This window comes from Malaclemys terrapin, chromosome 25, assembly GCF_027887155.1.
Source record: "Malaclemys terrapin pileata isolate rMalTer1 chromosome 25, rMalTer1.hap1, whole genome shotgun sequence".
Classification (NCBI taxonomy): Eukaryota; Metazoa; Chordata; order Testudines; family Emydidae; genus Malaclemys; species Malaclemys terrapin.
The window spans coordinates 14132924-14270926 of NC_071529.1; the positions used below are offsets into that span (position 1 = coordinate 14132924).

At 57.3% G+C, this 138003-nt stretch overlaps 5 protein-coding genes across 8 annotated transcripts; 2 read left to right on the plus strand and 3 right to left on the minus strand.

Moving 5' to 3' along the window:
* Positions 1–4294: 4294 nt before the first annotated feature.
* Positions 4295–7684, minus strand: GJD3 (gap junction protein delta 3). Of its 3 annotated transcripts, none has more exons than XM_054014315.1 (2): positions 7629–7684; positions 4295–5717 (listed from the first exon to the last, which is right to left on the minus strand). In XM_054014315.1, exon 2 carries the CDS (start codon positions 5684–5686, stop codon positions 4817–4819), a length of 870 nt encoding a protein of 289 aa, XP_053870290.1. In that variant the 5' UTR covers positions 5687–5717; positions 7629–7684; the 3' UTR covers positions 4295–4816. The 3 variants fall into 3 exon arrangements, with proteins under 3 accessions (XP_053870290.1, XP_053870288.1, XP_053870289.1); XM_054014313.1 differs by lacking the exon at positions 7629–7684 and adding an exon at positions 6892–6991; XM_054014314.1 differs by lacking the exon at positions 7629–7684 and adding an exon at positions 6790–6991.
* A 7175-nt stretch (positions 7685–14859) lies between these two features.
* On the minus strand, positions 14860–38073 carry TOP2A (DNA topoisomerase II alpha). Its single transcript, XM_054014667.1, has 35 exons — positions 37962–38073; positions 37658–37813; positions 36963–37053; positions 36425–36488; positions 35179–35324; positions 33463–33560; positions 32860–33072; positions 32518–32691; positions 32191–32292; positions 31385–31522; positions 31069–31207; positions 30580–30737; positions 29974–30099; positions 29282–29392; positions 29080–29185; positions 28253–28362; positions 27543–27635; positions 26973–27087; positions 26539–26660; positions 25640–25788; positions 24802–25033; positions 24558–24692; positions 24251–24451; positions 22962–23157; positions 21809–21900; positions 21349–21495; positions 21171–21254; positions 20314–20511; positions 19305–19410; positions 18901–19041; positions 18264–18408; positions 18050–18114; positions 17540–17677; positions 16853–17082; positions 14860–16454 (listed from the first exon to the last, which is right to left on the minus strand). The coding sequence occupies exons 1-35, from the start codon at positions 37992–37994 to the stop codon at positions 16308–16310; spliced, it is 4701 nt and encodes a 1566-aa protein (XP_053870642.1). The 5' UTR covers positions 37995–38073; the 3' UTR covers positions 14860–16307.
* A 4363-nt stretch (positions 38074–42436) lies between these two features.
* Positions 42437–75281, minus strand: LOC128829312 (collagen alpha-1(I) chain-like). 2 transcript variants are annotated; one of them, XM_054014686.1, is made up of 22 exons: positions 75099–75281; positions 57779–57921; positions 55541–55630; positions 54954–55016; positions 54491–54559; positions 53718–53897; positions 52993–53349; positions 52505–52624; positions 52152–52205; positions 51357–51383; positions 50901–51005; positions 50472–50516; positions 49971–50051; positions 49841–49882; positions 49337–49364; positions 48273–48322; positions 47563–47697; positions 46860–46922; positions 45670–45738; positions 44949–45143; positions 44321–44442; positions 42437–43602 (listed from the first exon to the last, which is right to left on the minus strand). In XM_054014686.1, exons 1-22 carry the CDS (start codon positions 75211–75213, stop codon positions 43410–43412), a joined length of 2346 nt encoding a protein of 781 aa, XP_053870661.1. In that variant the 5' UTR covers positions 75214–75281; the 3' UTR covers positions 42437–43409. The 2 variants fall into 2 exon arrangements, with proteins under 2 accessions (XP_053870661.1, XP_053870663.1); XM_054014688.1 differs by lacking the exon at positions 50901–51005.
* Positions 75282–75741: 460 nt separating this feature from the next.
* On the plus strand, positions 75742–76150 carry LOC128829347 (uncharacterized; the record flags this gene model as incomplete). Its single annotated transcript, XM_054014729.1, is given in 4 exon segments — positions 75742–75811; positions 75814–75880; positions 75882–75902; positions 75904–76150. Coding segments are annotated over 4 exon segments (405 nt in total), but the record flags the coding sequence as incomplete, so codon positions are not given.
* Positions 76151–81867: 5717 nt separating this feature from the next.
* IGFBP4 (insulin like growth factor binding protein 4) lies at positions 81868–109951 on the plus strand. The gene is made up of 4 exons (XM_054014649.1): positions 81868–82412; positions 106468–106631; positions 107233–107367; positions 108172–109951. The coding sequence occupies exons 1-4, from the start codon at positions 82067–82069 to the stop codon at positions 108304–108306; spliced, it is 780 nt and encodes a 259-aa protein (XP_053870624.1). The 5' UTR covers positions 81868–82066; the 3' UTR covers positions 108307–109951.
* Positions 109952–138003: the final 28052 nt, after the last annotated feature.

Consider the following 138003-nt stretch of genomic DNA (forward strand, 5'->3'; position numbering starts at 1 on the left):
GGGGGGGCAGGTGGCTTAGTGCCTGGGGGGCTGCTGCTCATTCACCTGCTTGGTCTGTTCCTGTCACACACAGGGGTTTGGGGGGGGGGGGGGCAGAGCTGAGCCTGGCATTGGCACAGCCGCCCTGTTAGCCCCCCAGTGCCCTGGCTGCCCCCGACCCGGGCCTGCCCCACATGATCAGGTCTGGGCCCGGGGTGAAGATGGGGCTGGAGCTTGCACTCTCTGGGGACAGGCAGGAGGCCAGGCCAGGGGGTGGCGTTAGTCTGCTGGTGCCCCAGGCCCCACCTCATCCCCCGGCTCCCCCAGGCCGGCTGCTCTGGTGCAGGCATGGGGCTTATAGCCTGTTGGGGGGGGGGGGGCAGCAGGGTTCCCTGGCCTTGGCGAGTCTCCTCCCCCGCCACACGCCCATCTCCTTGTAGTGTCTGCCCTGCGACGGGAATGACGGGGGACGGGGACTGGGCTGCAGCACTTGCTTTCCCCCCGTCCCTGCTCTGCTTTCACACAGACAGGTTGGCCCGCTTGGCGTATTCCACCGACCCCGCCCAACTCCAGCTGGGCCCCCACGCAGCCGGGCCAGGCCCACCCTAGGCTGCTGGGGGGGGGAGGGTTTGAAGCCGAGCACGACCAGCTGAGAACCAGGGGGGTCTCGCTTGGGGAGAAGCACCTAGAGTCCAGGAAAGCAGCTGCCCTCCTCACCTGAGACACACACTGTGGGCGGGGGGGCAGCGTCCCGGGGCCGGTGGACGGGTGGCTCTGAGCCATGAGTGTCAGCCGGGTGTGGGGGCCATTGGCCAGACCCTGGGCTGGTAGAGGGCACGGGGAAGAGCCGGGTCACCCAGGACGGGCAGGCTCTGCTCGGGGCGAGCTCAGCCCTAGGCTCCGACCCCCCCAGGTGCGGGCAGGGCAGGGGCACACGGCGCGGCCCAGCCGGTGCTGGCAGAGGCCAAGGGCTTGCCTGAGCCAGCTCCTGGTGCCCGCCCTGGCGTGTCAAGGGCAGCGCTGGGGGCTGGGCCGGGACCCGCCTGGCTGAGCCGAGGGCAGATCCTGCCCAGGGATGGGGGGGAGGAGGGGGGCTGCTCATTTTCAGGGTTGTGGCTTATTAAAGCATCTTAGGCCCCATGGGCCTGCTGCTCTGGGCACCAGGGGGCAGCAAACTTCTCTGCTCCCCCCCCCCCCCCGCATTGCCTGGGCTCTGAGCAGCCTACAGTCCCCCTCCCACCAGCAGACGTATTAATACCAGGGCTGTTGATTAATCAGTTAACTCACACGCGTGAGTCAAAACATTAATCGTGATTAATCGCACTGTTACTCGGATACCAATGGAAATGGATTCAATATTTTTGGATGCTTTTCTACATTTTCAAATGTATCGATTTCTGTTACAACACCGAATACGAAATATTCAGTGCTCCCTTTCTGTTCGTTTTCATTACAAATATTTTCAGTGTAAAAATGATAAAAGAAATAGTCTTTTTCAATTCACCTTTCCAAGTACTGTAGTGCAATCTCTTTGTCCTGAAAGTGCAACTTACAAACGTGGAACTTCTTTTGTTACATAACTGCACTCAAACACAGAACAATGGAAAACTTCAGAGCCTACAGGTCCACTCAGTCCTACTTCTTGTTCAGCCAATTGCTAAGACAAACACGGTTGGTTACATTTACAGGAGATAATGCTGCCCACTTCTTATTTACCATGTCACCAGAAAGTGAGAACAGGCATTTGCATGGCACTTTTGTAACTGGCATTGCAAGGTATTTACGTGCCAGATATGCTAAACATTCGTATGCCCCTTCATGCTTCGGCCACCATTCCAGAGGACATGCTTCCATGCTGATGATGCTCGTTAAAAAAATAATGCATTCATTAAATTTATGACTGAACTCCTGCGGGGAGAATTGTATAGCCCCTGTTCTGTTTTACCTGCATTCTGCCCTATATTTCATCATATAGCAGTCTCGGATGATGACCCAGCACATGTTGTCTGATTTACGAACACTGTCACTGCAGATTTGACAAAACACAAAGAAGGTACCAATGTGAGATTTCTAAAAATAGCTACAGCACTTGACTCCAGGTTTAAGAATCTGAAGTGCCTTCCAAAATCTGAGAGGGATGAGGTGTGGAGCATGCTGCCAGGAGTCTTAAAAGAGCAACACTCCAATGCGGGAACTACGGAACCTGAACCACCAAAAAAGAAAATCAACCTTCTGCTGGTGGCATCTGACCCAGATAATGAAAATTAACATGCGTCGGTCTGCACCGCTTTGGAGTCTTATCGAGCAGAACCAGTCATCACCATGGACGCATGTCCCCTGGAATGGTGGTTGAAGCATGACGGATGTGACGAACTGGGCCTGTTCTCACTGTGGTCTGTGAATGCTGACAGGGGAGTGTGCTGGGATGGTCTGCATTGGAGGATGGGATCTGCCCGAGGGCGCATACCTGAGTGTGTAACATGAGAACCCAGGAAGGGGTTGAAGGCGAGGCGACTCCTTAGCTGAACAAAGGCTGTGGGAGGGGTCGCTGAAGGGAGAGTGCTGGAAGCAGGCTGGAAGGAGGCTGGAGAGATGGCTGGGAGGCAGAGATGGCTCTGACCCCCCAAAGGGGGGTGGGCTGGCATGCCCTGGGACCCCAAGCTGGACCTAACTGAGGGGGGCCCTGTTGTCTGTGCCTGCAAGACCTGTCTTGGACTGTATTCCTGTCATCCAAATAAACCTTCTGCTTTACTGGCTGGCTGAGAGTCATGGTGAATCGCAGGAAGCCGGGGGTGCAGGGCCCTGAGTCCCCCAATACTCCGTGACAACGGGACATATGAATCTTTAGCACATTTGGCATGTGAATATCTTGTGACGCCGGCTACAACAGTGCCATGAGAACCCCTGTTCTCATTTTCAGGTGACATTGTAAACAAGAAGCGGGCAGTGTTATCTCCTGCAAATGTAACCAAACTTGTTTGTCTGAGCGATTGGCTGAACAAGAAGTACGACTAAGTGGACTTGTAGGCTCTAAAGTTTTACATTGTTCTGTTTTTGAACGCAGGTTTGTTTGTTTTTTGTACATAATTTGACATTTGTAAGTTCAACTTTCAGGATAAAGAGATTGCACTCCAGTACTTGTATTAGGTGAACTGAAATACTCTATTTTTGTTTTTTACAGTGCAAATGTTTGTAATAAAATAAATAGAAAGTGAGCTCTGTACACTTTGTATTTAGTGTTGTAATTGAAATTAATATTTGAAAATGTAGAAAACATCCAAAACTATTTAAATAAATGGTATTCTATTCTTGTTTAACAGTGCCATTAATCGTGCAATTAATTGTGATTAATTTATTTAATCGCATGACGGCCCTAATTAATACAGCCTCGCCCAGGCACCTGCAGCACTATAGCTGGGGAAACTGAGGCACAGCAAGAGCCTCCCCCACGGTGTGTCAAGGGCAGAGCAGGGAACAGAACCCAGGCGTCCTGGCTTAGGCAGTGGTGCTGCCATGAGAGGGTTAATGGAGGGGCCCTGACGCAGGATCTGGCATGGGAGGGGGGGGTTGGTGTTTTTCTTTTCTACCTTTTTTTCCATTAACCTCTGGGCGTGGTGCCACCCTCCTGCAACAGGAAACAGGAGACAAGGGGAACCTGGCACCCAGCCAGCCAGCCTCCCCCTCCCCCCACATAGCAACCCAACAGCCACTCGTGCCCTCCCGAAATGTGAGACCCTCACTGCAGCGCCCACGGCTGCCATAGGCTCCTGGCCACGCACCGAGCGATTGATGGGAACCCTGACCCGCAGCTCCCTGCTAGTCTGTCCCTCGGCTCCCCCACACACACACCCTCACACCATGTCCAGCCTGTGCAGGGCAGGGCTGGTGTCTGACACCAGGCTCCACCCCATGCACGGCCATCCCGGGCCCCCAACCGCCGCTAAGCCCACGGGTGTCTGGACCCACACGCCTGGCGTGGCCAGAACAATCCTTACCACGCAGCGCGCTGGGCCGGCCTGGGATTCCAACACGGGGCACTGCCAGCATCTCCCCACGGCCGGGCCTGGGCCAGGGCTCTGGTTATGGGCACCAGGCTCTGCCATGGTGGGGCCTCCGAGCGCTCGGGCAGAGGGAATGTGTCACTGATGGGACAGGTTGAATTTAGCTCCTGCTCCAAATCCAAGTGTGAAAACGAAGAGAGAACGCGGTCTGTCACCCCCACGGGCCCGCGCCGCCGTTCGGCTCACACCACAGCACCAACCTCGCACAAATCACCGGTTGGGCTCGGCTTTCTTAATTAAAAAGTTTTCTTCTGTTTATTCACACAAAGGTATAAAAATTGGCGATGCCGTTTCACCTGGCCCCAGAGCCCCCTATCCCTGCCCGCCCCACCCAGCTTCCTGTCTTCGGGAACAGTTTCGTCCCCCGGATGAGCAGCAGGCATAGGGGCTGGGTCGGTTCATTGCCCCTCGTCTGGTCGCCTACACCAGCTGGAACGAGACCCCAGCTCTCCCATGTGCCAGCCAATGCTCAAACCCATGGGCCGCGCTGTCACTCCTTGTAGCGGGCTGGCTCCTTTCCTGACAGGGCAATACCCAGTTCAGCTCTCTGCCCGCTTGTGGCATGAGGGGCTTTGTGCCCTAGACTCAGGGCCCTCTGTGCGCCCAAGGCAGGAGGGCAGGTCTCTGCCAGGCTGTACGGGGCTGGTACGGACCGCGGGCCCTGGCCACTCAGGGCTGAGAACGTCCCGCTCAGGTCAGTGGTTTTGCTGCGGTGGCCCTGCTAAGCGGAGGGCCTGGTGACTGGCACAGATGGGAGCTGGGCCGTAGCGTGTGCCCTAGACCACCAAATCGGCCCTGGCCGCGGCCTGGGAGGCCTTGCTGCCCATGGAGGGAGCTTGGGGCCGGAACAGCGCTGAGGGCTGGTAGTGGTTGGGGACGCTGCAGGCCGCCCCCTTGGCGCCCCCGTTGCCTGGGGGCAGGAAGTGCTGGCACTGCTCGTGCGCCTGGTTGGACCAGTTTTCCTGCTGCTCGTAGGAGGCGGCCGGGGGCTTGTTGGCCACCGTCCCCTGGCACCTGTCCTTGGCCAGCAGGTGGGCCAGCTCCACCAGGCTGAGCAGGGTGGAGACCACGCCCACCACGAAGTAGAAGAGGATGAAGATGGTTTTCTCGGTGGGCCGGGACACGAAGCAGTCCACGTAGTGGGGGCAGGGCGAGCGCTGGCAGGTGAAGTGTGGCTCCACATGGAACCCGTACAGCTGCCACTGCCCCACCAGGAAGCTGCTCTCAGCCAGGATGCGCATGGCCACGTTGACCAGGTAGAAGGTGCGGACGTGGTGGGTGCGCTGGCTGGGCTGCAGCCGGGGCGGGCCCGCGGAGCCGCCCTCCTCGCCCTGCCGCAGCTTGCCGCTCTGGTGCATGGCGTACATGACGAAGAGCAGGGCGGGCGCCGAGAGCACCACGATGTGGAAGACCCAGAAGCGGTAGTGGGAGATGGGGAAGGCCTTGTCGTAGCAGACCTGTTTGCAGCCCGGCTGCAGCGTGTTGCAGACAAACTCCTCCTGCTCGTCCTCGAAGATGTCGCTGCCCACCGTGGCCAGGATGAGGATGCGGAAGATCAGCATCACCACCAGCCAGAAGCGGCCCACCATGGGCGAGTGCTCCTGCACGGCGTCCAGCAGCGAGCTCAGGAAACTCCACTCGCCCATGGCTGGGGCCGGGGCCGGGGCCGGGGCCGCTCTAGGGGAACCGCACCAGTTAGAGCTGCCGCCTGCTCTGGGCACCCAGGGGCCCCCGACGACAGCGTGGACATGGACCCCCTGCTAAACACAGCCCCCCTTAGCCGGGAGCCGTAAGCCAGCCATGGGGGGGGGGGGTTGTGCGCCCAGGGTCAAGGCGGTTCTCATCCGTGGGGCTGCAGCGACCGCCCCCCGCCCCGGCTCCTCGCTGCCCGGACTGAGAGCTGCATCCACGAGCCGACCCGCGGTGGCACCCGGCCCAAGATGCCGGTGCACTGGCCATGCAGGAGCCCGGCTCTGTGCAGGGCGCAGGTGGGACAGGGAGGCTGGGACGGGCTCATGGTTTGTGAGCTGCTGACTCCCGGGGCGGGCTGGGCACGGGCTCCTCTCGAGCAGCAGGGGGACAGGGGCTGAAAGACCCAGGTCCCAGCCCACATGTGGGTCAGGCCCCTGCTCCCCACATGCGATGCCACCCCGCATGCAGCACCCACCTGCAGCCAGCTCGGCCCCCCCCTTGGAGGCAGCCGCTGCTGGCCACCAGCCCGGGCACCCCGGCACGGCGCTGGCCATGGGGCACCAGTCTTCTTGGTCACGCAGGGCCAGTCCCGGGGGGGCTCAGGGCAGAGGCTGGCCTGGGCTCCCCCTTTTAAAGCCAAGGGGCTGGAGGGGGTCTAGACCCCTGTGGTGTCTGTTCCTGTCAGCTGTTGCGGCACCAAGGGGCAAAGGCCCTATCCCCATGGGGCCGGGCTGAGCGCCTCTGATGGGGGGGGGGCCCTGCTAGTGTCCAGTGAGTCGGGGCTGGGGGCCCAGGGACCCCCCGCAGGCCAGGATGTGCTCGTGGCCCACTCACCCCAGGTATCACCAGTGCCCGGGGGCTGGACACCCCCGTGCCCAGCCGGTCCCTCCAACCCTGGGGGGCCCAGCCTGCCCCAGGTGGGTTTTGGGGGAGGGGAGGGGCGGCCCCAGCCCACGAGGGGAGCGGAGCGGCGGGGGGGGCGTGCGAGGATGTGTCACGCGTGGTGCCAGCCGTGGGGCTCCCTGCCTGGGGGGTGCAGCCCCCCCCCCGGACTCACCCTGTCCCGGCCCGGCCGAGGGGCTCGCTGTGGGGACGGAGTCGGGGCTATGGCCCATGGGGGGCGCAGTCACCCTTTGCCCCCCCCCAGCCCGGCCGGTACCTGCAGGCGGCTCGTGCGGGGGCCGCGTCCCGGACCCGAACCCGGCTCGGCGCAGGCTGCCCGGGGCTCGCGCATTGTCCGGCCCGGGACTTTCCCTGCAGCTCCGCCTGGCGCCTCTTAAAGAGACAGCGCAGCCCCCCGGGGCAGCCCCCACCCTTGCAATCCCGCCCCCCCGTCCCGCAATCCCGCCCCCCGGGGCGGCCCCCTCCCCCCAGCCCCGCCCCACGGCCCCCTCCTCACAATCCTGCCCCCGGGGCAGCCCCACAGCTGACCAGCGGGCACCTGGCAGCATCTCCCTGCAGCATTGCTGCCCAAGAGCTCGGGGGGGGGGGGGGGGGGAAGGGGCGTCAGACCCCCCCTCCTCTTCCAGGTCCCATGCCCCAGGCCTATGGCAGTGGCAGAGGGATGGACCGGTTCTTCCCCCCTCCCCCGCCCTCCAAGCAGGCAGCAGGGGATGGGGCTGGAGGGGCCAAGGGCTGAGCTAAGGAATGAATTTGGGGGGGGGGGGGGGTTGGGGCTGCACAGCAAAGGGAATGGGGGGGGGCTCAGACTGTACCCACAGCAGAGACAGCCCCCGGTGCCCCATTCCCTGCACCCAGGAGCCCCATCACCCCATTCGCCAGGCTCCCCTGGGTAGGTCCCTCACCCAGCCCCCAATTCAGTCCCCACCCACAATTTCCCAGCTTCCCTCACCTGCCCCATCACCCAGAATCCCCCGGGGCCCAGCGCCCCCTTACCTGCTGGGTGTGGCTGCCGGGAGCCAGGCTGGCCCCACGCATCCCCTCACTAACCTCCTCGCAGGCCCAGCTCCTGGAGGCTCTGGGCGGGGCACCAGGATGTGTCCCGGCTGAGACAGGAAAGCCCTTGACTGGCCCCTGCCCCGTGGGAAGACTGCACCCGAGCCCCAGGACCTTGACCTGTGCTGGGTTCGCGCCCAGCGCTGCAGCTGCGTGCCGGCGTTTCAGCTTTCGCTTTCCTCCCCGGTGCGAGCCTGCCTGGAAGAGCTTGGCAGGGCTCACGGGGTCCCTGGGGCAGGACAGCCAAGTGTCATGCCCAGCACGGCCAGCCTGGTGTCTGCAGACAAGGGCATGGGGGCACTGGCACCGAGGGCCTCGGTGAGCCACTGTACAGGTCTGAGCCCCCAACCCACAGGCTGCTCCGTGCCCCTGCTTGGGCGCTGCCCTTGGGAGCGTCTGGGCCTCTCCAGCCAGTCGCCAGCTGCCCCATGGAGCTCCCAAGGTGGCTGGGGCCCCAATGATCCCAGGGGTAGAGGGCAGGCTGGCATCTGCAGGGGCGTGGGCTGGGCAGCCCAGAGCACCCCGATTCCCCCAGCCAAACATCCATTGTCCAGGCAGGATCGCCAGCCCCTCCCGGAATGGCACCAGCCAGGCCAGGCCAGGGCGAAGCCGGGGGTGTCCGGTATTCAGGGCCAATTGCCAAACTCAGCCCCTGCCCTTCCCCCACCCCCCAGGCATTGGCCTGGCAGCTGGAGTTAGTATCTGCTCACCATGCGACTGTGGCTGGGGGGTAACCCCAGAGTGCAGCCTAGAACGTTCCTGCTGGGCCGGGCTACCGTCCCCCCGGCCCAGGCTGTGGTGTCCCAGGCCAGTGTCTGCGCACCTTAGCCAGCTCTTTCAGGCTGTGGCGTGGTGCTGGCCAGCATATGCAAGGACAGGCGCCTGCAGGTCTGGGCTGGGGAACCGAGACCCAAAGGCCAGACTGGTGGCAAGGCCCCGTGTCAGGGCAGCAGGGCTTAGACACAAAGAGAATCGGGGTGTGTTCTCCTCCCCCCCGCCCCTGCACCTCAGCCACGTCCCCCTGCGTTCTCCCTTGGTGCCAGGGACGCAGAGCTTGGAGCTGCCTAGCACAAGGTCCTGCTTTGTGTCTGACACATGGGGGCTCACCCTGGTGCCCAGCCCCACACCGCCTCCCCGCCAGCTGACAGGTGCCACGCCCTCGTCCCGCTGGCTGGGAGCATCCCCTCCTCCCGGCTGGGTTCCCCCCTCCTGCAGCCAAGCCCCCGCTGGAGTAGTCAGAGTTGGGGGAGGCCGGCATGGAGCCAGAACGCCCTGGTTCTAGGCCCACCTCTGGGCGTGGGGCCTAATGGGTCGAAGCAGGGGTGGGAACTGGGGCCAGGACTCCTGGGTTCTATTCCAGGCGCTCCCATTCACTGGCTGGGTGAATCTGGGCTGGCCGTGTCACCCTCTCTGTGCTTCAGTCTCCCCCCGTGTAAAATGGGGCTACCGCTGAGCTCAGAGATCGGGCTGCAAACACACATTGATTGAAGAGTTCTGTAACTGTGGGTCCTGGACATGTTGTGGGCTGTGTGGCTCCCGTGCCAGGGGCATGTGCACCCCATGTGTGTGTGAGGCCCCTCCCCTGCCCAGGGCATATAGGGCAGAGCCGCCACAGGCCCCCCCCCCCATGTCTCGCACTAGTTCAGACTCCCAGAAAAGGCCGCTGACAAAGCAGGGCTGGGGACTGGGCTTTGGGCTCCAGTGGGTGACAAAGGACCTCGAGGTGAGCCTGCTCGCTCCAGGCGAGCGGGGACTGAGGGGAGGGGGGCTTCAGGAGTCCGGCCTCCTGCCAGCAAACCCTGCGACACGGCCCTGTCCCACCTGGTGCCTGAGCTCGCAGCCGGGGCAAGGGCGCGGTGTCAGCTCCGGGAGGCCTAACTCCACGGCGCGGCTTTGCAAGCGTTGGGTTTGGGGCTGGTCCTGCAGCTAGTGGAGCCAGCGTTAATCCTGGGCGGGAAGGGGGCTAGCAGACGACTGACAGATGGCTAGTCACTGCCTGGTCCATTTGGCTAGCGTGGGGGTGGGGAAGGGCTGGCAAAACAGCAAGCCAGGGAGACACAGGGCAGCCCAAAGGCCTTTGCAGCGCACACCTGGACCGGGCACCAGCAGCCGCAGGGACACACTGCACTGCTGAGTGCCTGGCAGGAGGGACGGGGGCAGAAGGCGCTGGAACGAGGGGCTGTAGCTGGTCACAAGGCCGGGGCACCTGTCTCCCGTGTGCGCCTCAAGCGCTCAACCTGCTTGGGTTGGCTGCAGGGCACCTGGCTGGACAGTGGCACGTGGGGGCCTTACCAGGCCTGTGGCCCAGTGCGTGGGGGCTACGTGAGCATCCCAGCGCAGTGCTAGGAGACGGGCTGATTTCCCGGAAGGTTTTTTCCTGCGGCCCCATTGTTTGCCCTGCGTTATATTTACTAAACAGGAAATGCTCCTAATGCCTGGTTATTCTGTTGCATAAACAGATGCTTTCCCTTTCTCTTTTGCATGGCCTTTCCCAGCCCCCCGGCCTGTCCCCGCTTCGCCCTGAGCCAGAGACCGCTTGGGAAAGCGCGTTCCGCACGCTCCTCGTTTAGTCACTCCCCCGTGGGCCATGCCCCCAGAGTAGCAGCCTCGCACACTGCGTTCCCTGCTGCAGCCACTCTTCCCAAGATCCTATTCTGATGGGAAAAACTTCCTAACTCACTCCCAGGGTGATTAAGCCCTGGAATAAATTGCCTGGGGAGGTTGTGGAATTTCCATCAGTGGGGATTTTTAAGAGCAGGTTGGTGAAACGCCTGTCAGGGATGGTCGGTAATACTTAGTCCTGCCGTGAGTGCAGGGGACTGGACTAGACCTCTCGAGGTCCTTCCAGCCCTATGAGTCCATGAATCAGGACTCCTGGGTCCTATTCCCAGCTCTGCCACTGACTCACTTTGCAACCTTGGGTGAGCCACGTCCCTCTGTGCCTCAATTTCCCCACTGGCAACCAGTGTTCTCTCCGGCAGAGCGAGCCTGCTCGGCCATACCTGTCTGGGTACCTCTGACCAGACGTATTTCCAAAGCGACTCTGTCCTCGCCAGTCACTTCGCCCCTCCGTGACTCAGTTTCCCCACGAGGAATAGCCCGAACCCATCAACGTGATTGTGGAGATTAAGCAGTAAGTGTTTGTCAAATGCTAAATACCATTCGAACACCCTCCAGCACTGTGGCCAGATTCCCTGGAAAAGGCACAGCTCAGGAGCTAAGGGAGGAAATCGTAGGATAGCGGGATCCACACAGCGTGTATACATTGGGCAGGACCTCACTGTAGTGCCTGCAACGCTAAAGCAAGGCTCCGAATCCTGAGCTCGGCATGTGACGTACGGAGCCTGGCGCTTTTCTAACACTGAGCTCCTTAAATGGTCCCTCAGACGGGACGTGCCGGAGACGCTCTCCAGAGCCCGGCAGTGGAAAATCAGACACAGCTTTCCACACTTGACTGTCTTCCAATAAACACTTCACTTCCACTGATACGGCTCCCAGCGAGCCCCTGTCGGCTCCTGGGCCCTACTTGTGCTCCAGCTCCGGCCTGGCCTGGGTTAAAAGCCCAGGGCGAACTGGGTGACACACACACGCAGGAAGCGGATGTGACCCACACACTGAAGTATGTAATGTAGCCATGACGGTTCAGCCAAACGCAATGGGAGGTCTAGCCAATCAGCATGCCGGCTGGTGTAGATCGTTCGTTGCCTCCCATGATGGAATCTGGGATTGGAGCACAACAAATCCATCACATTTGTCACCCCATCGGCCGGATCTCACCCAGCAGTCACACCGGCGCCCAAATCCACCACCTGTAGCAGATGGCAGCACCCTGTGGGGGGCAGGAAATCTATGGGGCTTGGGCAGCTCTTCCAAGGAAAAATCCAAGTCCATTTGTAACCAAGCTCCCGGTGGGGTTTGGATGCCCCGGTTCAGCCGCGCGTAAGTGTCACCTCTCTGCTGTGCAGCATCTGGACACTGCTGGTCCCAGTGCATCTTGCTTTCCAGATAAAGCCACCCAAACGCCAGTCCCCGCTGGCAGGAAATACGTGCCCCCGGGCTACCTCAGCCCGAGCGAGCGCGGGGAACGATTCGCATCTGTCACCCTGAGGCATCAATGTGTGACTTGGAGACAGAGCGACCTCAGCCTGGGCTGCATCCAGCGGGGGCGATTCGCTGCCATAAGGAGGATTTCAGCACCAGCTTGTCCCAGTAGGACCCTGTGGCTGTCTCCTCGTGGCCTGGAAAAGCAGAACTGGTGGCCAGGCTACCTACTGCAGGTCTGGCCCAGCCTCCACGCACAGCGACTGCATGAACCGTCCCTTCCTTACCCACAAGCCCAGCGCCCCGTGCACTTGGACACTAATGGCTGGGGCCAGGAGCTGTGGGCTCTTATTAGCCCTGCAGAACCAGCACAGCACACGCCGGCCCCTGCTGCTCCTTGGGCATCAGCAGAATGGCTCCGAGTGCAATCCCTGAACCAACCAGCAACACCCAGGGAAGCCCAGCGGAGAACAGAGGCTTCAACGAGGTGCACCCAGGACAGCAAAAGCTTTCTTACGCGTGCTGGGGCATAAGGAAAAAGGCCAGCAGGGGGCCAGACCTGGGGCGCTGGCAGCCTGGGTAGTTAGACAATGATTAGTTATGTAAGATCTGGGCCCCTTTGCGGTGGGCCTTTCACACACAGGGTGGAGCCAGCCCCTGCCTCGGAGAGCTCCCAAGCTAAAGAGACCCGACAGACAGCTGGGAGGAGCAAAGGCAGAGTCCAAGGTCACTCAGCTGATCTGTGGCATCTGATGCACTTGGCCCTTGCAAGGAACGGCAGTAAAATCCAAGGCAGTCCCTTGTAAAGCACACCTGGGGCACTGCCACGCCTGGCAGCACAGCTCAGCCCTTAGCGCTTTATGGCCGGTCTCACCCACCGCCAAGGACACGAGCTGGTCCTTTCATCCCTCACCTGCTCTCCTCCACCCCCAACCTGCCACCAAGACTTGTCCTGGGTTCCCCAGGCTCATTCCCTGCACCCCCCGAGCTGGCTGAACTGCTGGAACAGGCACTAGGTGCGGTATTTCTACGGGGGGCTGGCCGGGCTGGCATTTCCCCTCGCAAGCGGCCTGTGATAACAACTCTTATCTCTCCTGGCACGTGTTCAGCTTTCTAGCTCTCCCCCCCTCGCTCTGCTGCTCCCCGCCCTGGGCGGACTCAGATCACTGCTCACCACAAGCTGCCTATCGCCCACTGACTTCCGACAGGACAGTCACAGGACCCCTGCTGGCATCCGGCTCCTCTTTACCTCTGGTGCTGCACCAGCGCCTCTCCCCTGCCTTTCACAGCAGCCAAGCGGCCAGCCCAGGGGGCTAGGAGAAAGCAGTGCACCAGGGCTGGTCTTCCAGCCCCAGCGCCCGCTGTGCGTGAGCAGCAATTTTCAGCTCAAAGCACAAACCATGGAGCCTCGCACCGCACTCCTGGGCAGCATGCATCGTTCCACTGTAAACAGGGAGAAACTGAGGCACGGGGATTTTTGTAAGGTCACACGGCTAGTCAGGCAGACGAATGGAACCCAAACAGTCCCACACTCAACGGAGCCATGTTTGAGCCACTCGGAGGTACACGCCGTCAGCAAATCCCTTCCCCTTTGCCCCGGAGAGCTCGCTGAGCAGCTGAGCTCTGGCCCGTCCCCAGACTGCTGACAGGCCCCTGCATCCACCTATGCTATAAGCCAGGAACCAGAGACAGCAAGTTAAGTGGCCCATTTGGGGGGGGCTGGAGGCATGTAGGAAAGTGGCTGATTGACCCCCCCGAGGACCACTGGGGCAGTCAAACATGAAGCTGCTGCGATCAGTGCTTGGGGGATGCCAGTTGCAGGCAGGTCTTTAGTGGCACCCCAGACCTGAGGCTCTCACTTTCGGGCCATGTCAGATTTGGCTGGGCTGGGCCCACGCTGCGGGATAACGTTGCTGGCATTATCTGGCCAGCCACCGCTGTTCTTTCAGCTGCGTTTAAAGCCACGCTGGAGCAGCTCGGATTTGGGGAAGTGGTTGAACTGTTGTGTCAGAACCGCTAGTCTAGACCAGGCAAGGTCAAGTGAAACCCTCTGCTTCGGGCTGGCCCTCAAGCTTTGGGCCCTGAGAAAACCACCCATTTCTTTTTGAGAAATCACAGCAGCGTCGTGGGTAGTCTCCACTTTTACAGAATCTGTCTGGTCACCAAGTTCCCCCCGAACGGCTACGTTTTTCCAAGAGCGAGGCGGCCAAGTGGACGGCCATGGATGCCAGGCTCCTGCCCAGGGTGGCTCATAGCACACGTTCCAAGTGGCAGCAGCCCTGGCTCCGGCGCCTCCCATAAAACAGCTGCTGAGCCCCCCGACACTGTCAAGCTGCACTGAGCACGGGGCCAGCACACAAATGCTGCTGCCTCCCACCGCACCGGGCTAACTCCCAATGGGGAGGGTTTGGGGGAACGGGGGGGTCAAGGGGTCTTTGCCAGTTGTGCAAAATGCTGAAAATCTCTGAAAAACATTCACTCCATGCCAGGGGCTGCTCTCTGCTCAAGGGGAGAATTGCTCTCCCATTGGTCACTGGGGAAAAGCATTTCCAGGGCTGTCACTGTGACGAACTTGGGCTTTGCAGACCCAGTGTTATAAAGGAAGGTACTTGCCCCCTCTCCAAATGGGCTCCCCCCCTGCATTCCACAAGGGATTACACCCCAACTTTCCCCCCATCTGCCCCTTTGTTAATTTTACAGCACCAGAGAGGTGCTTGACACATTCCAGGCCAATCAAACGCTGGGTCTCTGCCCCAAGGACTTGTCTAAACATGGATTCAGCTCCCTTCAGAGCCCAATGAAGTCACTGTCAGGGCTGTATGTGACCTCAGTCATTTCCACAACGCCAGCGTCAGGCTGGATAATTCACTGCAGGAAAGACGCAATGAGGACATCATTTGCATGTTGCTCTTATGAAGAGAACAAGGCACCAAATATTGGCAAGTGGCACTGACCCCGTTTAGATTTGTTGCCTAGAGGCAGCGGATGGGGTTGAGGCCTCTTGGCCTGGGGTGATTCAGTGTGTCCAAGCAGTTAGTATAACATGGATCTTGGCGAAGAGCAGGTGCAGAGCTACCAGTGAGGACAATACCTTCCTGAAACAATAAATACCAGCGTTCCTGAGCGAAACTGGGGTAAAAATCCTTTATTACAGAAATACAAAAATGGCAGTTAGAACGTCAGGACGTTACAAACACAGAAAATATTTACAGAGACAAACGCTTGAGCAATCCCACTCAGCACCATGGAACTGACTCTGGGAAAAACACATTGAACAAGAACCAGTGGACAAATCCTCCAGTGAATGCCTTTTCGGGGAAGAGGAACAAGACACTTCCCAGCTCCTTCTGGCCATTAGATGTCTGTGGCAACTGGCTTCAAGCTGGTATCCTGGACACCCCGATTCCAGGCACTTTGATCCCTGACAAGCTAATGGGTGGCATGAACAGGCCTGACACTCACATTCCTCAGCTGGGCACTGGAGAAGTTAGTGGGAAGCCCCTTGGCACCAGGGCTGAACTTGTTTCAGACGTTGACGTGGCAGTCGGCTAATATTCCTACCTGGGACACCAGCAGCACAGGAACCTAATGGCCAGTCTGCCATGGGGGCACTGGAACAACCATGTTCCTTCTCAATGTTAAGGATTTTCTTTGGCCGTAGCCAGTATTGAAAGCGTCTCCACAGCCCTGCGCTGTGCTCCCTCAGCACCAACGCCCCCACTCCACCAAGGTCGCTTGCTCCCTCAGCACTGGGCTCAAGCACCCAACAGGCACTTGATGTTGCAGTTTATTCCTGGGGACAAAGGGCTCTTACCTGAGAAGCGACTGCAGGGCTGAAGACAATGGAGGCGGGAACACAAGTCCCTCCTCCAAACACAGAGTGCGGAGCGGGCACAGCCTGAGCCGCACACACCTTCTTCTCAGGGCAAGTTGCTCCAAATCAGACTTAAGTGGCACAGCTAAAAACTCTGAAGGTGGCAAAATGTTGGCCACCAAAAGAGCAAAGTGGGGCTTGGACTGAACTGACAGATTGTGAAGGAACGAGAAGGGTAAAACCAAGAAAACCTCCCTCTGACCAAGAGGTCTCACCTCACTTTGCAGCTTGTATTTTTGAATCTCTTGTGGTTGTTCAGCCTAGAGACTTGCAGTAAAACATTTCTACAGGTACTTTAAGACAAGCAAAAGAGGGAGCATACATGAAGGGATAAGGTATTTGGTGGGCTTAAAAGTCTGCTTCTGCACTAAAATGACCATGAAAGGCCAGGGAAATTAGCTTCTCCAGCTAACTGGCTATAGGATTCTCACCCACTAACTGTACATGCTATTGCTGCTTGATTCTTGCTGGAGGGGGTCTTGTTCCAACAAATGGAAATGGACTAACCTGGGGCGGGAAACGAGATCAGCACACACATGCAGCGGCACATTTTGGGGCAAGCACTAATTATTCAATAAAAAGATTTCCTGGATCGGAGATCTGCAATTCTCTGGGGAGAATCAACAGTGCCTGCTGAGAGCTCTGCTCCAAGAACGAGTTTGTAAATCAATAAGGTCAGCATTTTAAAATCTTCATATTAAAACTCAAAACATCTCCTCCTCCTCGGACTCTTCCAGGTAGTGAATGGGCTTTCGAGCACGTCCAGGTCTGGTGCAGGGAGCAGGCGCCACTGGGCTGTCCAAGTGAGATTCTAGGTCAATATGAAAACTCTCGTCTTCCACCTTGGATTTCTGGGGGAGAAAACAAACAGGTATGTAGCATCTGACACCTCTCTAGTCACTGGGCCAGGGCCAAGGAGTCCCCAGAGCAAGTCGGCTATACAAGGATGTGTTCTCAAATGGCCTAATGCTGCCCCCCCCCTTTGCACTCCTCTGGTCCCAGGGCTGGTGCCCAGGCTCATGCCCGGGACCAAACCAGCATTTTGGGATTGGTGCAGCTTAGCAGCATCCCAAATGTACCTGCTTTCCTCTGGCCACACGCCCCAAGGCCAGCAGCAGGAAGAGGTGTGACCTGGGGGCTCCTAGAATGACTGAAGTTACACTCGATGCCCCAGAATGAGCGCTTGCCTTCTCTAAAACAGGCATGGCCGGGGGCACCTCTCTGTGCCTGTGCGGGGCAGAATACGAACCTTAACTATAAATGACTTCGGGGGCTTTGACCCAAAATCAGAATCTGAATCCGAGTCTGAGGCTGGCTTCCTTTTGGTGGTGGTTTTCTTCCCCTTGGCGGGGGCCAGCTTCTTACAGGGCGCTATGTCAATGCTGGAGTCTGAACTTCCTGCCTTGGCTGTTGCTGTCTTGGAGGATTTGGGTGCTGCCTTTTTCTTGGCTAGAACGTCCATGATGGAAGGCTGCGTATCTGAAACAGCAACAGTTGCAGTTAAGCCTTTGGGTTAGTTACTTGCTTCCTGCAAGTTTCATTTCCAGCAGAAATGTAGTGCTGTCACATGCCCTTGTTTCTCTGCTGGGTTCTCTCATGCACAGGACGGACATGCAGGGACCTCTATGAAGCCTTCTCTTTTCTTGCTTCCAAATTCAGATGCTCACCCTAAAAGCACGTGACTCAGGCTCTAGGCTCTCACGCGGCGTTACGCAGAGCTGGAGAGAGTACACAGTAGTATGCCCAGCAATGGAACTTTTCCTTAAAAATGACAGTGACTAAAGAGGCCCTTTGCCATAAACTCCAGATCCTTTTCAAAATCATTAAAAGCTCAAGTCAACACTCTGGCCTCACCATTGTTTCCAAATACATTAGTAACCAGTAACAAACAATGTTAATGATTTTGTGCAGCTCTGAAAGACTAAACTTCACCTACCCTTAGTGGCACTGGTGGTTTTCTTGCCCGCAGCAGGTTTTCTGGGTGCAGCTTTTCCCGGCTTACCAAGAGGGGCAGAGACAGAAGGAGCTGAAGAAGTTTGACTCAGATTTTCAGAATCAGTATCCTGGATTTGAACTTGAGTAAATAAAATCAACAGTGAATTCAACAGCCAGGGTCTTACTATTTCAGTCTGACTGTAAATACAAGATTGGAATGAGCTCATTTCTGATCAACTCGAATTGTAAGAACGAGATCCACTTTCAGTTCTGGCTTAATCATGAAGTCGATTTGACCTGTAGAGCCAGACTAGAATAAAAGCAGCTCACTGAGGCCAGCTCTCCTGACTTCCTAATAACATCTCACAATAAGGAGATTTTTCAATTTGTTATAACCTTTCTGCTTTGTCCATGTCTAGCATGTATTGAAACACGGTAGGGTGGCCACACGCTTTAAACCAGTCTAGGGTGTTAAGGCAAACCAAAGATCTCATTCAGGGCATATACTTACTAGAGATAGCACTTTGCACCTGTTGTGGTTTCGATTCTTCTTTAGCTGCCTTTTCACTGGTTTTCCTAGAACACAACCCCACAACATATCTTTGAACTCATGTATTAAACAATTCATCCACAAAGCAAAAAATGCAGCTTGTTATCCAATATAATCCACTGAGCATAACTCAGCAAACCCCAGCTCTAGGCACTGTATACAGAAAGATCCTCACTTGGGGGGCCCTCTGGCCTCGGGAGCAGACTTCACTGGTGAGTATGTTTCTGAGACAAGATCCTCTTCGCTGACCTCCTGAGACTGAGGATTCCCATCTGCGTCAGTGAGATCCGAATCCGAATCCACTGTGTAATTGGTTTTTGCTAACAAAAGAAAAGAGACGCAATTCATCTGTTAACTGTACAATTCATCAGACCTCTTTATGGGTTTTGTAGCATGTATCTCAATGATCTGTGTCATGTTTTACCTACAGATGTTGAAGGTTCTGCCTGTGAGAGAATCCAATGTAATGGGCACAGATCTGGGCTTGTTAACCAACAAAAGAGTTGATTTTATAAAATACTTATGCTGCAGTTAAAATAAATAGCCACATTTCTCAGGTTATTCAAGATTACTACCCCTTCACTTTTGCCCAGTACACCAGCGGTACGACCAATAGAGCTGCGATGTGTGACTGAATAATGGAATTAACTAGCTCTTGTGTATAACATGATAAATGATCAGCTTAAAAATTGCTTCTTGCTGGGATCATCTGACTGTGGGGCCTCTAAAATTGGTGTAGCCAAGCCTTAAGGATTCAAGTTCCATTTTACCCTTCATTAAGTGCCCATTTTGGTGCATGTGGCATTGCTCACCTGCTGTCTGGCGAATCGGTCTCTCTCTCGGAGGGGCCACCTCACTATCACACTCTGAATCAGATTCGGAGTCAGACCAGGGATTTCGTTTCTTCTCTTTCTTTATTGGCTTGAATGGCAAAGTGGACTGTTTCTTAGTACCTGAAAGAGTTGGATACGCACAGAGGTATCAGCTAATCTACATGTGCACTGTGCACTCAGAAGTCCAAGTTAAAGTCAGCGGTAAAGCACCTAACAGAGCAGCTTCTGGCTTTAACATAGGAGAGACATTCTGGTCATGCCTCCAACCAATGATGATTTTGCACATCCCTCACCTAATTCTTTTGAGCATACTGGTCCCAGATTCCACCTCCCATTCCCAGCCTCATTTCCCATTGAAGGGATTACATGGACAAAATAGTTACCTGGCTCAGTTTTAAATTTCTTTACTAATCTTTGTTTAAGATTTGCCGGTTTCTTATCTTCTGATGAGTTTCCTTCTTGATCCTCCTCAAGTTCCATTTTTTCAGTCTAAAGAAATAAAGAGATGTGAGAGCTCTGCCAGGCTCTTCCATATTTAAAATGGCTGAATGCAGATAAAAAAGATTAGCGTTTTTCCTGGGATGAACTAGCAGTGTAAAATACCACATTGCAGTACATGAAGCAATAAACGGCTGGTCTGGTTAGGAGCAGCCAAAGCAGATTAGGTGTGATCATTCTCCAAAGCAGACGAGTATGCTAAACAGCAAGAGCCAACCATTACATACAAAAAACCCCATTGCCCTGCCCATTTGCCAGAGCTTTGCTGCCTTTTTCTGTCCCAGTGGCATCCCAGGAAGGGTGTGGAGGGCTGCAGAGCTGAGCAGGGTGTGTTTAAAAACAGAGTGCAGGTTAATGGAACATTTGTTTGAGGGAATAGGCTGTGTGGGAAGGCGCCATGAGATTAGCTACAGGGCAAACAAAAGGTGAGGGGATCATTTGTTTTTGTAGGTGGTGATTGGCTGAATTGTATAACTACAAGCAGCCATAGGAAAAGGTCGAATCTGGTTTAAATTAACAAAGTACAGCATAGGCAAAACTCTGTCCTGGACTCTAATATCCACAGCAATGATACACTGAGTGACCAGAAATAATGTCACTGGAAACGCAAATGCCAGTTTGAAGAGATGAACTTGCCTGCAGCACTGGTCTCTTACAGAGTTCCTATTCAGCGGAACACACCAGTTCAAACACGTCTCCAATGATTCCAGGGACAGGTTCTGTTCTCTGCTGGCCTTGGGAGCCTCATCCAAGCTTACCCCTAAACTCTGCACAGAAGCGTAGCAGGCTTCTGCTGTGCAAGGTCATGTTCACCTACCCAAAATTGCAATTTCAAAGGGAAGGCTGGATGAAGAAGGATCCCAACTAAGAGTCCTTTCAAGTGTTTTGTTTTACCTTTATTTTCTTTTTAGTCTTCTTTTCTGCATCTGCCTTCATCTCTGCAGTTACTCGAGGGATAACTCTTCTGCCATGTGGTGAGGGCAAAACTTCAGCCAGTTGCAGCTTCTTCACCTTTAGTTTCCCCCCTTTCCCTTTGAGAGCTTTGCCAGCTCTCCCACCCAGCTCATCCTGTTTTTCTCTGGCTTCCACAGCCTGCAGAGGTGATTGTAAAAAACCAAACCAGTGAGCTTAAGGAAAATATGCCTGTTCTACCAAGAAAAACAACCCTTTGCAGATACTCGGTGAATGACTCTAGACTCTAATGACTCTATGGTGCATTTCCTATCATCTGATGACGTGAAGCTTCCACAGACTTGTCTATTTGCAAGGTACTATTTAAGCCACAGCTGCAGTTCCAGTTACTCTGAGAATAGAAGGAATTGGTAAAAAAGCACAGCAGAGCAACCAGAACTGAAATGGACAAAGCTGCACATGTATTGACTACAATCTGGACATGGTCTGACCACTCAGACTCATCTTCCTGTCTGCAGTATCCTCTTCCAACAAGCTCTCTGCTCCAGGCCTTCCCTTACTACTTCATAGCTCTGGCATTCCCTCACCTGTCCCAAAGTCCCATCTCATTGCCTCCCAACAGCCACTGTTCCTCGCCGGACTCTCTGCTGGTTCCAGCTCTTTGCCCCAGGGCAGGGACACCCTGTCTTACCCAGCAAGATGGAGAAGGCTGGGGCCTACACCTCTGCTAGGGAGAGATCAGGCTCATATGGCACATTCAAGTTATGTTCTTTAGGTTTCTGTGATGGAAACAAAGCAAATCGAGATCTTACAGCTGTCTGCACTGAACATCTACATACCTCAAGTTCTTCAATAAAGGCAGCCAGGTCTTCCTTCCACAGATCTGAGGGACTCTTACGTTTTAGATTTTCCAGCTCCGTTTCCTAGAATGAGCCAATCAGAAAACATTAGTTGCTCATTTGAATTTAAACACCACTTCACTTTCTAGCTTTGGAAGAACAGAACCAAGCAGCATACTTTGTTATCTCTCTGCTTGCAGAGCTCATCTTTCTTCTCTTTAGTCAGGTACCAGAGAGGCATGTTTAGCAGGTAGTTGAAGTCTGGGCCGGAGACTGCAGCAGATTCGTTATCCTGCTCATTGTCACTCTCTTCCTCTTCTGCACCCTACAGAGAGATTTAGATACTCAACTTCTATAAATAAGTTTCCCTAGAAAGAGGAGGACTGTGCTCTGAGACAACTTTCTCAGCTGGACTTAGACTATGGAACTCGGTGCCACAAGAAACAAGAATGAAAGAGGCCTCATCGTCTTCAGAACGAAATACAAAACTTGTGTTTGGTTTCGCTTTCCCCAAAGGATCCCACGCACTAACAAACGGGCTAGTTAAACCTATGTGCTGGAAAGGAACAGCTCATTCCTCTGGCGACTTCTGCTTTTAAATCCTTGGGAGGGCTTCAGATACTAGACAGACAAGTTACCTTCTGCTGAGATTCTTTCCAGGCCTTCACAGGATCAGATTCATACCCTCTCTGGATAAGGACCTGAATTAACTCCTTCTTGGGCTTGTTTTCTGTAAACAGACATTTCAGTTAATGAAACCCTGAAGTTTGTGTTGCACTGGCTGAGAATGGGCATTACATTTACCATTTACTGCTCCATGAAATCGTAACGTTGGGAAAGATCCTGGGCCAGCACTGAGGGCACAGATAAGAGTCAAAGACTAGCTCAACGGGATTGTAACAGCTCAGCATCCCACAGGGCTCTACGAAATAGTCTCTCCATCCCTACTGCAAACATCACCACAAAGGAGGCAGAGTAATACGTGAATGAGCCTGCAGCTGTACTAAAATGTAGAGCCCTGGCTGATCACAAAGAGTTGTCAGGCTGCCAAGTTGCTACAATGCTCATGAAAGGCACCTGCCTGAGCACTTTGCGTATTTGTACTTGGTGCATTTCAGGGGAGGAGAAAACCATTTACCAAGGTTGGTTCTAGATACGAACTCGGAAGCATTGCTCTTTAGGAAAATGCATCTATGTACATCTTCCGTGGATTTGGTTACGTTCACACACTGAAGTACATCCTTTTGGATAGAGATGGCAAAGTTGGTCGAGGTTTGAGTTTTGGGAGACCCAGAAGAGCTGTTTTCTGTTCCTAGTTCACAATTCTCCCAAATGCTGTTGCATCTCCCCAGGATTCCAAATGTAAGTCCAGTCAGAACATAACATGGAAATACAGGGAAAAAAAACTTGGGCTCAAGAATCATCCGCTCCAACTAGAAACAGAAAAGCAAATATTACCACTTCCCCCTGCTCAATTTTAACCCAACTAGGTCAGACGTTGGTGGGCTGTTTTTGCTAAACAATTGCTGGAAAATCTTTCAACCTCTGAACAGAATAAACAATCCAAAAGTTATGTAACATCCTATTTTGAGGACTGCATACTGGAATCCTCAGTTCAGTAAGACTAAGCAGACTGAAGCGGCTTCCTGTGGCATTTCATCAAAAAGGGAGGATAGCTCCGGCATGAGTTATTAAAGGCAAGTTGAATAGATAAGAGACCTCAGGAGCCTGTCTACTGGCTTTAAAAAGGACATTTGACTAGAACCCAAAGCCACCACAGAGACTACATACCGATCACTATTATGCCCTCAATTTTCTCCAGGATGAAGCGAGCCTGGTTGTTGAGTTTTGCAGACTCTGCGCCCAGCATTCCTGTAAGCCACTCTTTTCTCAAACTATAATACTGGAGTCGGAGGTCAAAGAATTCTCGGAGAATATCCAGAGGCGTCTCATACTTCTTGAGAAAGCCTACAGAGTCAAAGAGAACCTGGGGCAGAGGACAAAGCCTTAGTTATGACTGGAAGATGACATTCAAAACTACTGAATTACGCTGAGGGGCACATTTGTCTTATCAGTAACATAGCAAATCAAAACATCAGTCATTATACAAACTACGCCAGCTTGCACGCAGGCCTATCAGGGATGGCCTAGGTATACTTAATCCTGCCTCACCGTGCGGGATAGACTAGACTAGTGGTTTTCAAACTGCTAGTTGCAGTACTGGGTTGCGGAATGTAAGGCAGTGGGTTGCGACGGCTCTGGTCAGCACCACCAACCACGCTGTTAAAAGTCCTGTCGGAGGTGCTACCCAGCTAAGACAGGCTAGTTCCTACCTATTCTGACACCGCGCTGCACCCCGGAAGCAGGTCTGGCTCCTAGGTGGCGGGGGTGGGTTGGTGGCGCATGGGGCTCCATGCGTTGCCCCCACCCCGAGCACCCGCTCGGCCAATGGGAGCTGGGGGAGCCCTCACCCCAACCCTCTGCCCCAGACCTGAGCCCCTCCCATACCCCAAACCCCTCATCCCCAGCTCCATCGGGTCACAGGCATCAACAATTTTCTTCAACTGGGTCGCCAGAAAAAAAAGTTTGAAAACTACTGGACTAGATGACCTTTGAGGTCCCTCCCAGCCCAACTGTTCTATGATTCTGTATAAGTCACCAACCAGGAGAGGTAGTTTTAGGATTTCAAAGCTTCTAGAAAAATACTACAGGCCCATGGGGCTGTTTGAAGGTTAAAACTTTGCGCTTTGGGATCTAATTGTTGCATCATGACATTACATTGTCACCCCCCATCATGTAATGCTATGTCAGTGCTGGCATTGTTACAGTATGGGAGTCTCCGGTGGATTACACAATATGGTAGGATCACCTCTAAATCCACACCACCTTACGCTGCCCCAGATATCCCAGGGTACACCCTGACTTTCCAAAGATACAGTATTTATGGAATGGCACTTTAAGATAGCAACATAAGAGCAAGGTAGAAAAATGAAGTGAATGGGTTCCATCCGGTAGGATATTGAACTCCTTTAAATCAGAGACTCCTTGTGATAATCTGTTTGCAGAGAGCTGGCACGTACCATGGAGTTGCAGGTGAGATTTGTTTGGAGTTTGAAGACCTTATGCAGCCCAACTGCCTCTGCCTCAGCCAGTTTTTGTTCACTCATCTTCACTAGAAACTTGACCGTGGTGTCTGTGTGATATTCTCTATAGTCCGTTATTAGTGGTGGAGTCTTCTCAGTGCCATTCAACATGGGCTCCAGCACCTGCTCTTTATAGGTCTAAGGAAAGAATTAAATCAAGTCAACTCCACATTCTCCCAGGCAGCAAAGCTGTGAACACGAACCATCCCTTTTTTGTTTTATGGGACAATTTAGCATTTCCTACCTGTGTCCATGTTCTGATTGGAAGCTCTGAGATCTCAATGGTTGTCGAATCCAGGATAGACACTTCCCCATTTATCAGGTATTGATTTGGTCCCAGTTCATCTATTGTACCCTTGAAGTTCTTGTAACTAGGAAGCTAAACAGTAAAGAACACTGGGTTCAGCTTATACTTTGATAAATGCGCCAATATTTGGTGGAGAATCTTAAGACTGAGCTGTAATTGATTTCCTAATGGATCTACTTACCATTGGCAAGGGCTCTTCTCCATCCATCAGGAGGCGAATATTATTCACAACTTCTCGGATATCAAAGTTGGGAATCCTAGAGGACCAGCCAGTGCCAATACCTTCTGCTCCGTTTATTAGTACCAGAGGAATGATAGGCATGTACCACTCTGGCTCTACGCGCTGGTTGTCATCATACAGGAACCTCAGAACACTGTCATCCGTTGCAGGGAAGATCAGCCGCGCCAATGAACTAGAAAGGACGAGAGGATTTGGGCCTAAGTTCTTGTGTTTAGAAAATAGAAACGACCAAATGAGTAATTCCAGAACCTCGGGCCAGATGTAGAAGATCTGTACAAAATTCAGAAGTCCTGGGAAGATTTCATGTTCCACGGGGTATCTTGCGTCAATGCAACAATCATGTATGAACTCAAGGAACACATTTACAACAGTGTAACAGAAGGTGTTACAGGGTCAGAGAGACAACTGCACCTTCACAAGGATTCTATGCTTAACTCTACAAGCACAGCCTCATTTCTTAACTGCTCCTCAGTTCTTGTTCCTCTCTCCTGCCCTCATCCCTGTTTCATCTCACTCGTGTGAAAGCAATAGCAAAGTGTAACTGATTTGAATCCAAATAAGTGTGATTCCAAGTCTCACTTGGATGCTGACACATAACAAAAGGGATAGTAGTAAAAGCAAGAAGTGTTAAGGGTAGCAAGAACAGGCTCTGATGCCAGAGCTAAAAAAGGAATGTCTTCTGATCACTGTCTCTCATTTTAGGTGCTTGCTGTCCAATCTTCAAATGCAGCCATCTAAGTCATGCCAAATGCTAATCTGACAAGCCATTACTACTGACCTGAGCATTGTGAAGATGTATCGAGGGCTGGCAGAGTCTTTTCCACCATGCAGCCTGGTACCGAACTGACCAATGGGCTGTAGCAGGTTGAGGTTATTGCTTCCCACGAAGTTCTGAGCCAAATTAATAATGGTCATCATCAGTGATGCCTGCAATGAAAACATAAATCGAAACCATACAGTGCAAAATTGAAAAGGACAGAGTCGCATGATCAAGTCATGGACGTGATGGAAAGGCAAGACTAGCATGGAAGGTGAGTGTGGTAGAGTCAAGCCAATAAGAATGGAAACTGATGAAACAAGATATCTGATTCCCACTATCAAAACTTAAATCTCAGATCCTTAGGAACAGACATTCTTTTATTCTGTCCCAAGTTGAGGAGGCAGAGGAAACTTCCTAGATTGCCCTGCAACATCTGTCAAAACCCCTCACTCATTCTAGGAATGCCTGTTTAATCCCCACCCTGCCCAACAGGAAAGCAGGATGGACATCTTCCTCTGCGGCTAGCACCAGTACACTTTGCCATTGATCAGCTGCAAGGCACTAAGGCTGAAATTCTCAAAGCCACCTAGCGGATTTCAGTGCCCAATTCCCATTCAGTTTAATGAAAATTAGGCATGTTTGAAAAAAATCTCAGCCTACATGTATCACTTTTACAACACACTTGGTTGTTACTAGCACAGTTTATGGAGGTAGCACTTGACAGAATACCCAAGCAGGGTAGACTGATCCAACAACCTAGGGTTAAATTCAGAGTCTAATGCACAAAAACCAAGCAAACTAACTTGTATCCATTCTGTTTGGGAGTTTTACCTCCACTATTTCCCCACCGTGCTAGGAGTTTCTTGAGTATGGAGTCAAGAGTTTTCCCCTCAATATTGTGCAGGGTAGGTTCTTACCTCACCATGATGGTAGGAGGACATCTCAGCTACAGAACCAGCCAACTGAGCAACCTTCACTTCCCGCTTGTCATTTCTTTTGAAACACGTGAACAGAACCTTCCTTTGACCTGGTTTCAAACCTTTATTGGGAAAATGACATTTGCCTTAGTGATCATTACAATACTGTGCTCTTACAGTGCCTTTCAGCTAAGGCCCCCAAAGTTATTTATGCACTTACACCCCCCTTTATAGTGAGAAAGACAGACAGACTGGCCCATGGATATAAAAAAAAATCAGCTGCCGATCTGAGAACAGAACCCAGAACTCCCGACTCTCAGTCCTGAACTCAAGCCAACAGACTATATATTGCTTCCCTTATAGTCATGCAGGCATTCAAATACTAAGTTCTTGGCAGAACATACTAAAAACCGCACCATCTAGGAGTAACTTACCATCAACCAGGGACGGAATGGATCTCTCATTATCGGAGTTTGAGAACAGGACCAGCTCTTTATGAATGAAGTCATTGTATGTCAGATAACTAGTGGATTTCCCATATACAAAATCCTAAGGACAAAAAAAGATTTAACTTTGCCTTAAAGAGCTCGTACCCACATCTTCTGTCATAGCAAGATGGCCTTGCTACAACAAAAGTCTGTTTTATATAGCTAGTTGAATCCAACTGTAGTGCTGCCATTTTCAAATGCTTCCTGCCATCACTATAAAAATGAAATTCCACTTCCCACAATCCAGTTTAATTTACCACTTCTCTATTTATAAAGCTATTTCCAGGGTAAGTGTTCTATGTCAAATCAATTTAATCACTGGTCAGCTGACATTGGGTCGACACAAACCAGCTGAGAGGAGGGGGCAGGGCATCTGTAATTGTCCTATCTCCTACTAGCCAGCTCCCTGAACCTATATTATACACTGTTCTAATATACCAAAATGAAACTGCACTCAGCCCTGGGGAAAGGGAAAGACAGGAAATTGCGTTCCTCAATGTATTTAAAACCATTCACCTCTGGCAGACCATGTAGCTTCCGTTGTCTTCTGCCTTCCATGAAATTAGTCAGCCATTCCTTCCGTTCCTCGATCTTCTTCTTGCTAAAGGCCTGTAAATTTGCAAAATGAAGAATCAAGTTTAAGACCATCTCTACTGGGCCTCCCCGCAAGGGACTACTCTTGTCAATGAAAGCAGTATGCAGGAGGGCTTGAACCAGAAGGAAAAAGCCCAACACTTGCTAAACAGGCTGGCTTAACAGCATAGCAAATGTAGTAACTTACTCTTAATCCTAACTAAAAGCTTGAAGGTATAAATAAACAATACAGAAAATATCATATTGCCTCTGTATAAATCCATGGTATGCCCACATCTTGAATACCATATGCAGATCTGGCCGCCCCATCTCAAAAAAAAATATTGGAATTGGAAAAGGTACAGAAAAGAGCAACAAAAATGATTAGGGATATGGAACAGCTTCCACGTGAGACGAGATTAATAATGAGGAACTTCTCAGTTTGGAAAAAAAGACTACTAAGGGGGGATATGATAGAGGTCTACAAAATCATGACTGGCACGGAGCAAGTTAACAAGGAAGTGTTAACAAAGATACTTTGTCTCATGCGCAAAGGCTTCAGACCATGTTAACAGAAAATACCACAGCACACTAAGTAACAGAATACTAAAAGTAGTAACAAGTCAGTAATTCTTTCAGGTTTTCCTAGTTACCAGGGTGATCGCAGCATCATCTTCCGGGCCAGAATACTTGAAGCCAATTCGATGTCTTGCCATATCCGCAAAGTACTCTTTAGCCTCTTTTGATGTGCTGGTACCCAAACCTGCAGAGCCAATACCAGTGAGTCCAAATAACATCTTGCACAAATTAAGCTACAGTTTAAAGAAATATTTCAGCAAGTCTTTAACTTCCGTGGTATATCCTGTAAACTTTTGATGACATGCTGCAAAGATGCCTTTATGAAAACAAACTACCTTTGAAATGCAAGGTACTTGTGCACAAATGTAAGGTATCATGAAATCCAAGAGTTAAGCAGAAGGTCACACACAGAAAAGTTCTACATTCAGTCTATCAATGACTTCCACAAATACCAAAAGCTATTATTGCAGGCTGAAGCTAATTTCTGATCAGCCAGCCGTGTTCTGCATCAGGCAACTGGCATTAAAAGATTCTGGAATCAGAATTCAGCGTGCACTGCCATCAGTAGAGCCGAAGGAAATGGATCTCACTTCCAGATCTCTACTGGCTCTGCACTGTGGACAGCCAGAATAAATCCAGTGAACTAAACAGATAGGACTGACACTTGAAGAATGGATACCTGTAGGATCATGGCTGCATTTGGAGAGGTATTTTTCTGAACAAATAGACTAAGTGACACCCTATTTAACACAGGTTTTTAGGTGCTTGCCTTTGCACATCTCCAGAGTGATTTTTTGTGCTATATTAGAGCACTTATATTTCACTCATGTATATATTTATCTGTTAATGAGAGAGCTCTTACTTGGCCTCCAAGCACTACCACACAGGGTTTATGACAAACCTTTGTAGTATTTGGTTTTCCAGGATTTGTGATTTGGAGTATTGTTTTTCCACTCTTCAAACTCAGGGATGCTGTAGAATGAAAACTCCTCCTTGTTTTTTGAAACCTAGAGGGAATGAAAATTATGATTGTGAAACCACATGTCGCTCCAGACTAACACTTTCCTCTACTTGTTTAGATTACTATCTAGGAAGCCTTTTACCTTTATGATGGGAGTAATAAATTCCTCCAGAAAACGGTGCCTTAGAAGAGATGGCCAGTTGTGATGGATGAAGTTAATCAACAAGCCTTTGATATGGGAACCATCTTGATCCTGAAACAGTTTTTTCAGAAGGCAGATTTTAACAGAGGCATGCTGGAAAGCAACTGCTCCTCAACCTAGCAGTATAGGATCCAATCCTTGGGCGATGCTTAGCACCCTCAACCCCTATTGAATCTCAGCATTTCCAGGGATCCGGCTCATGGAAACCAACCTGTGTGACTCTTTGGAAAGCAGACTATGATTTCCAGATTTTAGCATGGAACTTAACCAAGAAACGGGGAAAATGCTGAAGGACCATTCTTGGCCACAGGGTGCATCCAGGGACTAGTCTCTTTCCAGACTTCCCAATCTGCCTGGCACAGAGCTCAGCACTACAGAGCAGCAGCAGAGGGTGGAGATACTTCCCACTGCTTTATTTTGTTCCATGTTAGGAGAAGGAAGTATGGTGGCCCCAGGACAAAGTGGAAGCTGTTAAGAGTGTGTGATAAGAACACATGGATAACCAGAGTCAGGTAAAACAGTGCTCATGGAGCAATGCAGACCCACCCTGCTTTATCTGCTAGCCATATTTTCTCTTGTCATTTAGTAATTTTTTCTGATTTTAGAAATATTGATCTTTAAGTGAACCTAACCTGATCTGTCATAATCATAATTTTTCCATAGCGAAGGGTCTTCAGCGAGTCTTGATCGTCATAGTTCTTCTTATACTGCAAACCCACAATCTTGATGATATTGTTGATTTCAGCATTTTCCATTATCTGAAAAAAGATTGCACCAAACAAGGACTTACTTTCCAGAACACACATCATAGTTCATGTAATTCAGAAAAACAAAGGAAAAGGCTCTGGGTCAGGCAGGCCCTGCTGATTGTGCTTTATTTTCTCATTGAGTCTCTTTCCTCTGGTTTGAAATGTACTATTGTTCAAACTGATGTCTAGCGCTTAAATTACTCTAAGACGTTTCAAACAGATTTCACACTCCAGATCACAGCTACTATCCTTCAGGCAAAGCACTAGATAGGACTCACTTTCTAAATCTGTCAATGCTGCTCCTTAATCAGCAAGACAGGCTGATGGTGAGACTAGCCTCAAATATTTATTTAAGATGCCATTACTATAGTTACATTACACTAGGTTTCCACCTAGAGTGTAAGAGTCTCAGCTCAGAGCATATTTCACTACACTTAAAGCATGCCATGTCTTTAGGAAGTAGTTATTTCCAAAGGCATTCCCACGAACCTGTTTATGAGAGGCTTCTCGTACGTTGAGCATTTTTCCACGAAGGGGGAACACTCCATATCGGTCTCTCCCAACCACTCCCAGACCAGAAACAGCCAGTGTTTTGGCTGAGTCCCCTTCTGTCAGGATAAGTGTGCAGTCTGTGGAATTCTTACTACCTAGAAAAGCAATTCATTTCTCATCAACATCTTGATTAAAAAAGTCAAGTCAGAATTCACACACTTCTAGGAAACGTGCTATCTGTGGAATGAGTAATTTTAACATGCACACTGATTTAGTTGGACAGCAGTTGGCACTTGTTGACAGTCAATGATTTCAAGAAGAGAAAATTTAATATAAACGACATTTCACACAATTTTTCTGTTCTCAGTTTAAATAATTTCCTGTAGCTGACGACTGGATAGGATTTTTCTCTTTTGTTTGCGATAAAACATTTGCTACTGTGCTTGAATGAAATGACTGTTCTTAGAAATGGTCTACAACATTTACCAGCATCATTGGCATCATCCAGTTTAGGAATTCCCTTAATCCTGGTGTGTTTCACAGCTGAGCACTTCTTATTCAGCTGGTTCTGAGCTTTAAACTTTACCCAGTTTAGGATACTTTCCACAATACCACAGCTGACTGCCTGCAATACAGAAGAGTCAATTGTGGAAGTTGTCTTAACCATGACCTGACATATTATATTCTTTTCACTGTTTAAACTGAAATTAGTTCATATGTACTATATTCACCACACTCAATTTAAGAGGCAATTTCACAGATGCCTCTAGCTGACATGTAATTGCTGCACCTTAATACTTACACCTTTGATAAATTTTTCACTCAGTTTGCAAGTTGAGCCAAAGTTCTTTGCCTGCAGAGTCATATTTTCCTTAGTCTGAGAGTCAAAGGTTGGGTTCTCAATCAAGGAGTTCACAAAAACCCACATGTGGTTCTTCACCTGAAATTCAATTTAACAATCATGACAAACTCATACAAACACATCTCATCCTACTAGTGTCGCTTTCAGCTGCTTCCTGAAATTATCTGCCAGCATTACACACTGAAATGTAAAATCTGCTCAACTACCAATCGGTAAAGAATTAAAAAAAAAATTACTAGATGTCTAGGATTGAACAGAATTAACGGGCATTTTCACAGCAGTACCAATTAAGATTAGAGTAGGTGAGATAGCCAGTGAACACTCATGATTGATTTTATATTTGTTAGGATTGTCAAGAAAATCACTGGCTGTTTTGCTACACAGATATTCTCCCAGCAAGTCATTTTCCTAGTGAAGTTCAATTCTAACTGGGCACACTAAAACTGAAATACATTGTATACACTGTGGACTCTACACTGCCCTAAACACATTATTGTGTTCTGACTCCAGAGGGTGTCAGCCAAAGCTGTTTCCCAGCTGCTGAATAAAGAGCAGATAGCTCACTAAAACCGGAAACTCCGACTTCTATATTTAATGCATTTTACCTGCAGTATTTCCTAACTTAGTAAAAAAAAGCTGGGTTTATCAGTGATCAAATGAATGGAACAAATATCCTACAAATTGCTGTTTCAGTTCACAGTAGCATTGCAGTTTGTTTTTCCACCATGCAAATTGTGAGATTGTACCTGAAATGGCTTCACTCCAACTCCACCTTTGTTCTTCTTCTTCACAACTTCAATGAGTTTATTTACAATCTGGTCAGCTACATAGTCAACATGCCTGCCACCCTAGAGAGAAAGGACCAAATAAGAGCTCAAGCTTCAGGGAAAGGGTGAAACTATTTTGTATGTTTTAGTCACCAGCCATATGCATTGCAACTACATATAGCCTTTGCATATTAGGCAAATTAACGATTTTTCACTGATTATATATATGAAAAATGCCAAGATAGGCAACAAAATTAGTAACAAAACCCACCATTAGCTAATCTAAATGTGGTAAAGGAAAGTTACCTTTGTGGTGGCGATGCTGTTGACAAAACTAACTTGCTGGAAGCCTTTTTCACTTAAAGTTAAACACACCTCCCAGCGATTATTTGCCTCCTCATGGATAACTTTAAGTGCATTACCAGTTTCATCAACCTTGTCCTTCACGTAGAGGTCCACATAACTACGGAATCCTTTCACCTGCAGAGATAAATGCAGGCAGCTTGTTGACAAGAGGTTCAAATGCTCCTGCTCAGAGTACACGGAAGAGTCACCCGTGAACTCCATTCCCATTATCTAGACAAAAATCTCACAGCTTAAGTGGAAGGGAAACATATAGGAATTAATGTTTTTGGAACAGTCACTCACAGGCAGCCTCTTTCCATTTAGGAAGACTTTGACATCTTTTGTGCACCCAGCAATATCATATGCTCTTCGCGACATCAGTGCCACAATGTCCTTGTCCAGACTTGTCATTTTAAACTTAGACAGATCAGGTTGGAAAGTGATACATGTATAATCTTCTCCATCAAAGTATTTCAGTTTCATTTCACCAGCCTTTCCCATATTGTCCGTCCAGGTCTGGGAAAGAGAACTTTGATAAGATGCAAATTTCAAATACATGAGTAGCTAGCTGAATTTTTTAAAATGCAGACAGAATTTATTACTAAGTTTAACAATTGAGGGAAAAACTCCCTTATATGCTGAACATTAGTTTGTTTGTTTTTCTGGTCCATTTATTCTTACTCTAATAGCTGATTTGGGATTTTCAGACAAAACTTAATTCAATTTATAGGTCAGTACAGTGACTGACTGTAGGCCAAATTTACCCCAGTTGTGACACTTGGATCTAAATCATAAATTGCACCCACATATTATGGGAGCAAATTGAAGACAAGTCTTCAGAAATCTACCCCTCTAGAATTACATCCTACTGAAATAAGCAACTGAAGCCATGCAGATCATCCATACCTGCTTAAATAGTTTCTTGTACTCACGACATGCAGTTTCCACTGTAAATTTGGTACTGAATATGTTGCATAATTTGGCCCCATAACCATTTCGACCACCTGGAATTATAAAGCAATCATCCCTTGTGTTATGTGACTTTTATGATAAACCCTTTAAAAAGTGTACAGTATTTTAATAGGAATTCAGGCACTTTGGTATGACCAAAATGTAGGATAAAACACGAAGCTGTCCTATGCACATGGTATGTAACTTAAGGCTATGTTTCATTGGCATATTGATCTTTCACAGGGATTTGGCCCCTTTCCGCATCACAGTACATTATCTGCTGGAAAGTGGGGCACTGGGATACCCTTCCTTTAAGGTGGCTCTGGAGCTCAATTTTTAGTAGATTATAGGCAGCAGGTCTCTGATAAATTTGGAGCTCCCCCATTTCTACGTTAGCAAGAAGGTGGAGCACTCTAGTGGTTTTCAACCTTTTTTCATTTGTGGACCCCTAAAAAATTTCAAATGGAGGTGTGAATTCCTTTGGAAACCTTAGACAGTCCGCGGACCCCCAGAGGTCCATGCACCACACGCTGAAAACCATTGCTCTATTCAAATTATTTTTGAATGTTGTCTGAAAGGAGTTTCCCACTCTTCTTCCTCCAATTATTATTATTATTTTTGATCCTCCTTTCTACCCTGTCTCTATTGATGAGAAAGAAATCCACTGCTTTCTGGGCAGCAGCAGTGATAATGACAACGATGCTGTGTTTTACAGCCCTTGTGTGATGAAGTGGGAATGTTCTTAATGTTTCCTCTGAATACTGTAGGGGTGCCTCAGTTTCCCCTATGCATTCCTTAAGTCTCTAGGTGGTGGGATAAGGGGGTGTAATTGTTGCAAAGGGCCAGTGTACATAAATGGCCGAAACTCTGTCTCTTGGCAACTGATGGCCTAGGCCCGTCCCCCCTGCAAGGTGATAGCTAAAGGTGTTGGAGAAGGAAGGAATCAGATGACCTCCTGGCCTGGGAAAGGGACAAAGCCCAGAGGAGGAGGGGCTGGAGAGTGAGTCAGTTTGGAGCTGGCTGGGGACGTGGAGTGAAGTGCGGACGTGGTTGTCTGGCTCACTGCCCCCCAAAATGGACCCAGCTGAGGGGTCCTGTTCTCTGTACCTACAAGCTCTGTTTTAGACCGTGTTCCTGTCATCTAATAAACCTCTATTTTACTGGCTGGCTGAGAGTCACGTCTGACTGCAAAGTGGGGGTGCAGGACCCTCTGGCTGCCCCAGGACCTGGCTTGGGCGGACTCGCTGTGGGAAGCGCACGGAAGGGCAGAGGATGCTGAATGCTCCAAGGTCAGACCCAGGAAGATGAAGCCGTGTGAGCTTCTTGCCCTAAAGACAGTCTGCTCACAGAGAGGAGACTTCACCAGAGTCCTGACTGGCTTCAGTTCCCGAAGAATGGTGGCTCTGCTCACTGGAAGAGTGCCTACCATAACTGAACGTTCACAACCCTCTGAAAAGGACTCCCAGCAGAAACTGAGTTTGTGGTTCAGTGACACTTGAAAAGGACTTGTGAGTTTCACTGCTGCTCAGAACAAGCAGCCGATAACTAAATCTGGATAGCTTTTGATCCTCTATTGCCAACTCTTGTTCACACACACTTGGGTAGTTCAGTGATCAGCTGCACAAAAAATATTTTCCCGGCTAATATATGGAATTTCTGACAATCTCCTACCTGTGACTTTCTTTTCGTCGTCATCATAATTGCTGGAGGTTAATAGCTGCCCAAAGATAAGAGCAGGTACATAGACCTTCTCCACTTTATGTTCTACAACAGGAATACCTTTCCCATTGTTCCATACACTGATTGTATTGTTCTCCCTGGAAAGAAAAAATGTTTCCTGTAAAAGTGAAATTGACTGAACTGTGTTACTTGTGGAATGAAAAATGTCATATGAAGTCTTTCAAATCCCTTTGGGAGATAATTTGTTCAGAAAGGGCTCTAAAACAAAGAGCTTTTAATTTGCCATTGTTATATACACTCTCCGTTCTTAGATGTTGGAAATAAACTCATTTTTTCAATGACAGGCAAACACCAACCTTTGGATTCTAGTAGTGTAGATTGGTCAGTCATTTTTAAAAGGCTGTTTTAAAATGCTCTTTCAAGGCAATACTAACATAGGTCAGATTTCTGGGCCAAATCAGTTGGCAATGTACATTTAAATTCTCTTGATTTATAGCTACTACTTTTACTTTACTAATAAGTCTTAGCAAAATTGTCAAATGCCTTAAGGCCCAAAATTTGACCTACCCTAAACTTTTATCTAGTGTGAAATATTCTTTGGATTCAAAGTATCTAATCTATATTTTTAATTACATCTCCTGCTAAGGGGAAAAAGCCACCATTTTGGCAGAAGCAAAGTTTCTGTTCAGCAACTGCAGAAACAGTCGGCAGAGGGAGCACAAGTAAATTAAATCCCCGTAGTCTGATGTGCAGACACAGTTGATGACATTAAACATGCCAAATATTTGTGCTCTGTGAGAAAAAGGTGTGTGTGTGTGAAATAAATTGAAAAGGGCAAAACAGGTAGAGAATAAATAATAAAAGCAGAGAATTGACCTGAAATCACCACTTTGTGGGAGAACCAGATTAGGGAAAACACAAGCTTTCACAGTTGGTTGATGAGCTGGAGAGTTACATTTGGTCTAAGTTGGGTGAGCTACAACAGTGTTTCTCAATCTCTTTGATACCAGGGACTGGCTTGCTGCCTTTCTAAACTGTGTCGGGAGATCTCAGGGACGAACGCCAGTCAGACCAGTCATTGAGAAACAATGGGCTACAACATATAGCTCTCTTTACTTATGCCACTCTAATAGAACAGCATCAGAAGGAGAAAATCCTTGAGTCCTAGAATGCTGAGCTACTTTCCCCATATTGGCACCTGAGATGGGAAACCATTGAAAAATGAAATAAGACTTACGGATCAATTGTAATTTTAATGCAGGACATGTTTTTATCCCTCTGCTTGTTGTCTGCAGCATTGACTAAAATGGAGAAAGGATTTTAAATTTACCAAATTACATTCTCAGATGAGACACTTAAATTTGAGCTGCTTATAACAAAATTAAACCCAGAGTATTCAAGAGAACAAAATATACAAATTCAGGAAGAGAGGCTTCTGAAAATCAGCTTGGGTGTCACAGATTTTCCATGTTAAAGAGGCAGTTTTCAGTTGAGTCACACTAAGAGTACAAAGTGGCATTCTTTCAGAGGACACCTCAGAATTTAGAAACATTAATTTAAATCACTATCATACATTACACTCATTTTTACCCAACACAATTATATTGTTTACCAAGCTAGTCAATGGATATTATTTGATCAACCACAGAGCTGGTCAAATGATGCAAAAGTTATGAAAATGTTGGTCCCGGATTCTCATTTAACACATATAGCAGCCACCATTTGTTTTCAGTGGAATAAACTGCTAGCAACTGAACGGTCATCTCTCAACTTACCTAGGATTTCATCAAAGATTTTATACAACCCAGGGACAAAAGTCACATCTCTGCAGCTGAGGCCCTCATCTTCCTCATAAACCCACATTTGCTGAAAATAAAGTTAAGCAACGCTGTTGTTAGGTTTACCCAGGATTTCCTGATCTGCCAGTTACACACCAAAACCACATCGCTCTCCAACTGGGTTGAAAATGTTAAGGCTCAGAGGGGGAGCCGTGTTAGTCTGGATCTGCCAAAAGCAGCAAAGAGTCCCGGGGCACCTTACAGACGTATTGGAGCATAAGCTTTCGTGGGGGAATGCCCACTTCGTCAGACCCATGCCAGGCATCGGACGAAGTGGGGATTCACCCAGGACAGCTCATGCTCCAATACATCCCCGAGTCTAGAAGGTGCCCCAGGCCTCTTTGCTGCTTTTAAAATGTTCATGATTTTCCCACTGATGTCCAGCCATGAAGTACCACTGCCCAGGCTCTAGTTGGTCCTGTGGTTTCTTTCTGAGGTACAGCACCGGGGCCAGGCTAGCAAGCCGGGTTGACACCCCCACTAGCAGACCAGGGGGAAAGCTCCCGTTCAAGTTTGCAGTGGGCCCCGTTTGCCCCCTTCCAGTCCCCAGGGGAGGGCGCCCCGGGCACCGGGTCTGGGCTGAGCCCCGGGTGCACGGCGCTGCACACAGGGGCAGGGCCTGGCGCGGTCACCTGCGTGACGAACTCCACGGAGCCGATGTAGGAGTCGGGCCGGAGCAGGATGTGCTCCAGCTGCGTCTTCTTCTGGTAGATCCGCTCCACCGACAGCCGCTTCTGGGCCGCCGCCGCCTCCTTCCCGTGGCCCACTCGGCGGTTCTCGCTCACGGGCTGGTTGGGAACAGAGAGACCCCCCCCCGCGGGCGTTAGTCGGGGCCCCGAGCGCGGTGCGGCCGGGACCGCCACGGGCCCGATCCGCGGGGAGGGGGCGCTGGGGGGCACCCCGGGGGGAGGGGCGCGCGCGGCCCCCCCGACCCACCCGCAGCGGCGACGGGGACTCGCCCGGCTCCATGGCGGCGGCGTCGGGAGGGCAGCGGGTCCCGCGCGCTCGGACAGAGGGTCCGTTAACGGCTGAGCCCGAGGAGCCCTTCAAACCTCCGTCCAGCCCGCCCAAAGCCCTCGGCCAATCAGCTCGCGGCGCTCGCTCCCGCCCCCCACCAATCGCCGCTCGGACTGCGGGCAACACCCACCAATCACAAGAGCCCGGCTCGCTCAAACCAGCCATTCGCACGCCGAGGAAGCCGGAGAGAGGCGCGGATGGTTTTCAAACGCCACCAATCCGCTGGGACAGCCAGGTGACTGGCAGGCGGTTGAACCAATAACAATGAAGCAAGGAAGGGGAGCTAGGTCTCCGGCCATATAGGCATGGGGTCAAAGGTCAGGCTCAACCTTTGACCCCCCCCAGGTCCCCATGTGCAGCAGTTGTGAGGGGCTCCCACGTGGCATGAGGGGGGCACGTGGTGTTATCTCTGCCTGGGCCTCTCCAGCCTGGCAAGGCCTGTGTGCCCAGTGGGGGGGCCCTGGCTGGCCTGGGCAGGGCCCAGAACACTACCCCCGAGTGGGGCGCAGCCTTGGGGCTTGTGGGACTCACTCCTGAGCCCAGGTGCTGCCTCCCCTCGCCAGAGCCATCCCCATGCTCGTCCCCCCCACCCTGAGTCGCTGCCAGCGTGGGGGGTCCAGGGCTGCGATGCAGAGAAGCCGGCTTGTAGGGAAGGTGGCGGCCTCTGATCATGCTGACTGGCCAGGTCCACCAGCAGGCGTTCCAAGGGAAGTGGTGGAAGCCCCGGTTTGTGGTGAAATTTGAAACTGGACAAAGCAGACCCAGGAAGACAGCAGAACCCAGTCCAGTTTGGAAGATTTTCTTTTCATATATAAGGGCTGGAAGCTTTATTTTTTGAGAGAGATCTTAAATTCTGCAGTAATTCCTTCCTTTGCCTCTTTATTAACAGAACACCTTCTACTGTTTGGGGAATATTTTAAAAAAAATTCTCTGTATCTGCTTTCTCCTTTAAGTTACTTGTTTACTTTTTGCACTTTACTCTGTTTAGACAGTGAAACCAAAGTCGTCAGGATCACGTTTGTTTCTAAGCACTTTCACCTAGTACAACTTTGTAATATTTTGCTTGTTTAAATAAATAAGATATAATGGTAATATCAGAAATCCTGTGTCAGTCCTGGCTGCCCACAGTCTTTGCACAGACCAAGGGGAGTTTTCCCCTAGTACAGACTGAAGGTTTGGGACATTTACCCACATTTCTGTCAAAATGCCACATTTACCGTTAATTTATTATCAGGGGGATTCGTTCCTGCACCAGCACTAGGGCATATGAGAGGTAGGCTGCCTTTTCCCTGTTCAGAAGGTATTGACGGGTCAGTTTAGTCCATGGCACAGACTAGCTCCTCTGGGCTCGTGGCAGCCAGGAATCAGTGGGATACAGGACTGCCCTAGCAACCCCTTCTCCTACACCTGATCTGCCCTTTCCCTCCTCCAAGGCATCCCCAGCCTGCCCCCTGCGCTGGGAAGGGGTGGGAGTGGGGGTCTTCTGCAGGTGTGGCACACAGTCTGGCGCCTTGGGGAGAGGGTCCCTGCTCCGGTGGTAGGCACAGGGGGACCTCACGTACACCTGTTCTCTGGCTCCTTTGGGGCAGCAGGGCCAGCACAAAGGGACTGTCCGGCAGTGGCAAATCTGCCCTTGCCTGGGAACCTCTCCAGAGAGCTGCTGGAGTTCTCCTCATGCAGTCTCCCCGTCCGCTCATCTTGCTGCCTCCATCCGCTGTCCTTTGGGATGTTGGAGCGGAGGTCACGGGGAGATGACTTTCCTCCTGTGCTGCCTACAGTTAGCAGCCCTTTGGGATGTAAACAATGAGGCGGTCTTTCTGTGCAGTCCAGAATCCCATGAGGTCATAGACACAAGGGCAGTGACATCATGAGACTGGATTACGCCATCTCCCCAGGGTTATTGGCTGTGCCGGGAGCTCCGGAAGGGAAACCTCCTTGGCAGTGGTTCAGACCCCAGTTACTGGTTCAAACCCAGCTGTTCACAAGTGGTGCTTCCCTCTCTGCGTGCCCATAGGAGGCACTGGGGCCTGACTTGCAGAGGTGCTAAACATCCACAGCTCTAGCCGGGATGAGGAGGGTGCAGGGGTCTCAGCTCTTCGCAGATGAGGGCCTGGGTGTCGGGATGGCCACACCCAAACTGGAGAGCGTGCTTGAAGGTGGACGTTTCACCCACTTCAAAACCTTTTTCAGAACAGCCAGGGGAGGCACTTTGAGTGTTTTTAAGTCAGTGACACGTTTGGATTTAAACGAGACTGTTCACACTTCTGAAAACAAGAGGCTGCAAAGCAGGCGCCTGGGGGGGGCTTTGCAATTTGATTCCCCCTGTGAAGGGGTCACTGCTACATGGGCGCTGCTTTCCCCCCCCCTTTAAAAATAAAGGCTGTGCTCAGAAACACCCATACAGGACCAACCCAGTCTGAGCTGCCCCGTGCTCCCAAATGACCCTGCAGTGCCAAACCAATGTGTGTGCACTGGGAGGAGAAAAGATCAGACTGACAAATTAATTGCAGATTGACGTTTGATTGATTATAGCAGCGGTTCTCAACCCGCAGGCTGCATGCAGCCCAATTAGCACACAGCTACAGCCCAGCTCAGCTGTGTTCTAAAGGCTGGCCCGCATGGTGGGGTCCAGGTTCCCGGCTGCCCGGCACGGTGGGATCTGGGCTGCCCCGCCGCCCAGCATGGTGGGGTCAGGATACGGGGTCCAGGGTCCGGGGCTGCCGGCTGGCCCTGCAAGCCCCAGGGTTGCCAACTGACCCGGCAAGATCTGGGGCTGTCACCCGGCGCCACAAGCTTCGGGGCAGCCACCTGGCCCCGAACGGCAGAGGTCCGGGGCAGGCAGCTGGCTGGCCCCACACGGTGGGGGTCCAGGGCAGGTGGGTGGTCGGCAGCTACCACTGTCCTGTAACCTGGCCCCTGCGGCCCAGGTAACACATTGTTTGTGGGCCACATATGTAACCCACAATGATAAATAAATTGAGAACCACCGGATTATAGGATATTATATAAAAATCAGTGGGAAGACGACGTTACTGTAAAGCATTACGACACTCCCTCCCCCAGCATGGTGTCCCTTTAACCTTCCCGAGTCTGACTTTCACAGTCATTTCTGCCTCTGCCGACAGCCTATTTTCCTGGCTTCCCGCCTTCCTGGAGTGGTTGCTGGTTGGGATCAGCAGAGGACTGTACTGGTCCCTGCTCTGCCTGGAAGGCTGCTGAAGGCAATGCTACAGCAAGGGCAGGGCTGTTTACTGATTTCAAGGAGCGGGTGGCTGTCCTCTGGGGCCGATCCTTTGCTTCACACAGCCTAGGAGTTTGCTGCACTTCTGCAAAGCCTGTTTTCATTATGCTGCTGGTCAAAGGAGCAGCATCATGTCTTCCAGTTGTCCCCAGAAGGGGCACGTCCTGGGCAGCAGCTGTGCAAACTCCACTCACTGCCCCCCGCCAGAGCACCTCAGCCTGGGCCTGCAGAGACTCCTCCCAGGGGCCGGAGAGGTCGCTCTTCATGCTCCTGCATCCCTCGTCTGAGCCCGCCAACCAGGCAGCCACGACGTGAGGGACTTCTGAGGAGCCCCCGGCCCCCCCAGCTCAGTGCACAGACCACAGAGCCCTGCTTCAGCTTATTGGGGTCAGAACACGAAAGCCTGGCTGGGGCAGAGAACAAACTCCCAGCCTGAGTGAAGGGGAAAATGATCCTGTGGGTGGCGAATCTCTAGCAGAAGAGAAACCCTGGCTTGGAAAACCAACCTGACCAGGGGCCTGCCACTGGGAGGAAATCATTGCAAAGCCAGAGGCTGTTCGCTCAGCCTCCCGGCTGATTGTTGGAGCCACCTGAGCTCTCGCCTCATGGACCAGATTTGCAAGAGCTCCGCACTCAGAAGCAGGCTCTGGCCTTCCCCAAGGTTGCAGTTGGCCCACGTGCTGAGCAGTCCTGGAACTGTGGGCGCAGGTGGCGCAGCGGGAGGTGGCTGGATGCGGAGCGCTTCTGAAAACCCGTCCCTTGGCTAGGTGCTGCTGGGTACATGTACACCGCAGCTGGGACCGAGTCTCCCAGGGCACGCAGACTGGCCTGTGCAGACTGGCTGTTCTGGTGCAGGCGGACGCTCGGGCTCTCGCGTCCACCCGACTCCTTGGGTTCCGGAGCCCACGCTCCAGGCCAAGCCAGACGTCCACGTTGCTATTTTTAACACGTGAGCTCGAGCAAGTCTGTCTACCCAGGCTGCAGCCTAGACATGCCCGGCAAGGGAGCTGAGAAAACCTGGCTCCAATGGTGGGCACTGAACACACGAAGATCTGCCCCCTATACAAGCCCTTTGGGGCACCAGCCAGCTCTTGGTTCTGTCTGTGCGCTGCCTGGGAGCGCTAGGCGCTATTGGAATCCAAATGCTCAGAGCTTAAATAGCGTCCCAAACCCAAAACGTGGAACATGTTTATTGCCAGCTAAAGCACACGGTTGTTTTCAAAGCTCACAGGCCGAGCGTGTGGCCACCGAGAGTCCCGAATGACACCCCTCTCTCTGGAGCTGCTAGAGCCCGACCATTGCCATGACGCCGGTCAGCCGAAAGGTAGATATTACCAGGCTGCATTAGGCCTATCTATCTATATACACACAGAAAACCCCAGCATACTGTCCCCGCCTTCCCCCCGTCTCTCCACTGATTGCTTCGGGAACAGCGGCTGGTAAAAGCCAGAGCTAGGGACAGAACCTCTGGGGTGGAGGGTGGGGAGCATTGTCCATCGGGAACCCAAGCCCAAGCTGGCAGAGGCAGGAGGGGGAGCAGCTGGGAGTTGACAGAGGCAGAACGAGGGGGTGGGGGAAGCACAGCTACCGCTTCTGGCAGGTTTCCCCACCGACTTGGGGAAGAGCGTTTCGCTTCCGGAGAGTCCCTGGTGGAGCTGCACAACAGCACCAGTGCAGAGAACACTGGCCCCAAAACCCAGCCCTCATCTGCACCCCAGCGCTCACTGCAGTGCATGCCTGGGACCTCAGTGGGGCACTGGTTTGGGGGAATGGCCCCCTCTCCTGGGGAGACCCCGTGGTTAGCGCTAACTAACTAGATCCAACGCCTCGGGGAGATGGCTCAGCGGTGGCATGGCTCTGAGTTTGGGAGGCATCCTAGTAGCCTTTCCATTGGTCTCTATTCTGCACATATGGACCCCCTCCTGGTCAAGGATAGACCCCTCTGGCTATGGGTACAAGGCTGGCTCCACTATGGGGGATAATGGTGAAATAGCCCCAGAGCCAAGAGCAGCCCCAGGGCTGGCAGGTGACCGTCAGCTCTCCTGGTTGTATCCAGCTATGGTGGGATCACCAGCCCACGGCCCCCGTTAGCTGTCCCACAGCGGTTCGCATCACCACATGTGCAGCTACAGGAAGCTGATCTCCATGCACAGGACGACCAGGGAGTTGGAGCAGTCGCGGAGCTGCTCAGCCAGGAGATTCCCGTCGGCCAGGGGAGAGGCAAAGCCCTCGGCGAGGCTGGCCCGCCACCCTTGGCAGTCCTCCTTCGGGGCTCGGTGCCCACGCGGGCTGGAGCCATGCCAGATCGCCTTGTGAGTCCTGAGGAGACAGTGCCAGGCTGGGATCACTGAGGGTCAGCAGAAAGCCACGCAGGGCCTGATTTTCAGAAGTGCTGGGTGCCCACCCTCCAGGGGAAGCCAAGGGGAGCTTGGTGCACCCGGCCCCAGGCACGTGGCTCCACCCGGAGCCCCCAAATCAGCGGCTGCTTTTGAAAAGTTCAGCTTTGGGGTTAACCCTTGAGCTGCTTAGACTTCATGCAGCCTCCCCTCCCAGCTGAGAAGCCAGCCCCAGCCTCCCCCGCCACCAGAGGTTATCGGGGAGCGGGGGGGAGGGGGGGCAGCGATTGCAACTAAATCTTCCCTTCTGACTGGTTCCCAGGCACTTCAGGCCCCAGGAACAGAGTCCCGGCCTTGGGGTCCTAATTAAAATACATGCAACAGCATCATAGATAACCAACCAACATACCCTGTGCAAAGCTCCTGGAATTGCCACTTATGGGTGGGGAGGGGGTTGGTTTAAACCCTTTCACCCCCAGGTCCTTTGCTACAGGGCTCTCTCCAGGGGCAGAGCCCGCACCAGGGGAGGGGGAGTGGGGGGCTTGTCAGGCAATTAAGGTTCATTAGGAACGACCTCTTTGCATCGTCCCCTCCCCACCAAGGTCTCCCCGCAGCGATTGTCCCAGCGACTGCCCCGCTGTGCTCTGGGCAGGCGGCGAGTTCGCTCGCACGCTGTGACGCTCTCCCGTTCCCGCGCTCACCAGCTGGGATCCGTCAGCACATTCCGGCCGTCGAAGGTGTAGATGGGAAAACGCAGCGAGTTGAAGCGGGCAGCGCCATCACCTCCGAACAGGGAGTTCCAGGTCTTCGCCAGCAGCTGCCCCTGCCGTTGGAATCAGCGCGATGAGCGCGAGCGATCACAGAGATTTCATCTTGTACCGGGCCGGCCAGGCAGCGAGCCAGGCTCACGGGCCAGGGGCCGGCCAGCCCTGGCCTGAGTTCCCAGATCGGAACCAGGCCAGGTTCAGGTGGGTTCATGGGGACTCCCATGCACTGGTCTCTATTGCAAACAAGCCGGAAGGCATGGGGTGCTTTGGCTGGCCAGGGGTCCATTCAGGCTGAGGGGCAGGCTCAGTGAGATGGCTCTGGCTGTGGAGGGTTCTCGGTGGACACCGGAACTGAACAGTGCCCGGGAGAATAGGGCCCGGTCCTGCTGAGGGGGAAAGGCCAGATGGCCCAGTGGGTTTTAGCTTCTGGGAGTCTCTGAGAAACGTTTCTAACCATTTTCCTGGAGGCTCCAAAGCACCAACGCTGGGCGTGGGCGAAGGACCCAGCAGCTGCAGCCGGCTCACCCTACCAGCGCTGCTGCGATCAGACTTTGTCGCTCACCTTCAGGTTGACGACGGGCAGAGCTCTGTCCGTCCTTCTCACGATGGAGACCAGGTTCTGCGTGGGGGACGACAGAAGGGCCCGGAAGGTGCTGGACAGCTGGGCCTCCTGCGACTGCCGGTGGCACTGCAGGTCCGCGCCGCTGAGCCCGTTCATATTGCCGGGCAGCGGGAAGTTCAGCGCGACCAGGCGGAGCTGAGAAAGCAGAGGGGTTAACAGGAACAGGCGGGGTGGGGGGAGCTCTAGCGGGTCTGTCTTTCAACAGGGCGCCAGCACCCAAGGGTGTCGCATGCTCTGGGGCCTGTAAACCACACGGGGTGCCCATGGCATGAAACCTCGTGCTAATGGTGCTGTCTCGGAGCAGGCCTGCCGGCGCTGAGAGATCACACAGCCGAAGCCCGAGTCTCTGGGACGGACTGAGCACCGCTGCACGTCATTCCCCGAAGCTGAGACGGGAACTGCACGTGGGCCAGAGCTCTGCTGGCCGCTGACTGGACAGGCGCTGGGCTCTGCCCCGGAGCCTTCTGCCCTGCAGATCCCATATCACAGCCCCCGGCCGGGCTGGGGGAGGATCCTTCGCAGCTTGGATCAGCCTGGGAGTGACACCCTGCCCCACGCAAGCTGCCTCCACGTTGCTGGGGACGGGGAGCTGGGAGTCCCAGGGATCCCTCATTAGCACCCAGCAGTCCCAGGGGAAAGGGAAGGCCAGCCCACCGCTTACCGAAGGCACCCTCAGGGTGATGCTAGTTGGCCGGATCCCGGTGGCTGCTTGACTCCCTTCCTTTGGGACCTAGGAAACACACAGCACGTTAGCCTCCAGGGATGTTACCCATTTGGAGCAGACTCGGGCGTGCCCAGCACGTCACAGGCCTGGTGGAGACAAGGGCCCGGCCCCACGGATCTCACCCTGGGTCCGACTAACGGGCTCTACACAGACCCTGCTGAGCACAGCCCTTGTCCAGGCTACCATGGCAACGTGAATTCCATGGAGGGAGGTTCAGGCCTGTGTTAAAAAGCAGGGCAGACCAGGGAGTCAGAGCTGTCCTTTGCGGCCTTGAAATCGATGAATTCCCAGGGGCCCATCCTGCCCTGAGCTCGGTGTCCCATTGCTTCCCTGCCCCCGAATGGCCTCTCCCGCGCTACCTGTCCACCCCCATCGCTGCAGTGTCTGAGCGTCTATATCCCCGGAGCAAAACGCTTAACCCCAGCGCGGGCGGGGCGGGCGGGCTTCCCATTCCTTGCTTCCTTCCGGCCCCACATCTCCCTTCTCGGGAGCGGGAGGGGTGCAGAGGCCACGTGCGCTGCCCTTCCTCAGCCTGGCACTTTCCTTCCCTGGCCTGAACCCCTCCAGCGAGTGGCCACCCCACGGCTGTCGCGCTTCTTGTCGGGTGAGAATTCCGGACTAGCCACGCATTTCCCCAGCCACGGGGCACATCCACACCCTTCTCGCGCTCAGTGTGCCCTGCAGGGACCTGGGCAGGCTCCACTGGGAAGCAAAGCAGCTTGCCAGGCCAGGCTGGCTGGCAGAAGAGTCCCAGTTCTGCATTGTCAGAGCTCAGGCCTTGGGTCGGAGTAAGAGGAACTCAGGACACAGCTGGATGTGGACATCACTCCATGGAGTCGATGTAGCTGTAGCTGCCTATGGCGGAGCAGAATTGATCCATGGTGTGCAAGACCTATTCAACACAGGGACAGCGACCCTGGTGCAAACCCTAGTGTAGAGCCATTGCACTAGTGTGAGCCTTCTGCATGTGCCCCTGTTCACACCCAGAGTTCACATCCACGTGACAATGCTGGTGGCTAAACTCCCCAGTGAAGACAAGGGCGGATGGCCGGAGTCCGAGCATGGCCTCTCTGGTGACACAGGTCAGCGGTGGTGGTCAGATGCACTAGTCACGAGTGAGTCCTCACCTGATGATGTTCTGTGGACACAGAAGGGTCATCGCCAGCCAATATGGAATCCGAATCTTCCAGCTGAGCAAAATCACACAAGCGAGAGAGAGAGAGAAGGATCTGTTAGGTCTCGATCTAGTCCTGTGGCTTTATTCACATATGGTTCCCGTAAGGGAAACCTGTCCCCATTTTCCACTGGACTCTTATTGGAAATGAACATTTCCTTTGGGAGCCTAGTGCCTGGCAGGGGAGAAGTCTGCCGGGAATTTCCCCCGAAACCCAGAGAAGTTCTACAAAAGTTGGTGACTTTTGTTCCTTTCCCCCTTGGCTTGACTTGTTTTCTCCCTGTCAGCAGGTGTATTAAAGAAAACACATTTAACAGCTCACTAAGCTGCCTTTGGTGGTACCGGAGCATTTCACACCAAATCTCAGGGACTGTACGTCAGGGATTCTGTTCTCCACTACTGACAGGTTGCATGAGAAAGGCGCCATGGGAACCCAAGGAAAGGCGCCATGGGAACCCAAGGAAAGGCACCATGGGAACCCAAGGAAAGGCACCATGGGAACCCAAGGAAAGGCGCCATGGGAACCCAAGGAAAGGCGCCATGGGAACCCAAGGAGAGGTGCCATGGGAACACCAAGCATTAGCTGTTGCTAGCAATCCAGAAACCCCAGCCCTGGCCCTCTGGATTCTGGCATTTCCTGATTGCTGCTCCCGTACCAGGAGCTTGCTCCAGCCTCTCGGGGTTCGGATGAAGGCGCTGTTCTCATCTCTGACGTAGACCAGGCTCCCTTCGGGGACGGACGAGCTGGATTTGAACATCAGCTCCTTCGACTTGAAGACCCAGGTGTGATGCTGAGGGAAGGAGAAGCAGCAGTTACGGGTTAGCGGCCAGACCGCAGAGACACCCTGAGCCGTGGTCCTGTCATTCCACCCGCGGCCTGGCTGCCACAGCCCACGCTGGGCCGTTCCCACTCTGGCACCACCAATCAGCCACTTGGACCACCCCAAGCTGGTAACAGCTGGGAGGGTCCTAGAGCCGATCAGCACAGCAGCCCCCGGCACAAGCAGCGGCTATGGCACCAGGTTGCAACACCTGGGACGGGTCCTGTGCTCGGGACGGTGCTGTCTCCAGTGATTTCTCCCCCATGCAGATAACCCAACCCCCCGGCTCCCACCAGTGGTGCTGGACGCTAGGGAGTGGATGCATTCAAAGCCCCATGATGCCCGGGGTGTGGGTGGGCCAATGTGCTTGCCACGCGGTTTGAGGGGTGTATTGAGGCAGTTTGCTGACGTGCCCTTAGGGATGAGTCTCCTCATTGCGCTGGCCAGTCCTAGCTTTCTGCCGCCCCCGGCTGCTCAGGGCATGGAAAGCCGCTGCCAGGAAGGAAGACAAGGGATGCTACAAGATGCCAAAGTCCAATACACACCCTGGAGTCAGCCGGGGAGTCAGGCACGTCCTTCTGAGACAACTCAGCATCTAGAGAGCAGCAGACAGAGACGTCAGGCTCCCGCTGCACGGGTGGGTTCGGCAGAGCTCTGGCCAGCCGGGGAGAGCAGACCCTGCTCCCCGCTACCCACCCCATGGCTCCTGCAGGATCTAGGCTAGTGTGCACGGAACGGCAGCCTTTTCGTCCGAGAGCCCAGCTCTAGCCCCATTCCAGAGGGCCCCTGGGGCTAAAGAGTAAAGGAACCCTTTGTCTCCACTGGGCAGGGAAGCCGAGCTGGAGCCCGACTGCCCCGAGCAGTAACACCAGGGTATGTCCAGCGAGGTTCTCGCAGGGGAGCAGCCCGCTAAGAACTCAAGGAAGGTGCTGCATCCCGGCTCTTCCTTGGCAGGGGTGGGGCGGGGCACTGGTTGGGTCTCCCTGTTTCCCAGATATTTTTCAATCCAAAGCAAACCCCAAGGCCGCTCTGAAGCAGGAGATGATGGGCACGCAGCGCGAGGGAGCCCTTGGCCCCCAGGCCCACCCAGCCGCAGGCACGCAGCCAGAGGGGAGGTCCTCACGCGGCGCCCGTCACAAGGACGGGGAGACCTCTCGAGATCAGGGGGAGAGGACAGAGAACGCTCATCAACATCTACTCCTAGCTGGCCGCAGGGTCCCAGCCGGGCAAGGAGAGATGCCTCCCCTGGGCTCAGTGAGACCAGGACAAGGCCTGGCTTGTGAGCCCAGCTGTCTCGTGGGGCCATGACGACAGCACCATCGCCAAGGCACCAAGGCAGAGCTCATGGGAGCCAGGGGAAAGACACCCACTGACTCCAGGAGGGCTTTGGGGCAGCCCAGAGGCAGCTCAGAGAGCTACAGACCTTCCCCTGGAAATATTCTGCAGTGGGCTCCTGGAAGCACTGCAGCTGCCGGCCATGTGCCCTGGGAGTCAGCAGCCAAGGGAGTGCGGGACGGGTGCGGGGAGGCCAAGGAGGGTCCATTACTTTCCTAACGGGACCTGAAATCTGGTCCACGTCCCCCTGAAATGCCAAGAGCAATGTCCCTACCTGAGAGCCCGGCCGCGTCGTGAGTCACCTGGAAAAACCAAGTAAACGTGGCTCTATCAGCGCGAGACCATCGCAGACGAGACGGGCCTGTCTCCGGTGGCATGGGGCAGCTGGGATGGCGAGCGGGAGAGGGGTTGGGTCAGAAGCCATTCCTCCTGTCCGGGGGGAAGTGCGAGGGCCATCCTGGCGGGGTATTTCCGGCCCGAGAAGGGAGGGAGGGTGATTTGCACGCCTGGCTGAACGGGCCCTGGGCTTACAGGGGGACGAGCAGCAGATCCAAACAGTGCCTGAGCCGTGAGCCGCAGGAGAGCACAGGCTGGGGGGGTCAGGGGAAGGGTCTGCCCCAGGAACCAGCCCTGCCCTCTGCTCCGGGCACCCGAGGCAGGAGCTGAGCAGCCTCAAAGACTTGGGGGTCCCTAGTCCCTCCACGATCCCGCTGCAGCCCTGGGTCTGGCTGTGGGCAGCAGGGAGGCTGGCAGGGGGCCCAGGAGGCCCATGTCTTACCGGCTGTTTGCAGAACGGCCTGGTGCGGACGGGATAAACCCTCTGAAATCAAAGACAGGCTGGTTTGCATTGAGTCTGGTAACCGAGCACTGGCGCAAACACACGCCCGACCATCGGCCGGGATCCTTACATTGACGTAGACGACGCCTGGTGCTCCGGGGGGCCCTGGGGCGCCGGGGGGGCCTGGTGCTCCGGGGTGGCCGGGGGGACCCTGAAATAAAGATCAGCACAGAATTGGCAGTGGATCTGTTCGTGGGCTGGTGCTGCGTGTCCCGGGGAGGAGGGTGCTACCGGACCAGGGCCTGCCTGTCATCTCTCTGCCCACCCGTCCCCGGGCTTTTCCCCAGAGCCTCCCCTGCCCTGCTCCCCTGCCCTGCCCTCCCTCTACTCTCTCACGGCCCTCCTTCAACCCTGCCTCATTCTCCTCCCCAGCCAGCTGGATTCCTCCACTCAGTGTCCGGCCTCCTGCCCGGTCTAGGATCTCCGAGCCCCCAGGAACCCTCCCCCAGGGCCTCCTGCAAACAACAGGGCAGCACCCAGCCTGCCGGAGTCCGAGTGCAGGAAAGGTCTGGGCCCATCCCGGCCCATGGGCCCCTCGGGCTGTGGAGACAAGACCCAGGCCGCAACTCACGTGGGGGACGATTGCACCGTAAATCTCCGTCTCTACTTTGCCGTTCTGCAGAGGGAGAGAGAGAAAAGGGGGAGACTCCTGTGGACGGGCTGGGCGCAGGTCAGGGAAGGGGGCCCGGATCTACAGCGACGCTCATCCGTCCAGCCAGCCCATTCGCTCCCCAGCTTGGCCGGCTGTCTCCCCCGGCCTCGGGCTCACAGGAAGGGTAGTGCTCGCTGGGCACGCCCATGCCATGCCCCTTGCCTTGTGGGGGCTTGGCTGGGCTATTGTGGGGGTGATGGGCCTGGCAGGGGTGCTGGGTCGGCTCCAGCTGGAGTGTAGCAGAGGTGGGTGAGGGGCTCCTTCCCCACCCACAGACAGTCCCCAGGCCCATCGCCGCCTCATGGCACTGACAGCCCCCCCAGAACACGCCAACGACTTCGGACAAACCTCTTGGTATGTCAGTGGCACCCAGGATCCGTGCGGGCCCCTGGAGCCGGGGAAGGAAGGGTGGCCTGGCAGGAACCCGGCCTCCCCAGGACAGCTGCGGCATCCCTGGTGAGCCAGCAAAGAAAAAGAGAGAGGGTCCGTGATCTCCGCTGGGGTCAGGTGTGTGGGCGGCTGGGGCACTGTGACTTAGGAAATCGGGCTTAATTCCCAAGGGAAATGAGTTGGCCGGTCTCTGGCTGGCCCCCATCCAACCCCGCAGTGGATTTGGCCCGGCTGTGGCAGTCTGTCCTGCAGCGGGTCCGGGCGGAGGGGCGTTGGCGGAGGGATGGAACGGCATCAGGTGGAGGCGCCCTGGGCACCCTTTCCCAATGGCTGCCTGCACTATGCCAGCCCCGGCACTGCCAGGGCCATGCCGCAGCACAGCTGGCTCCCCGTTGCATTTCCATGGCTACTCACCTGCTCTCCGGGGTCTCCCTTTTCACCCTGTACAAAAAGGAGACAGACCCATCAGAGCCCTGGCTCTCCCAGGGGTCCCCACTCGCCCAGCCCCAGTGCCCCCGGGAAGTGGGAGCCGTCCTCTCATACACACAGGGAAACTGAGGCACGGAGCGCTGCAGTGGCTTGCCTGGGGTCACACGGCAGGGTTGGCGGTTGAGCCGGAGCCAGGAGCCCAGACCCCAGCGCCCAGGCCAGAGGGGAGTATTTGACAGCCCGCACGTCTCTCGGGCACAGCAGAAGGGAGCTCCAGGGGAGGGTTAAAAGCAGAGGAAGGAAAGCCGCCCTAGGGGGCTGTTCCCGGAGCAGGGGGTTGTACCACTGGGCCAGGAACGGAACAGGGGGCGGCAGGGCGGGGATCTCTGCCCGACTTTGCACACCTAATGTCCCGGACTCATCCAAACATGCGTCTTATGCTGGGAAATCTCCTGCCCAGGGTGGGAGCTGCAGGGTGGAGGAGAGACCTCCCTGTGGCGGGGGAGGGGGAGCGTGCGGAGGGTGGGGGCGCAGGTGTGTGTGTGGGGAAGCCAAGTGCTGCAGTTCTGAAGATGGACTTTCGGACTTTCCTCTGTGTCCCAGAGCCCACGTGGGGCAGCTCAGCACAACCAGCGGGGAGGTGGGGGGGTTACCTGTACGGATTGCCAAGGCTGCAGGGAGGGGGATTAGTGGCCCAGTGCAGTGCTGAGGTCACTGTGCTGCAGGGAGTGGGGTAGGGGGCTCAGTAGGGGGCGCTCTCCCTTGTCTGCCAGTACTCACCTTGGGGCCCGGCGGGCCAGGCCATCTGGGGTGCCCTGAAGAGTGTGGGTCACACTGCAGGGAGAAGAACATGGCTGTGAGGGGCTGTCTGGGCCCTCGCCCAGCGTGATGGCACAGGGAGGGGGCCGGACCCACCCCACACACCCGGGGTCGCCTTCTAGACCAGCACAAAGGCCGTGAAACATTCCCACCCTGGATCCCACCACAGCTTTTCAGCATGTGACCCCCGCACTGCAACCCCTGTGCCCCCCAAGGCCAAGGACTCCCCAAAGCCTGGCACAATGCTCCCAGGGGTGTCTCTGGGAGCTCCAGGCACTGGCAGGCGAGATGCGACTGAGTTCGTGCCCACTCACCCTGTTCTCCCCAGGTGGTCCTGGTGGCCCCATGGGCCCGGGTGGGCCATGGGAACCCTTCTCTCCCATCAAGCCGGGGCTGCCTGGAGGGCCGGGCTGGCCAAGATCACCCGTCTCGCCCTGCAGGGACACAACGCAGGGGGTGAAAGAGCCAAGAACACACGACCCCAGCCCATCTGCGGGACCCAGCGCTCAGCAAACAGTGTCTGGGGTGGGGCCTGGCATTAAACCCGCCCCACAGCTGTGGAAACTGAGGCACGGGGCAGGGAAATGACTACTTGCAGTGATGGAGCTGAGGGCAGAACCCCGGAGTCCTGACCACACTCCCCTCTCCAGGGACAACCCGCTGTCACGTCGGTGTGAGCAGCGCTGCCCCGGTGGGTCCCACCGGAGCCTGCATCCGCTTGGCATCTGCTGCCTTGGGCCAGGCCCTCCCATGCTGCTCTGGTGATGGCCCTGTGCCGCCCTCGGCCCGATCGGCTCATTACCTTTGGCCCGGGGTATCCTGGCTCCCCGGCAGGCCCCGGGGTTCCTGGTGGTGACACAGGCCCTGCGGGGCCGGGGGGCCCTTCACGCCCTGGAGCTCCTGGAGGCCCTGAGAGTCCTGGAAGCCCAAGGGGGCCGTCGGGCCCTGGGGGGCCTTGGAAGCCCGGTGGCCCTGGGGCCCCAAGTGGCCCTGGAGGGCCGGGAGGTCCTTGCTGCCCTTCACGGCCTGGCGGTCCAGGGGGGCCTTGGATGCCTTCATGCCCGGGATAGCCTTGAGGGCCCGGAGGCCCTTGGTAGCCGGGCAAACCCTGGGGGCCGGGCGGCCCTGCCACGCCGGGCATGAGCGGCTGTTTTGTCAGCTGGCAGGAGAGAGAAGAGATACAGCAGAGCCGCTTCTGTGGTGCCAGCCTGCCCATCCATCGCCCTCATTGCAGCCCCCGCCTCTTCCACACTGGCCCCACAGCCCTCCCCCACGGCCCTGCCCCCGCAGCCCCTGCCCTGCTCCTCCCCCACTGCTCCTGCCCTGCCCCCGCTGCCCCATCCGCCCCCTCTCCCACACTGGCCTCCCATCCCACTGCAGTCCCTGCCACGACTTTGCAGGTAGATTAAGGATAACTTGGCCCTGATCCAGCCGGCCGCCCGCCAGCTCTCCCCTCCCATGTGGTCTCTGCTCTCCCTCTCGCTCCCCAAGCAGGCTGAAACCCCAGACACCCCATCCCGTCCTCACCTCGTTCTCAGATTCGTCCAGCCCTTCAGCGCCAGTTGCCAGCCCCGGCACGCCCGGAGACCCAGGAAGGCCGGGCGGCCCCTGGGGGCCAGGCTGCCCGGGGCTCCCTGCCTGGCCTTGTTCCCCAGAGAATCCGGGCAGGCCTATTTCCCCCGGGGGCCCCCGCTCTCCTCTTTCTCCCTGTTGGGGTGAAGATACGCCATGGATGGGATGAGCCCCTGGAGGGGACTGGTCAGTGAACTGCCGCCCTTGCCCCCCAACCCCCACCCCCTGCCCCACTGGGAATTGGCTCTGTCCACGTTGGAACCCGCTCAGGAACCACCAGCGCTCGAGGGGGTCCCGTTCCTCTGCTGGTCCCAGAGAGTGGGGCAGGAGCGGGCACAGCCCGGCGTGGATCTGTCCCCCGCAGCGGCCAGGCGGTGGCTGCCTTGGCAGGAGCTGCTCACGCAGCAGCCACGCCGGCCTGGCCCCCAGTGGCGCCGGGCTCAGGCCTGGCAGACGGCCTGTGCGGGCAGGGCGTCGTGCCACCCCCCGCTGTGGTGCTCGCTGCGCTCCGGCTAGCGATGGAGCAGGGCGCTCTGTAAGCAAACGCCCCGGTGAAAAGCTACGGCCTGAATTGGGGGAGGGGGAAGAGTGTGCGCGGCCCCAGCGAGCCTCCGAAAACCCAGCACCCTTCAAAACCAAGCTCTCGAGGGTCCGGGGACCCCAAACGCACTGGGGGGCCCATCTCTGTGCCCCAGAACAGAGCCCCCCACAGCTCCCTTCCTTCCTACCTTTGGGCCAGGGGGCCCAGGGGGGCCAGGGACGGCTGGGCAAACGCACTGCGAGTGGTTACCAGTCACCTAGGAGACAGAAACAGCCTTGAGTGCCGTGGGCGCTGACGGGGCGCGGTGCCAGCCCCGTCCCCGCTGGGCTTCAGAGGGTCACAGGGCAGAGCAAGGGAGATCTGGGGTGGCAGGGTGAGGGGACGGCTGGATTGGAAACTCCTTGGTTCTGCTGGCACAGCCGCAGCGGCTCCCCTCGCTGCAGGAGGCCTGGTACCCGTGCACCAGCGGGGTCGGCCCTGGCAGGGCTCTGGTAGCTGCTGGCCCGGGTAGCTTCGGAGCAGTCGTAGGACAGTTAAGGGGAGCATTGGAACGGACGCTCCTTGAGTCCCTGCTCTGCTCCTCCTGCTGCATGAGCGGCTGGTGCTCACTGCTCAGCCCAGGGCCAGAACGGCCCCTTCCCACCACTCACCTGCAGAAGGGTGGCAATTGCCCGGGGGGTGGGCACGGCTGGCGTCGGCCCCTTTGTAGTTGCCTGTGAGAAAGCGGAGAAAGATGGAGCATCGGCACCATCGCCACAGCCCCCCCTTGAACCTAGACGCCAGGGGGCACTGCTGGCAGAGGTGCCCGCCCGATGGGGAGGGCAGAGAATCTCAGCCGGGCTGGCACCCGTCCCTTTGCTCCCGTCCAGACACCCCAGCGGGGCAGTGGCAGAGGTCAGCTGGAGTCACCTCACCGAAATGTCTCCATCTGCTGCCTGCCGCTGCGGGGGGATCCCACCCCGGTGCTGGAGGCCCCCCAGGCTCTCTCATGTTAGCAGTGGCCCTGGCAGGCTCAGAGCCGTGGCTGCCCAGGAGGGTGAAGGAAGAGGCCCCAGGGCCGGAGCCGGCGCTGCCTGGCTGGAAAGGGCCCGTTCCTGGGGCGGGACAGGCTGGAGGGGTGCAGGGCGGGCGGGTGGGGGAGGATGGAGAGAGCGAGCGACCATGTGTCCATCCAGCTCAGGACAGGCCCACACCATCAGCTCCTAGGGAAAGCCGGGCAGTAGATCCCCCCGCTTACCTTGATCTGCAGGAACTCCTCTTCCTCCTCCGCGCTCCCCTCGAAGAGCCCCGGGGAGGGGTGGGTGCGGGCGGCAGGGGCTGGAGGCGTCTAGGAGAGACGGGGCCATGGGTGGCAAAATCAGTCCTGGCCCCATTCCTCTGTCAGCTCCTCACTCCCTGGAGAGCCCAGTTCTGCCTCCTTGCCCCATGGGGCAGCCGTCTGGGCCCGTACCATTGCCACCAGCTGCTGGCAGAGTGGGGCTTGGCTGCCTGATTTGCATGCGCTTACCCATCCTGCTTTGCTCTCCCCTCCCTTCCTGCTTGCACCCTAGCTGTGAAGTGCTCTCTCCTCCCACTGCGGCTGGCTGGGCCAAAGGCCCCTAGACAGTCTGACACCCAGGGGACCAGAGCCAGGGGCACCTACCGGCCCCTTGCTGTCTGTCTGCACTCGCTGAAGAGCTTGGGGGAGGAACAGCTGCCCTGTTCGCTCCCTCTGGAGTCCTAGCTCCCAACCTGAGGGCCGAAGTACAGAGCTCTGGCCCAGTCATGTGCTAAAAAAAGTCTGGGTTCTGGCCGGCCGGCCCTGCTTCGAGATATCCGGGTTCTGGCTGCCCAGCCCCGTGCGCGGCGGGGTCTGGGGTCCAGGTCCCGGCATATGTGGCCACACTGATAAATAGCCTGAGAACCACTGCTCTAGGGGGGCCAGTGAGGCATCTGTCCCCAGGCTCTCTGCCATCTCCACGCCCTGTTTGCTGCCCGCTCTGGTGCTGCAGGGGCAGTTTCCTGAGGGCCCTTCAGCCGCCCACCCCTGAGGCATCAGGGCTGGATTGGGAGGGGGAAGAGCTGCACGTGGGGGCTCTCCGGCAGGGGAAGTGATGTGCAGAATCCACGGAGCCCTTGAGACCAGCGCCACCCACCCCCGCTCTTGGGAGGGACCTATGCGGGGGTGTGTGTGTGTCTCAGGGGGGGTCTCAGCAGATCCAGTCCCAAAGCCAGAAAAACAGCAGCAAAATACCATTTCCCTGGGGCAAAGGGCTGAGGGGGGTTGGCTATTGTGTCTGGCCCACGGGCCCTGAGATAAGGGGGAAGGACACGAGCAGAGGAAACTGATTAACTGAAGACCGGCCCCAGTCTGTGGGAGTTTGGGGTGGGCTGGGTATCGGGGTGCGTCAGGGGCTGGGCATCAGAGCACAGCTGCGGGGCTGGGCATTGGGGCATGACTGGAGGAACTGAGTCTCCGTGAGCAGCAGGGGGCTGGGTATTGGGGTGTGGCTGGGTATTGGAGCACGGCCGGGGGCTGGATTTTGGGGTATGGCTGGGTGACTGGGTCTCAGAGTGTTCTGGGTATCAGGGTGCGGCTGGGTATTGGGTGGCGGTTCGGTATCATGGGTGGCTGGGTATCGGGGTGGCAGGGCGGCTGGGTATCAGGAGGTGGCTGGGTATCGGGGGTGGCTGGGTATTGGGGCATGGCTGGGGCTGGGTATTGGAGTGCAGCTGGGTGGCTGGGTATTGGGGTGCGGCCGGGGCTGGGTATTGGAGTGCGGCTGGGTGGCTGGGTATTGGGGGATGACTGGGTATCGGGGGTGGCCAGGCGGCTGGGTATCGGGGGCTGCCTGGGTATCGGGGTGCGGCCGGGTATTGGGGTGCGGCCGGTATCGGGGTGCGGCCGGTATCGGGGGTGGCCGGGCAGCCAGGTATCGGGGTGCGGCCGGGGCTGGGTATTGGAGTGTAGCTGGCTCGGGCAACCTTGGGCCCTTGGACGCTGTCTCCTGGCACTGCAGTGTGGCCCCAGCCCAGCCCGTAAAGGGGGCGGGACAGAGCCCTTAGGGACCCGCAGAGTTCACGGCTCCTGCCCTGTGTGTGCCGGGGCCTTGCCCGCTGCATTGGGATTCACTGGCCTGCCTGAGCCCTGCCCCGGGCACACTGCAGCCAGGCCGGGAAAGCAGCCCCAGGGGACAGCGAGGGGCACCTGCACGGGGGGGCCAAGCAAAGCTCACCTGCCCCTCCACAGCGCTGGCTGCCTTGTAGAGAGTGTGAGAGTACTCCCCCACCCCCACAGACTCCCCCATCTCCCCATGCACATCCCCCCCATGCACCCCCACCCGTCCACTCCATCCCCCCACGCACCCCCCCATCCACTCCCCGCTCAGCCTCGCATGTGTCCGATGCCCACTCAGCAGTGTGATGTTGGCCGCACACACAGTCACTCTCGCACACCCACAATCTCTCCCCCCACTCGCTACCTCCCCCAACGCACCTGGTCTCGTGTTTCCAGGGGGGCCTGCGTCCCACCCCCTGCAGCCTCCTTGAGCACCAGCGTCTGGCTCTGGGGGGCTGGCCCCAGTGGGGGTTTGCTCAGCAGGATTTTCCGCGTCGGCTCTGTGTCGCCAGCGTCCCCGTCTGAAAGAGCCAAGGGCAGGTGGGCTGGGAGCTGTGCCTGTGACAGGCCCCCTGGGCAGCATGGCATCGGCAGGGAGCCCGGGGAGACGCCGGGTGTCGGCTCAGTCCCCCTGGACACAGGGCTGGGGGGAGGGAGGGGCAGAGCGTGGCCTGGATCCGTGGCCTCGCAGCAAACAGGCGAGTGGTGTGTCCTGGCTAGGGCAGAGCTCGGGGGTCAGGCCAGGCTCCGTGGGACCAGCCCCAGCAGCGGGGAGCAGCCTGGGCGACTCCCTGAGCCCCGGGGCCAGTGGCTGTGAGAGGCGGAGGTCCCTGCAGAGGGAGTTCCCGGGGAAGCACAAGCTCAGGCTCCCTGTGGCACCCGCCCAGCCGCCCGCTCACCTTTGCCCGCACACCCTGTGGCGGAGCGGTGACGCATGCCTTGCCCTGATTGCGGATGAACAGAGCAGGCTGGCTGTGGGAGCCCATGGCCACGCTCTGCACCCCGGCACGTTCTCATGCATGGCACCGGGGGCAGCAGCGGCCAGGGCGCCCCGGGGTTTGTGGGGAGCTGGCTGATTCAAGAGCTGAGGTCAGCAGGAGCTGTGGGTCGCTCAGCCCCTTGGGAATCAGGCCCCAGGGTGTCTCCAGCTGGCCCCCCAGAATCAACCCTGCCCACCCAAAGGAGTGAGCCTCACAACGTCATCACAGGGAAACTGAGGCATGGAGCAGGGAAGGGACTTGTGGCAGAGCTGAGAAGAGAACCCAGGAGTCCTGGCTCCCAGCCCTCCCCCGCTCTAACTAGACTTCCACTCCTCTCCTATCTCACCCCCCTCCCACACCAGCTGGCAGAGGTGGCTGGGCTCCTGGCCTGTTTTGTCCCCCTGGCTGGTCTGTAGCACCCCCCGTGTGCTGTAAGGTGCATGGATGGTGGTGTGGGGGACGTCCCTTCCACCCCCCCAGGGGTCACCACAGGCACCTACCTTCCCCCTCCTCTGGGGGGCGCTGTGCAGACATCGGGCCAGCGGTGGTCGTGGACGGGGGTGTTGTGGTCAGCCGGGAGCCCAGCGAGAACCACTGGGCTGTGCTGGGGGGAGCCCAGACCCCCACCAGCAGCAGGACGCACAGGCAGCGGAGGAGGCGGCTGCCCCGGGGGGTCCCCATGGCGCTATGCTGGGCACGGGCTGCCCTGGGCAGCTGCCTGGCACCGTGGCCTCTGCCTGACTCGCTCTGTCTGCCCTCCGCGTAGGAATGAGCCTCCCTGCAGAGCCCCCGCGCTCGGGGCTAACCTTTGGCACCTGGCCCTGCGCTGTTATCAGACCATATCCTCCCGCCCCCGGCTCCGACACGCCCCTGGCCTGGCATCAGCTCCTCTCTGGGAGCTCAGCCAGCAGGGCCCTGAGCCCCTCCTCAGCGCTGGGCAGGATCGGGGCCTGGCTGAGAGCTCCAGCTGCCCCCTCCTGCCAGCTCTCTGCCACGTGGCACCACTGGCAGGTGTGGGGGGCTGGGCTGGCCCCTCATTGAGGGTCAGGTCGCCCTGACCCCAACCTGCATGTTGCAAAGAGGCTGCCTGGGGATATGGGGGGCGTGGAGCCAGGGCACAAGTGAGCCCCCCCAGCCGTCATCTGGCAGCGCGGGGAAAGGAGCCGGTCCCAGCCCAGCCGTGCAGGGGCAGAGCGGAGAGGAGTCTGGGCAGCAAACCGCAGGGCAGGGGGATAAAAGGGCTGGGTGAATGAATGAAGGGACCGGGCTGGAGGGGCACCCGCAGAACTGCAGGGGGACGACCAGAGCTGCGATAGCAGGAGAGGGGAGGGGCATTGGCAGAGCTCGGGGAGGGGGGGCAGGAAGCCAGGGCTGGGATAGCAGGGGGGGCATAGGCAGAGCTCGGGGGGGCAGCATTGGCAGAGGTCGGGACGTGGGGGGGAGCCAGAGCTGGGATAGCGGGGGGGGGAGGGCTTGGGCAGAGCTTGGGGGGGGAGCCAGGGCTGGGATAGCGGGGGGGGAGGGCTTGGGCAGAGCTTGGGGGGGGGTATCCAGGGCTGGGATAGTGGGGGGGGGGGGGCATTGGCAGAGCTCGGGGGGGGGGAGCCAGGGCTGGGATAGCAGGGGGTGCATTGGCAGAGTTCGAGCGGGGGGTGCGCCATGGGTCTCAGGGAGCAAGCGGGGGGGATAGCGGGGGGTTTGCACCATGGGTCTCAGGGAGCAAGCGGGGGGATACAGGGGGGTGCACCATGGGTCTCAGGGAGCAAGCTGGGGGGTACACCGTGGGTCTCAGGGAGAGAGTGGTGGGTCATGGGGCCAGGAGATGCCCAGAGAGCCCCAGCGTAGGTCCCTGCGGTGACGGACGCGTCTCAGAGGGGCAGGGGTGCTGGCTCGCCTGATGTTCCCTCAGGGCAGGGGGCACCTAGCCCCAGGCCAAGTCCCCAAAGCCCCACCCTGCTGAGTTTTGGGGCCCAGGAGCAGCCCGAGCAGGGTCCCGGGAGAGCCAGGTGCGCTGCCACTGGCAAGCCTGAACCCTGGGCTAAGACCCCCCTAGCCCAGCCGAGCACCCGGCCCCCCAGAGGGCAGAGGAGGCCGACGCCTCGTGGGAAGGGGTGGGCAGGACTCCCTGAGACTAGAGAAGGTGGCTAGGAGCTCTGGCCCCCCAAGCTGGGTGGGGAGCATCCTGGGGCTGGGCACAGAGGGGAGAAGTGGGGGCACCTGCTGGTGCAGTTGTCTTGGGCTGGGCGCAAACTGTGCAGGGGCTGCAAGTGCGTGGGAGAGAGACCCCCGTGCAGCCCCCCTGCTCCTCCGGAGCCGGGTGGAGAGGGGGCGCAAGCAGGGGCTGGGCCGTTCCGTGAGTTCAGGGGCCCCTGGGGATCAGCCTCCAGGCCAGACGGGGGGCTGGAGGGGGGGCAGGGCCTGGTGGACCGGGCCCCCTCCCGCACACTCTGTTCCCTTGGCGGCCGCGCAGCCACAACAGCCCCCGGCCCCACTGCCAAGGGCCGATAAGGAGCCGCGGGGCCGGGTGCTTGTTTGGGTTTGGGCAACTCCTCAAGGCTGGCGCCTCCCAGGCCTCGCCCGTCTCATGGCCACCGCATGGCCTGGCCGGGGGCTCCAGCTGAACCGTCCGGATGCAGCCAGGCGGGGGGGCCCTGAGTGACGCGTCAGGCTGCCTTCCCCGGGACTGAGGCCCCAGCCTGTCCTGGGAGCCGCAGGGGCCGTGGCCAGGTACGGGGCGGGGTTAGGGCTCAGGTTATCGCAGTGGAGAGAAGCAAAGCGAAGCTGCTCCAGCCGCAGCAGCTCTGAGGGCAGCACGGCCCGTTCCTAGGAGCACGGCAGTCCGGGGGCAGCGGGCGGCAGCTCAGGCCTGGCCAACCTGCTGCCCTTTCTGCTGGATGCCTGCCCGCAGCGCCGTGACACCGGAGACTCCTCACCCCTTTGTCTGGACTGAACCAAACAGGGGCGTTCCTGGTGCTTCCTTTGTTTGCACCCCGGCCCTCCTGCTTCCCGGCCTGTTCCCCAGCGGGTGAAATCAGGGCAAAGTCAGCGCAGCTCTGCCGTTCACCCCGGAGCTGGAGCTGGCCCCACGGTGACTCCGTGTGGGTAAATATTACCATCGTCTGGGTCCTTCCAGCCCAAGGAGCGCTCAGAGTTTGGCAGCCTACTGGCTATAGCCTGGCACTGCTGCACCCGGCCCTCAAATGCAGCCACCTCTGGGGTGGGTTACAGTGACACGACGCCACACAACACACAGCACAGGTAGGGAAGCGGGACCTGGCAGCCAGTCTGTGGCAGGCTCAGCCCAGCTCTGGGTTTCTTCACAGCCATGAGGGTCGGAAACGATCAGCATTTTCAACAGCCCTTTCATTCTGCCAGTGCTGACGGAGATCACAGAGGGCAGCTGCCCCCTTTGTATTCCCTCAGCCCTCTGCATCCCCACTTCCCATTCAAATTACTGGGGGAAGTTTAGAGCAACAGAACAGGCCTGTACGAGGGGTGGGGGCTACCCAGGACTGTGGGATGAAGCACCTATGGGAGGAGGCACAGATGGCGAGGGAGCCCCTACCTTCCCCACCTGCTGAGAACCCCCACCCTGAGCACACTGCAGTCTGGTTACCCCTCACCTTGGTGTCTGGCCCTGTGACAAAGTGGGAGATTTGTTTATTTTTCCGTGTTTTCCCAATGGTTTGCATGCAGAGGGGGTGAGACTCAGTGTCCCTGGGGGTTACTGGTTTAATGAGGGGAGAGGAGAGGGAGTTTGTTGTTACAGAGGACCAGAGAGGGAACTTGGGACCCCAGCCGATGGCCTGGAGGAGGGACACCCCAGCGAGGGATGACCCGGAGACCCAGCTCAGGAGTTGCAGCCGGTTCTGGCCAGCGGGAGGACAATGGGCTGCGAAGAGACGACCCCATGATCTAACCAGCCGGTTCCAGTGGGGTGCTTGGAGAGGAGAGGAGGCCCAGAGGCCCCTGTTTCCCTGGAGAGAAGACAATGGACAGAGGCGGGGCCTGGGGCCGGTGATATCAGATGCCCAGCGGGGAAGCAGGGGGGCTCTGGGCTGGAGAGGGGGAGCAGGCAGAGCCCACCTGGATGCAGGGGGACTGGGATGTGCTGGGCTGAGGGAGGCCAGGCCTGAGGGTCAGAGAGTTTCCTATGCTGTGTTCAATGCTCAATAAACCCTCCTGTGTTATGCTGGCTGAGAGTCGCTCCGGGCTAGAGAACAGGGGGAATCAAGCCCTTCAGGGGGGTGGAGGCCCCGGGGGGTCCAAAGCGAGGGGACTCCCTGAGGGGTCCCATGGCAGAGACAGACATGCTAAGGCTCAGAGAGGTACGGCTCCAGGAGGTGGAGGGGCCTGGCCCCGGGAGAGAGTGGACCCCCAGGAAAAGGGCTGTCTCACTGACAGGGCATTCCCCACAGGGCTACAAGTGGGCACGATCTGCGAGTCTGTGATAGGCCAATCTTCCATCCCCGGTTCCCAGGCCTGCCCCCCCACAAGCAGGGGGAGCGCTAGGGAGCAGCAAAGCGAGCTGCCCCCCAGGGGCCCGACAGCAGACAGGCCCCATCTCTGGGCTCAGAGAGACCTGTCCATGTCCAGCAGCCAGGCCCAGGCCCCACTGCCTGCCCAGCCCAGCCCAGCCCGGCACAAACGACCCAGGTGTGGCCTGCTGAGTGGCCCAGGGAGCTGCCCGTGTCCGTCATGCCAGAGGGCACTGGGCATCTGCCCGGCAGAGGATTCCCTGCATTCCTGGGCGCCCAGCAGGGCGGAGGTGGAGACCAAGCTGACAAAAGCCCCTGGAGCCTGGCCCAGGACACACCAGGGGCCTGGTTCTGTGTCCCTCCCCCGGATCAGCACAGGCTACAGGGGCTTTGAGCTGCTTGCTGGGGGAAGCTGGTGGCCGGACTGAGATCACAGGGACCCTCCTTCCCCGCCCCCACCCCAGACGTTTGGGACAGGAAGTGAAGGAGAATCCCACCCAATTGTGACCGTGCAGGAGCAGGGAGATGCCCACACTGGGGTTTGGCCAGGTCACGTGAGCTAACAGCCTCCCTCTGCCAACCCACCCAGCGCTCTACGGCTCCGCCAACCAATGCCCAGCACAGCGTCCCCAGCGCCCGCCGGCCTGGGACAGCGTCTGTCAGCAGGGACCCTCCCTCCTCCGTGCGAGGGAAGTGCCTGGCCCAGAGAGATCCTGATGCGGAGCCTGGGGGTCAGCACTGACTTGGGGAACAGCGCCCCCGGGAACCTCCCCCCCGGGGCCTGCAGTGCCAGGGAATGTCTCCCATCTCAGCACTGGAGGAACAGGCCACTGGGCAGCGTCTCTCCCAGGCGCCATCGCTCCCAGCCCGGGCCTGGGCAATGGAAGAAACGAACACTCAGCTGGCGCCCAGAGGCCAAGGGCCAAGGTCAGCCCAGGTGCGAATCCAAGGAACCTGGGCAGATCTGCAGGACAGGGCTTGTGCTCCTCTCCCTGCTGGGAGCTATGGCACCGGATCTGTGACCTCCGGGCCCTGTGCTATGGGCCAGATCTGCAATACGGCCCCGCACCCCCGGCTATGCGCTATGGGCCAGATCCGCAATATGGCCCTGCGCCCCCCCGGCTCGGCGTCATGGGCCAGATCTGCAATACGGCCTCGTACCCCCCACCCCTCAGTGCTCTGTGCAGGGTCTGCCCAGCTCTGCGGAGACACAGGGAGGCAGGACGATAAGTTGAAAGCTGCTGGCACCTAGTGGCTATTTAAGAAACTTGAGCGGAAACTGGCAGGATTTGGAGGGGGAGCCCCAGGACCCTCTTAGCTCAGCTGTTCCGGGCTCCTGAGGGGCGTTTCTTCCAGCATCTCTCTGGCTTTGTGCCTCGCTGCCCCCTTCAGACAGTCCCAACGCTCACTGGATCTGTGCGCAGCGACCCAGCGCCCTCTGCAAACACTGTGTGATCCCCACCAGGTCGGTACAGACTGTCCCTTCCAGCTGGGGAAACTGAGGCACAGAGCGAGGGCACAATAACCCCTGTATTGCCAGGACAGGCTGATCTGATAGCCATCAATATGCACTCCTCCCCCCATCCCCTGCCCCACAACCATTGAACAGCTGGGCACTGACTCCCCAAGGGGGCTGAGAAAAGGAACCAAGAGCGGGGGGGGGCTTCCAAGGAAGGACCCCCAGCCCCTCCCATAGCTCTAACATAGCTCCTGGCGACACCCCGGGCCACATCCCCCGGGGCTTCACTTCACGCGAGGGGAATCCGCTGCACTGAGCTCAGGGGAGTTTGGCCCCCAATGTTTCCCTAGCACCTTCCGCCCCCAGGCTCCCTGTGAACCTCTGACGGCTGCAGCAAGCCCTGAATTTTCCAGGCCTGGGAGCTTAGCAGAGCCGAGCTGACGGGGGCCCAGCTTGTGCCAGCCCCAGATGCTGCAGGACGGAGGAAGGGGGCAGACTCAGCTCCCCAGTGGGGAATTCGCCCAGGACACCAACACTCCTGCAACGGGGGAACAAAACGCACCAGGCGACCTTCGCTGGCCAATACGTTTAATGGTCGTTACCCAGCCACGGGCAGCCCAGAGAGACAGAGACGAAGCTCCGCACTCCCAGGGGCTCGGGCCAGGCCGGGGCTCTGGGTAGGTCTCCCTGTGGGCGAGTCACTCATGGTTTGTTGGGACGACACCAAGGCCGTTGCGGGGATAGACTGGGGGATGGGCTGTTGCAGCACAGGGTCTCTAGTTAGGGAGGATGGAAGATCAGCTACTCGGGGTCAGGGCCGCCCGGGGGGGGCGGGGGGGGGCAAGTGGGGCAATTTGCCCCAGGCTCCGGGCCCCACAAGAATATAATATTCTATAGTATTGCAACTTTTTTTTATGGAAGGGGCCCCCAAAATTGCTTTGCCCCAGGCCCCCTGAATCCTCTGGGTGACCCTGCTCGGGGTCCCCAAGAGTCCACGTGTCCCACTCTGGAGCCATGGGGCTGCTGGTCACAGACGGGCTGGCCAGTGTCCGCTAGGCCTGACTCGCACGCAGTGCAGTGTGGCCTGCTGTATATTAGTAGCACCATCACACCGGGGAGCCCAGGCTGGGAGCAGGCCCCAGCGCGCTAGGCGCTGTACGGACACAGGGCAAGGAGCCAGGCCCTGCCCCCAGGAGCTGCCAGTCTAAGTTCAAGCCTATGGCTCCAGCCAGGTGGGCAGGAGAAGGGAGCCCGGAGACAGCGCTGGTCAGCGTCAGGGCCAGCGCTCCCAGCTCCAGCATTTGCAGGTGCCGCAGCCCAGGCGGGATCTGACGGGGGAGAAGGCGGCTGGCAGCTGTTCATAGGGAGCTTCTCTCAGGCGTGGGGGCAGCAGGGACCCAGCACAAGGGCACCTGTTTGAAAACCTGCCAAGTGGGCGACATAGGCCGGCCTCGGGGCCTGTTCTCCACCCGGCGCCCTCAGAGCCTCCTGGCCTTCTGGTAGCGCTTCACCAGCCCAGCCAGCTTCTCCAGCGCCTCGGGCAGCCCCTGCCCGCTCACAGCACAGCAGCCCTGCACATGCCACTGGCGCCCACGCTGCTGCCTCAAGCCCGGCTCCTCCGCCAGCTCCACGCAGGACCGGGCACCGGGCAGCAGCACCCGCGGTGCCCCCTGCAAGTCCTCAGCCTCCAGCAGGGCCCCCAGCCCCGACCTGGGCCCCGTCCACCACCACCACCACCACCACCAGCCCGTCCGTGTCTCCACAGGGCCCGGATCCGGTCCTGCCCCCCCACGTCCCACAGGGTGAAGGGCCCGTGGCGGACGGCGCCACCGTCTCCACGTGGAAGCCCAGGGTGGGGATGGGGCTGAGCGACTCCTTCAGCTTCAGCCGGTGGGGGGGGGGGTTAATTCCCGGCCTTGTCCAGCTCCAGCCCCACCCGCAGGATCCGAACCCGCGGCCCGGAGAACCTGCCCAGCGCGGCCCGCCCAGCAGCGACCCCGCTGCCCACACGCGCTGCCTGGCCCGCGGGCCTTGAATCTCCCGGCCTCGCCTCCCATTGGCTGGCGGCTCCGGCGGGGGCGTGGTCGGGGGAAGCCCAGGCTGCCCTGCTGGCCGCGGAGCCGCGCTCTGACACGGCCGGGCCAGGCAGCGCCGCAGCCAATCAGAGCGCGGCCCGGGAGGCCCCCGGGGCAATCCCCTGGCACGTCAGCGGGGCCTTGCTGTCAAACGGACCCGCCCCTGTCGCTGCCCCATAGGCCCCGCCGACCTCCGGCTGGGGACTGCACCGTGGGGGGCTGGGGCTGCCCATGAGGGGTGATGCGCCGGGGGTCTCTTCTAGCCTGACCCTTGTGGCCGGGGCTCTCACCGGTTTCTTTCTGAGACCCCCCCAACCCTCCATGGACCCAGGTGTGGGTGTGTGTGTGTGGGGGGGGGGGGCGCTCCGGGATCCAGGCTGAGGCTTGGGGCTCTGGGCTTAAGCCGCAGGATGGGGGATCTCGGGGCTTCTGCCGTGCAGGGCTCTGGGGCCCAGGCTTGTGGGGCCATAGGCTAGTTTGACTTCTCTATTGGGGGGGGGGGGGCGGCTTCAGCCTGGCCAACGTGGCGGGGGGAGGAATTCCGTGCCCACAGGGGCACCATTTTAGATTTTTGGGAGCAGGGGCAATTTTAACCGTGATTCCAGGGGTTACTTAGGCAACTGAAAATGCTAGGGTTTTTTTAAGATAACAGCTTAGAAATCTCTGACAGGCGCACTGTATCTAATTCCTAGATCAAAAAGGAAATTAAATAAACTTTAGACCCACTCAGCTCTAATACTAACATGTTCTGACCTCTTGTGGCAAGTCACTCATGGGACACTGGTTAGGTTTAAAATTGTAATATCTATTCTTACTCAGATACTCTTAGTAAAGTCAGAAGGGACCATCATGATCATCTAGTCTGAGCTCCGGCACATGGTAGGCCACAGAACCCCACCCACGCACTCCTGTAATAGACCCCTAACCCCTGGCGGAGCTACGGAAGTCCTCAAATCATGGTTTAAAGACTTCAAGTTACAGAGAATCCACCACTGACACTAGTTTAAACCTGAAAGTGACCTGTGCCCCCTGCTGCAGAGGAAGGTGAAAACACCCCAAGGTCTCTGCCAATCTGACCCTAGGGAAAATTCCTTCCCGCGCCCAAGTATGGTGATCGGTTCGACCCTGAGCATGTGGACAAGACCCACCTGGGAAAGAATTCTATGTAGTAACTCAGAGCCCTCCCCATCTAGTGTCCTGTCTCCAGCCATTGCGGATTTTTGCTACAGGCAGTCGCCGATGGGTCACACGCCATTGTAGGCAGTCCTGGCATATCATCCCCTCCATAAACTTGTCAAGCTCAGTCTTGAAGCCAGTTAGAATTTTTGCCAACACAGCTCCCGTTGGGAGGCTGCTTCAGAACTTCACTCCTCCGATGGTTAGAAATCTTCTAATTTCAAGCCTAACCTTGTTGATGCCCAGTTTATATTTGTCTGGGGTCCACACTGATGCTTAACTTAAATAACTCCTCTCCCTCCCTGGTATTTATCCCTCTGATGTATTGATACAAAGCAATCATATCTCCTCTCAGCCTTCTATTGGTTAGACCAAACAAGCCAAGCTCTTTGAGTCTTCTCTCATAAGGTAGATTTTTCCATTCCTCAGAGCATCCTAGAGGCCGTTCTCTGCACCTGTTCCAGTTTGAATTAATCTTTCTTAAACATAGGAGACCAGAATTGCACAAAATACTCCAGGCAAGGTCTCATCAGTGCCTTGTATAATGGTATTAACACTGCCCTGTCTCTACTGGAAATACCTCACCTGATACATCCTAGGACCGCATTAGCCTTTTTCATGGCTGCATCACATTGGCAGCTCATAGTCATCCTGTGATCAACCAATACACCCAGGTCTTTCTCCTCCTCTGGCCCTTCCAACTGATACGTCCCCAGCTTATAGCAAAAATTCTTCTTGGTGGTGCCTGTTGCGGAGTATTGGGGGACTCAGGGCCCTGCACCCCCGGCTTCCTGCGATTCACCATGACTCTCAGCCAGCCAGTAAAGCAGAAGGTTTATTTGGATGACAGGAATACAGTCCAAGACAGGTCTTGCAGGCACAGACAACAGGGCCCCCCTCAGTTAGGTCCAGCTTGGGGTCCCAGGGCATGCCAGCCCACCCCCCTTTGGGGGGTCAGAGCCATCTCTGCCTCCCAGCCATCTCTCCAGCCTCCTTCTAGCCTGCTTCCAGCACTCTCCTTTTGCGACCCCTCCCACAGCCTTTGTTCAGTTTCCCGGGCTAAGGAGTCACCTCACCTTCAACCCCTTCCTGGGTTCTCATGTTACACACTCAGGTATGCGCCCTCGGGCGCCCTCGGGCAGATCCCATCCTGCAATGCAGACTATCCCAGCACACTCCCCTGTCAGCATTCACAGACCACCGTGAGAACAGGCCCAGTTCGTCACATCTCTCCCCCCTTTGAGACCGAACTGAGCAGGGTCACTTTAGCCAGTGACCCGGGGAAGTTCGAACCTACCCCCGTTCCCATGGATGCCCCCGCATCCCTCCCATTCCTTGGTGAGAATTACACCAGGCCCCTCCAGTTTCACGCTCCCCCTTAGGTTGGGGTTGCTTGATGGCACTCGCAGTTCGCATGTGGGAAGGTTTATGCGGCCTGCGCCCTTTTCCCACCCCCATACCTCTGGGGCTCCAACTGGGCTGTGGTCTTCTCCCAGCGCTCCAGTCTGGAGGTCTGTGCTTTGGGCTCTCTTGGTTTAGAGCCGCCCTTTTTACCTTGGCCACCCTCCGAAAAGGCTCCTCTATGCTGGGCAAGGGTCCTAAAGCTGTTTTCCCCTTGTCCCAGGCCTTCCTCCCCCTCTGACAGGGGTCGCAGGATCCGCAGTACTGTCGGACAGTAACAAAGACCCCAGGCCAGTAAAAGCTCCGTAGCAGCCTCTGCTGGGTACGCCAGGTTCCCTGGTGCCCTGAGAGGGGAATGTCATGGGCCCGGCACAGCAGCTGGCGGCGATACTTCTGGGGTACCACCAGCTGCCTCCTGATCCCCCCTGACTCCATTTTCCCTGGGGGAGCCCATTCTCGGTACAGGAACCCCTTCTCCCACAGGAACCTTTTCCGGCCACCTCGTCCCATGGTCTGTACCGCATTGAGGTCGGCCAGGTCCCTTATCTTCCGCAAGGAGGGATCTCTCTGCAACTCGGCCTGGAACTCAGCAGCTGGGACGGGGATGGCCACCTGCTCTTTCTCGCCCGCTGGGTCCGAAGCTGCAGCCTCCCTGAGCCGCGTCCCTGGGCGTTCCCTCCCCACCAGGTTAGAGTCCCGCGCCTCAGGCAAGGCACCCCCCCCAAGGCCAGGGCGCAGTGCCCCTCGCCGGCTCTGACCGCGGGTCACAACTAAGGCGGTCTGGGGGCTGCTGGGCCAGTCCTCTAGGTCCCCCCCCATCAACACCTCAGTGGGCAAATGGTGGTGCACTCCCACGTCCTTGGGGCCCTCCTTGGCCCCCCATTTCAGGTGTACCCTCGCTACGGGAACCTTGAATGGGGTCCCGCCCACCCCGGTCAGGGTCAGGAAGGTGTTGGGCACCACCCGATCTGGGGCCACCACCTCGGGCCGGGCCAGTGTCACCTCTGCGCCCGTGTCCCAGTAACCATAAACTTCCTTCCCATCCACCTCCAGGGGAACAAGGCACTCGCTCCGCAGGGACAGCCCCGCGCCAACCCTGTAAACGGAGAACTTTGAATCCGGAGCATCTGGCCCCCCAGAGAAGCTGGCCTGGGGCTCTCCTCCCTCCTTAGCAGGTGGTACTCTGCCAGCCCCCCTTCCCTGGGAATGCTGCCTCTCGCCGGGCTGGGTCTCTACCCAGTCAACCCTCTGTGGGTTCGGCCTGCTCAGTCTGTCCCTGAGCCTGGGGCACTGGGCCCGTATGTGGCCCTTTTGGCCACAGTGGTAGCAGCCCATGTCCCATGGGTCCCCTTGAGTGGGTCGGATAGTCCTGATGCCGGATGTTCCCCTCTGATGGGGTTTTTCTGTATTTTCCCACGGGGAGGTCCCATGGTGACTCTCTCTCTGCGTTGTGGTGGGATTGCTCCTTTGGGACTCCTCCCTGCCACCCCCTGACCGGCTCTTTACAAACTCATCAGCCAGCTGCCCGGCGTGTCGCGGGTTCTCTGGCTTTCTGTCCACCAACCACAGCCTCAGGTCGGATGGGCACCGCTCATACAGTTGCTCCAGTACCAGCAGTTTAATCAGGTCCTCCTTCGTCTGGGCCCCACCAGCCCACTTGCTGGCGTATCTTTCCATGCGGGCGGCTAGTTGCAGATATGAGATCTCAGGGGTTTTATCTTGACTCCGGAACCTTTCCCGGTACATCTCAGGAGTCAGCCCAAACTCTCGTAGCAGGGCCTTTTTGAATAGTTCGTAGTCCCCTTTCTCTGCCTCTCCCAGTTGGCGGTACAATGCCACGGATTTGGGGTCCAGTAAGGGGGTAAGGACCCGGAGTCTGTCCGCGGGATCCACCCGGTGCAGCTCGCAGGCCGTCTCAAAGGCCTCCAGGAAGTCATCCATGTCCTCCCCCTCCTTGTATGGGGCCATGATGCACTTATCAAAGCTCCGTGCAGTCCTGGGTCCCCCCTCACTCACCGCAGCCGGGGGTTCGCTGCCCTTCAATCTCGCCAGTTCCAGGTCATGCTGACGCTGTCTCTCATTCTCCTGTCTCTGTCTCTCATTCTCCTCCCGTTCCTGCTGACGCTCTCTCTCTTTCTCCTCCCGTTCATGCTGTCTCTGTCTCTCTTTCTCCTCCCGTTCATGCTGTCTCTGTTGTTCACGATCCTCCAGCTCTCTCAGTTTTAGCTCTTTCTCCCATTCCAGCCAATTCCGCTCCCTGGATGCCGAACGTCGCCGGGAGGATCCTCTGCTGGCCGGCGAGCTTCGCCGGGGGGACCCCCTGCTGGCCGGGGGGGCCACGGCGCCTTCGGTATTTGCTGGGCTCCTCCCCACCCTTCCCCTAGGCATAGGAAGGAGGGGTCTCGGGACGCCCTCAGCAGCCGGCTGACCACTCCCAGCTGGGACAGACACTGGTGCCTGCGCTGCATTTGCCAGGCTGCTTCCCTGAGACACAGGGATCAGTTCATTCGCGCGATCTTCTGCCTCCAGCTGGGCAATGAGCTGTTCTTTGGTGAGCCTCCCAATGCGCAGCCGCCTCTGCTTGCACAGCTCCACCAGGTCGCTCTTAAGCCGCTTGGCATACATCTTCCTGCTGGCCACTCACCGGCCTGTGTGCTCACAGCTCCCCACAGTTCCCAGGGGGCCCCCTAGTCTGCCAGCCCTTCTCGAGGTCACCACCTCTCTGCCAGGGTCGAGCTGCAGACTCCTCCGCCCCTGGGACCACTCGCTGCGATCCCCTCGGGGGACCCTGTTACTGCAAAAGTCCTTCTCGCTGGTCACACACTCCCAGGGGTAATAACCGTCTCTCTCTCACTCTTCAGCGCGCCTGGTCCCCGTCAATCCCCCTTCGTTTTACTGCTCCCCAGTCACTTACTGCAGGAAGCGCCGTCCACGGGGTACAGTAGATCCCGCCGCTGCCACCAGTTGTTGCGGAGTATTGGGGGACTCAGGGCCCTGCACCCCCGGCTTCCTGCGATTCACCATGACTCTCAGCCAGCCAGTAAAGCAGAAGGTTTATTTGGATGACAGGAATACAGTCCAAGACAGGTCTTGCAGGCACAGACAACAGGGCCCCCCTCAGTTAGGTCCAGCTTGGGGTCCCAGGGCATGCCAGCCCACCCCCCTTTGGGGGGTCAGAGCCATCTCTGCCTCCCAGCCATCTCTCCAGCCTCCTTCTAGCCTGCTTCCAGCACTCTCCTTTTGCGACCCCTCCCACAGCCTTTGTTCAGTTTCCCGGGCTAAGGAGTCACCTCACCTTCAACCCCTTCCTGGGTTCTCATGTTACACACTCAGGTATGCGCCCTCGGGCGCCCTCGGGCAGATCCCATCCTGCAATGCAGACTATCCCAGCACACTCCCCTGTCAGCATTCACAGACCACCGTGAGAACAGGCCCAGTTCGTCACAGTGCCTAAATGCAGGACCTTGCACTTTGCATTATTAAATATCATCCCATTTCTATTACTCCAGTTTACAAGGTCATCCAGATCTTCTTGTATGGCATTTCGATCCTCCTCAATATTGGCAATACCTCCCCACTTTGTGTCATCTGTAAATTTTATTAGCACACTCCCACTTTTCATGCCAAGGTCAGTAATAAAAATGTTAAATAAGGTTGGTCCCAAGACCGATCCCTAAGGAACTCCACTAGTTACCTCCCTCCAGTCTGACAGTTCACCTTTCATTGTAGTCTCCCTTTCAACCAGATCCTTATCCACTTTTCAGGGCTCATATTAATCCTCATCTTCTCCAATTTAACTAATAATTTCTCATGTGGAACTGTATCAAATGCCTTCCTGACATCCAGGCAGATTAGATCTTCTGCATTTCCTGTCTAAAAAATCAGTTCTCTGCTCAAAGAAAGATATTCATAACTTTAAAAAGCAACAGAGGGTCCTGTGGCACCTTAAAGACTAACCGATGTATTGGAGCATGAGCTTTCGTGACTAAGTGGGTATTCACCCTCGAAAGCTTATGCTCCAATACATCGGTTAGTCTATAAGGTGCTACAGGACTCGTTGCTTTTTACAGATCCAGACTAACAGGGCTCCCCTCGGATACTTAATAACTTTGTTACCACCTCTTGAATCCAACAACTGAAACAACTGTAGAAAAATCTACAATTACTTTCTATCATTTAGGCAACTTTTTTTTGAACTTTGTTTTTGCAGTTCACCAAGCTTGGAACGGAGCATTTACATTTAGGAAACCTCCTACCAGCCCTTTCTTATCTTAATCCCCCGTTAATCCCCCTGTTTATAAACTAAATTCTGACTCCCTGCCTCAGGGGCGGAAACTGGGAGCAGCTCATCTCTTGTCTCCTCTGCACAACTCATTGCATTGCACACTCAGGCTGCCTGCCTCGGGCGTGCAGTTTGGGGGGCTATTGCCTCCCATGCCCATACCCGGGGCTTCTGCTCCACAGGGTGCTGGGCTCCCGGGACTTCTGCCCCATGGGGTGTTGAGCTTGGGGACCCCCTCAAATGGCTTGCGGCTTGTGGATTAGGTCCCAGGCCTACCAGGGGGTCACGGACCCATGCTTTATGGGATCACGCCGCGTGGCATCTGATCACACACACACAAACACAGAGCATGCTCCATTCCTGGTATCCGGCCATGCCACAGACAACTTTTGTGGCTGTGCTGGGTCCTTGCAGCAGACCCCCTTCCCGGGGGCATCCCAAAGAGCACAGCAAAGGGTTAACAGCAGGTGCTCAGTGGAGGGCTCTGAGTGAACTGAGTTTGTTGGGTCTCAGGCCCACATTGCCAATGGCACCACCGCGATTGGCACTAACCACCCCCTTGTGGGCATCCTTAGCCAAGAGCCTGCAGGCAGAATGGGCCCTGGGGACTCACACCCCAGAGGGGAAGGGTCCCTCCAAGCATGGGGAGGGGGTGGAGGGGGTTGCTGCCCCCCTCCCTGCTCTGGGGACAAAGGGGGGATTCAGTCTCTGGTGCTGCTGGCCCCTCTCCCCAGCACTGAGCTGGAGAAAACCCACCCTGCCCAGTGTGGAAGGGGAGTCAATGTGCAGAGCAGGACAGCTCTGGCCCCAAGAACCTCCAGGCTCCCCAGCCCTTCACCCCATCAGGCCTGCCTGGCTCTGGGGCTTGGACCAGATGAGAGCCCGACCCAGGACCCCCCATCTCACCTGGGATTGACTCTCCCCAGGCCTGACCCTCAGCATGCTCAGCCCTCACCCGCTGCTTTCAGGGCTCAGTTCCTGTTGCTTGTTCTCCCCTCCCCATGGGGGCTGAGCTATGAGGTTCTTTCCAGCTGCCATCCAGCGAGCACTGTCTCCCCCTGCTCCCCATGCTCTCTGCTAGGAGGCCCCGCAATCTCAACCCCGATGGCCCTTTGGCCTATGTAGGTGATCCTTGCCTACAGCACATCCTGCATGGATGCCCTCTGAGCACGCTGCACATGGGACACACAGAGCCCCCTGAGAGTACTGAGCCCTCTCTGACTCCACCCTGCACAGCTCCTGCCCCCTGACATACCCCAAAGCTCGCTCCCTACACACTAGGGCCAGGTCTGGCCCAAACCCAGGGACAGGCTGGGAGCTGAGTTGGCAGCCAGAGCTCTCTCCAGAACAGGCAGAGTCCAAACACCAAATCTCCCCACCCAGAATTGGGGGAAGTGTCCCAGTTCGGGGTGCTACAGCCTGGAGCTCTGAAAGCTGCGGGCCGGGATTTGACCCAGGTCAGAGATAAATTCCTTGGTTCTCAGTTACTCTGCGCCTACACTGGGGCTGCGCTAACTTACCTTCTGCTCCCTGGGGGCCCTGGGTAGCTCAGAGTAGCCAGAGCACAGTTCACCCTGCCCTGCCCCGATCTGCACCCTACTCTGGACCTACGGCAGGCACAGACCCTTGGGACTGTGACACACTGGGTGGGTGCTCAGACACACCTGTGATGAGAGCGGTAAAACCCAGCTAGGATGGACGGCTCGGAAAGATGAGCGCGTTATTGGCAAATGCTGGTAATTGTCAGTCACCTACACACCCGAACCGACAGGAAAAGAACTCCACCCAGATACTGGAATGTTACAGGTGGGCAAAGTAAGAAAAATGCCGCTTGAGGCCCGACTCGCGTTTGATTTCGGGATATTTCCTGTGGCCTGTGACACTGGCAGGTCGTGTGGTAATGGCATCTCCACAGCTCATCCCCGGCACCCAGGGCCCTGTAGGGCTGCACCCCTGGGACATGGGGACAGCACCTGGCAACAGGCCTGGGTTAGTGTCTCCCTGTTGGAGGCTGGTTGGTTTCTGGTAGCTCCATGGCAGGGATGGGTCAATGTGCTGGCACGTCTCAAGCACATCACCAGTTAAACCACATGATTCCCGTCTGACCCCCCCACCGGCCCATTGCGGGCCTATGGGGCAGCGCCAGGGGCGGATCCGTTTGACAGCAAGGCCCCGCTGACGTGCCAGGGGATTGCCCCGGGGGGAGGGGCCTCCCGGGCCGCGCTCTGATTGGCTGCGGCGCTGCCTGGCCCGGCCGTGTCAGAGCGCGGCTCCGCGGCCAGCAGGGCAGCCTGGGCTTCCCCCGGCCACGCCCCCGCCGGAGCCGCCAGCCAATGGGAGGCGAGGCCGGGAGATTCAAGGCCCGCGGGCCAGGCAGCGCGTGTGGGCAGCGGGGTTGCTGCTGGGCGGGCCGCGCTGGGCAGGTTCTCCGGGCTGCGGGTTCGGATCCTGCGGCTGGGGCCGGACAAGGCCGGGAATTAACCCCCCCCCCACCGGCTGAAGCTGAAGGAGACGCTCAGCCCCATCCCCACCCTGGGCTTCCACGTGGAGACGGTGGCGCCGTCCGCCACGTGCCCTTCACCCTGTGGGACGTGGGGGGGCAGGACCGGATCCGGGCACTGTGGAGACACGGACGGGCTGGTGGTGGTGGTGGTGGACGGGGCCCAGGTCGGGGCTGGGGGCCCTGCTGGAGGCTGAGGACTTGCAGGGGGCACCGCGGGTGCTGCTGCCCGGTGCCCGGTCCTGCGTGGAGCTGGCGGAGGAGCCGGGCTTGAGGCAGCAGCGTGGGCGCCAGTGGCATGTGCAGAGCTGCTGTGCTGTGAGCGGGCAGGGGCTGCCCGAGGCGCTGGAGAAGCTGGCTGGGCTGGTGAAGCGCTACCGGAAGGCCAGGAGGCTCTGAGGGCGCCGGGTGGAGACCAGGCCTCGAGGCCGGCCTGTGTCGCCCACTTGGCAGGTTTTCAAACAGGTGCCCTTGTGCTGCGTCCCTGCTGCCCCCACGCCTGAGAGAAGCTCCCGATGAACAGCTGCCAGCCGCCTTCTCCCCCGTCAGATCCCGCCTGGGCTGCGGCACCTGCAAATGCTGGAGCTGGGACTGCTGGCCCTGATGCTGACCAGCGCTGTCTCCGGGCTCCCTTCTCCTGCCCACCTGGCTGGAGCCATAGGCTTGAACTTAGACTGGCAGCTCCTGGGGGCAGGGCCTGACTCCTTGCCCTGTGTCCGTACAGCGCCTAGCGCGCTGGGGCCTGCTCCCAGCCTGGGCTCCCTGGTGTGATGGTGCTACTAATATACAACAGGCCACACTGCACTGCGTGCCAGGAGAGTCCGGCCTGGTGGACGCTGGCCAGCCCGTCTGTGACCAGCAGCCCCATGGGACACGTGGACTCTTGGGGATCCCAAGCAGGGTCGCCCAGAGGATTCAGGGGGTCTGGGGCAAAGCAATCTCGGGGGCCCCTTCCATTTAAAAAAAAGTTGCAATACTATAGAATACTATATTCTCGTGGGGGCCCCTGTGGGGCCCGAAGCCTGGGGCAAATTGCCCCACTTGCCCCCCGGTGGCCCTGACCCCGAGTATCTGATCTTCCGTCCTCCCTAACCAGAGACCCTGTGCTGCAGCGGGCCCATCCCCCACTCTATCCCCGCAGCTGCCTTGGTGTGGTCCCAACAAACCGTGCGTGACTCGCCCACAGGGAGACCTACCCAGAGCCCCAGCCTGGCCCGAGCCCCTGGGAGCTGCGGAGCTTCGTCTCGATCTCTCTGGGCCGCCCGCGGCTGGGTAACAACCATTAAACGTATTGGCTAGCAAAGGTCGCCTGGTGTGTTTTGTTCCCCTGTTGCAGGAGTGCTGGTGTCCTGGGTGAATCCCCCACTGGGGAGCTGAGTCTGCCCCCTTCCTCTCTCCTGCAGCGTCTGGGGCTGGCATAAGCGCGGCCCCCGTCAGCTCGGCTCTGCTAAGCTCCCAGGCCTGGAAAATTCAGGGCTTGCTGCAGCCGTCAGAGGTTCACAGGGAGCCTAGCGGCGGAAGATGCAAGGGAAACATTGGGGGCTAAAACCTCTGGTGGGGTAACTCCCCTGAGCTCAGTGCAGGGGATTCCCTCGCGTGAAGTGAAGCCCTGGGGGATGTGGCCTGGGGTTTCGCCAGGAGCTATTTTAGGGCTATGGGAGGGGCTGGGGGTCCTTGCTTGGAAGCCCCCCCTGCTCTTGGTTCCTTTTCTCAGCCCACTTGGGGAGTCAGTGCTCAGCTGTTCAATGGTTGTGGAGCAGGGGATGGGGGGAGGAGTGCATATTGATGGCTATCAGATCAGCCTGTCCTGGCAATGCAGGGGTTATTGTGCCCTCGCTCCGTGCCTCAGTTTCCCCAGCTGGAAGGGACAGTCTGTACCGACCTGGTGGGGATCACACAGTGTTTGCAGAGGGCGCTGGGTCCCTGCGCACAGGTCCAGCGAGCGTTGGGACTGTCTGAAGGGGGCAGCGAGGCACAAAGCCAGAGAGATGCTGGAAGAAACGCCCCTCAGGAGCCCGGAACAGCTGAGCTAAGAGGGTCCTGGGGCTCCCCCTCCAAATCCTGCCAGTTTCCGCTCGAGTTTCTTAAATAGCCACTAGGTGCCAGCAGCTTTCAACTTATCGTCCTGCCTCCCTGTGTCTCCGCAGAGCTGGGCAGACCCTGCACAGAGCACTGAGGGGCGCGCGGGGCCGTATTGCAGATCCAGCCCCATAGCGCTGAGATGGGGGGTGTGGGGCCGTATTACAGATCTGACCCATAGCGCCGAGATGGGGGGCGCGGGGCCGTATTACAGATCTGACCCATAGCGCTGAGATGGGGGGCGCGGGGCCGTATTACAGATCTGACCCATAGCGCTGAGATGGGGGGCGCGGGGCCGTATTACAGATCTGACCCATAGCGCCGAGATGGGGCGCGCGGGGCCGTATTGCAGATCCAGCCCCATAGCGCTGAGATGGGGGGTGTGGGGCCGTATTACAGATCTGACCCATAGCGCCGAGATGGGGGGCGCGGGGCCGTATTACAGATCTGACCCATAGCGCCGAGATGGGGGGCGTGGGGCCGTATTACAGATCTGACCCATAGCGCCGAGATGGGGGGCGCGGGGCCGTATTACAGATCTGACCCATAGCGCCGAGATGGGGGGCGCGGGGCCGTATTGCAGATCTGACCCATAGCGCCGAGATGGGGGGCGCGGGGCTGTATTGCAGATCTGACCCATAGCGCCGAGATGGGGGGCGCGGGGCCGTATTGCAGATCTGACCCATAGCGCCGAGATGGGGGGCGCGGGGCCGTATTGCAGATCTGACCCATAGCGCCGGGCCAGAGCTGCTGCTGTTGCTCCCAGCAGGGAGGGGAGCACACGCCCTGTTCGGCAGAGCTGTCTGGGATTCGCACCTGGGCTGACCCTGGCCCAGACAGCAAACGTGAAAAATCAGGACGGGGCTGGGGGGTAATAGGTGCCTATATAAGACATAGCCTCAAATATTGGGACTGTCCCTCGAAAATCGAGACATCCGGTCACCCTACCCCCAGCTGAGTGTTCGTTTCTTCCATTGCCCAGGCCCGGGCTGGGAGCGATGGCGCCTGGGAGAGACGCTGCCCAGTGGCCTGTTTCTCCAGTGCTGAGATGGGAGACATTCCCTGGCACTGCAGGCCCCGGGGGGGAGGTTCCCGGGGGTGCTGTTCCCCAAGTCAGTGCTGACCCCCAGGCTCCGCATCAGGATCTCTCTGGGCCAGGCACTTCCCTCGCACAGAGGAGGGAGGGTCCCTGCTGACAGACGCTGTCCCAGGCCGGCGGGCGCTGGGGACGCTGTGCTGCCAGCAGGACATTGGTTGGCGGAGCCGTAGAGCGCTGGGTGGGTTGGCAGAGGGAGGCTGTTAGCTCACGTGACCAAACCCTGACATGGGCAGCTCCCTGCCCTCCCTCCCCCGGCACTGTCACTGCAGGGTGGGATTCTCCTTCACTTCCTGTCCCAAACGGCTGCGGGGGAAGGAGGGTCCCTGTGATCTCAGTCCGTCTGCCAGCATCCCCCAACAAGCAGCTCAAAGCCCCTGTAGCCTGTGCTGATCCGGGGAAGGGACACAGAGCCAGGCCCCTGGTGTGTCCTGGGCCAGGCTCCAGGGCCCTTTGTCAGCTTGGTCTCCACCTCCGCCCTGCTGGGCGCCCAGGAATGCAGGGAATCCTCTGCCGGGCAGGTGCCCAGTGCCCTCTGGCATGACGGACACGGGCAGCTCCCTGGGCCACTCAGCAGTCCACACCTGCGTCGTTTGCGCCGGGCTGGGCTGGGCTGGGCAGGCAGCGGGGCCTGGGCCTGGCTGCTGGACATGGACAGGTCTCTCTGAGCCCAGAGATGGGGCCTGTCTGCTGTCGGGCCCCTGGGGGCAGCTCGCTTTGCTGCTCCCTAGCGCTCCCCCTACTTGTGGGGGGGCAGGCCTGGGAACCGGGGAATGGAAGATGGGCCTGACGCCAAGGTAAGGGGCTTGGGCATCCTGAATACTCCTCCGTAGAACCTGTGAGGTACTGCTGGAAATTGGGGTGCTGGCTGGAGAGATCAGGGCTCCCCTCATCACCTGTGAGCTAGCCGGATTGTAGTGTGCTTGGGGTGGGGGTTCTCAGCAGGTGGGGAAGGTAGGAGCTCCCTCGCCATCTGTGCCGCCTCCCACAGGTGCCTCACCCCATGGTCCTGGGTAGCCCCCACCCCTCATGCAGGCCTGTTCTGTTGCTCTAAGCTTCCCCCAGCTATTCAAATGGGAAGAGGGCTGGGGGGCACAAAGGGGGCAGCTGCCCTCTGTGATCTCCATCAGCACTGGCAGGATGAAAGGGCTGTTGAAAACGCTGCCAGGTCCCGCTTCCCTCCCCGAAATGGCTCCAGGCAGTACTCGGGCCAGACTAGTTTAGTTTTGCTTCTCAGGAAGCTTCATTCCACCGGAATCAACAGGAGCGGCCGGGCTAACCCCGGGGGCAGGGCTGCCAGAGGGAGCGGGCGGGACAGCACCTGGCGTCAGGGGGGGAACCCTTGGCCAGGTATCACTCCTCTGCTCTCACAGGGAACCTCTCGCCCTGTATAGGCCAAGAACCGAGTCAGTCCTGGCCCAGTCTCTGCTCCGAGCTCAGACTCGATTTAGAGCTGAGGGGAGCTTGGTTTATCTTTATCCCTACCCAACTGCTGGGCAGGAGCAGATGTTGGGGCCCTGTGACCTGGGGTTTGTTGGAGGAGAAATCAGTGATGCAGAGGCTGGGATATACTTTGTCACTGGTTTTGTTTACACAAATGCACCCGTCCCTGAACAGAGATGGTCACAAACAGCATGCAGGGAAATCCTGTCCCGCAGGAATCTCAGCTCAACACCAGCGTCCGATTCCCAAGGAGCATCTCCGCCTCCAGTATTGACTGTTGTTAGCAAGATGAAGGCAAAGAGCAAACTCTCCTGCTGCTCACCACAGCTCCCCCCACAAAGAACCAAACAATGTTAACAGCAACACTGCATTTCTTCAATGGCTGAAAACTTGCTCGCACCAAGAAAAAGAACTTGTAAGACTATGTGTAACAGCTATGTGTAACAGAGCCGGGGGGTGGGGAGCTCAGGGCTGGGCTAGCAGGGGTCTGCGAGTCGGAAGTGAGGGGCCCCGGCAGAGCTGGGGGGTGGCGGAGCTCAGGGCTGGGCTAGCAGGGGTCTGCGAGTGGAGAGTTAGGAGCCCCGGCAGAGCTGCGGTGGGGGAGCTCAGGGCTGGGCTAGCAGGGGTCTGCGAGTCAGGAGTGAGGGGCCCTGGCAGAGCTGGTGGGTGGGGAGCCCTGGGCTGGGATAACAGGGGGCTGTGAGTTGGAAGTGAGGGGCCCTGGCAGAGCTGGGGGGTGGCGGAGCTCAGGGCTGGGCTAGCCGAGGTCTGCAAGTCGGGAGTGAGGGGCCCTGGCAGAGCTGGGGGGTGGGGAGCCCTGGGCTGGGATAACAGGGGGCTGCGAGTCGGGAGTGAGGGGCCCTGGCAGAGCTGGGGGGTGGGGAGCTCAGGGCTGGGATAACAGGGGGCTGCGAGTGGAGAGTGAGGGGCCCTGGCAGAGCTGGGGGGTGGCGGAGCTCAGGGCTGGGCTAGCCGAGGTCTGCAAGTCAGGAGTGAGGGGCCCTGGCAGAGCTGGGGGGTGGCGGAGCTCAGGGCTGGGCTAGCAGGGGCTGTGAGTGGAGAGTGAGGGGCCCCAGCAGAGCTGGGGGGTGGCGGAGCTCAGGGCTGGGCTAGCAGAGGGCTGTGAGTCGGGAGTGAGGGGCCCCGGCAGAGCTGGGGGGTGGGGAGCCCTGGGCTGGGATAACAGGGGGCTGCGAGTGGAGAGTGAGGGGCCCTGGCAGAGCTGGGGGGTGGGGAGCTCAGGACGGGAATGGCAGGAGCTGGGCTGGGGATCAGAGCTGCAGTTTCTCTCTGGAGCCTGGGCCCCTCCCAGCCCCTCGCCGTGGGCTCAGAGCAGCCCCTTGCCGCTGTCTCTGGGCTGCTGCCAGCCCTGTGTGTTCTCTGCCCCGGGGCACTGGGCTGGCCCCGCGGGGAGGGACCGGCTGGTGACAGCTCCAGCAGGCGGAGAGCCGGGGGAGTGGCTAGGGGCCGGTATAAAGTCCAGAGACTCTCGGCTCAGCTCGCACAGGCAGTGCGGAGTCTGGATGGCTGCTGGCCGGGCTGAGAGCAGGCTGTGAAGCCCTCTCCTCTCCGTGCGTCTGGGGGGCAACCCGGCTGGGACCCTGCTGCCTTCCTTGGCCTGCGCGCTCCCTCTCCCCCCTGCCTCGGCTGGCTGGTCCGTTATTCGCCATAGCGCCCGGTCCGTACGCCCGCCCGCCATGCCCTCAGGCGGCCTCTCCGTGGTGCTGCTGCTGGCCACCATGGGCCTGTGTGTCAGCGACGAAGCCATCCACTGCCCGCCCTGCTCGGAGGAGAAGCTGACCCGTTGCAAGGCGCCCGTGGGCTGCGAGGAGCTGGTGCGAGAGCCGGGCTGCGGGTGCTGCGCCACCTGCGCCCTGAGCAAAGGGACGCCCTGCGGGGTTTACACTGCCCGCTGCGGCTCCGGGCTGCGCTGCTACCCGCCCCGGGGGGTGGAGAAACCCCTGCACACGCTGATGCACGGGCAGGGCGTCTGCACTGAGCTGTCTGAGATCGAGTCCATGCAGGAGAGCCTCCAGCCGGCAGGTAAGGAGGCTGGGCCTGTGTGTGGGGGCATGCATGGGTAGGGAGCCCCCAACCCCCCCCAGGTCAGAGCCCCGCAGGCTGGCACCGAGGGGGTGAGCCATGGGCTGGCACAGAGGGACAGGTATGTGTGGGAGGGGAGGGGTTGGCTGCGCATGGACACTGCCGTGGACAGGAACACGCTCTCTGGCATCGCTGCCTGGGGTGCTGGGGGGAGGTGAGCTGTACTTTAACACCCACCGGTGCCCCCCCAGCTGCGCCAGCGACGGGCCTCTGTGGGAAGATGCTAATGGCCGGGCTCAGCTGAAAGACAGAGCCGAATGGTTTGGGAGGGAAGGGGTTAATGCCAGTGGCCGGTGCTCTGGAGGGGGCAGTTCTCTGGGTATGGTGGGCACAAAGGGGGCACTCAGAGGAGCCCGGCTGGCTGCAGTAGAGGAGCTGGCAGACCCCCTGCACCATCCCGGGGGCAGCCCTGCTGCGCTTGTCGGCCAGGGCAGAGCTGGGCTGGTTCTCTGCAACAGCCGGCATGAGGATCCCAGCGCCTAATGTCGAGCTTGCCCAGCCCGTGCCAGGCGCCTGCGTTTCCCCCAGTGCCAGCCGCGGCGGGTCCCTTGCCAGGTGAGGAAACCCACCGATTGCCTTGCCCGTCCTCGTCCTGCCAGTGAGGGGCCCCCTCCCCACGGTGCCCGGAGTCCAGCGAATTAACGGACCCAGCCCCGGCCGAGTGCAGCCTGGGCTCCGGGCCGCGGGGGCTCCAGGCCTCTGGGCCAGCCCTGTGCTCTGAGCCGCGGGCGCCCCAGGCTGTCTCAGCTTTCCCGATCCATTGCCACAGGGTCAGATTTGCATCCTCTGGCCCCGCCCTGGCCCCTCAGGCTCCGCCTCCTCCCCCAGCGACACACGGAGGGGTAGGAGACGGGGGCAGGCCGGCTGGGGGTTACAGAGCAGAGGAGCCCAGTGTCGGCGGGTGGATGGAGAGTTCGTTCCCCTTGTTCAGAGGGACACACTCCCTCCTCCTGTTCCCTGGCGCCTCCCACCCCCGTGCCCCCTTCCTCCGCTGGACCACCCAGCAGCTCAGGAGGAAGGAGGCCTCCGGGCGCAGGCTGCCCTCTGGAATCAGGGTCTGGCCTTGGCCCTGGGGCTGGGAGTCAGGGAGGGGCTGACACCTGGTCCCCACCCCAGCCAAGAGCCTGCGAGTGAAGGATGGACCCCTTGCAGCTTGGGCTAGGGAGAGCCGCAGGACGGCACCCAGGGCGAGTGGAATAGGAATATCGGGCATCCACCCACCCATCCGTCCGTCCATCCATCCATCTGTCCACCTATCCGTCCGTCCACGGGCTGCTCCTCCAGCCATTACATCTCTGTGCCACCTCCTCCCCCTCCTGTACTGTCCCCTCTCTCTTCCGCTCCAGTAGACTTGGGCTGGGGACACCGGGGTAGCCACGGGGTGCTGGGGCTGGCTGGCTGTGGTGCCTTTGGGGCGTCCTACTGGAGGATGGGCTGGAACGATCCCCAGGCCTGACCTTGCCGCATGCGGGTCTGTGCTGGACCAGACTGCAAAGGCCTTGGGCAGATTTCCCGAAGGGACCTGCGGGAGCTCGGCAGGTGCCCGGTTCCCATTTCACCAAGGCACCAAAGCCTCTTACGCAGCTTTGGAAAATCCCTCCCTTGACGCTTGTCCCGCTGGCGAACTGGAATCCAATGCCAGCTCTTCCCTGTGCCGCTGGCCTGCCTATCCCAGCCCCCTCTCCCACTCCGACACCATGGGGATGGACACTCATCTACGTCCCTCCCCGCCCAGCGAGCCCTGGCCTCTGCCCTGCCTGGTTGCTGGAGTGTGGGAGTCGGGTGCAGGGACGCGGGCGTGAGGGCTGCTAGGAAGCCTGCAGGGCTTCCGGCGTGTTCAGTTGTTGTCCTCTGTCCTTAGGCCGCCTGCTGCTTTCGGCTTTGCCCTGCATAATTCCGACTTTCCCCCCGAGTCTTCAGGAAACAGACTTGCGCTGACCCCTGTCTCCTCCAGCATTGCAGGCTCTGGCTGGGGGCAGAGGCCCAGGACGCGGGACCCTGGGATCTCCAGCCAGCTCTGCAGGTATCCGGATGAGTCTGGGCATGGAGAGCAGGTGCATTGTTCCTCGCGGAGTGCGCCAAAGCTGGACTCGCCTGGGCTCAGGGCGGCCCCATCAGCACAGTGCAGGTCATGGGATCCTTCCGCCGCCCTCCTCTAAGCCCAACCTTCTCCCCTTTGCCGCCAGCTTCCCTCCTCTCTCCCAGCGAGCTCACACCCTCTTGGAGGCATCCCCGAGGCAGCCTGGGCCAGTGGTAGGTGGCCACCTGGCCAGCTTGTGACTGGCCTGGCCGGCTTTCCTAGTGCCTTGCTGGTCGCCGCTCTGAAGTCATTTGCTGTTTTTTTGCTGTGCCCACGTGTGGCCCTGTGTGCAGTGATCTTAACGACTGGCCGTGCCCGCCATAGCTGGGAGTGCGCTGTGGCCACCTGGCCACATGCATGCGGCGTGCGTGGCAGGACGGATGCCAGCCAATGGGGAAGCGGTGCCCTCATCCCGCCTCCGAATTCCTCCACGTCCCGTGTAACTTTCCAAGAGCTGAGACCCTTCCTGGCCCCGCCCTCAGACTGGCCCCGCCTGGAAACTGGACCTGCCCACAGACTGGCTGGTTATTGTGTGTCTCAGAGGTGGCAGCCCTGCCCGTTGGGGAGAGCTCAGAGCTGGGGGCAGTAGAGGGGCTCTTAGGTTCTGTTACTGACTCGGATGAACTGTGGCAAGTTCCTGAACCTCCCCGTGCCCCAGGTCCCAACCTGTAAAATGGGTGTAGCAGGCTGGCTAGACTGCGCATGTGTCACCAGTGTCCTCTACTGGATAGAATAAGAACTGCTCGCCTGTGTGTCACATGTCCAGTACCGACAGCAAGCGTGGTTGTTATTCATTATCCGTATTACTGTCGTGCCTATGAGCCCTAGGCACGGACCACGACCCCTTTGCGCTAGGTGCTGTACAAACACAGACCAAAGAGCTGACAAGCTCCGGAAAGAGAAACCAGCTGGCTACAGCCAGACCAATGGGGGAGTCCCACGGAGTGAGCCAATGTTGTGTGAATAAATGAGCCAGACACCAGGCGGGCCCCAGGGCAGCACGTGCAGCAGGAACAATGGGGTGGGCGGGAGGAAGTTTGTTACGTGGCAGGGAGCTGGTGCCATTGGAGCTGGACGAGATGAGCATAAGTTACTCCCCCTGTGCATTATTGCCAGGGGGGTCTCTGGTAATTCAGTGGTGAGTGACGTTCCCTGCCTGTACCGGGGACCCCCAGACTTCCCTTGAGAACTGAGCATCCTACGCCCCTCTGAAAACACATGCCGTAGTCGATAGCCAGCACCACCCAGCTGAGATCCCAGGGGCCCGGGGAAAAGCCCCCCCGTTGATGCTGCAGACTGGGGAGGGGGCACAGGGCACCCCGGAAGGGGGGATGGCAGGTGGCTGGAGAGTGGGTGGACTGGGTGGGGTTCAGGGCTTGAGGGCCGTGGCTAGGGATGTCTAAGAATGACGGCCTAGCGTGCTCGGCCTGGCCCTGCAGAGCGTTCCTAGAGACCCGCTGAGCCGCTGTTTGTGTCCGCCAGGCAGACGTGACTGGGCAGACGTTAATGTGTAGCTAGGACAGTAAACACGGGTCCCCAGTACCAGGAATTGCGCCTCCCAGGAACAGCTTTTTCCCCTGAAATCCTTGGCTGGGGGCAGGGGGGCTTTTTGGATTGCTCTTGAAATTGTAGCCCAGGCCTGGCAATCTTTGCCCTTGATCACGGGGCCTGCGGTGTGACGGGCTGGTGCCCGCTGGAGCTGCACACCTCGCCAGGGAGCCAGGGGAGCAGATGACTCCTCCATTGTCCTGTCCCTGCCCGGATACGGAGAGGGGACCCTGCTCTGCTGCGTCTGGGATGAGAAACCCGGCTGTCTGCCCAGGCCTTGAAAGATCTTGGAGTTTGAAGCTCACCAGTGGGGCTGAGGGACCCCCCCACCCCTGCCCCCACGGTAGCATCACCCTGGCTGTCCATGGAGCGGTGTTGATGGAGGTGGTTCCTACAGCTGGGCGGCTGAGCGTCAGCCGATGGGCAAGGCAGGCAATGCAGCGGGGGACACGTTACCCTTCCCACCCACGCTCCCCTCCCCCTCGGCTCCCGACTCCCCTGAGCTTTGCGGCACTTCAGGATCCAGGACCCCGAGTTGGAGGTTCAGGCCCAGTAAAGGGAAGCCAGACCCAGCTCCCCAAGGTGGGGGGGTGGGGCGTAATCTCCCTGCTGGAATCGCTCAGCCCAGCCTGGGAAGGGGGAGAACAGCCTATGGGACACCTGCTTTGACCGGTACTTCCACTTGGGCTGCCCCGGGGGAGTTCACTGGCCCCCCGGCGGTGCCCCTAGACTCCCTCCGGAAGGCTCCAGGCCCCGCTGGGGTCAGCGGGGCAGGAGGGTGCCGTGGACGGGTGCCACGTGACGAGGCCGTGTGTGGGGCTGGGCCTGGCTAGCGATTGTCCTCCCGCTCTCGGGGCTGTGTTTGCGGACAAGGTTGGTGGCTGATAACAAGGTGGCTCCCAGCAGAACAAATACAGAGATGTAGCCAGGCAGGTGTGTGTCTGCCCAGCAGAGCCCTGTGAATGTGGGATGGGCTGGGAGAACGTACTCCCACCCACCTGGACCCCTATGGGAGCCTGGCTGGAACTGGGGCAAAGAGGAAGGGAAACCAAGAGGAATCAGCGGGCTGCAGCGCTCCATGTCCCTGGGAACCCCACAAGTTCACTGTTTCATCCCATGAAAACAAGATTGCAAACTCTTCTGGGGAGGAGCGGAACTGGATTAAGAGAGGCCCAACAGACTTACGGGCCCTGGCTTCTCGACTTATATCATGAGATTGGAATATCAGCTTTTAAAAAGCAAATGAAAAACAAATGCTCCTGGGTCTCATGGATGAAAGAAAAGCTTGAAAATATGACCAGAGCATAACTGGTGTCTGCCTGAGTTTGCAGAAAGCCTGGAACAAGAGCTCAGAGGCGTGTGATCCCATTCATCTTAACTCAGAAACCTGTTGCCTCTCCAGAAAGGAGAAGGGTGACAACTTGGGGGCGGGGGCGGGGCCATGGCCTGGGGCGGGCCCATGGGGTGTGTGTTTAGGGTCCTGGATTGGCTTAATTTGGTGACGGACAGGATCCCTGTCCGTGCTGGAGGCACTTGGGAAACAAAAATCCAGTCAGGTTTGGATTTGAAAAGATGCACCAGGCAGCTAAACTCTCCAAATTTGGCTTCTTTCAAGCAACCGCCAGCGCTTCTCCAAAAGCAGCCCCTGGCCGGGTTTGCTCAGCTGCTGGCATGAGAATGAATTAAACCCAACTGCAAGGCCAGGCCATGGCACCCCAGGGACTCCTGGGCCATTCTCAGGAAGTGCAGGTAATTAACCCACCCCCAATTACCAGGCAGGCTCCAGAAATCGTGAAATTTAAACAAAGAAATAAATGTCGGGTTCTTTTATTTGCTGTCTGCGTTGTGAGCTGTTAGGTTTAGTGGTTTTAATCTTTTCTCCACAGTCACAAGAGCTAGCAACTTACTGGGTTTCTTTAATGACAGCCAAGATTCTCACCTGATCACAGGGCTCCAGGAGCTGGGACTATCATGAGACTTGCCAGAAGCCTGAGAGTTTGCAACACGGCTGCATTAAGCTAACGGTGCAAAGTCCGTATGGAGCCAAAGAACGTTTGGTTTGTCAGAACACAGGAACTGCCAGACTGCGCCAGATCCGAGGTCCATCCAGTTCCGCGTCCCATCTCTGCCAGTGGGCAGCAACAGATGTCTCAGAGGAAGGTGTCAGAACCCCATGGTCAGCATAGGTGCGACAATCTACTTCTGCCACATTAGCTCTCATCTTGATCTCTAATAGTCAGAGAGAAGTTTAAACCTTGCAGTAGGAGGTTAACTAGCCCTTCCAAAATGGGTTGTCGTTAATGAGAAGTCTGGGTGTTCTTGTTATCCAGATGTCTAGCTCCTTTTTGAATCGTGCTAAATTCTTGGCCCCTGCGACTTCTTGTGGCAATGAGTTCCACTGTCTAATTCTGTCGGTTTCTGTCTTGTGGCATTCGGCAGCAGTTGCTGCTCTTGAGCGTGTGTGTGGCATTCAGGGAAAGGCGAAGGAGGTCCCTCCCCCCCGCCAACACTTGGCCACTAGTTAGTAATGATTTAGTACTGGATAAATATGTCTGGGGAAATTTGACCCTGTGGGAGCTACATATATGTTGTGTGGCTGCTATGGGCATGGCGGGGGATGGAACCTCTTCCCTCCTCTCCACACGGACACGTGGACACCAGTGAACATGCTAGCCCCTTGTTGGCAGCCTGATTTGCACATGGTTCCCATGGCACCTTGCTCTCCGCTGTGTCTTTCAGTTTTTCCAGCTGCCTTAATTTAAATCTAGCTTGTCTCCGTGCTGGCAGAGGCGTTCCCCCCCACGGTGTGGAGAGGGAGCCAGATTATGCTGGCGACGGGCCACGTGCGGCTGGTTTTAAGTTTGTTTATGGGACAGGCTAAAAATAGCAGCTAGGAAGAATGGAGCTAGCAGGCAGCCGGGTGAGCCTGACCAAGCGCAGGGGAACCAGCCCAGTTTGGTCTGGTCATTTCTACCTGGGACACGCTATCTATCTGCCTAGCCTGGATCCTGCTTCCTGCTCGTCTCGCGTCAGGGGGCATCCCAAGTCTGAGATTTGAACCTCTCCGGCAGCCGAGGCTCTGGGCACAATTGTTCTGGGGCTGACTTAGCGCTAGTCCCATCGGATATGCTTTGGGCATCCATCAGGCGATTTCTTTCCTTTGATCCCAAGGGTCGACTTGGCCTGTGTGTCCAGCCTCGGGGACCTTTCTTCCGCCGCGATCACATCAAGTGTGGGCCCAGGGAGTGGAGGAAACGCCGGGCTGGTTGCCGAGTAACGTGGCTTCAGGGAAATGGGCTGGCACGGGGGCGATGCGACCGTAGGACCCCGCTGCAGGGGTGGGGGCTGCTGAGAGGAGGGGAGTGTGGGGTAACGGCTCAGCGCCTGTTCTGCTCCGGCAACTTCCCAGCTTGTTCTAGAATCAGGATATTGTAACTGGCAATGTTGCAGCGAGCAGCGTTACCCAGCATTGGCTGGCACTGACCCGCAGCTCCCCGAGGCTTTCTCGAGTCTCGAGAGAGCAAAAGCAGGATCCGCCGCGCCTGGGAGTTAATGGCATCTCTCTGCGCTGGAGCAATGTAATTCTGGGCCCCGCTTGTCACCAGGCTTAGCAGTGCTGACACATGATTGCAGGGAGACGCGCTGCCTGTCCAGGGAGGAGGAGAGAGCCAGCGGGGTTATGGGAACGGAAAATCCAGCACAACACAGAAAATAGAGCAGCGCTTCCCAGGGTATCCCGTGCATTTGAGAGCTCTCTGGCTCCAGGTGGATCTGTCCATCTGTCTGTGGTTTTCCATCACACTCGTCACCCTGGGAGCAGCACAGGTAACTCTGCCACGCCCACCCCAAATTGTGGCCAGAGTTTGGGAGCTATTGAAACACGGGCGTGGCCTTGTCCTGCTCTCTGTGCCTCAGACCCCAGGGAGGAGCAGCTTGGCAGGGGATGGGGGAATCCAGTCTGTGCCCTCTGGTGGGGTGGGAGGGACGGGGGCGAGGAACGGACGGTTGGGTAAGACAGACAGACCAGACAGCCCTCTCTGTTTCTCCATGGCCCAGCCCCCACACCTCCCTCCCCCAGGGCTTCCAGACTCAGCCGGCCTGGCCTGCAGCATGCAGGTGGGCGTCACGCCCTGGGAGATGGGGTGTCCTGAGTGCAGACACGGGCGGGGGGCTGTGCACACGCAGGTGTACATCCAGGTACCCGCATCTAGATATGCAGGTGGCCCAGCAAACCCCCCCTTTCTGGTGCGCCCTGGTTTGGCGGGCTGGCACAGGCACCAGCCAGGAGAGGAAGTGGTTCCCCTCCCTGCAGAGGTTCCACTAACAAATAGTCGAGGAAGCAGCCCTGGTTCCCCCCTCCAGCTCCCTGCAGCCAGCTCCAGCCCTGGGTCCTTCCCTTCGCCTCCTGCCTGACCTGCTCCCCGCTCCCCGCCTGACCCAGCCCTGCTCGTGCCTTCCCCAGGCTGGACCCTGCCAAGCGAGAGGGGCTCAGAAGCCAGAAAGGGCGTTTTACTTCTCCCGCTCGGCCACGTCGGTGCAAGGACCACCTGCAGACGGTTACCGTGGGGGCTAGACTCCGGCTCGCGCCTCTTTGGCCTGGGGGGCTGGGCTCTCATGCACGGCGCTGGCTCCGGGTACTCGGACCCTGCTCCCCAAACCTGGCCCTATTGTTCTCATCTCCGCTCCCCTCCCCCCCCCCCGCCTCCGCAGCCACCAGGCGAAGAAGCAGGTGAAACCCAGAGACGGCCGAGGCTTTGCTCTGAGATGCCCGGTGACCCTGGGCTCTGGGGCAGGTTGGGCCAGGACCAGAACTGTGCTTCGGGGTCGGGGGGCTGTGACTGGTATTGGGACTAACGCTCCAGGGCGGGGACATACACACACTCTATAGCCTTGGCTGTGTTTGTAGGGGTATATTCCCCCCCCACACACACACACACTTCCCTGCCTTGGAGACAGTGTGGGTGATTCAGCAGGGGGCGTTCGTCCTTCCTTGGCATGACCCAGTGCTCGGGGCTGCAGTCCGCTGGCAGGGCCGCTGTGCTACCCAGCCTGTGATTGTGCGCCGGTCAGCGCTCGTCACCCAGTGCAGGGGGCGCCCACGTGTCCTGGCCAGGAAGGGGTTAAGGACAGAGCGGCTGGCTCTGGGGAGCAGCACTTCCTTCGGTGGGTCTGTTGTGATCCCGGCAGGTGTTTGGCTGGGTCACCGCAGATGGAGCCCGGCTCAGCGTTCCGTTTCCTAGAGGGAGCCGAGCCCTCCGGCTTCACTTGGAGCAAATAGGCCAAAGACTGAGTGACCGAATGAGAACGTGAGAAAGGAGGGAGCTCAGCACGGCAGCAGGGCAGGGGTTAACTGGGGGCTTTCATTCCCCCCTGCCTCAGCCCCGGCCCAGCCCCCCCAGTCCGCTCCCTGGCTCCACCCCGGCCTACAGAGTCATGGGAGTCTCCCAACAGGATCACGCTGGATGTGAGTCCCTCCACGACAGAGGGGGCAAGAGGAGCCGGAGGCCCTGCGGATCCGCTCCCTGGGGCTGCGCTGGGCTTCGAGACGCCGGGACCAGGCGTCTCAGCACGACCCCCCCAAACCCCAGCATGTTGACAAGGTACCAAAAGCCAAACGTGTTCTGCTGGGGAGGCCAGGAGCGCAAAGAGCAAAGGTCCCGGGAAAGCGCTTGGCTGGGAGAGGCGTGGCCACAGAGGGGAAAAAATCTGTTCTAAGGAAAACAACAGAAGGACCCAGCCCCAGCCCCTGTTGTTGGGGGGCCACAGGGCCGGTGGGGAGCTGCTCCGTGCTGAGGGACTGCAAGGAAAAGGTGGGGCAGGGGAGGCAGCAGGAGTAAGGGGGGATCTTGCCTTCTAGGGGCACCCAGTCGCAACTGCCGGAGGAACACGGGGGAAGGGAAATGTGAATATCATGGGAGGAGCTGGGCCCATGTGATCGCCTCCTCCTGGCCCTCCAGCTAATACAACCGTCCTCCCACACTGACCCCTTGTCCGGAGCCCTGCCCGATGGGACCCAGAGACTGGGCGAGAGCTGGTGTGTCGTCCGGCCCCAGCTCCGCGCTGAGATGGCCCCGGGGGCTGGGGCTGGAGCTGCTGTTCCCTTTTATGTCCGGCTTCAAAGCACCTGCTCTTGTGCTGAACCTTCAGGGTGTCCTCGAATGCCCCATCCGTGTTAACCAATGTGGGCAGCACGGCCCATGGAGCTGCAGCAGGCGGACCTCTCCAGGAATGGCTCGAAACCCCCAGTTTAGGTTTTGTGCCAACCCAGCAGAGGCGGCCCATCTTCCCAGCACTGAGCTACCAGGGCTGACACCACTGGTGCATGAACAAAGGAGTGGGCTACCGGCAGCGAGGCGGTCTGCACAGCCGAATGAGCCCTGGAGCCGGTGCTCCCCTCTTCCGCCGGACGGGGAACGTTGGTGGGCCCGGGGGGTGTTGGCAGGCAGCTCGCACCGCGGCTGTCGCGTGAGTGGATGGTTAGAGGGATTTGCACGTGCAGGGCGATGGGGCTGGTACCGTTCTCCTCGGGCTACGCCCGCGGGCATTTTGAGGGCTCTGCAAGCTCGCCAGCCTCTCGCAGGGCTAGTGCACTTCTGCTGGTGAGCTGGCGGGCAGGCCGCGGGCTCCCCGCACGGCTCGCTGCAGCGTCATTTACCGGCTGGGCGGCTCATAACGATATTGAGGGAACAGTCACAATACATGACTTAGACAAAACAAGCTGGTGAACTCCAAGCTATTTCTCATTGTGGCAGATTCTGCTCCAGGAATCCAATTGATTCTTGGCTCCGCCCGGCCTCTTTCCTTCTGCCCTTGGCTTTTCCTTCTTCTGGGTCATGCTGCGCTCTCCTGCCTCCCCTTCCCAACGCAACACTTCCAGCTGCCCTCCGAGGGGGAACAGAAAGGCCAACGCTCAAGCCACAGCCGAGGGCGTGGGGGGCGGGGTGGGGGTTTGCTGCCCCTTGGGAATCTTGTGCATTGTGCCGGGTTACCATGGCAAGTGGCTCCTCCATGGAGTCAGAGAAAAGTGGGGCTGGAAGGGACCCTGAGAGGTCATCAAGTCCCGCTCCGATTTGTTCCCATCTTTCCCCAAGTGCGGTGCCCAGAGCTGGACTCCAGCGGGGGTCTCCTCTGTGCCTCCCAGAGCGGGACAATCACACGCCCGCACTTGTGGTACGACACCCCGGTAGGCGGCGTTGCTGAGTCCGAGTCTGCCTGGTTAAAGGCGGAGTCAGCCGAGGGAGCAGGCTGGTCTGGACAGGAGCCTGCGCTCCATGCAAAGCACAGCAAGGCTGGGCCGCCCAGCAGAGGGGCTGGCAGGACGCACGGTGGGTTTGGATTGCTCTGTGCACAGACCTGGACCTGTTGCAAGGTTGACTGGAGCCAGCGGCGGCTGCTGCAGCTTCAGTTCTCCTGGAGGGAGCATAGTCGGTCCCCTTGCAAGGTTTCTGTCCCCCGCTTCCCCCAGCCCGTCGATATCGACGGCTCCTGTGTGATGTTGCTGCTGCGCTGCCCCGAGAGATGCTGGCAGGCAGAAGGGCAGTGCCCGAAGGACTCGTCTCCTGGGAAATCCAGCCCAGCCCTAGACTTCACTAGCAGACCTGGCCACTGCCCCCTGGGCCAAATGTAGCCAGCAGAATATATCAAGGAGTGACTCTGGCTACTGGCTCTGGCGACCAGAGCTCTGGCCTGTCTCTGCCCCGGGCTGCGCGAAGCCACAGCTACCAAGGGGCTGGACAAAAGCACATTCCCACGCCCCATGGCCAGCGAGAGCGCCGGCCCCCTGCCTTGCCCGGCAGCCGCTCTCGAGGGAGGTGGTGCGTGCAGCGGCCAAGTGGAGAATGGGACCCCCCAAGCTCAGCCTATCGGGGCACAGCACATGGAACCCCAGGCCCCACTCTCAGCACTGCCTTCCCCGCAGAGCATGTGTGCAATGCCCGCCCCACAGGCTCCGGCCCTCGTGGTGCCGATACAGGGTCAAAGCCGGGGGAGCTTGTGGTTGACGCCCGTGGGACATGCACTTGGCCTGCATCTGGTGCTGACCGCAGGCATGGCGGTGTGAATCCAGAGCCACTCATCTGGATGTATTCCCTGGGCCTGAGATCCAAATCTCTCCCCGTAGCCCTGGATTTCACTTCAATGCTGAGTCCATGGCGGCCTGGGGGCTAAGTAGCCGGGTCGCAAATGCACCCCAAGGGCTCCAGTGTCTTCACGCTGAGTGCTGCGAGATGCACTCCCCTGCAGGCTGGGGGGGACACCCTGGCTGACGCCCCCCCTCAGGTGGCAGTGCTGTTTGCTTAGAGCGCTGGCTGCATTCTTCCAGGCCAGGCGGACATCCCTTTCCTGTTTGCTTTCTGCACAGCCCTCAGCCTGCAGGCTTGTTATTGTGAACTCTCCACGAGCCCTCTCCCAGGCGCGTTCAGCCTCGCAGCTCTGCCAGCACCAAAACTGGCTCTAGCCCCATTGTTCTGCCGCCCCCTTCCTGGCCCGGCTGCCCCCTAAGCAGTCAAAGGTCAAGGCCTTTATCCCATTTCCCAGTGGCCGCCAGCCAAGTGCAGCCATGCTGGGGAGCGACACGAGATTTTTGCATTAGACAACATCATTAGCTGGCTTGAGGAAGAAATGGGGGAAGGTCGTTTCTAAGCAGGGCTGAGAACATGACCCCGCTCAGGCAGAGGGATCAGGCCGGTGCTCTCCAAGCGTGATCCCAGATGGGAAGAGAGCAGGGCCAAAGTAGCTAAGGAGAGCTCAAAGTGCACCCCTTGGAGACAAAGGCAGCCCAGAGCCTCCTGAGAGGTGGCCTGCACTCTCCTTCAGCTGTGGCTGGGGAGGCTCCCTGTCCCAGTAGATACGGAGCATTGCATACTGGGAACTAGACTGGGACCTGCCGCCCTTTAGGACAGAGTTTGGCCAGCTCTGGCCTCAGACCTGGTGTTGGCTGATTTGAGTCAGCGAAACTCCCCAGGCCACGTGGAAGTTCTCAGACCTGGAGACACTGAAACTTAATAGTGGGGACCTTAAACCTTCCCGTGTGTAGGGTGCTGCTGGGCCAACCGGGCGGTGGCTGGATGCTGGATAGGACCGGTCAGTGGGGAGCTCCAGATTCTTGGAAGACACTTTATTTTCCCCATATGCTCGTACGAGCGGGGAAGAGCTTCCTAGGTCCCACCCTGGCGCATGCAAAAATGCCGAGATCAGCGTGAGAGCAACAGGCTTGGGGCCATTGTACGGGGACCTGTAAAAGTCACCCCAGGAGCAAACAGCTCCTGCCCCCAGCCCTGGGACCCTGACCTGCAGCCAGGAAAACCAGACCGGGCGTTTCCCAGCAATCGTGTGCGTGGCAGCCTCAGGCCGGATTCTGGACCCTGCTCCTCCAAGCTGTGTGAATCCTTTGCCTCTTCAAAGCACTTCCTATTTCAGATGACCTGCCCAAAGGGTCTTTGCTTTATTTAAATCACTTTAATCGGTCCCATTTAGATTCAACACCTCTATGCAGTGTGTGTGTGTGTGGGGGGGGTGGTTGGAGGGGTAGAGGGGGCTTGAAGTCCCTTGGTAAAACATTTTGCTCTGCTTCTCCCCAAATGCCTCTCCCCGGGAATGACAGGGTCTTGCAAGGTGCAGCGACTTCAAATCCGCCTGCGCCACCACTGAGTGTGCCCCAACTGGGCAAACAGTCCATCTGGCCCGGCAGGCGACCCATAGACCACCCCGCCCCAGTTTGGAGGGGGATCCTCCCCCCGACACATCCTGAGATCCCAACCGGCTGGCTACCAGCTCACACCGTGTGGCATGGCCATGCCGTGGGGCAATCAGCGGCCAGCGCGAAGCCTCGCCACGTCCCGTCAGCACCGGCGCCGCCCTGGTACAGGGTCTCCGGCCGCTGCCACCTTTGGTTTCACGTTTCACATTTCAAGGACTCGTGCTGTTCCTGGAAAAGGACAGATTACATGGAAAGCAAACAACAAACAGCAAACCAGAGAAGTGTCCGCACTGCGAACGTTGACCTGGCGCTTGGCAGCGGTTCCATAAATACTTCCCTGGGCCAGTACGGCAGGACTCTGCTGGTGAGCTGACTGGCCTTGTGGCAGGGCACTGGTCCCTTCCCCTCTCTGGGCTTGTGTGGACTGTCAGCTCTGCAGGTGGGGCTGTTCTCCCAGGTCCGTGTGCAGCTCCTAGCACCGCGGAGCCTCTGATCCTTGCTGTGGCCTCGAGGGGCTACCGTAATAAACGTAATACCAGCCACGGGCAACATCTGCTTCCCTGCAGCCGACCCGGGGGTTTCGTTGGTATTCACTCTGATCGCTGGGGGAGCGGGAGCAGCACGGATGCAGCCTGTAGCTCCCGCCCAGCCTTGGGGGGGGGAGAGCCACTGTCGGCAGAGATGGGGCAGATAGACGGGAAGCCCGTGTCTTGCTCGCCTGAGAGCTTTGGCCACTATCTGATGCCACCTTCCTTCCAATCCACGTGATTTACTCCTATCAATCGACATTTGCTGGGAAAAGGGTCTTTTATCTTCATCTTTAGCTTTGGCTTGCTCCTCCGTTAGAAGTTCAGGGCAGCAGGTTCTTGTGTTTAAAACCTGTCTCTGCCCTGACACCCTCTGTGACCTTGGGGTCAAGTGACTTGAGCCACTCCCCCGCTAAGTGCCTCAGTTTCCCCATCTGACTCCTAGCAGGGAGGGCTGGGGGTGGCAGCTGTCTGGAGAGGGCTTCCCACGGCTGGGTAGCGAAGGCTTTGCCTATGTTCCAGACCTGGAGCAAATGTTGCCCTACATTGTTGCATAGCCTGGATAGCAGGGACTGTCTCCTTGCATCTTAGCAGCCCAGCTCTCTCCCTCGGGCACAGCGTCCACAGAATCAGAGCTCTGATCCACCCCACCAGTCTCTGGTGTAGCCAGAAATAGTCAGGCGCGCTCTGCATCTGGTGGCATCCCCGCGGTGTGGTTTAAAGAGTTCCTTGTAGGATCCTCCGCGGGGAAAGCGTCTCCCTGCCCCGTGGGCCTTGTGAGGCACAGGCAGGGAGTCACACAGGGGTGAGCATCGCCTGCGGCCTGAGTCTCCAAAGTGGAAGCAGGATCAGAGCCTGCAGGGGCCGTGGCTAGCAGGAAGTCGGGCGGTGGCACGTGACCCCTCCCGGCTGCTCCCAGGCCGTGTCAATGCTGGCGGGGGTCTAACCCAGCTCAGGCACCCCCCGTCCCTCTGCATTGTCACTGTGTCCCCTGGGCCCTGCACCTACCCTGTCATCGCAGACGAGCGTCGAATCCAGGGCTGGGTTCCCGAGGCTGTTTTCATTGCAAAAAAAGGGCGTTTTTACATCAAGCCAGTTCTCCCCGGTGGAGACGAGGCACTGGCATTCTTAGCTCAACGTCCCCCTGTCTCCGGGTGAACCCCCTCCTCTTGTGGCAGTGATGGCTGGCTCCCCTTCTCTCTCCTCTCCTGTGTGTGAAGGGAACTGGCCCAACATCCAGCCCTGCTCCTCCGAAGAGGAAAGCAAGGTCGTTGCTTGCCCTCACCTTGAAAACTTTCCTCCCAGCGTGGCTGGGTGAAGTTCAGAGCTGGATGGATCCCTGTAGCGGAGGCTACAGAGGGAGGTTGTCACACAGCACAGGAAGGGCATTTGCAGTTTGCCGCTCGAATGGTTTGTTTCGTGTCCCCTTATTGTACTTTGCGTCTTGGCAAGTGGTGAGGAGTCACCATGCTCTAGCAAAGTGCAGGAGGAGATAACCTTCGCAGGGAGCGTCCAGGCATTGATCGCCACCAGGTCAAATTACCAGGCTGGTTTAGGCAGAGCTCAGGGCCAAGTTACCTGTAAAACTCTGCTAGAGTTTGGCAAATCAGCGGAATTTCTCACCTTCTCGTGCCAGGAACCATCTCTGTGTACAGAGGGCTTTCAGTCAAGTCAGCACAGCTCATGTTTGCTTGTGCTGAAACCGAGTTGTTCGGTACAAAAATCTCCCTGAGCGGGTTAGATTTGGTGTTATGATTAAAACCAAACCTTACCTCATTTCATATTACCACTTCCGCCTGGGGATTGTCTAAAGGACCGGTGGGAGTTAGGCTTGTAAATCTGACTCCTATGACAGGTTCCAGGTAATAGACAGAGAAAACGACAGTTCTGATACGTTTCTTAAAAATCAAGGGGGCTTTCTAGCGTATTGTGCATCGACAGCATTTCACCACGTTTCTTTGGGCAAATTTCTTCCTCGGCACTACTGATTGGTTTAAGCTGTAACTGCACTTGGAAGTGGACCGTGCTACAGCCTGTTACAAGCAGCGTGGGTTTCTGTAGCTTTCTGCTCTGCAAAACTGGGCTAACCATGTCCAAGAGTGAACAGGGGCCCGTCCCATTCCTGTTACAGCCCAAATCAGTCAGGATAAAATCCACAGAGCTGGGTTCCAAAACCAGGCAAATCTTGTGTGTGTGTGAGGGGATGTGTGTGTATGTGTGTGTGAGGGTGTGTGCATGTGAGGTTGTGTGTGTGTGTGCGTGTGAGAGAGAAAGAGAGGGGATGTGTGTGTGTGTGAGGGGATGTGTGTGTGTGAGGTTGTCTGTGTGGGTGTACGTGGATGTGTGTGTGCATGTGAGGGTGTGTGGGTGTGCATGTGAGGTTCTGTCTGTGTATGGATGTGTGGGTGTGTGAGATTGTGTGTGTGTGTGTGTGTGTGCATGTGAGGTTGAGTGTGTGAGGGGATGTGTGTGTGTGTGAGGGGATGTGTGTGTGCGTGTATGTGTGAGGGTGTGTCTCTGTGTGTGTGTGAGGGGATGTGTGTGTGTGAGGTTGTGTCTGTGTGGGTGTACGTGGATGTGTGTGTGCATGTGAGGGTGTGTGGGTGTGCATGTGAGGTTCTGTCTGTGTATGGATGTGTGGGTGTGTGAGGTTGTGTGTGTGTGTGCGTGTGAGGTTGAGTGTGTGAGGGGATGTGTGTGTGCGTGTATGTGTGAGGGTGTGTCTGTGTGTGTGAGGTTGTGTCTGTGTGGGTGGACGTGGATGTGTGTGTGCATGTGAGGGTGTGTGGGTGTGCATGTGAGGTTCTGTCTGTGTATGGATGTGTGTGTGTGTGTGTGAGGGGATGTGTGTGTGCGTGCATGTGTGAGGGTGTGTCTCTGTGTGTGTGTGCGTGTGTGTGCGTGTGCGTGTGTGTGTACGTGTGTGCGCTTTCTTATTTCACCGGCACATCTTCGACGCGTATGTGGCTGCAGATGTGACGTTCCCCTTTGCTGACAGACTAAGCCCGTGCTGCGGCCATAACAAGCCGGAGACCTCGCTAGTGACATGCCCGCTCAGCCCTGCGGCTGTGGAAAAGGTTTCCATGGCAAAGACAGAAAAGAAAAAGCCCGGCACACGCAGTGGAAAAATGTTGTTTGAACCAAACATGGAGCTTTAAGGATCCTGAAATCAAAGGAACCTGCAGCATTTAAGAAATGCGGCGCTAACCAGCGCTGGTCCCGTGACAGCAGCCGCCCAGCCGCCAGCGTCTGCTATTGCAGTCCTGGAGCCGCGCTTCACCCAGACGGGGGGCAACATTCTGGAGTTCACAACTGGACTCTGCTTTTTCATTCCTAGCCTTATTTCCTGCTTTCCCCGTCGGTGCATGTGAATGACTGGTGGGTTCTGACTCCCCGGGCAGAGGGCACGGCTCTCCCGCTTGTGCCCGGCCACACGAGCACGGGAAGGTCTGCAGACTCAACGCCTGCAGCCTTTTGTGCCCCATTCCTTCCCCGGAGTCCCAGGGAAAGGCTCAAGTTCCTTTTGCAAGTGACAGCTTGTAAATGAATATCAAACAAAACACATTGGGAACAGCAGAGAGCATCCTGGGAAAATCCTGCTTCCCACAATGTGCTCCGCTCAGCTAGGACACGCTGTCCTATCTCAAAGGAGCAGAAACCTTTGCCCTCCGGCGCCTGCCCCCTTGGCAAAACAGCTGGGCTTGGGCTGTGCGGGGAGGGCTTTCGGGGTGTCGGACTGAGGCGGAGCCCAGAGGATGGGCTGCCCTGCTGCCGACTGGGTCGTCTGGCGAGAAGGTGGGGAGGGCCAGTGGGAACGGCGCTGAGGCCAGACTCCCACCGCAGCCGATGTTCCCTGAGTCTGGAGAACGGCAAACGGTTTAGGGGCGTTTCCCCCAAGGGCAAGAGAAGGGGGCTCACGCATTCCGTGACTTCTGATGGCTTTGGTTTCCATTGGACTGTGCATGCGTGTGTGCGTGCGTGCATGTGGATCCATGTGTGTGCGTGCATTGTAAGCACACGTGCAAAGCAATATCTGGAGATAATTGAGACCCTGGAGCTCAGTGAGGGTCTGAGCCGCGAGGGCGGGGGGGCTTAGCACAGGCCAGTCTACCGTCACGCACAGCGGCACAAGAGAATCGAAACTTCCATCCCATCTGATAGGCCCGTATGTTCGCTGCCCTGGCTCAGGCCCGAGGCCCGTCCCGCGCAGGATCCCATCTGGCCAGTACCACGTGTATCAGAGGAAGGTGCCAGAGACCTGCACGCAGCAGCCTCTGTTTCTAAGCCCTGTAGTTAGAGAGTAGCACACACCCCGGAGCAGGTTTAATCTCCTTTCTAAAGCTCTTGTTACGGGATTTACTACGATCGCTCTTGTTAGCTAGGTACGGGGCTAGTCCCTCGTCGAATCTTGCTAAGATCTCGGCTTCAATAACATCTTGTGGCAATGAGTTCCGCCGTCTAATTATGCATTCTGTAAAGAATTTCCTTGCATCGGTTTGGAAAGGCCGACCTTTCCGGTTCATTGGACGGTCCCTTCTTCCTGTGTTATGAGACCGGGAGAGCAGAAGCTCCAGACCTCCCTTCTCTAGACTACTTACTATTGCCCGGTCCCCTCTTATATCCGCTCTAAGGCAAACAATCCCAGTATTTTCAATCACGTTTCTAGGAGAGTCTTCTCAGGCCCTGATCATTCTCATTCCTCTTCCCTGAACCTCCTTGAGCACTGCAGTGTCCTGCCTGAACCGGGGCAGCCAGTGCTGTGATGGCTCCAAACTCCTGGGCTACTGAGGGAAGCCCCCGAGGGCCTTACACTGCCCAGCCAGGCTGTATTTTTTTAAGGGGAAGTATTAGTGGATCTGGCCCCACTGTGTCTGGAATCCCAGAGCAGGGAAGATGCAGAGGCCACAGTGAAACTGGAAAGGAACTGGGGCGCTGCGGGGAGGGTTGAGGTTGGCAAGGGGGGAGTTTAGCTGAACTTTTCTGAGCTCCCCAAAAGTGTTGATAAAGTTCAGGGCCAGTTTGTGGGCTGGTGCGCTGGGGCTGCCCTTTGCCCTTTGTGCTGTTGCAGGACATCACTGGGGAAGGGCAGCCCCACTGCGCTCCCCCAGCAGCGGGCCCCACGGGGCGTGGGCAGCACCCCCTGAGCCCAAGGCCGTGGGTGCGAGCGCTCGGCCGGCCAGCCCTTCGGTGCCGCTGGAGCTCAGACAATGAAACTTGAGCTCGTTGGACACGGTGCATTTCCAGCGCGAAAGGCTCGGCCAGGGAAAGGAGCTGACGTGCAGGGCCTGGCAGAGCCCGGTGCCAGCTTTCCATGCCGAGGGGATAAAGTGCTAGACCGAACGGGGAACAAAGCGGGGGGAGTGGGGGAGTCTGAATCAGGCCGTCACGGAGAGAGCCCTCTAGGCAGGCAGGGGGCTGGAGTGCGTTACTGTGGAACAATGCCCGTTAGGCCTCCGATTGGTGGCCTTGTTTTATCCCGGGTGCGAATGGGACAGACGCATCGCTCCAGGCACCCGCCCTGGCATGGATGGGCACGGTCCTGGGTCCTCCGAAAGCCGCCCATGGCTGGAAAGGTGGGTGATTTGCCACCTCCTGCCTCGTAGTGCAGCCCAGCTGGAAGATCTCATGGCCCTTTGGGCCTCACTTTTCCGAGGTGGCCACTGATTTGGGGAAACTTGGGGGTTTCTAACACCGCCAGCTCTCCAGAATGTGGGAGCCTGGCGGGAGAGCTTTGGGCTGCACGTCTTTTTGCCTAGGAGTCAGTCCCTATCTGGGACTTGAACCCATGAACTCTGGTTCTGGAAGCAGCTCCTGCATGAGCTCAAGGAGGAGCAGCGCTCGGCATTAGCAGCAGTAGCACCGCTCTCCCCTTCGCAGGACTCCAGCCATTCTAGGGCCAGACCAGGCCATGCATCTGCCAACAACCCTTCCCGCCAAACTCGTCCAGCAGAGCCCGCATGGCATGCACTGACCGTGCCAGCAGGCACAGGGGAAGCCACATCCCATTCAGTGCAGGGTGGCAGCAGGCGTAACTCCACTACGGTCAGTGGGGTTACCTCGGCAAGGGGGAAATGCTCGTCGCGGGAGCACCCCGAGATCGGGCCCATCCGGATTCGGACCAGGGATGCAGGGACGGGACGTGCTGGCATTAAACCCTTTTCCCAGCGGGGACCAGCCTCCCTTCGAGCTCCGGCCCTGCTGTTCTTGCCCCTAGCTGGGGCTGGCAGGTCTGGGCCCACCGAGACGCCTTGGGCGAGGGTTATGCCATGAGACAGGGGCCCCGGAGCGGACCCCTCTTTGGCTCCATGGCCATCTTGCTGGATGCACCCAGAGGAAGATGCAGCTGTCTCCTTGGCCTGCTGCCTGCTCGGGCCTAGCGGGTATAAATAGAAGTGGGGGGCCAGGGAGGGGAGGAGTTTGTTTTGGTTACCATCCCGGGGAGTGACAGATCTCTTGGGGAAACGCCAGCCGGAGACTGTCACAGAGCTCTGGGGCCCAGCTGGCCTGTGGGGAAGGGGTCCTGGGGATGCACAGAGCCTGCCGTGCCTCTCCTGTCAGATGGTGCCGGACCACGGGCCCCAGCCTCCGTTAGCAAAGAGAGCCGCTGGTCTGTAGCTGCGGACACATCACCGGGCCCATGAGGCCTCTGGAGCGGGGTGGGTGGGTGTTGCTGGCAGAGGGGAGGGAGCCGTGCGCATGATGTCAGCGCTGATGCGGGATATCGCACAGGTGACCCCAGCAAATGCTCTGGGTCCTCATGCATGGGACGTTCTCCGTCCCTAGTGGGCAGGAGGGAGGGGCAGGGTGCATGGGAGGACAGGGGGTGGGGTCGCTGGGACAGCCCCTGTTTGGGGGCCAGTTGAATGTGTGCAGCTCGGTTGTCATCAGCCAGCCAATGATAATAAAGCCATGAGTGCAGCCCCGCATGCGTCCTAGGAGACCCTACACTAACAAACCAAGGTACACGGCCTAGCACACCTGAGCAACTCCTCTCGAATCAAACCAGCACTGGTGTGCACCCCTCCAGTAATAAACCACTCGTCAGGCGCCACCCTACTGTAACCAACCAGGCTGTAAAGCACTGACTTTATCTGTTGTCACACAACAATCAACGCTGAAAAGCTGCTGACGGGCCCGGTGAGAGGTGTGGGGGTGGAGGTACCAGGGGCTGTATGGGGAGCCGGAGGAGGGGTGCAGATTGGGGGAGAAGACTTTTTAAGCCCGGCGTTAGAGCTAACTGCTGCCCCCCCGCCCCCCAATGGCCACACATCGGTTGCCTCGGGTGGGAAGGGGCAGGTTACGCTGAACTGCTGGGCTGATGTGCGAACCCATTTGTATCCTACGTACATTCCCGGGAGCGAGGCCAACTTTTACATAACGGATGGAAACTTTTATTCAGCCCATTTGGAAAAGGGCTCGGGAGCAAAAGCGTTTTGGAGTCCCGGTGGGAGGGAGCGAACTGGGCACAGAAAAGGAGCCGGGAACTCGCCCAGAAGGGGGCTGTCAGTGGGCCAGTTCGGAGCAGGGCTGGGGGCCAAAGCTGGCTGCTGCCTATGGAACCGTCTCTTTGGGCTGCAGCCGGGATTGCTGGGGAGGTGCCCCGGAGCTGGGCGGCGGGGTCGTTCTGGAGAGGCAGGCTGGGCAGCCGCTGGGCACCATGGCAGGCAGCTTGGGAAAATCCAGTGGTGACGAGCGGCACTAGAAAGATTTACATGCAAACAAACTCACTGGCGCCAAGCTCCCCGCAGGGGCCACAACAAAAACTGGGCAAGAGGGAAGAAGACATTTCCTGCATCCGTCTGTGGCTGCTGCCGTCCCGGTGAATTTCCCCCCAAGCCAATGGCTGGAAGAACGAAGAGGAGGGTGGCTTCAGGGTTACGGGGAGGAAGAAAGGCCCAGTGCCCAGGGCACTAGCCTGGCACTCACTGGTGTATCAGTTCCCAGCTCTGCCCTATTGCTTCGTCGGCTGCTGCAGTTACAATGGGGATATGGGCACCGAGCCGCCGTCTGGGATAAATAACGATTGTGAATTGTGTGGCTACTGTGGTGCTTGGGGGACAGAGACACACCCAGCCAGACGGGCCGACACGCCCTGGCTACATAAGAACATAAGAACGGCTGTACTGGGTCAGACCAAAGGTCCATCTAGCCCAGTATCCTGTCTGCCGACAGTGGCCAATGGCAGGTGCCCCAGAGGGAGTGAACCTAACAGGTAATGATCAAGTGATCTCTCTCCTGCCATCCATCTCCACCCTCTGACAGACTGAGGCTAGGGACACCCTTCCTTACCCATCCTGGCTAATAGCCATTAATGGACTTAACCTCCATGAATTTATCCAGTTCTCTTTTAAACGCTGTTATAGTCCTAGCCTTCACAACCTCCTCAGGCAAGGAGTTCCACAGGTTGACTGTGCGCTGCATGAAGAACTTCCTTTTATTTGCTTAAAACCTGCTGCCCATTATTTTCATTTGGTGGCCCCTAGTTCTTGTATTATGGGAAGAAGTAAATAACTTTTCCTTATTCACTTTCTCTACATCACTCATGATTTTATAGACCTCTATCATATCTCCCCTTAGTCTCCTCTTTTCCAAACTGAAAAGTCCTAGCCTCTTTAATCTCTCCTCATAAGGGACCCGTTCCAAACCCCTAATCATTTTTAGTTGCCCTTCTCTGAACCTTTTCTATTGCCAGTATAGCTTTTTTGAGATGAGGAGACCACATCTGTACGCAGTATTCCAGATGTGGGCGTCCCATGGATTTATATAAGGGCAATAAGATACTCTCCGTCTTATTCTCTAAGTGCCATAGAGAGCTGTGGCCCTGCACGGGAACTCAAGAGACCTCAGTTCTAGTCCCAGCTCTGCTGCTGTTTCACTGTATGGCCTTGGGTGTGTCCTTAATCTCGTTGTGCCTCAGTTCCCCCGTCTATGAAATGGGGAGAAGGATCCTGGCTTTCTCCCGCCTCTTTGTCTATTTAGACTCTTCAGCCTTCGTCTGTCCGCACCTGGCCCGAATTTAACACTGATCAGTGAGACTAGTCAGAAAGGTGAGGACGAAATACCTGAAGTGCCATGCAAAGCAACCAAGGTTTCTGAACTTATTAAGCGGCTGGGTGACATTTAGGCAAGGAACGGTGGTTTGGTGGAACTGGGCAAATCCCTCGTTTTGGCTGGTGAATGAGGAGCCAGTCCAGCTCTGCTCTAGTGTCTGTAGGCGGCCAGGAGAGCAGCTCACGTTGCCGGCTTCTCTTTCCCCGTTAATGCGTGGTACCAGGGCTTGGTTTAGCGGGCTGGGCCTTCCCCCACGGGGGAAGAGGGATCGCCAGCCACAGCCCCATGTAACGATCCGAGTCAAAATCTCCTATTATTCTGTCCTGCTTTGACACTGCGTGTGTGACCCCGGTGGAGGCGCGCCAGGCTGTCCAGAGCAATCTGCCCGTCTGTCCGCGTCTCACCCACCAACAGGAGGTGGGAAGGTTGGTCCAGCCAGGCGCTGGCTTAAAGAGACCCCTGTACGTCAGTGCTTGGCTGGATTCCCGGGACTCGTCCAGTCTGGGGCTCTGCTAGGCCGGCCCAGCTGGGGCACTTCCCAGCCCAGGGGTGGGGTTTTCGATGGGGGCGTCCGTCGAGTGGGAACTAGCTGTGGGACCAACATGCGAATGGGGGTGTCTGTAGCAAAGGCGTCGCTTGGAGCTGGCCTGAGACTCCATTTCACACAGGTCACCACTAGCTCCCCGTGCACAGCCGCAGACAGGAGCAAGCGCCACCGAGTCAGGCCTGGCCCAGGCTTCCCTGACGGTTACATGGCTCCAGCAGCACCACACTGTCTGCACAGCTGGTGCATTCTGGGAGAAGCTGAACAGCGGCCCTGTGCTAGCTATCTAAACGCCCAGGGACCCCGTGCAAAGCATATCCAGTGCACGTCAGAGCCACGTGCGGAGTCAATCCTGTAACAAATTCCCTGCGGCTTTGCACCATGGCCATCTGCAGCTGACCCGACACCTCTGTGCGGCGGAGGGGGCAGGGAGGTGCAGAGAGGGGGAGCAGGCCAGGGCTGCGCTGGGTCCAGTTCCTGGATATCGCTCCTGCCCCAGCCCGCCCGAAACGCTGCTCCCCTCTCTCCCTGACCTTCCGATTTTACAGATAAGGAGGAGATCGACCACCCCAACAACAGCTTCAACCCATGTAGCATCCAGGACCGGAAATGTCTCCTGAAGCAGCAGGCAAAAACCCGCGACCGGGTGAACAGCGGTGTGAAGATGAGGAGCAACGGGAACGCGCATCATCGGGAGGAGACGAGGCAGATAGTGAGATGCCCCTTCCACTCCCTGCAGGGGGGCTGCTGCTGCATGGGCCTGGGATCAACTCCCTTCCCCCCTAACGCCCGGGCGCCTCTCAGTGCCCAGCGAGTGACTGGTGTTTGGGGCTGCAGGCGCCAGCGGGCGGGTCTGGCGTGCAAGCAGCCGGCCTGGGGTAGCTTTGGTTTGTCAGGGGTGCACCGTCCTGATAACCACTGTCCTTGCTCTTTACCGCTCCTTGTGCCCCAGACAAGGAAATTCCCCACTGGGGGCGGGTGGTGCAGGCCCCCCAACACCGACACTGACGAAGGGGAAATGAGCAACGGCCCCTATGGTCCCCAGGCGTTGCAGGGGCTACAGCAGGGAGTGGGTCTCTCCAAACACCCAGGGGGTATTGTACCCTCATGCCGAGGGGGGGACGTTTGCAGCCATCCCCTCCCCCAGGGAACCCTTGGGAGGAAGCTCCAGGTGCCAGGTATTATTAGTGGCTGCCACGTGGCGGGTATCTGGCAATGGATGGGAGAGGGGGACCCCAGCCTGTCTAGGTGGAAGGAGGGAGGGAGTCTTCTTCCTCCCCCGAGCTGGGCTCCGATCAATGCTTTCTGTGCAGGCCCAGGGGTCGTGCCAAAGCGAGCTGCACCGAGCACTGGAGAGGCTGGCCGCATCCCAGACCCGCACCCACGAGGACTTGTACATCATCCCCATCCCGAACTGCGATCGCAACGGCAACTTCCACCCCAAACAGGTACGGCCTGCGCCCCCATTGCCAGCAGGAGCCCCAGCCTGGGGGTCGGGAACAAGGACAGCCGGAGAGGGGCACACACCCGTTGTACCGCTAAGGCTGTGGCTGACCCACAGGCGTGGGAATCTGGACTCCTGGGTCCTAGCCCAACTGGGTGACCAAGGACCACGTAAAAGCCCCTAATTTGGGGTGTTCAGCACCCACAGCTCATTGATTTTGGCCCTTCTGAAAGCCAGGGGCCTCAAGTTGGGCCCCCAAACTTAGTGGGGACAACCGCTGAAAACGTAGCCTTCGCCTCCACGTGTCCCGGTCTTCCCGGCGGCAAAGGGGACCCTGGTGCCTGCTCCCCTCCCTCGCAGGGGGCTTGCCAGGCTAGGAATTAATCATCCCCAGAGGGGAGGGGTGAAGGCTGGGCAAAGAACCACTAGGAGCACCCTCATGGTGGGAGGCGTTTGACCCGCTTGGGCCAGGTCACCCATTCGCCACTAACCGGAACGGACACCTCCTCCATTCAGCATCGCTTCGGCCACAGGCCTGCCGTGGCTCTGCCCAGCGCTTCACCCTCCTGGAAACCAATGGGACCTATGGGCCCGGGCGCTGTGCTGTCTGTCGGGTTCCTGGGGAGCCTGCTGAAATCAGTGGACGCTGTACTGGGCCCATCATGTTTAGAAGTAGAAAAGTAGAGCTGGACTCAGCTCCCCATGCTCACAGGGCAGGGTTGGATGTGCCTCGCTGCCAGCCCAGGGCCGGACGTGCCGCCCTGCCGGTGCAGCAGGGACTAACCAGAGCCTCCTGTCCCATGCGCAGTGTCACCCGGCCCTGGACGGGCAGCGTGGGAAGTGTTGGTGCGTGGACCGGAAAACTGGCCTTAAGCTGTCGGGAAGCCCGGAGCTGAAGGGCGACTTGGATTGCCACCAGTCTGTGGACGGCGTGCGAGAGTGACTCGGCGGTAAACGGGGGACAGGGAGATTTCCTTGGCGACCGGCCGGGGCCGAGCCAACCCATTGGTGCTGTTTCTGAGTGGAAAGGAAGGGGACACGACCACAAACAAACCTCGCTGGGTTCGGGGGATGCCAAGATGAGCTAATGCCCTCGCGGAACTGCTGTCGCGCCCCCTGTACCTCAGAGCCGCTCTGCCCTGCACCCCCTGCCCACGCGCCCCTTGATTCCGACATTGCAATTCTACCCTGGGCTCTGTGCACGGACGGCGGCGCGCCCTGGCTGACAGGGGGGTGGGGTTGGGCCTCCAGGCCAACATGACCACTAGCAACGAGTAACTCTAGGGACGTCACTCTCAGGGGTACGTTACCCCCCAGCCTCTCCGGCCCCGGCCCCCGGACAGCCTCCCGGTGTGACCCCCTCCCCCAACTTCCCACTTTGCTCTCGCTCGCCCCGGCCAGCGGGGGCGCCATGGAGCTGCAGCTTTGCCAGCCCTAGCGCTGTCTCCGGGGCAGGCGCGGGGATGTGCTGCAGCGGCCGGAGGGAGATCACTTTGCCACAGTCCAATGACAGAGAGCAACAGACACAGGCCCCCAGAGTCGCCTCAGTGCTGCCACCGAGTATTTGCCTTATATTAGACACCTAGTCATGGCCCTGCTCAGGGTGGCTGCAGGACTGTTGGAGTCGCAGCCCTGTCCCCCACTGCCCCCATTTTTTCAGTGTGGTTTCACCAGAAGGTGTGCTAGGATTTCCCTGCATTCCCATGCCCTTTCTCCTGTGCCTGCCGGATTAAGGCGTGGGGACTACAGGCTTATCTCTAGGGCCCCAGCACTGGGAGCCATGTCATTGCATCCGAATCTCCGCTTTCATTTGCCAAAAGAAGAAGTAAGTTGCTAGCCCTCGTGATGGCAGAGAAACGCGCAATGATATGACCCAAGTGCTACTTACGGATGCAGTGAGAACTTCCTGAGTCTTCAGAGAGCCTGAAACAAGAGCTTGGAGAGGGGGGCCTGCTCTGCTCATTTCAATGGGGTGTTAACTCCAGGCCCTGCCAACCCCACCCCAGCAGAGGACTCTGTATGGCAGGAAGAGAAGCGTGCAGTGGTCTGGTTCCCCCCAAACAGATACACACCGGCAGGTCAGGTAAGTACCGGGGGGGGGGAAGGGGGGAGGCTTACTGCCACGCCTGCCTGTCAAGAGGAGCACTAATGGGCCGCTCACCAGACAGTTCATGGGTGGGTGATTGGAGGGGCGAGCCAGGGGAGGCCCCTTGTTGTAATGTGCCTGGGATCCTAGATTGCATTGATGTGGCCTGTTGACACACAGGGCAGCATGTATCCATGTCAGTGACGTATGTGTGGGTAGGAGCATACGGGGTGGGTGACAGGAGACGTCTGAGAAGGTCTCAGGGAGGCAGGTAGCAATGGACACAAGATCCCTCTCCAGCCTTTCCTGGCTTACCGTGAGCCCCACAAGCTCTGCCTCTCACAGTCCCTGCAGTCCCGCGATTCGGGGAGAACTCTGGCGTGCCTTTAACAAGTGGGACATTTCTCGCCCCGCTGGCTGCAGGGAACAGCCTGAACGCGTGACCCAGGGGCACCCGAAAGGCTGCAAACCCAGAAGACAAATAAAACGCGACCCAAACTGATCGCTTTTAGATCTCCCTTTTTTTAAGCCAGCCTCGCGGTGTTTTGAGGCCGGCTGCCTGGTTTTGGGCTGCGTGGAGCTGGCCCCACCACATGCGGCGAGGCCCCCGTGCTCAGCCTCACGGCGGTGCCATTGCAGGCAGCCAGGAGAACGTACGGGGTGGGGGGAGTCGCAGGGTTATTTCTCAGCACGGCCCAGGAACGCGGTAGCCCCCCCACAACGGGACCTTCCTTCTTCTTCAGAGCGAAGGCAAAGTTTCCTCTGCAAAGCCCTGGTCTGTGGGAGCAGCTGGACAGCGGGTGATGGGGATCAGCCGCCCCGGAGCTCTCCCGCCCCCTCTACCGGCCAGGCGGACGCGTGTAGTGTCTAGGGTTGCCAATTTTCTAGTCGCACAAAACCGAACACCCTAGCCCCGCCCCTTCCCCATAGGCCTCACCCCTTCCCTGAGGCCCCACCCCTGCTCACTACATTCCCCCTCCCTCGGTGGCTTGCTCTCCCTCACACTCACTGACTTTCACTGGGCTGGGGCAGGAGGTTGGGGTGTTGGAGGGAGTGAGGGCTCTAAATGGGGGTGCGGGCTCCGGGGTGGGTCCAGAAATGAGGGGTTCAGGGTGTGGGAGGGAGCTCTGGGCTGGGGCAGGGAGTTGGGGTGTGGGAGGGGCTGCAGGCTCTGGGGTGGGGCCAGAGATGAGGGGCTTGGGGAGTAGGAGGGGGCTCCGGGTTTGGGGGGGATTAGGGCTGGGGCAGGGGGTTGGGGCGCAGGCTTATCTTGGGCTGCTCCCGGTCAGTGGCACAGCAGGGGGGCTAAGGCAGGCTGCCTGCCTGTCCTGGCACCGCGCTGCATCCTGAAAGCAGCCAGCAGGTCCGGCTCCTAGGCGTGGGGGCCAGGAGGCTCCATGTGCCACTCTCGCCTGCAGGCACCGCCTGCCCAGCTCCCATTGGCCGGGAACTGGCCAATGGGAGTGCGGAGCTGGTGCTCGGGGCAAGGGCAGCGCGCGGAGCTCTGTGGCCCCCCTGCCTAGGAGCTGGGCCTGCTGCTGGCCGTTTCCGGGGCGCAGCGCGGCAGGACAGGTAGGGACCAGCCTGCCTTAGCCGGGCAACACCACCAATGGGACTTTTAATGGCCCGAGCTGCCAGGGTCCCTTGTCAACCAGGTGTTCCTGTAGAAAACCGGACACCTGGTCGCCCTGGGTGTCACTACAGAATCGCTGTGGTGCTGGCCAGGAGTCCCAGTCATACTGTCACAAGAAGGCCCCGTTTCCATGACATGCGGCTCCTTGGCCGGTAACCGAGACGTCTCCACCAGGGCTGCAGACGTGCGGGCTAGTAAAGCTACCTGCGGGAATGTGGGGCTGGAAGGGGCCTTGAGAGGTCACATAGCCCCCACCCCCCTGAGCCTAGACCATCCCTCCCAGGCATTTGTTCAGCCTGCTCTTACAAGCCTTGGCAGACGGTCACCGGGGCGCGTGCTGAAATCCCCGGAGAGCTAGGAAGTAGCTCGGGATACTTTCCCACAAGGCAACGGCTGCCTGAGCTCCCGTGGCAAGAACTCGTCCGAGCCCAGACTCGCCAGCCGGAGAGTCGGGCCCTGGCAGCGTCCCCCAGTCCCGATCCCCACACGCCCACCCTCAGCCCCCTCTCACGTGAGCTGAGCGTCCCCCACTCCACTCCCCTCTCAGGAAGAGCCGGAAAGCAGGAGCAGCAACCGATTTGTCTTGCGGGGGGAGTGATCGTTTTTCTTAGTCTCTAGATTTCCCTCTTGCTCTTTCCGCCATTTAAGCCAGACACAGCAGCCGGCCAAGGCCAGTCGCTGCTGTTCCTGCGGCCGGCTCAGAGGGCGAGTGAAGAATGAGCAGAAATGGCCCCCACTGAAGCCAAGGTTTGCGGCCTCTGTGTAGCTTTTGCCTCAGACCCTCAGTGGGTGGAAACTGGCCTCCCGGGCACGGGGCTCTGCTCTCGGCCAGCTGTGGCCGTGTGAGCGTCTCCTCAGCACACAGAGCTTGTTAGGAAGAGCAGACGAGGACTGAGGGCGAGAGACTTTGGGGCCGACCGGGGCCTTGCGAGCGCCCGGCGGCCAGGGCTCTGCTGGCGTGGGAGTCAGGTGGTGAGTTCTGGCCGGCAGGCTTGGCTGGGTGCACCTAGGCGGGCAGAGGGGGCATTTGGAGACAGGCTCTCCCTGTCTGGAAAATCGTGCACGGGGCCTGAAACGCTGACTTGCTCTCCCTGCCTTTGGAGATCTCTGCCAAGGACTGGCGATGGGGAGCATGTGAGCAGGCCCCACGCCCTGCTGGAAGCCTGGGGTTTCAAGGCACTTCCCTGTGGAAGCCAGGGGCAGATAAGATAGATTTGGGAGCAGCTCGTTGTTTCTGGGCAGCCGGTGGGGTCCAGGCCTGGTTTGTTTTCCACACAAGAGGCTGCGGGACGCAGAAGCCCAACCAAGGCCCCTGACAGCTTGCTCACCCCCTTCCCCCTGGGCTCCAGCACCCAGTGCCCCTCGCCAGGGACAGCAGCTTACTGGAGCGAGTGCTGGAGGAGCGTGAAGGCAGCAGCTCTTAGTGGGATCCCAGTTCGGAGACAGCCATGGAAACCTGACTGGGGCGACGTAAAAGGATAGAGCCATTTCTCCGACCCATTGCAGGGAGGCACAGCCCCCGGGAGAAACCTCCCGGACGGGTGTGCGTCTGCCCCATGCCTAGTACCCGCTAGATATTAGTCCCATAAACGCCTGTGGCCCCCCGCAGCTGCACTGGATTCATCTAGCCAGATGCTGTGGCTGCGTGGAGCTCCGTGGCTTGAGGTATAGCTGCATTCGCAGCCTTGTGGATACTCTCACAGCTTCTCCTCTTCCTCAAGGGCTGCGTGGGTCCAGCTCTCTGGGCTCTTACATTGGTGTCCCTCATTGTGGTATCTGCAGTGGCCACCCCACCAGAAATAAAGCCAACAGTACCAGAAAAGTGTCATTGACGTGGGTTTCCAACCAAAAATGTCCTTTGGGGCTAAATGTAAATGGTTCAAAAGTGGGCGGATTTCAGCTAAATTTCATTCCAAAGCATTCGGATCACGTCAAAATGTCCCATTCTGACAGATTCCAAACGGACCACTTCGACTTTTTGGTTTTAAATTCCAAAATGACTTTTCCAAAGGAAATTCCGGGGGGATTCTATTGGAAAACGAGCTGAAATGGGCAAAAGCAGAACAAACTGTTTCAAATGTATCAAAACAAAACATTGCAATCAACTCAGAATTAACATTTTGCTGCACGGGACGTTTAATTTTTGGCTGGTTCTGCTGCAGAACAGCAAAAATGCCAGAGTCATGGAATGTCCCATGAAATGGAAAATCCAGGCCTTGCCCAGCTCTGAATAACAGTGAGATATTTCTTCCTTGCCTGCTAGCGAGAAGGGATCTAGGTTTTTAAAAGGTGAGGATTATCTGTAGGAAAGCGCAGGTGCTGCTGTGAACGGGGAACTATTACAGGATTTGGGGGGGGGAGAGGGCACGGGGTTTAGCTGTGAGTGTGATGAGGTGCGGTCTCTTATCTCCTGTGGCAGTGAGTTCTGGAGTCAAAGCGCCAGCTCAGGTCCTGGCTTAGAGCGTCCAGCTCTTCGCTGGAAGTTTCATTGTCCCCATGGAATACAGCAGTGGGTCTCAAACGTTTGTACGGGCGCCCCCTTCCACATCGCAAGCCTCTGGGTGCGACCCCCCCTTATACATTAAAATCACATTTTTATATATTTAACACCGTTATAAATGCTGGAGGCAAAGCGGGGTTCGGGGTGGAGGCTGACAGCTCACGACCCCCCATGTAATAACCTCGCAACTCCCTGAGGGGTCCCGACCCCCAGTTTGAGAACCCCTGGAATACAGCTACCGTGGAAGTTCAGGGTCGGGGGTTGGGGGGGGAGATCTCTCAGGTAGCCAGGACCAATCCCATGGAGAGTTTGGACTATCAGGCAAGGACCTTGAACTGGTCTGTGTATTTCAGTTTGTTGTTTGGCTTTCCCCTGTTTGTGTAACAATGACTTGCAGTGTAAACAGCGCGCACACACTCACACACACGACCCCTCCCCATTGCACACCCCCCCCCCCCCACTGCACACACCCTTCAGGTGGTGGGGTTTGAATTTGGTCAGCTTCCAGGGTGGGGCAAAGAAGCATTTAAAAAGAGCTCTAAGGAGGCAGAACAAGCCAAACCCCAGGGCCTGACCCACCCCCGCCTCCCTCATTGTGGAGTCATTGACAGGCGAGTGAAATGTTCCCCAAAGCGGGCACGTTTCACACGGGTTATAGGTGCAGTGTGGGGGTGGGGGGGTATCAGACCCAGAGTTTATTATTCTGTTTCTTTGTCAGCTCTCACCTGTCCACCCACCCACCTTCACATAAGGATTAGCTCAGCCTTGGGGGGGGGTTGTTTTCCCACCCTAGCCCTGGGACACCACAGGAAGGAGAGGGCTGCCGGGGCATTAAGAGGGCTCCTCAGGTGGCCGGAAGAGGAATGTGTGTGTAGGTGTGTATTTGTGACTGGAGCTGGGCTGGCTGAGTGTGTGTTATTGTGTATGTGGGGGGCGGGTCATTAGGTAAACATGCCCCCCCCCCCCCTCCAGAGCAGAATGAGTCTCTCCCTTCAGCCAGCCTATGGCTTTTCCCCATCGCCCCCTTCAGGCTGCACCTGATTCCAAACACAATGCAAACCTTCATTCCCGGCCCGTCCACCTAGCGCCAGAAATCAGGGGCGAGTTCAGGCCAGGAGTCATCACTTGCTTATTTCACTTGTTGGCTCTGGTCAGAAAAGTGATGCAGGAAGGGCCCTGCCGCCTGCAGGCAGCGTTTCTGAGCTCGGGCTGCTGCCCTTACTGGCCCCCGTAGGCTTCTACTCCTGCAACATCCAGGCGGCCCTGGGAAAGCGTCTGTTGTGCCTGGTTCATTGGCATGGGAGCCCTGACTGCTGGTGGCCCAGAAGAGGCTGGACTTGCAGAGCCTGCAGGAGTTTGTGGTGCCGGCAGCCTTGAATTCTAAACTGAGCCACTTTGCTCGGTAGCCCTCGAGTGGGGACACGCAGGGTCCCCCACGGCCCCTCATCCAACCCCTCGCTCAGGGCTAGCTCAAGCAAACCCTGGTGAACAGCGAGCCCCTGGCCCTGGAGAATTCTGATCAGCAGCATACAATGGACTATGGGGTGTAGCCGATCCCCGGGGCCAGCCACCATGGGGTGACCTGGTCTTGCCAGCACACCATGAAACCAGCACTGAAATGAGGACAGAATCAGGCTGCCTTTGTGTTCAGCCCCTTGGCTGCTTCCAGGTGGGAGGGGAGGCGGGGGAAGGGTGTATTTTCCAGGAGGTTCCTGTAACTCAATCCAGATCCTATCTCCCCATAACACTCGGCCCTCTCTTCCCATCACATTGCAGAGTTCCCCATTGGCTCTGCTTGGATGTCCCTCGGCTCCAGACACAAATGGGTCTGTGCTGCTGAGATCACAAGGGTAGGGAGCTACCTTCCCCGCTGCGTTATTGCTAGCCACGTTCCAGCGGTGAAATTCAGCCCTGGGCAGAGGGCCAGCACCAGGCCTCTGCACCACGCAGGTCTCCAGTGGGACTTACGTGCTGCTTAGAGCTTGGGCGGGCCTTCTGCGCTGGGGGGCAGGCCACCCTCTGGGTGTCACAGGACCCACTCGATTGCACAAGGCCTAAATCTCTCACTTTTCCACTTCCGGCATGTGGGGAGATTCTGCTGGGTTTCGCCTGCCATCCTTTCCTTTCCCCCCTTTCCTGGTGATCCTCCGAGTGACCTACTGGGCTGCAGGAACCTTCTATGGGGCAGCACGCTCAGTGGGTGACCCCTCCGTGGACTTAGCTGATACCTCCAGCATCATAGCAGGTGTCTTCTACCTGGACACACCTGGTACAGTTAGCTTCATAGCAGGTAAATCCTACCTGCTGCATTTAGCACCATCGCAGCTTTATTCTACCTGGACACACCTGGTACAGTTAGCTTCATAGCAGGTAAATCCTACCTGCTGCATTTAGCACCATAGCAGCTTTATTCTACCTGGACACACCTGGTACAGTTAGCTTCATAGCAGGTAAATCCTACCTGCTGCATTTAGCACCATCGCAGCTTTATTCTACCTGGACACACCTGGTACAGTTAGCTTCATAGCAGGTAAATCCTACCTGCTGCATTTAGCACCATAGCAGCTTTATTCTACCTGGACACACCTGGTACAGTTAGCTTCATCGTAGGTGCATCATTGCTAGATGTGCTTAGTACACTCAGTAGCGCAGCCGGGATGGACCTGCCATACCTGCCTCATGTATTCCCTCTGGACACACCCAGGACACTTTCCAGACCCAGATTAAGAAAAGACTTTCCTAGTTGGTTTCATGAGCAGAGGGCGAGCACCTTATAAAAGCAACAGACTTTCCCGTCTAATGGCAGCCTGGCCTAAAAACTGGGCTCTTTGGAAAAAAGAGATACTGGCATCTTGTGAGGGCATTACATTTTTTGTTCGTTATAAAGCACCCTGGCATAAAGGACTTGACCGTTTTATCGCATCTCTCTTAGTTTCACGCTGTATTTACACATGCTCATTATACAAGGATAAGGCCAGCTAATCTCCTTGGTTTCTGCACCCAGGTGATTTTTTGTCGTTTGCTCTTCTGACGGATCCTTCGGTGCCTCGCTCTGAGACCCCTCTCCATGGAGAGGCGATTGCTTCTTTACACAGTAAACTTGAAGCTTTATATTGTCAAAAAGACAACCAGTAATTGCTCTATTTAAGTGTCACGGTTATTTAATGTGTTTCTCTTTCTCTTTACATCGCTTCAAAAAGCAAATGACAAATGAACCCTACACAACTAGTCCGCGGGTGCTGGGGTGTCAGCTGGGGCCTCTAAGCTGTGATTTTCTATGATATGATTTGTACGTTATATGAAAACCTATATGCTTAAACCAGCCGAATTAAAACAAAACCCACACGTGACTTCACCTCTTCTCTGCCATGTTGTGTTGAAATGTCAGCAAGTGGTTTATCCCCCCCAAAGAGGGAAACCATCTCAGCGCGTCTCCCCCTTCTCTCTAGGCCCTGAGCTGGCTTTCAGGAGCACGCTGGGATTTTAGCATCACAACACGCCTGGAGGGGAGTGAAGGGCTAGGCTCTGGGTGCAGATGGGGAACAGGGGCTTGGCTCACCTAAGGAATCCGGGGCAGAGTTGGGAACTGATTACAGGTCTCCTGCGGGTCAGCTCCACCCACAAAGGGGATCTAGCAGCTCGTTGTCAGAAGGAATGAAACCCACAAAGGCAATGTCCAAGGGGGGTTCTAGTCCAGCCCCTCAATGTTGGGGCTGTTGCTGCCACTGCCTGGGGGCTAATGGGCCATATGAGGCCTGAGCCAGGACGTTTGAACCCAGACCTGATCGGCCTGAGAGGATATGCAGACCCAGGAGTTCATGGCAGAGCCATCCCAGCTGTCCTAATAGGACCTGTGTATAAAGGCAAGTGTTGTGGCAGCGCCGTAGTCTCAGGGAACGACTCTTGCTTGGTGCACGAAAGGTCCTGTGCCCAAACGCCAGCCCAGGCCTCCCCGCAGGGGCGAAATCTGACCCCAATCACAGCATCCAGCACTTAGCACTGGGCACCGGAGACATACGCAGACTGGCAGATGCTCTTTCCAAACAGCATCACGGATACGCTGCCTGCAACCGAACAAAGTCGGAGGCTAAATCCAGGGCTGGAACAAATTCCGTCCAAAGCAATTGAATCCAGGTGCAATACACCTTGGCTTTGCTGGCTGGCTACGGTTAGCAATCAGCTTGCTTCCTGTTGCAGATGGTCTCTGGGGCCCTACGCAGACCTGCGCCACTGGCTTTGGGTTCAGACTGCTCAGACTCTGACACACGCGGTCCCTTCGACCCTATTTCAGGTTCTGATACAAAGGGAAATAAGAATAAGAATAATGGAGATATCCTATCTCCTAGAACTGGAAGGGACCTTGAAAGGTCATCGAGTCCAGCCCCCTGGCCTTCACTAGCAGGACCAAGTACTGATTTTGCCCCAGATCCCCAAGTGGCCCCCTCAAGGATTGAACTCACAACCCTGGGTTTAGCAGGCCAATGCTCAAACCACTGAGCTATCCCTCCCCCCGCAGCAGCAAAGTCTCCCAACTGAAAATACTGACGCTGATGGTGTGGGGGGAGGATCACAAAGGTCCACTCCCACCCGGAGGATTGGTGCGTCCTCTCCCCCAAGATTAAAACCAGATCCGATAATGCCCCCTGCGTGCGTGCGCGTGTGCGTGTTTGGAAATCACAAAATTATGCAGTGTCCTGTGCTAACAGTAAACACCTGTCTGATACCTGAGAGTGTGTGTGTGTGCGCGAGTGTGTGTGTGTGGTCGGTCGGGACAAGTGTGTTCACACAGTTCGTCCCCTAAAACCAGTGACAACTGCCCAGTTTAAAAAGACTTTCAACACGCTCCCGTCCCCACTTCAAACCACTTTCTGCCAGGCCTCGGCAGGACTCAGCCTTAACTGCCAGACTGCTCTTCTCGTCAGGAGCTGCTCTTAGGAACAAACGTTCGCTCATTATGGGTCTGTGAAATGAAGGGCGAGATCCTGCCCATTGGCAGACATGCGCCTGTTCATTCCAGTGGGCGTCTCCTGCACCCTCCCTGTCCCAACAACGTTCAGGGAGCATCACCAGGCCGTCGCACCATCAGGAGAGACCGACATGAACATCCCGTCTGTCTGTTGGCAATGTTACCTTGTACACGGTCCCCCAGTGACACAGGCAAAGAGGAAATCAGTCCTGGAAATGAAGTAGAGCCTTCTTGAGAGGAGATTCGCCTTCCCCGGCCAAACCACGAGTCATTGACATAAGAAATGTCCCGCCTGCTGGGAAGGAGAAAAGACAAGGGCTCCGATGGAGCAGAGGAGAATGGGGAGAGCTCATTTATTGGGCCGGTCTTTGTGCTTACTGTGTAAACCCCAAAGAGAGAGGAATTTGGCGGAGTTGTTAAAAACCACTGCGTGTTGAAGCAGGAAATGAAGTAAAGAATATGTCAGGATAAGGGCAGCGGGCCGCTTTGGAGTTTAATAAGTTCTTACGTACTTCGAAAGTATCTCCAGAAAATCGGAGCTGTTCTGTTGTATTATTTCCTGTCCGTGCTCTGAAACTGGATAAGCCACTTAACCTGGGCGTGCCGCATGCGCCACATAACAGCGCCGCCAACTCTCACGATTTTATTGTGAGCCTTGTACTGAGAGCCAGAGCTCCAGGATCCTGGATTATGGGACAATCTCAGCTTTCGTCTCAAAGGCAAGTTTCTAGCCCTCCTGCTCGCAGACAAAAGTTGGAAAATGTGACCCCGGAAGGCTCAGGCCCAGAAGGCAAACAAACAGAACCTGCCGTTTGTTAGCCCTTTGGAAACATCTCAAGATTTTTTAAGACACTCTCACGATTATTTGGGGAGGGGGCTGACCCATGAGTTTTGAATACCCGGTGTTGGAACATTGGTGAGTCTGATGCTACTTACGGCTGCTTTGTAAAGCACGCTGAGATCTCTAAGGGTGTGTCTGCAATGCCATGGGAAGTGTGACACATGGAGCTACCAGAACGGCCCCAGGCTCCCTGGTGGGCATGTCGAATGTTCACCCTAATGGAAACGTGCAAAAGCCCTGACCCTGTGGCGATAGCTGGATGCAGCCCTTTATTTTCAAACTCGTCTACAAAAATAGAGTTGAAAATAACAAGACACGATTATTAAGAATTTATCGTCTGAGATTTATTAACCATAGAAAAGATCCCACCCCGATGGCCTCGCTAGGAGAACATGATCTAATCAAGTCATTCTAAACGAGCTAAACGCTGGCTGATTATTAGAACCATATTTTGCTGCCAGGCTTATCACTGATGCAAGGGTAAGTGGTCCCGCTGCCAACCCTCAGAAAACATGCCTGTAACATTCCCGGGTCATTTCATTCCTAACAAAACCAGCCCTTTCCAGCCAAATGAAACACTTCGGGGGGAAGTTGAAATTGATGTGTGACCAAGATGGTGCCATGTTTCCCCCGGGGGGAGCACAGCCTCCTGAAAATATGGTAATACGCTCCTGGATGGTCTTTTTAGGGAAGCGTGCCCACCTCAAATGACAGCACGGCTGGAGTTTCCAAAGGGCGGGGCGTCTCTTTGAGAAATTACGGTATGCTATTGTTTTCCAGAGGCTCCAACCGCAGAAGGTTTTGCAGAGTTCAGAAAGGCAGCCAAAGCAATTCCATACTCCTCCTGTGAGCTGTAAAAACGCAGCACGGAGCCCTCAGCTGACCTGCTCCGTGGGGCTCAGCTTGCCGAAGAGGAGCATTCGGCTAGGGCCATAACCCACCCGGCTGGCCTACCTGCCCCGTCTCCGACATGAACCGTTTCTTCTGTTGGAAGCCGAGCCAGGCTGAGACGCTTGGCCCCGGCCCAGAGCAGAGCTGAGAGCGTGTGAGCTCAGGATGGCAAATCCAGCTCCAGGGATGGGGAGAGAACGTGGAAACCGGACGGCTAATTCCCCTTCCCAGCCCCCCTCCAGGCAACATCTTGGCTTGGAGGCGGGGGAGGGGACGGTTTCCTCCTTTGATTTCTTTTAGCTCCGATTTTTTTTTCAACAAAATTTCCTGTGACTAAAACTAATGCCAAGAACGTCTGCAGCGAACAGCTCCAGTGCTGGGCTGTGCAACTAGGAGGCCTTCAGAAAAGTCATCTGCAGGGCCCTGGCCAGCCAGGCTTGGCTTTCGCACTGAGCGTCAAAGGGCAGCTCTCCTGGCTGGCATCTAGCGCGGGGCCAAAAGCGGCTAGTGATTTTGGGGGCCCAATGAGAGACTCTTCCAAAAGGGCCTGGCTGTCCCAGGGTGGGTGCCCAGCACTTTCTGAAAGGCAGCCCCTCCCCCCTCTCCTGGCCTCTCAAGTCCCCCTCCCCACAACATCCAGGCGTCTCCTCTCGCTAGCCGCTTCTGCACATTCAGGCGTAAGGATTTTTTCCCCACCCCCCATCGAAGCTCGGTCTCCTCCGGGCAGCTGTTTAACCCGGCAGTTCAGGCCGGGGCGTGAAGGCGAATGGGATTGTAGGGAGGCAGGGATTGCTAGGGACCACGAGCTGCCTGGCCCTGGCTACTGACGCACCAGGGAAGAGTGCCCCCAGCTGAACGACCCGCCTCGGCAGGCTCCCCTCGGAGCAAGGACCCAGCTTCCTTTAGGAGCTCGGGTAGGACTAGTTCTAGCCCGCGTGCAGCACAGCCTGGGTCCTGTAAGGGGGGGGGGAATGTGGCAAATCTCACACTCGTCTCCTTCCCCAGGGCCCCTCCCTCCAGCTGCAATTCTGCCCTGAGGCCAGCAATGGCCCAGAGGTGCTCAGGGGCAGGGGCACTGAGGATGACTGAGGTGATGGGTGGCAGCAGGGACAGCCCCGTAGAGGCCACCCTTAAATCTCTCCTCCTTTATTTTGGAGGGAGGAGCTATGCAGAGCCGCAAGAGCCAGACGGGACTCCCCGGGAGCTGCCAAGCGGCGTTTACTTTCTGCTTTCGTTCCAATAAACGGCCCCTTCCCTGCCTGCCTCTCACTGTGCATGGGCTAACGAGGAGCTGGCGGGATGGATGGTGAGTGTCAGGCACCTCGCTGGAGAAGATGCAGACACATACACACGCCTGCTGGGCAAAGGGACCACAGGTCTGAGTGTGACGGGGTGGGGCTACAGAGAAACGTCTGGATGAACAAGTGGAGGAGTCGGTGATGTCGCCAGACCAGGAGAATTACTGGGCTGTGTTCACAGGAGGCGGGGGAGGACTCCACACACCGAGGAAGGGTCAACGCTGCTGCTTTGTTCTCAACCAGAGAAGTCAAGAGGATGAGAACGTCCTGCCCCTTTCAATGCCACATACAATAGGGCTTCCCTCAGCCGACGGCCAAGCAGTGTGCTGAGCTATGGCTCCCTACTGCCCAGCTAAGGCGTGGTCGAGGAAGGCCAACAACCTCTCTGGGTCATAAACGGCAGCTGTCACTGGGGTACGTGGAACAATGGACAGGCCCGTCGATTTCTGTCGATCTTCTCCAGGCAGCTGCGGCAGGAGATTTGTCCCTGCCCCCCGACTCTCACGGCCACCCCAGTTAGAGCGTGCAAAGAGCCCCTAATTCATTCCCCATGGTGAGCCTCGTAGATTCATAGACTCATAGACTTTAAGGTCAGAAGGGACCATTATGATCATCTAGTCTGACCTCCCGCATGATGCAGGCCACAAAGCCGTCCCAACCCCTTTCCTTTGACTCTGCTGTTGAAGTCCCCAAATCCTGTGGTTTAGAGACTTCAAGTAGCAGAGAATCCTCCAGCTAGTGACCCCTGCCCCATGCTGCGGAGGAAGGCGAAAAACCTCCAGGGCCTCTGCCAATCTACCCTGGAGGAAAATTCCTTCCCGACCCCAAATATGGCGATCAGCAAAACCCCGAGCATGTAGGCAAGATTCTCCAGCCAGACCCTGCAAATCCCATAGCACCAAGCCGGATACACCCATCAACCACGCAGGCCGACCGGCCCCTCTGCAGAGATCGGGGCAGAAAGCCAGGCTTCCTCTGCCTATGCCAGGCGGGGCGGGTGAACCCAGCCACGCTCGGCGATGGCGCTCGGGAGCCGCTTTGCGGCAGGGTGGAGTTTGCGATGGGCGGATTCACGGGGTCTGCGAAGAGGGCCGACAAGTCAGGGAAACAGCCTGGGCCAAGGGGGGGTCCTGAGCAAAAGGGGCTGCAGCAGCCGTTCCCCTCCTCGGATCCGGCCCAGGGATGGCCTCCAGCCGGCAGGGGCTTGCACTGCAGGGCGTGGGGCAGAGGAATAGCAGGGGACATGCCCCCTGCCCCACAAAAGAGAGGAAGTAACTACAGTGGGCAGGCCACCTTTCTGGGCATGCACCATGGCTTTTGCTCAAGGGGCCAAGTTCGGAGCAGAAATCGGTGTAAAGTGGCCCTGCTCCTTTGGGCTAAAGGAGCCGGATGCACCAGCTGGGAGTTCAACCCGTGGTGAGCACCAGCGGCATCACCGAACTTAGCACATGTGCCCCTGGCCGGCGCTGGCTTGGGGCCGGAGCCTGGGGCCGGAGCAGGCCCAGGCACTGATTAGGTCAAGTCAGCAGGATTTACGGGGTGCGTAGGCTGGAGGCCAGTGCTCTATACCGGGGGGATTGCGGCAGGGCCCCGAGATCCTTAGCCTATTAGGCTGTGGCATGTCTCTCCACAGCGCTAGCTCTGCCCCTCGCGGTCTCGTCTCCAGGGCTTTACCCAGCCCGGTTGTCAACCCATGGGATGAGGCTGCCACCCCTTTCCTGGGACAACTGTTCCAGACCCTAAGCAGCCCTCTGGTCACCCAGTCCTGGGCTCTAACCACTGCACCACACTGTCACACTTAGTGACCTTCAGTTTCCTGGCATTGGAGACTCCAGGCCAAATGGATCCCTATTCCAACCTCCATCAGCCCACCGGCCCCCCAAATCTCCTGCCCCAGACAACCCCCTGCCCCACACAATGGCATACGGATGAGAAACAGGAGGCGACCGGGCCCACGCACATGTTGACTCTGTGGGGGATGCACGGGGAGGTCTAGCTAAGCTGGTCCCGGCGGATAAATCTTTTATCTCAAGGTGGATCAAGGTGTCTCATCTGGCAAGCCTCACTCGGGGACTGTTTGCTGTCGTTCCAGGGGGCTGGCAGCCGAGAGGCTGCAGCTGGCTTGGTTGCTGGAGAAGCCAGCACAAATATTTTGCGGTTTATTTCCATTTGATGACTATCTGTGCTGGAGAGAGCTGCAGGCCGCAGAGGAGTCCTGCACATGTGCATGCAATCAGGGGCTGTAATATCCTACAGATGGAGCGGAGCTGCGTGGGGGAGGGGAGGGACATTTTCCATAGGGCTCGTTCTCTTCCATACACGATTTGCCGCCTGCTGCTCTCAAAAGTTTGGGGCCAGGGCTTCACTGATGCAGGGGACGGGCTGGGGCCAAACCGGCAGAGCCAGCAGGCCCCATCTCCGCCCAGGAACCCAGGTCAGCGTCTCAGCTTTGCCGCTCCGATTTGGATCGCACCTTTTGCCTCAACATCGCCATGTGTGAATGGGCTGGACGCCTCCGTTCTTGATCCGAATCCCTCCCCCCCACCAGCAAGGGGCCTGGCCCCAGACGTTGAGAGCAGTCGGCGGGGATGCTTTGCAGAACCAAAAGCCAAGCAGTGCCTCCGTTTTTTGCCCGTCAGTGTCTCCCAGCGCTTGGACGAGGGTTAATTAACAAAACCGCACAGGCATCCCGATCCCTGTTTTAATGGTGGGGAAACTGAGGCATTGAGTGGACAAAGGAATTGTCCAAGGCCACGTGGCAAGTCTGTGGCAGAGATAGGAAGAGAGATAGGTTCTAACCATTAGACTCCAGCCCCTTCCTTCTCAGGGGCTAATGCTGACAAGGAGTTATTCAAACAATCCCTGAAGAAATCCCAGGCACCACCGACTCTTCTTCACTTCCATCGGCGCTGGGAGAGGTTCTCCCGTTGGGTTGGTTACTCCATCTCCCTGAGACGGGAGCCAGGATGAGAGAAAAATCCGTCCTTGACCTAGCACTGCCTACACCGGGGGTCAGGTCAGCTTAGCTACGCTGCTTGGGTGTGTGTGTGTGTGTGTATTTTTCACCCCGCTGAGGCACGTAGCTGGGTTGACGTGACTTTTGCATGTAGACCTGGCCTCAGAGACCTGCAGCCCTGTTCAGCCATGTCTCGTCTCTCCTCAGGGCTGGCCTGGCTCATCACACTTTGTTCGCCGAGGTTTTACCCGCTCCGTTTGGAATTATCCCCTGGGCAAGGCTCTGACACTGTTCCTATGCAAGATCCCGATACATCTCCCTGCCCCAGAGCTCCTTCAACACCCAGCCTCGATGTTCCCTTTGTTCATTTCCTCCATATTCCTCCCAGCCCCCCACCCTGCGCAGCACCCCAAGGAATTCCTCTGTCCCCCTCCGACACTTGCAGGCACTGATCCTACTTCCTTCCCCCGCCCCGCTCATAGAGTGGGTCCTGGAACTCATGCAGGGGCAGTACTGAATCTAGGGAGGGTTTAGAGCCCCCCACAGCCTTCCCACCGGGACATGGATTGGGGCAGATGCCCCACAAATCTGAAAGGGTGTGTCAGGGGTTAGGGCCTCCCAGAGAGCAAAGGGTTAAACCTACAATGCCCTGAAGGGAGATCAGACCCAGATGAGCCTGCGTCAGCCCCTCCAAGACTGGGGGATTTGTGGACCCAGAGGGATCCCCTGGGGAGCTCCCAATGGGGTCCAAGTAACAGGCTGCTCTGCTCAGTGATTAGGAACCTCTGGATGATCCTTGTTGCCAGGATCTGCGGCTGGAGCCCTGCGCTGCCCTAGGCCTTGGCCTGCTCTCACTGCAGAGAAAACGGGGGGTCTCGTGGGCTGCCCGCCGGCCTCACGGCTCCATGGGCACTGCTACTTGCAGATGCTGCTCTTGCCCGTGGGGGGAACATGTGGGGCCACCAGGGAGTGGGAGGCAGCCGTGCCCTGTGGATGGGCAAGGCTGGGGTGGGCGCATGTTCTCTGTCCCTGCAAACTGCAAGCTCCCAGCCACTGAGCCCAGGCAGGGCTTAAACGGCCTGGGTGAGGGATAAGTGATGACAGAGGGGAGCCGGCTCAAGGCAGCTTAGGAGTGGAAAAAATGCTTGAAATGAAAAATTGTCTGGTGTGTAGATCCTGGATTGGGCTGCAGGGAGTTGGCCCCGGGCCGGCCTTTGTCTGTGCACAGGCCGGTGTCTGAAATACTGCGGGTCGGCCTGCACCACAGCAGAACCCGCTCTGCGGGCAGGAGTTGGATCAAACACTGGGGTGTTGCCCCCCCTCTTCAGTCACAGGCTCCCTCCCTTGCTATTCAACAAGCCATTCTCCTCTCCCTGCAGCCAGTGCGACTCCGCTACATGAGAACGGCCAGACTGGGTCAGCCCGATGGTCCAGCCAGCCCTGGGTCCTGGCTTCCTCCACTGGCTGGGGCCAGATGCTTCAGCGTGAATGACCGGGGCAGGGCTGTTATTGCGTGATCCATCCCCTGTCATCTAGTCCCAGCTTCTGCAGCGTGAACTTATCCCCTTCCTTTTTGAGCCCTGTTATATTTTTGGCCTTCACAACATCCCTTGGCAGTGAGTTCCACAGGTTGTTTTCCTTTTGTTTGTTTTAAACTTGCTGCTTGTTGATTTCATTGTGTGACCCCTGATTCTTCTGTTATGTGAAGGGGTAAATAACACTGCCCTATTCACTGCCTCCACATCGAGCATGATTTTATAGACCTCTCTCATATCCCCCCTTAGCTGTCCCACTCATTTTAATCTCTCCTCATATGGAAGCTGTTCTATACCCTCAGTCATTTCTCTTGCTCTTCTCTGCACCGTTTCCAATCCTAATATCTCTTTTCCGAGACGGGGGTGACCAGACCTGCACGCAGGATTCCAGGTGGGGGCATAGCGTGAATTTACGTCATGGCATTGGGATACTTTCTGATTATCGATCCCTTTCCTAATGGGGCCTAACATTCTGTTGGCTTTTTCGACGGCTGCTGCACTTGGAGCGGACATTTTCTGAGAACGCTCCGCAACGACGCCAAGATCTCTCTCTTGAGTGCTCACAGCTAATGGAGACCCCTCATTTGGTATGTACAGCTGGGATTATTTGTGCATTTACTTGACACTTATCAACACTGAATTTCGCCTGCCCTGTTGTCGCCCAGTCCCCCAGTTTAGTGGGATCCCTTTGTAACTTGTCGCAGTCCACTTTGGACTTCACTGTCTTGAGTCAGTTCATAGTGCCGTATTCCTCCCCTTGTTTCCTGTATTTCAAACAGTCTCTGATCCAGCAGAGGACCTTCCCTCTTAGCTAGGGTGACCAGACAGCAAATGTGAAAAATTGGGACAGGTGGTGGGGGGTAATAGGAGCCCATATAAGAAAAAGGCCCAAAAATCAGGACTGTCCCTATAAAATCGGGACATCTGGTCACCCTACTCTTAGCCCATGACAGCTCACTTTGCTTACGAGCCTTTGGTGAGGGACCCTGGCAAAGGCTTTCAGAAGTCTGAGTGACGCCCAGTTCACCCGGGGGTGAGCCAGACGAGAGTCAGCTTCAGGGTCTATTTCCATCCACGCACATGGGGAGTGAGAGGACGATACGTCAGCTAGGGCTACAGATTCCAACCCGAGCCAGCCTTGCAAACAGAGTCAATCCCAGAGCAGAATGGCCATCAGGAAAGTGCGTGAGGGGCCGGAGAACAGAGAGCTAGTGAATATCCAGCCAGGCCAGGCCGGAGGGGACGTTGCTGTCTTGGCCAACACCAAGGACTGAGTTAAAAGCATGAGCCTCTCCAGTGTGAGCTACGGCCCCAGGCTCCATAACCGCGGCTCTGCCAGCCCCTCTCCTCCTCTGCAGCTGGGGGCACGGCGCACGCACTGACCACGGAGCTACACGGGCACGAGGAGGGAGATGGGCCTCGCCATCCCCAGTGTCTCGTGGTCCGGCTGAGTCGAGGGGCCTGTTGGCTTTAGCTGTGGTTGCTGAGGCGGAGGGAGATCCCCCGGCCCAGAACAAGAGGGCTGTGCGCTGACAGAGAACTTCCCGTGCCCCCGGCACTTTGCAAACATTGCCGCAGCTGGGAAAGCGAAGGCACAGACACGACTCATCTCAGGCCCCACAGCGAGTCAGTTACAAAGCCAGGCTTAGAATCCTGACGCCAAGACCCCTGCTCTGACTGCTGGACCACACTGCCCAGGGAATAGAACCCAGGAGTCCTGACACCCAGCCCCCCACCCACCAGCCCACAATCCCTTCGCAGTGCTGGGCACAGAACCAACACGTCCCCACGCCCTGCTCTGACCCTGCCCAGCCTTGACCGAGGTCTCCAGAAACGGGCCGTTCTGCTGCGAGGTTCCCATGTCAATGTAAACGGGGATGTGGAAGCAAAAGGGGCTTTCGCTGGTTGACGCTGGCTTTACGCCCATTCGAGTTCCTGCAGCAATGAGAGGAGGGTGATACAGACGGGGGGCCGAACGGAAAAGCACTACAAAGTTAAAATAAACCACCGGCCAAGATGGCAGGAATGTTAAAGCCACAGCGAACTGTCGCCAACCTGCAGCCCGGACCTTTTAACTCTGAGCGGTCCGAAGCCAAAAAAGAAATGGGAAAAGTGATGGGGGCAGGGAAAGAAAAACGAATAATAAAACCCACACAGACAAAAATCCTGCCCCTCCAGCCTGGGAGATTAGAGTCAATGAGACATTAGTAACTGTAGATTTCCTGCAGATGTTGTTTGCAGAACAGTTTCCCCGGGGCTGGTTGTGTTTGAATTGGGAGCTCTGCAGAGGCAGGCCCATTGCTCCTAAGAGGCACTGGACTCCTCTAACCACCTGGGGTCTCAGGCTTCGCCGCTTTGGTACCTACCTGCGGATTGGTTACAAAGACATTCAACCCCACAGGAATGATGCCCGGAATCACAGTCAGGCGCTCCGAGCTCGTGGGTTTTGCTTTGTTTTTATACGAAGATGAAGCCAGACAAGGTATTACGGCCATACTAGCAAAAACTAAAGATTGCTCTCCAGGCTACCCTGCTACGGAGGGAATCTGTGCGCGTCTCTCAGGGCGTGCCATTCTTGTTAGCCACAACGGGGCTCAGATGTGCCAACGACCCCCAAACTCGGAGGGCACGCACTGGGGTCATTGGCTTGGCCCCCTAAATTTGACTGACTAAGACAGGCCCTGAGCCCAACTGCTCCGCGACCTGGTTTTCAGAGATCTGCGGAGCATTTGCAACTCCCATTAAACTCAGGCCTGGAGGAATTCAAAGGGAGAGGATGAAGGGTTAAAGTGTTCTGCTGTGCTACTGGGCCACCAGCAGAGAGCGCGAATTTAACTGACCCACCTCTCCTCCTTGACCTGAGCCCTGAACACTTTTTACACTGATGACATAACCAATGATGTCATTGACCAAGGACACGTTCCAGGGCCTGTTGAACTTCCAGGGCTTCGGATCATACCAAAGCCATGGTTGTTTCAGTCCAGGAAGCCAAACCCATGTTCGTCAAGGGGAAAGAGACAGCACTGGACAGGGAAAGGAAGTGAGGGAGCTTTGAGAACCATTTAGAAATGTGTTTGGCAAATTTCTGTCCTAGCTTCACTTAATGCCACATCATTTAAAATGAAGCATGTGACCCAAAACACTGACACAGCAACAGGCTGTGAAATGCGAACTTCTGAACGGAGACGGTTCCAAGCTGGGAAAAGACACTGAGACAGGCTTCAAAAGTTCAGGCGAGGACAGACAGAGAGGGAGGTGTGAGGCGGTAGCCAAGGTAAATTATTCAGGGCCAACCAGAGGGCTGTTCTGCGGCTCTTTGGAGCATGTCATGCGTATGTGGGAGTGTGTGTGCACTTCCCCCGCCCTGGGAAGAGTGTCAGGCGGGATTTGGGATCAGAAAGATGTTTTTGAAACATCCACTTTTGAGAAGACGGGCTGATGGCGGGCTGCTCTGAGCTTAGTTACACTGTACTGGACACACATTAGAGGGGAAAAGACCCAGAGGAGCTACTAGTCCAAGGAACTGCCCCACAGCTCTGTCTAGAGCAGGGGTAGGCAACCGAAGGCAGCACGCGAGCTGATTTTCAGTGGCACTCACCCTGCCCGGGTCCTGGCCACCAGTCCAGGGGGCTCTGCGTTTTAAATGAAGCTTCTTAACCATTTTAAAAACCTTATTTACTTTACATACAATAGTTTAGTTATATATTATAGACGTATAGAAAGAGACCTTCTAAAAACGTTAAAATGTGTGACAGGCACGCGAAACCTTAAATGAGAGGGAATAAATGAAGACTCGGCACCTCACTTCTGAAAGGCTGCCGACCCCTGGGCTAGGGTAATAACAATTCAGCTCTCATGCAGGTGCTTTTCATTCACCTTTGTCCAGAGTCACGTCACAGAGAGTAATAGAGCCCCGGGCTCCGGGCCTGAGACAGAATTGCTCCCCGCAGTACATCCTCCGGGGACCTGGCCATTCTCGATAGAGTCTTGTCTAGCTCTAGGCCCCTGACTAGTATTTGTACTGCAGGAGTTTAAAGGAGCCATTGTGCTAGGTGCTGTACAAACGCACAGAAAGGGACAATCCCTGGAGCAGAAGGTTTGCAGGCCACAGAGGGAAGCCCTGTGATTCGCTCACACGGTGGGTCAGTAGCGGAAGGGGGAATAGAGCCCAGGCGTCTTAGCATCCGCATGACTACTTGAGCCACTAGACCATACTGCCTCAAGAGCCACTGACTCGGGCAAGTTCTGGCCCGCCTCTGGGCCTCAGTTTCCCCATCCGTCACATGGGGGTAGTGCTACTGAGCTATGATGAGGCTATGAGGATGTGTGTTTGTAAAGTGTTGGGAATGATTGGCTCCCTCCCCGTGAGGTTCGGCCGCCTCCCTGTTAAACCTCCGATATGCACCATTCGCCGCTCCAGGAACGGGCAGGTCCCCTTTAAGATGTGCGAGACTTGCGTTCTTCCAGCACCTGCAGGCTTCCCCCATCTGCCCCAATCCGCTTCAGTGCTCTGACAACCCTCCTCGACCCAGAGTCTCACTTCATGGCCAAAAGCTTTGGAACAAAACATCTTTTCCCCCTTAACGTTTATTCGGGCTGGTCTTGTTTGTGCGGTTTACGGGACCTAGGTCACAATTTGTTTCCCCTCTTGTCTCGAGAAACGTGTTTGGGAGAGGCCGGGCTGTGAGGCGGAGCAGCAAAGCGACAGCCGACAGGTTCGCTTGCAGTGCGGTAGGGCCAGCGAGGCAGGACTCTAGGTGCTAGCCCAGGCTCTGTTAGTGACTCAGAGTAAATCATGTCTCTGGGGCTGTCAGATGCGAGGAGGAAGCCAGGTGCAGTGGTTAGGGCACTACGCTAGGACTTGGGAGGCCAGTGTTTGGGTTGCTGCTTTGCGCTCACGATCAGGCTCCCTTCGGGCCTGAGAAGGTATGAACTGGCTAATGGCTTGGATGCGCTTTGAGATCCTTGAACAGAAGAGGCCAGAGTCGTTCTGCCTCACTTGGCTTCTAGGTTTCATTCCTTATGTCTTTGGCTTTTTTTGAATGTAAATTCAGGGGTTGTCCCTCCCTCTATGGTACGATCAGGCACAGATTTCTCCATGGTCCATTTAAATGAATAGTCTGTTCATGGCTCTCCATGCAGCCCGGTTCTCTGCTACGGCTAAACTGGAGACCCGCATTCTGCATGGAGCTAGCGCTGGTGGCAGGCTCTTCCCAGGAGCCGCTGCAGAAATAATACCCCACGGTGACACTAGGGGGCGCCATTCTGCTACCGGTGCCTTCTTTCGGGTGAGAGACGGTCCTGACCGCATGAGCGAGAGGGTTGGGGTGTTCCCGTCCTGTCCTGCCCAGCTGTGTAGTGTTGCTGTGGGGCTGTCAACAGCTGCTGTGCTTCACCTCAGAGATGGCTGCAGTTCCCTGGGGGATACAGAGATCCCGGCGTAGGCTGCATCTCAGACTGTAGATGACACATCGATTAAAGGGGTCAAGCAAAGGTCAGTTATTATCACTGGATGACCATTTTGGCTTCCGCCTCCCGTTCCTCATTCACATCGCTCTAAGCAATTAACATGCATGGAGATGAATTAGCATTTGATTAAAAAAGACAGCCCCCGACGTTCCTCTGCTGCTAGGTTCTAGGGATGTCCTTCCTTCCCTGTCTCTGCCTCCCAGACTGTAACCTCTTTGCAAAAGGAAACTGTCTTTATCCGGGCGTCTGCAAATCACTAATGCCAAAGAAATACAATGACTTCCCAATTCTCTCTCCGTCTTAGATGGCCCCATTACCAGAGTATCTGAGCAACTCACTGTCTTTGCTGAATGTCTCCTCCGGACCCATCTGTGCAATAGGGCCGTGCTACTGGTCCCATTTTACAGATCGGCGTCTGAGGCCCAGAGGGCCTAAGAGACTTGCCCATGGTGATTCAGGAAGCCTGTGACAGAGCAAGAAATGTTACCCAGGTCTCCCCAGTCCTAGATTAGCCCCCAAACCATGGCACTATCCCATCCTTCGTGCCTAACTAGCAACCAGTGCTCAATGCGGAGTTCGGAAAACTGCCCAATAGGGACATAGCAGCATCCTGTTCTTAGACAGTCAGGCATTTCTCTCAGTCGGGGAAACTGGCAACTCTCAGTATAGCTTTGCCAATGGATAGCATATGGCTTGGGAGCCACTGAGTCAGTGCTAACTTCCAGAACCCCTTAGACAACAATCTGCCAAGCCAGGCGGTCGCTCTCCCTTTGATGAGTCCAGATCCGGACCTTGCTGAGTGAGTCAGGCGGATCCCAGAGTGCAACAGCTGCAGGCCATTTCCCTTGTCTCTCCCCCACACATCTGGCCAGCTGGATGGCCAAAGTCAGAGCACCTGTGGGCCAGACGTGCACAACAGCAAACTGTGCCACTGTGAAGTTCCAGCCGCCGATGGGCCACATGCAGCACATGCCAGCAGCTCTGCTGGGGGGCCTGGGAAGGGAAACGCTGCTTGGGAGCAGAAGGGAATTTGCAGCCTATTGGTGCATTCATGGACACGTCTGTCCAGGGAAGAATCGGCACCTTCCAGATGCGAGTGGCCAGCTCCTAGATGTGAGTGGCACAGGCTCCCTTAAGCTCTAGGCACAGGCAGCTTCGTTGTTCCCATTTCAGGAGACCCTGGAGGTCATCGGAACAGCAGTTTACCACATCATCTCTCGTGGGCTGCACGTGTACACATGGGTCTGCAAAACATCCCATAGGCCAGGTTCCTTGCACGAAAGATCTTGCAACACAACTCGGTCAAAACCAGTCCTCAGACAGGCCTCCTCCCACTACAGGATCTCAAATGTTCAGGAAGGAAGCCTTCCACACCTCACCTTTCTCCAGGGGTCTGGCAGTATTAACCCCATTTTACAGAATGGGAGACTGAGGCACAGGGCGGTGGGACACAAACTTTTTTCCTAACGTGATCACTGATTTGGGACAGCTTGATCCTGGTTTCCAGAGGTGCTGCTCACCCTGCTGCTGTGGGTCGAGAAATCAAGCCCCTCTTATGCTAATTGGTCCTCTATGGCTGCTTCCCGCAAGGGCACTTTTTAATCCTAGAATCTCAGGGACCTCAGGAGGTATCTAGTCCCACCCCCTGCCCCCAGAATGCTTTGCCAACAGGGCCCTGGCCAATCTGGGATTACTCCTCCAATCTCCAGCTATGGAGGCCGCTGCTCATCTGTCCCAGAATGCACTGGGGTGGGGCAGGCCAGCGTGGCACTTTCACCCGCTCGTGAGGAACTGGTTCTTTGCGAGACGGCACAAGGCTGGGGCCTAACTGACTGTCGATGCAGTGGCGTCTTGTGGACAGGGCTGAATTTATGGACACCACCGGGTGAAAGGTCTTGGCTCTGAGCCTGAGGAAAATGTCAATTCTGCCTCCACTCCACGGGCGGAGGCTGCGGATCAAGCCCCCTGCGTTGGTTTAGATTCCTCTGCTCTGGCGTTGTTGTTAAAAAAAACAGAACGAGTTTATTTACAGCTGAGTGCTCGGGGCGGAGAGGCTGCCAGGGGGATTGGAACGGCACGGCACAGTCTTTTCCCCCCATGGCTATGGGCTGCTCTGAGCACTGTGTCCCTCGGCCCAGCCCAAGACAGGAGTTTGACCCCAAGCTAGCGGCCATCACCCCAGCCTCTGGCCTGTTCCTGCGTGGAGCCCCCTGCAGCTGCAGTGCTCCCGTGGTGGCACGTCGAACCCCACACCCCCCGTGCACCCGACGTGCAAAGGTCTTGGGAGCAGCTGGTCCCGGGGTGGGGAGGGGGGAAGTCTGGCCCGCCAGCCGGCGTCCCGGGCTCTGTTAACAAACCGCCCGGCCCTTTGTGTCGCTGGCCTCCCTTCTTGCTGGGCTTGCCAATGAGCCAGGCCCAGCGCCACTGCAGTCCAGGCACCGTCGTTTTTGGGGCTGGTTGGCTTGTTTAGCCCCGATCCACGATGCACCACTGATGACGTCACTCCGCTTGGTGTGGTTAAAAGACAGAACCCCGCTCTGCGGGAACGCTCCTCCCATCCCTCTCTCTGACCAGTCGGCTCCGTTGCTCCTTGGGCAACCCCCGCGAAATTCCAGGTGTTTCCTATTAGCCCCTGGACGGTCCTTCGGCTTCAAGGGGGTCGTTTGGGTGCCAGGAGTAACCCACAGTTTTGCAGAGCAGGGCGAGGAAAACCAAGGCCCCCCCGTGCTGCACCCCGAGCTTACTCACGTGAGTCGTGCCATAGACGGGAATGGGACGAATTGCCCGAGTGAAGGTCATCCAGCCGGGCTGTACGTGCTTCGCTGCAAGGCTAGTGATCAGACGATAGTGCGGGCTCCCGAAAGCGATGCTGGCCTGAAATCTGTCTTGTGCGATACCGGACCTTTATTACCCAAAGGCAGGCACACGGGCATGCGAGAGAGACTTTCCTGCCGTGCTGCTAAAGGGGGAGCAGCCTGGTACATTCCAATACCCATAACCCAAGCGCCAATCAACGCAGCGGCCAATATCTGTATCCAGGCTCTGCGCTGACTCCTGCCAATCTTACGCCCCGCAGGGGACATATTAATGTGGGGTGTAACTCCAGAGAAGGCAACGGAGCGACAGGTCTCCAAGTGCTTTAAAGAGATTCATTAACTGAGCTGGAAAAGAGCTGTTGACCCCAGAGGGGGAAACTGAGGTACAGAGGGGAAAAAAAGACTTGCCTGAGGCCACACAGTGAGCCCTCTGCTGAACCAGTCATAGAACCCAGGCGTCCTGGCTTCCAGCCTCCCCCCCCCCCGCTCTAACCACTAGACCCCACTCTCCTCCCACAGTCAGTAGTGTAGACCAGGCCAGGGACAAAACCCAGGAGTCCTAATTCCCAGCCCATCCTCCACTGTAACCATCAGCCCATAGGACCGGCTGTTAGCCTAATTCTGAAAATTCCCCCCCCCCCCGCACTGCCCGCTTTTCCCCCCTGTTGTTACAGGATGACGCACACGTCTCTGATTTCCATCTGGAGCTCCCTCATCCTGTTACTCAAGGCTGCTTTCAGGCGATCTGTGGAGGAGCCCTGTGCCAAGCCGGCTGGCATACCCCTTCGCCTGGCACAGCGCTGAGCTGGACTCTGCTGGGCACCGCTGAGAAAAGACAACCGTCTAGTCTAGTGGGATGGTGTTTTCATCTCCGAATGCCCCCGAGACATCCCTGGGGAGGGACAATGAATGGGGGGGGGTCTCCCAAACGGTCGCCAGTCACCCAACGTGTGCAGCCAACCTACTCCGTGGCAGGAGGGCTCGGATTGCAAGCCGCTTGATGCTCACTGTTGTCGGTGGACGGACTCTCTCCAGGACTGGTGAAGTCACTCTAGCACTGAGCAGCACCTTCGGGCGGCTGGGCCCATGGGACCCGCCATACCTTGCAGACGTGATGGGTCCCTCAGGATCTGTGTCACCCGCTGGGTATTTCGGGAAGGGGGTCTCCGTGCTCAGCCAGCCCAGGAGCGTCCCCATCGCTAGCATCACCATGGGGCCTACAAATGGCCTTGGATGCCTAACGTTAGGCCCCGACATTTGGTGTTGTACAAACAGCTCGACCCGGCTGGCCCGGCGGGCTCATCCTCTGGCAAAGGCTACGTCGGGGGGAATTGACTGAGGCTGCTTTAAAAACCACAGAGACTGGTAATATCGTAACACCCGCCAAAGTATTCCATAGCCTCTGTCCTGCAGGGAATCTCCTTTGGCACCCTGGTGCCCGCGTGCCCTTGCTTGGCACAGAGCCGGCCCGGGAAATGCGTGCATTGACTCGCGTGCTATTCCTGCGCTCCACCACAGCTTCCATCGCCTGGGGGGGAATCCGGCCCAGATCTGAATCCCCCGGCTGGCAGCGAAGGAAGAACAGACCGAGGGTCTGACGCCACAACAGCTTAATTCCCATAGCAATGGCAGCCCGACAAGGAGCTTTCTGCGAAGTGGGTGAAAAGGGCAGGTGGGGGAAGTGTGGCTTCCTGCCTGGCAGGATCTCCCCGGGGGGAACGTGGAGCCCCAGCAGGTGAGAAGAGAGCGAGGCAGGTGGGACGCTGGCAAGGTGTTCAGTGGTCTGCACTAACATTGACCAGATCCTACAGCAATCCCACCGCTGGGGCTTTATCAAGGCGAGAGAAAGGGGGAGAAAAGCACAGATCTGTCCCCCTCCCCCCGCAGGGCATTTGAGGTGTCCTGGGCCCCAGCGTTCGCTCTCCTGGTCCTTCGGCAGCCAAGAACCCATCGCAGACCCAAGCCAGCGGCGTGGGGAGAGCGGGACAGCTGGGGCAGTCCAAGCAGAACCACGCCCGCCCACAGAACAAACCAAACACGTCCCTCCCCGGCTCCTCGAGGCCCATTCCTAGGAGCCAGTCTGTGATTCACAGCCAAGACCCACAAGAGCCGCCGCTGCTTCCCTCCAGGGTCTGGCTGCAGCCGAAACAACCGGAGCTTCCACATGGAGGTGACGCGTCCTGGGGGCGGAGGGCTGATACCACCCGCGCCCCTCAGCCCGCGCCCGCTGCATGTGGCAGAACTTCAGGGGCCGAGGAAGTAGAGGAGAGAGCTGGCCGTGGGGCCCAGGCACTGCACTAGGGAGAGGGACGCAAAGGTGGGGAGACCAGGCAGGGGACTGAACAATAGCTTTTGCCTCCTGCATGTGGTCCCCGGGCAGGCCCCACCCGTGGCTAGGGGCGGTCGTTCTCCTTTAGGGGAGGGGTGTGCCGAGCCCTAGCCTAGCACAGCAATGCTGCCGCCTTCTCCTGTTATAAATCCAGGGACATGGCTGTGGCCCTGAAGATGGCTTGCTCCTCACGTCCATTCCCCACCCACTCCCCCGTCCGCGGGGACTCTAGTATGTTGGCCGTCTCCCCCCCCCCCCCACATGCTTCATTTCTATGTTCACAGGGGTGGGAGAAGACACCCCAAGGCAGGCAGCAGGGAAAGCCCTGTGCAGCTCCGAACCCAGCCCCTTGCCCTGTCTGCCACCGCTCCGGTCCTGCCGTGCCCGACCCCCACTGGAGTCGAACGCGCTGGAGCGCAGGGATGGGGGGAAGTTTGTTCCATGGCTCATTGCCCCAGGCGGTCGCTCCAAGAGACCTGCAATTAAATCAGGCCAAGCTCGTAAATTAAAGTGAGTCTGAGCCCAGGCAGATATTTCACAATAATATCACGGAAGCTACCGGGACTGGAGCGAAGGGGGGGTGAGGGCGGGTCAGGAGCGAGCTGTCTGCGAGACGCGGGGGATGGGAACAGCAGCTGGGCACGGGGAGCTGTGCGGGGACCCTGAGGGGGTGGCGGGAGCATGGGACTGGGGCAGCAGGGCAGGGCAGGGTGCACACGTAACAGGACTAGCCGGGGTCCTTGCCAGGGGAGCGTGGTGGAGGCAGAGCTCGGGGGGGCGGGGAGCCCAGGGCTGGAATATTGGGGGTGGGGGGCTGTAGGACAGGACTGAGGTGCATCAGTGGGGGAGGGGGGGTCGCAGCCTTCTCAAGCCCAGCTTTCTAGTAGTGCGGAGTGCTCCCTCCCTTGGCCTTAGCCCTTAGGCCAGGGCCTGTGGGGGCGGGGGGGGGGGGAGCCGGAGTGCCGCCCCTTGGAAAGTGCCACCCCAAGCACATGCTTGGAGCGCTGGTGCCTAGAGCCGGCCCTGAATACAGGGGTTACTTCTGAGCTGCACTGGGGTCAGAATCCAACCCTAGCAGCAGAATTGCACCAGGGACGAATTTGGCTCCTCAGAAAGCTTAGCCAAATGGAAAAGGACAAAACCAGTGGGGGGGGGGGGGGGGAATCTGGGATATTTTTGTAAGCTTCTAAAAGGTTTTAATAAACAATAAAAAACAAACCGAAAAGGGCAATAAAAGCGAGCGTATGAACGAGAAACGCAGCCCTCGCGAGCAGAGCCGTGTAACCAGATACGCTAGCGCCGCAATCTCCCGTCTCAGGG

Bases quoted from the DNA above. Each gene is read 5' to 3' on its own strand.
- TOP2A (XM_054014667.1), bottom strand. From the start codon at position 37,994: ATGGAGCCGGGCGAGTCCCCGTCGCCGCTGCGG. The intron at 19,042-19,304 runs GTAACTATTTTG...CAACTCTTTCAG, and splicing joins GAAATTTAAAACTGAGCCAG to GTACTAAGAAACAGTCCACT. The intron at 16,455-16,852 runs GTTCGTATTCTG...TTTCTCCCCCAG, and splicing joins CGAAGTCATTTATAGTTAAG to AAATCCAAGGTGGAAGACGA.
- LOC128829312 (XM_054014686.1), bottom strand. From the start codon at position 75,213: ATGTCCCAGGGGTGCAGCCCTACAGGGCCCTGGGTGCCGGGGATGAGC. The intron at 52,206-52,504 runs GTGAGTGGGCAC...TTCTCCCTGCAG, and splicing joins GACCACCTGGGGAGAACAGG to TGTGACCCACACTCTTCAGG. The intron at 50,052-50,471 runs GTGAGTTGCGGC...TCTTTATTTCAG, and splicing joins ACGGTGCAATCGTCCCCCAC to GGTCCCCCCGGCCACCCCGG.
- IGFBP4 (XM_054014649.1), top strand. From the start codon at position 82,067: ATGCCCTCAGGCGGCCTCTCCGTGGTGCTGCTGCTGGCCACCATGGGC. The intron at 106,632-107,232 runs GTGAGATGCCCC...CTTTCTGTGCAG, and splicing joins GGGAGGAGACGAGGCAGATA to GCCCAGGGGTCGTGCCAAAG. The intron at 107,368-108,171 runs GTACGGCCTGCG...TCCCATGCGCAG, and splicing joins GCAACTTCCACCCCAAACAG to TGTCACCCGGCCCTGGACGG.
- GJD3 (XM_054014315.1), bottom strand. From the start codon at position 5,686: ATGGGCGAGTGGAGTTTCCTGAGCTCGCTGCTGGACGCCGTGCAGGAG.